This window comes from Emys orbicularis, chromosome 10 (genome assembly GCF_028017835.1).
Source record: "Emys orbicularis isolate rEmyOrb1 chromosome 10, rEmyOrb1.hap1, whole genome shotgun sequence".
Taxonomy (NCBI): Eukaryota; Metazoa; Chordata; order Testudines; family Emydidae; genus Emys; species Emys orbicularis.
Window position 1 is genome coordinate 20,088,768 of NC_088692.1, and position 142,205 is coordinate 20,230,972.

Genomic DNA, 142,205 nt, shown 5'->3' on the forward strand with positions numbered 1-142,205 from the left:
CACTTTATTAGTTCAAAACAATGTTAATTTTTTTTTTTTTTTTTTTTTTTTACTCCAAGCAGCATGGCTCAGGGTCAAACCGGATAAACATATTGGGAAAATAGGAAAGAAACATCTCACTGACTGTGTCCATTTAACTGATTGCAGAAAGGCTTTTAAGCCCATTTGGGAAAATATGAAGTGTGAACAAAGCTTGACAATCATATATAAACTTTTGAGCATCAACCAAATAAAACACATAGGGCTCCATTTACCACAAAAAGATACAGCCATTCCATAACTTTCCTCTTTTGCATACACTTCTGTTCAGGATGTAATTGTGTGGGTTTGGATGATGGCCTAAAAGTATTCATGTGTAAAAAAATTAATACCCTTCTGTTAAGGGTGACACCTATGAAAGGGTTAACTGTGTCAGTTACCAGTAGCTACTAGTTAACAATGTCTTGTTCTCCTAGTAGAATTAGCCAAGGAGAGCCTTTGGATGGTGTAATCTATTTAATATGTATCGTACATATCCAATATATATTGGTTTAGTATATTATTGTCACTTCCAGCCTACAAGGAGAGTTGTGTAGGAGAAGTTTCTCTGGAGTTGGATTGAATTGGTTCATTGTAATTTGGGGGAAAATGTCTCTCTCTTTATCTTTGCATCTTTCTGATCTCCTGTTCCTATAATTCAGTTAAGATGAGTTGACTTAATCTGATAATAAAATCAGTTATTGTTAGATATTTCTTACAAATTCTGGAACACTATTACTCCAAACATAGGAGTAAAATAAACTAAACGCTTAATTCATTAGCACATACCATTTTGCTGTGATTCCTACAGCTGGAAAAACAATGGTGGTAATAATATAGAAAAAGCAGCAGGATCCTCTAACAATACTCCTTGACCTCATCCTCATTCCTCCTTCCCCACGTGTTATCTCAGGTCCACCATGGTATGTTGTTTTAGAACCACTATATAGCTGGATCTTGAGAGCACACAGCAACGGAATGCAGGTAGAACTGGTAATGTAATTCCCTAGTGAAAACACCAGTCAATGTAGACTGTTGCAGCCTCTGATGGACTTTACCTCTTCCCCTGGCTGCTGTTAAACCATATCTCTGATTCAGGAAGAGCCAGTGATTTGCTGTTGGGCCAATGTCATATACTATATAAAAAAATAAATCTTGGCATGGTACCGCTGGACACTGAGGGCTTTACTGCCCTTGTCCCCTTCTCCACCTCACCTTGCAAATGACTGAGGTTGAACACAGGGCTGGGAATTGTGTTGGTTTCTGCATCTTTCTGGGACATGGCAAATTATACTTCTGCAGTGCTTAGTTGAGGGGAAAAGTCATGGAAGTGGCTCCTTTTTACTGATTTCTATGGAGTGTAATCTGTGGGAGATTGTGCATTTTTTCATTGGAATAGAGCCCTTCAGATTTCTTTCACAAACTATTTGAATTTATAAAATTATTCTTTTTTTGCACAAAGCTAACCTAACTTTTCTGGAAGGAGATTGTGCACAAGACATGTACATCCTACTCTAGTTCACAATCACTCGTTGCTCTTGGTAGCTTGAAGAAAAGTAACAAATGTTTTAGATAACACTACATCTTAGTTTATTTGGAAACACATTTATCTCTACTTTGCTGTAGAGATTCATCATTTTCAGTGGGGTTTTGGGACTGCAAAATCCTTCACAAAATGTAACTAGTGTAGCTGTAGGGAGCAATTTTCCCTGGACAGATATACTTGATGTTTTAACATGTCTTTTCTCTCTTGAACTTCTATGATTTTCTGATGCGTTGGTATTTAACTTGATACAAATGGTAATAAATGGCCACGGTTTTCAGAAGTGACTAATGATTTTGGGTGCCCAACTTGACACACCTTAAGCAACATGATTTTCAGAAATTACCAACCAACCAGGCTCTGTTAAATGTCTCAAGTTGGGGCCCCCCAAAACTGAGGCATCTAAAATCATTAATCGCTTTTGAAAATTTCAGCTAAGTATCTTTTAAAAAGCTGTAGTCATGGAAGGAAGTATGTTTCCAAGATATTGTGCGATGGGTTTTTGCCACATGACTCTTACTAACTTTGAGGAGCTAAATGGCTATGAACCCTCACTTGAAATATATACTGTATGAGTCCAGTTTTCAAAGAAAATGGGTGGTATTTGCACAAGCATCCAAGCCTAAATCTGCTTGGATTGGAGTCCAAAGGTGAAATCTCCACTGACTTCAGGGGGAGTAGTTAAGCTGTGAAAAATCTGACTATGCACCGTCTAGTAATTCATTGCAAGACTTGTGGCCCTCAGGATCCTTGATTCTACTTCTAAATGAGCCTCTGATTAACACTGGACAAGTCACTCAACTTCTATGCCTTACTCAACCCACGTGATAAAAAAGTAGATAAAACTAACTTCACTGGTAAACCAGACCTTCCAGCTGATCTGATTTGTAAATTCTGAAAATGAAAGGATCACTTTCATTACTGATACTTTAGTTCTGTTCCCTCAAGACACAAATTGCAAATGCCTGATTACAACCATGTTCATAGATGCTTAGCTCTCTTCGCTGTGCTTGTTCTTTTTAATTTAATTGTGATAAGGTGTTTTACTGCCACTACTGTGGAGATGTACCCCAATCACGAATGCCCAATCGCACAAAGGTCTGTTTTGGGACTCTCTTTTAATTGAATTTGCTGTCCAGGCCCACCTCCCATCTGGAAAATCCTGCTGATTTCTCCCCATCCCTCAAGAGAATCTGACCTTCCTAGATGTGAATCCCCAGCAATCTCTCCTATCTTGGCCAAGGACAGTCATCTACTAGAAAGTCTAAATACTCCTACTAACACCCCCCCCCCCATCTCCAAGTCATCTCTCTCCCTCTATCAGTTGCAGCCTTGTGATTAGCCTATTATTCAGGACACCCAGCTTTCCTGATTCACCAGTATACACAAAGAGCTGTATGAAATAGCTGATTCCTCTCTGACCTTAAATTTGACACTTCTTGAGCAAGTCCCACTCCTAACACTACTTACATTCTTCCTCACCCCTGTTAATAATATATATAATATACTATAACCATCCAATATTTCTGTTAAGACACTGCACATGATAGAGAATGAGGGACTGGTCCAAAGCAATGAGAAGGTATCAGAAACTTCAGGGGCGTTATTTGATTGTCCACAGTCTGACTGGTTTTTTTTCATGTGCATTTTCCTTAAAGTTTATTCAGATTATAAACAATTCTCTGCTTTGATGCACATTTTGTACTGACCCTGCAACCAGCCTGACCCAAATCTGGATACACCAAATTCTGACCGCTCCAGAGGTGAATTTGAAGGTATATGTCAGCACACATGCACATCCATATAGTACTTTGATTAAAATATTTAAAGTGCTGCTGGTGTCTCGAGGAAAACTTTAATATTTTTTCCTCCCTTATTTCTGATCCCTAAGATACATTTTGAAGTAACATATGTTCTTTGTTTCTTAGGCCTGCTCCTCTTTAGTCTTCTTGTAGTATGGTTCTTGAAAAGAGTCTGTGACAGTGAAACAGGTTTGTTTGGAGATGCAAATTCTACATATTGGACCAATACAGCTCAGGCAGTTTGGTTTTTATACTATTTTGAATGTTTACATCTCTGAATCTGAACTAGACACTGCTTCAGCTCTTTCAGAAATGTTTAACATCTACCTTTAGTTACGTAACTCACTGATATTTTTATTGGCTTCCACTGCTGTAACTATTATTTCCTGTGGGTTTATATGTAATGTTTTGCTTATCCAGTATTAAGAAATGGTTGTTCAGCTTGAAAAACTTTTTTCTTTTAGGAACATTCCATTATCTTTTTTAAAGCCCAATGTTTTCACATCAGAACATCTTCATTTAACTACTTACACCCATCACAACATACACCTATAATATGGTATACTAGTCACACAGATGCACCATCTTACTGACAGCTAGTAAAGGGACAACTATATTTTACACGTGTTCATCTGCATACCAATAGAAACGTGAAACATCAATGTATCAGACCTAATTGTTTTTCCCTTAGTTTCGAAACTACTGTTTTATGTATTGCTATCTTTTTAGTACCCAAAACTTCACCTTTTATGTTTATTATTTTTAATCTTGAAGACAGAATTTGGGGATGTATTGTCTTTTTATAATACTTGGCAACTAATGTTTCTCATGGCCGTTAAGAATCTGATTAATAGCCCTTTTCAGCACCCTGCTTCATAAGTTAAATGATCCTGCTGCCGTCATGTTTTTCTCCCCTTGTGGACAGCAACCTATTGAGCTTGTGATACATAATCTCATAGTGCATTTAGTTGTGGTTTTAATAGTTGACTGCACTCTCAGTATTATTGCATCTCTGCAAGGCGGAGGGCTTGCAAGCAAATAAATGATGCAGTGTTTGAATTTACACCAAAAACTATAGCTGTGCCTACTAAGAATTTAGCAGAAACCAATTTCCAAATGGACAGGTAAACTCCATTTGAATTGGGTTGTTTAAAAGCCACATAGGACATTTGACCACAGGGTCACTGAAATGCCATAATAAAATACAAGCCAATGAGCAGGATCTTTGTTGTTCTTATCTGTTCCCTGTGAAGAACTGGAAATGAAACTACACAGCAAAGTAGTCAAATGTCGTACTAGTTCAATAAATATTTTGTATGCAACACCAGTTGTACTAAATTTGCTTCATCTATTGGTTGCACTATATACAGTATCGCTACTCTAAGGTTTCATTTTGAAAAATAGCCAAGACAGGACATTTTTATATTCAGACCTTGGCATACGTTTGAATGAAATTTGCCAAGGGAAAAAAGGTGTATAACAAATCCTACAAAGTGCTGAATTTTTAAAACCGCTATTTTAAACATTATTTGGTAAAATATACACTTTTCTAATTCACTTTTGCCACAGAGTTGTATTTGTCTTTTCAGCTATTTTTACCTATCTGTTCTGGTCATTGGACAGCTGCTATATATATATTCCTTTATTTTAAGCATGCGCATTGAGTGATCCATGCAATAGTGAAGGATTCACCATTGGTACATTCAGTACATTACTGTAATGTTTACAGTATTTCTTGATTCAACTATCAGGATGCTTTAAAATCCTTTCACCCTACTGTTTTATCCAATGAAAACATTTGAAAAAAAGACAGAATTGGTAGAGAGACTGGAGCTACATGATGTTGCATTGCGTGGCCCCACAACAATCTTTAATAATAGCTATTCCTGCTTTGGCGACGGTGGGCTTGCTTGGAGGAGGTTCTGCCTTCTTTTCTGCTGGGGTACCTGTGACATTCAGAACAGGACACCATTAAAATCTAGAGTTAGACCAAACTATTTCCTTCTGCTTTCATCACACAGTATCCTGCAGTATCACACAGGCCTACCTTCTAGACCGAGTTTATTTTACATTCTTTGAACAATGTTCTTAGTGATGTTGAAAGATACCAGCCTATGTGATGACTGATCCCACCAAAGGAACAGAAGGCTTGCCCACTCAGGTGAGAGAGGGGCTGCAGAATCCAGATATCGAACTGAAAATGGGGGATTTAGGTGTAAATCATATGGTTAAAATGAGGGAACAAGAAAGGGGAAACCAAGTAGGGAACCCCAGACAACACCCACTACTCTGAGAAGGAGTCCAAGGAATCAGTGGATACTATCTGGCAGCCCTGGAGACTGAAGTGTTCTGTTACAGTAGGGTAATGAGTGGGCACTTCAGTCTCCAGGGCTGCCAGATAGTATCCACTGATTCCTTGGACTCCTTCTCAGATTTCTACTTTCCTCAATGGCTCTACTTTGTGAGATTCCAGGGTGCCATATTTCAGATGCTCACAATACTTGCTTGTCAGCCTGGATTGTTCTCTGCTGAATAAAAATGTTGCTGGCACTGACATTGGTCAATGTTATCCTCAATATCTCCCAATGTGTATAATAAGCCAGGATGCTGAAAAGGGATAAATCTTTGGGCTAGTGGGAGAGTCTGTGGATTTGGAATGTTCATATACAGCTGTCATAAACATACAGCTACGGGTAGCATAAAACCCCTCCTTTACCTGTAAAGGGTTAAGAAGCTCAAATAACCTGGTTGGCACCTGACCAAAAGGGGAGAAGATACTTTCAAATCTGTGGGGGAAGGTTTTTGTTTTGTGCTCTCTTTGTGTGTTCTCTCTGGGACAGCGAGAAACCAGGGCAGGGAAAATACATCTCCTAAAGCCATACCTGAACTAAGCATCTAAGATTAGAAATTGAAAGTAAGGAAGGAAATGCATTAGATTATCTTTTTGTTTTAGCTTGTGAATTTCCCTAGGCTAAGAGGGAGGTTTATTCCTGTTTTTTCGGGGGGGGGGGAGGGGGTTTGTTGTAACTTTAAAGTTTTGCCTAGAGGGGAATCCTCTGTGTTTTGAATCTGATTATCCTGTAAAATTACCTTCCATCCTGATTCTCAGAGGTGCTGCTTTTACTTTTCCTTTATAATAAAGTTCTGCTTTTAAGAACCTCATTGGTTTTTAGTGTCCTAAAAACCCAAGGGGCTGGTCTGTGCTCACCTTGTTTGCTCTCAAGCCTCCCCAGGAAAGGGGGTGAAGGGCTTGGGGGGATAGTTTGAGGAAACAGGAACTCCAAGTGGTCCTTTTCCTAAATCTTTGTCTAACTCACTTGGTGGTGGCAGTGATACCGTTCCAAGGACAAGGAAGAATTTGTGCCTTGGGGAAGTTTTTAACCTAATCTGGTAAAGATGAGCTTAGGGGATCTTTCATGTGGGTCCCCACATCTGTACCCTAGAGTTCAGAGTGGGGAGAGAATCCTGACAACAGCACTTTCCCTTTGTTGGACTCAGGAAGAACATCAGTGGCTGGCACTTGATTGATTGTATTTCCATTGAAACTATGGTACATTTTAAAATAGCCAGACTTCTCAGTAATTAAATGTCTCCTTCATATCTTCCTTATGTGGTTTCTGTAGGTAATGATGGTGCCCAACTTATATGGTTTTGTCAGACACTCAGAACCTTCATGCTTTACTCCAGTTCCTCTTTACATACTATTCAATTACATGCACTGGGCTTAGTGTAAAGCCCAGGAAGACTTCTCTGATAGCAGTCCCTTCTTGGGTTGTTACAAAGTCCTGTCTAGAAACCTAGAGCATATTACACCCATATCCCTAGTACATACGGTATTGTAGTGTATAAGACTTTCAAGATACCTTCCAACCTGCGTAGTTCCTGTCTTGATAGACAAAAGGGTGGGTCTTTCAATTGTGTTAGCTCATGCAAGCTGGCTTTATCTGACTGAAAAGCCCAGTTAACCATCATTAAGATATAGACTAACTGTCACTATCACGTAGGAAGTCGTGCTAGCAGTAGTTAAAACTCTAGACTCCTCATAGGTGGAAACGCAGCCAGATAAAATGGTTTCAAGCACATTAATCTGCATTTTAACAGGATTTTTTTAATCTCAGTTGATTGAACTAACATGATTGAAAAACACATTATTTTTACTATCAAGAGAGGTGCCACCTAGCACATATGGATTTAATGTTGATGAGAATTGGAAATCCAAGTTCACTAGGTGATTTTCAAAATCTCAGCCGAAATGGCTAGAAACAGAAGCTGGCATTTCATGTTTTTTGGGGGGAATTTTATATTTTTATATTAGTTCATTTTGGTCTAAGCTGTTTTGGGAAAATTTTCAGAGACATAATTGGGAGCAAAAGCCCACCTCTCATTGACTTTCAGTGGGAGTTGGGTGTCTAGCTGCCCTCTGTGCCTTTGAAAATCTATCCCCTTCCTTGCCAGAGTTTTTCAAAGACTTTTTTCTTTCCCATTTGTTTTTAAATGTTAAACTCACTGGCAGGAGATCGTGTTACTTTGTCTAAGGGTTTTAATTTGATCCGCAGGAATTCAGACATCTCCTTGTCTTCCTCTTGCTCTCTGTTGGTGCAAAAAGAGAAAGGGGAAAAAAAGTTGTAGAAGAAAAAGCAGCAATTTCTACATAACTAAGAGAAACAGTCCCTTGTGTAAAGGCAAGATCCATAAGAATATTATTAATAGCAGTAATACTTCTTTGCTCTTATTTAGCACTTTTCATCTAAAGATCTCAAAGCTCATTAGAAACTTAATGAATTGAGAGAGAAATCCTGGCCCTATTGAAGTCAGTGGCAAAACTCTCATTGACTTCAGTGGGACTGGGATTTCATTCTAATGCTCACTGCTTAATCCTGAGAGACAGGCAAATATTAGCCCCACTATGCCCCTCATTCAGCAAAGCACTTAAGTAAAGCACATGCTTTGGTGAATCAGGGCCTATATCGGTAGGAAAACCAAGGCACAGAGAAGTTAAATGGCTTGAAAAGGTCACACAGCGAATCAATGTCAAAACTAAAAACCAAACCCAATTGTCTGTAATCCCAATTCCCACCTTCTAACCCAAGGGAGGGCAAACTACGGCCTGCGGGCCGGATCCGGCCCATCAGGGCTTTAAATCTGGCCCACGGGATTGCCAGCCCCATGGCACAGTGGCGCTAAGGCAGGCTCCCTGCCTGCCCTGGTCCTGCACCACTCCCGGAAGCAGCCGGCACCATGTCCCTGTGGCCCCTGGGGGAGGGGAGGGCAGAGGGATCTGTGGGCTGCCCCCGCCTGCAGGTACTACCCCCCGCAGCTCCCATTGGCCGGGAACGGGGAACTGTGGCCAATTGGACCTTTGGGGGTGGTACCCGCAGGTGAGGGCAGTGCGTGGCTGAGCTGCCTGCTCCACCCCACTCCCAGGAGCCACTGCCGGACATACTGGCCACTTCCGGGAGTTGCACGGGGCCAGGGCAGGCTGGGAGCCTGCCTTAGCCCCCCTGCATGCTGCTGCCATCCTGGAGCCGCTCGAGGTAAGCAGTGCCAGACCGGAGCACGCACCCTGAATCCCTCCTGCACCCCAGCCTCCTACCCTGAGCCCCCTAACTTCCTGCCTTGAGCCCCCTGCTGCACCCTGCACCTCCTGCACCCCAACTCCCTGCCCTGAGCCCCAGCCCCCTGCCACACCCCACACCCCTCCTGCACTCCAACCCCTTGCCCTGAGCCCCCTCCTGCACCCCTTGCCCTGAGCCCCTTCCTGCACTCCGCACTCCCTCCCGCACCCCAACCCCCTGCCCCAGCCCTACATTCTTGGCCCTGCATACAATTTACCCACCCAGATGTCTCCCTCCGGCCAAAAAGTTTGCCCACCCCTGTTCTAACCACTAAACTAGGCTCCTTCTAGAAAAAATAGCAAAGGAACATTATGGTGTGTTATAATGCTCTCTATGTTTAAAAGCCTAAGTGAAGATTTTGATTTTATTGGCTCATGCTACGAGAACTCTCATTGAAGTCAACTAGTGTTGTGGTTGTGTGAGGATGGCAGGATCAGGCCTTAAGGAAATTAACATCACTTTGCTAGCCTTTAGCATTCATGGAATTTTCATTATTATTCCATTTTTTCAATATTAAAGTGCATATTGATTAAGAAGTATTTCAGTTTAGTGTAGAAAAATCAGATTTATTAAAGTAAAAGTACCAATAAATGTTGCACGTGAGCAATAGAGAGCACTAATGCATTTCCAACTGTATTGAGTGTATTTTCAGTAGTCTAGTAGAATGGCTTTTTTGAGGCCTTTATATTCTCTGGCTACAGATGATGCTTCATACACAGAACTAAGGGCTTATCTGCACTTGAAATGCTACAGTGGCACAGCTGCAGCTGCACTGCCATTGTGCTTCAGAGAAGACACTATCTAGACTGACAGGAGGGGCTCTCCTGTCGACATAGGTAATCCACCTCCCTGAGAGGTGGTAGCTAGGTTGACAGAAGAATTCTTCTGTCGACTTAGCACTGTCTACACTAGAGGTTGGGTCGGCTTAACTATGTCACTTGGAGGTATGGATTTTTCATACCCTGAGCAACGTAGCTTTTCAGCTTAGACCAGGCCTAGGAGTCAGGGTTCTATTCTCAGCTCAGCTGCTGATCTCCTGCTTGATTTGGGGCAAATCTTTTCACCTCTCTTTTCCTTCCCACCCTTTGCCTGTCTGAGCTACTTAGACTTTAAGCTCCTTGGGACTCAAACTGTCATTACCATGTTTATTACACCTCAATTTTGGTTGGAGCATCTATGTGTTGTAATACAAATAATTAATAATAATAACATGAGCATTATGTATGTGCAAAGACCAGTTTATACATGTATGAAAATCATTTCTTGTTAGAATTCTCTTTCAAGTTTACTTCCCCTATCTAAGGCCAGGTCTACACGCAAAAGTTAAATCAACCTAGCTACGTCACCCAGGGGTGTGAAAAACCCACACCTCTGAGCAACATAGTTAAGTCAACCTATCCCTCAGTGTAGACAGCGCTAGGTCGATGGAAGAATTCTTCTGCTTCTGCCTCTCAGGAAGGTGAATTAACTACAGTGATGGGAGAACTCCTCCCATCACAGTAGTGAGTGGCTCCACTGAAATGCTACAGTGGCATAGCTACAGGACTGCAGCTGTACTGCTGGAGTGTTTCAAGAGTAGACTAGCCCTAAGTCCATGTCTATACTACAGCAGCACAGCTACAGCACTGCAGCTGTGCCACTCTAGCGACATAGTGTAGACATTTTTTACATTGATGGAAAAGGTTTTTCCTTCCATCTCTCTGAGAGCTGGTCTGCACTAGAAAGTTAGCTTGACCAACATCACTTAGGATGTGAAAAATTCACACCCATGAGATATGTAGTTAAGCTGATCTAAGCCCCAGTATAGGCAGCACTAGGTCAATGAAAGAATTCTTCCATCGACCTAGCTACTGCCTCTCAGGGACAGAAGAACCTCTTCCATCGCTGTAGTAGGTGGTGTCTGTTCTACAGAATTACAGTGGTGCAGTTGTAGCACCAGAGCTATGCTGCTGTAGTGTTTCTACTGTGGGAATATAACCTGAGAAGCAGTAGTTAGGGCGATGGAAGAATTCTTCTGATCACCTACCTGTGTCTACATCAGGAGTTGGGTCAACATAACTGCGGTGTTCAAGGTGCAAACTTTTTCTGAGCTCTGAGCAACATAGCTAGGCCAATCTAATTTTTAGTGTAGACCAGCCTGAGTGGGTCTAGCCCAGCTCTTTTCATAACAGTAAAGGCCTCAGATATTTTCTTGTAATAAATTCAAAGGGACATTAATCCTCTGTAGCCATGAGCAGAAGATTAAGTAAAATTATGGAATAGGGAGAGAAAGAGACATAGTGATCCAGTTTGAATGCATTTCATGTGGTCCCAGAGAGAGGCTTTTAGCCTCATGCAATGTTTGAAGACACCAAAGTCAATAGAAATTTTGTCACTAGAATGAGAATAATATCAGGTACTCTATTCGGCCTGCCAAGTCTCTGAAACAAATTCAGGCACTTTCAATCCTTACCTTAATCTCTCCACCTCTGCATCATCTACAAGAAAATCTCTTTTTTGCACCAGTTTATGGATCTTCTGAATCAATTCGTCCTCTCTTTGTTTCTGCATTTTTGTTTTTTCTTTTTCTGATCAAAAACAGAAAGAATAAGACAAGGGTTAGGTACTCAGATTTCTAACAACATTTGACCAATGAAAGTCAATGGCCTTTGTCCAGATTTACAGTAGGTGAGAGCAGGGCATGATCCAGGGTGATACTTTTCCAGGCCATAATATTTGAGACATTTTATTATTTGGTAAACATTCTTCCCTGCTTCTCCTGAAACCACAAGGCAACAATCCACTCTTTACAGAAAGGGTCAGGAGTGAATGGATATAGTGAGAAAGGGAAACATTTTTTTCAGTGCAAATATATAAGGTTAATCAGTAAATTGTGTTCTTGTGTTCATTTGAGATAATTATTGGCAAGTCCTAAAGACCAGCCAGTCCATAAGCCAGGATCTAGAAAGGTGACCCCAAGGCAGGTATGTAGGCTCCTAATGAAAGCAAGGCAATGCAGTCCAATGTTGCTACCTTTTTGAGGATGCTCCCTGCTACCTGGTTATTCTGACAGACTGCTTCTGCTCCAGGATGCTCCTGTTTCTGACCTTGGCTTCAGCCTGTGCTTGCTCCTGCTCCTGCTCCAGCACCTGTTCCAGCCACAGCTGGTTGCCCAGCTGTCCTACCACTAGGACACTGGAGTGGGTATCAGGAGATGTGAGTTTGGCAACCTGCACTGCCACTGAGCTGCAATGTGGTGTTGGACAAATCATTGTTATGACTAGCCAGAAAACAGAAATCTCCGACTGTGAAAAATCTTCATGTTTTGAAAAACATGTTTTTCCATTTTTCCCAAATCAGGATGAAAAGTTAAAAGTGCAAAATTTTCATGGGAAGGGATTTCCAGAAAAATATCGTTTGGGGAGAATTACAGGGGAATCTTTTTGGGTACCTCCCTGGAAGGCTCTCGGCAACTTCAGTTTCCCCCTGCAGGCAGAAAGAGAAATTTACAAGAGTCTTTAAGGCAGGCTGCCAGAGGCTGCGCACCCAGGCTCTGCACAGCCTGGCTGCTGGAGAGCCAGGGTGCTCAGCCACCTGCTTTTCCCTTAGGCAGAAAGTGAAATTGACAAGAGCCTTCCAGGTGGGCAGATGAGGAGCCATCATTTCAATTTTCCTAATGGAAAATCAAATTTTCGGCAAAATTTCAATCTTTTGGCAAAATGAAAAATTTCAATCTTACCAAAAGGCTGTTTTCTGTTGGAAACTCATTCCAATAGAAAATTCCTGACCAGCTCTAGTCACCGTATCTCTATTTCCCCTGCCACTCTTTGGCTGTCTTGTCTATGTAAAGTGTAAGCCCTTCAGGGCAGGGACTGTCTCTTGCTGCATGTTTGCACGGTGCCTAGCACAATAGCTCTACTGTGATATTAATAATAAAACATTCATGAGTTCAGAACCTTTGGTAAATTTTCAATCTAGAAATCCCTCCATGGCACCATTTAGAGTTTATTTTCCTAATCTCCTTAAGAAGAGCATTTTTAAGTAAGGGCACAGTTCCATTAGAATAATGGCAAAACTCCCATTCACTTAATATGGGAATGTGATCAGGCCTCAGATAAGATGGAGCAACCTATGTGACAGCTCTGCCTCTCCCATTGTAATTTGGTACATACAGCAGCATCAAAACATCAACTTTGATAAAAGTCAGGCACTAGAATTATTACATTATAGTGGAGCTAAATAAAACTATTATTAACCCAAAATTTCAAAAGTCAGTGTAATCAATATTGTCCTAGTTAATCAGGCAAAACCAGACTAGACCATTATCATGACTAGATTGTCTGAAAATGATCGTTTCTGTTGAATGATAGATTTGGCTGTCACATGCTAAAATTGTAAATATGAGGGCTTAGGGGAGATATAGTTCAAAGGTATAAAACAAATATAGTTAAGACAAAACTCCCTAGGGCTAAAACTGAGCAAGTGGAGCAGTGATGGGAAAGCTAGAGGCTAATCCTAGCCAATACATTTCCTTAAAGAATTCAAAATCTTTATGAGCAGAAAAAAAAAGCTTCACATTAAATCAAGAATTTTTGTTTTCAGTAATGGAGTTGTGGAACTGAGCTCAGAGAAACATCAAATTGAGTCAAGTATATTGGGACACACCTACAGTGGGATGCATTCAATATATCTTGTTTATTGACCAAATTTATAAGGGCTCCTAATACGTCTAAAAAATCCAGACATTTGAAAAGAGTTGTTTATTGCAGCTTAATGATGTGCCCAAGGGCTCCAGCTGCATTTCCCACTGGAAATTTCTGCAATAAATCCACATCTTTAAAAAATGAGATAAAGGCATTTTGAAAGTTGGCTTTCAGAGCTGGAAAATCATTATTCCTTGGAGAACTGTAAGTTATGGTTTGCCAGTGAAAGAGGAAATAAACAATTTGTAATGCACAACAAGGCTACTTTGTTTTTCACGAGAAATATTTTTAGTTTTGTATGAAAATAATATCTTTTATTCAAAAGATTAAGTGTGCATGTTGTTATCAAATTCTGTCGGTGCTTCAAAGATTCCTTATTGTTACCTAAAATGGGCATGGGGGGGGGGAATTTGGGCATAATGTCAATGAACGCTTAATCTTAACATGTCCAGCAGCAAAAATAAAAAAGGATACTTAAAACTGACGACTGCTGGACCATGCTGCAATGAGCCAGCCTCCCTCTCCCATCCTGGAAGGTAGGGAGCAGCAGCCATTATGACACTGTTACATCAATTGAGATGGAATAAATGGGCCTGAAGAGTCAGCAGTGTTAGCATGACTCTGTCACTGTCCAACATTAAACAGCATTGTGAAGGATGGACATTTTTTCTGCTTTTGACCAACCGACAGGAGGGGAAGAAGAAACACGATAGTAAAGGTGGAGAAAATACAGCTTTTGTTGATGGCGAATTCCCAGAAGCAGGTCAGTCACAGACGGATGCTCTGGATTGGCAAATCTGCCACAACAGCACTGCTCTGAGCTCTGGTTTATTTCCTGGTCTGGGGTGTCATCTGGTTGATTTGGCTCCTCTCCTACTGGTCTATCTCAGGCTGGGCAGAGCTGGCTAGAGCTGGATGAGCTCTCATATCTGATTGTGCTGGTGCCATGTGCTACAACTGATCTCAAGATCAAATCAGATGGAAAGCCAAGAGAGCGAGAAGATAGGAGGAAAAGAGTGGTGAAGAAAGGGGAACACGCAAGGGAAGGCGAAATAATCAGGATCTCACGTGTCTCTGGTTTATGGAGTGGTGATGACCACGTGACCCTGAGGAAGTGCCAAGGTCTGGACTTGAAGATGATGCAGTAACCTTCTGGGGCCACAGGTGAAGGACGAAGTCCCTGGAGGGGAGTAGGATGGAGGCCTACAGGCCTTTCCCCTCCTTCAGGAATTTCCTGCCAGTTCACAGGTCCTCAGCCCCAAAAGTCTCTTTTTAAGACCTCTGAAAAGGGGTTAACGGACAGAATAGTCCATCCTCTCATTATTTGTTCACCATCAGACCTAACTTCTGACATATCACATATAGTCCATTAACTTCCAGTACAACACTCTTCTTGTTTACCAGGTATGGTCTCAACACAGTCTTTGAATTATATCAGTAAAGCCCTTTTGTTTAGATTAACTTAGTCTTTCTGTTTTTCACTTTTACTAATTTGTTTAAACAATCTTACGTAATAGTCGCAGTTGGACTTTTGTTACCTTTTTCCATCACCATTTGTTAATACAGATGACTGAACCATTCATAAGCTTCCATCCACTTTCCTCACTTGGACTCACCACTGGAGCAGGCCTGCTATGCTCCAATTGTTACAACACCACCATCTTCTCTATCTCCAGGTGAAGAGCCATCAGTGGGATCAAAACACATGGATCCACTTATGGAAGGCCAGGTCTGAAAGGGGAGAGGGCTGTGGGGACAAGCTCACATGCAGATTGTCCCCCCACCCCACCCTTTTGGGGATCTGCTGACAAGTAAATGCAGATTGAGTGTTAGGGCTGGGTCCTACAGTCCTTATTCAGCTATCTCCTTTTACCAAAAGCCTGCTCCTGTTCCCATTTAAGTCAGTGCAACTATGTCCATTGAAACCAATGGGAGCAGGAGCTGGCTCACACACAGCACAGTCAAAATATACACGAAAGGCATGACGATTGCTTTAGTCCATGTTTCTCTAGGCTGAGAAAATCCCAGTGCTAGCATTTAGTTCTGTGCAAAGGCCAACAGCCCTATATTTATTAATCCCATTGCTTGCTCTTAATACTCAAATATTCTGTAGTGAATTTGCCAACAGCTGGCATGGCTGGAAATAAATGCTAAATAGTCAAATATGCAAATATGACTCTGAGAAAGGATTGCTGGGTGTCACGTTGTGCACAGTGTGCTAAGGTCTAAGAAAGAACTACTGTACATTAAACTTTACTTAATTAAGATTTTGTAATTTAAGCTGTGGGAGAGTGTTTCTAGGAAAAAGTAGTCCTAAGTATAAGTAAACAGATGTTTAAATGAGAGGGTTGGCTACAGGAACACTAGTAAGAGTAGATCATTCTTACTTGTTATCTATGCAGCATTCACAATCCTTTGCAAAGGTTACCTTAAAATAAACTCTGCTTGAATTATTCCCCATTGGGTACTATTCATCCCATACGTGTGTTAGCAAAATATTGGAGGAATTGTCTGGTGCAAAAGTAGCTGAGATAATGTCAAGAAGAAAAAAAGAAGAAACATGAATGTATTTTGTTAGATGTGCATGAAATGTGGAAAGGTTCTTAGTCCACTGAGAAATGCTGCTATTTGTCTACTGGGCTCAGAGAGGGAAATGTAGGTATGATCAGCTTCCTATTTTATGACTGATCTGCTGTTTCATTTCTGACAAGGTTTTTTCTTCTCTTTTACCTTGTTTGCTAGCTGTGAAGTTTTTCTCACAGTGATAGGTGGAAAGATAAAGGACAAATAACTAGAAGACTCAAAACCCGCCCTAATGGTTGGGTAAAAGTAAATTATTTCTGAAAGGTACTATAGGCCCTGTACGTACTTCTGGCGTAGTTGTACTTATTGGCTTGTATGAGGCATGTTTGTACATGTAAGCAACAATTGTGAATCAGTGTTGTTCTGGAAGTCTATTTAAGAGTTTTTAATAACTTATGCTTAGGCCCCAGGTGCTTAAAATGGGAGCAGCAGCTTTGGTAAGACAGTGTTTAAAGAGTGTCCCTCAGCAAACCAGCTCAATTTTAAAAAACTGTTTTTTGCTGGTACTGCAAACCTTTCTCTTCTCCCACCTCTCATATAAGCACTGCCTGAGGGGCCAAAATCCCAGGCGCACCACAGGAGTGCTTAGCAGACTGGGGATGTACGTGGCAACAGTGACTTTCTGCTACCTCTTCTTCCCCTCACACGTATGATCTTGGGGACAGTCAGGGAACCACTTCAGTCTGATAAAACTTAGAGCAACCTCAGTCCTGCTCTAAGCAGAGCTCTTGTGTAACACCTCCACCATCCCACCAGTGGGCATTACACCAGCAAAGATAGTTGCAGTGTGTGTGCCAGCCACCCTTTCCTACTCCAAAATGTCCCCTACACCAAGGGACCAGGAGGATTGAGTTCAAATGGGGGTGGGGGGGGGAGGAGGGAGGACTCTCTCTCCACTTATGGGAGATTTTGTGCTGCCAGAAATCCCCATTCAAGATTACAATTATGCTCTGTAAATCAAGATGGGCTATTGAGTTCCAGACAACTCCACTTTCAGCTGGCACACAAGGGGGCAAGATTTTTCCTCTCAGCCCTGATTCTCTGTGACCTTGCACCTTGCCAAGTCATTTCCACCTGTACAAAGCGAGTGCAAGGCTGATTTAAAACCATTCTGACCTCAGTATCAATTTTATATTGTTGCATATAATTTGATTTAAAAAATAAAAGGCTAATTTTCTTAACGCATTTCTAGGCATTTCACCCTTCCTCAGAGTTTCTAGCTCATTGCTGAATTCAGCAAGGCTGTTGTAACTGCCCTCACACAATGTGGCACTGTCTCCTTCTAGTGGTGTCTAGTGCACATATGAAAGCCTGCTACGCTCTTGGCTGACAAAGATGAGTCTTTTAGCTTGGGCAGTAGACACTCATATATTTAGATGCAGAAGTCTTAGGTTCAGTCCCCTCTACTGATGACCCACACAGGGACATGGCATTACACTATGCTGCAGAACTTACGTAGAGAACCTTGCTGTGGAATCTAGATCCAGTGTACACAGTGTTCACAGGGTCATGAATACACTGATGCATTATCCCAGAGCCTGCCAAGGGAAAGCAAATCTGCTCCATTTAATAATACAGCATGGGGTTAACAGGACAAATTGTTATGGTAAAGAAAACATCTGTCAATGCACACATTATTCTTATTAAAATATCTCATGTCATTACAGGAACGGTTTGCTTCACTGAGTTCTAGTATCCACTGGACACAATCCTAATTAGCATTACTACATTTTTTTATTTAAGATTAACTGAAAATGCAAACACGGGATTCAGCTCCACCTGAGGTTGTTAATTTTTATTTAAGCCATTCTAGGTGGGCTGTATTGTTCTTTTTCAAAGGCTCATGGAAGATTTCATATCTAATTATAACTTCTTAGCCAAAGTTCTGTCCCAGAGGAAATTATGTTCATCTGAATGATACAAGGCCATTTCATTACTTTATTAAAAGACGAGTAGCCATGCTCTGGTAAACCCCCACCCTTCTAATAGTTCCCATGTACTGCAGTGGAACTAATCTCATTTTCTGGATCAAAACCCTTTGCCATCCCTCTTGGCAACCAGATCACCTCTGCCTACAGTAAGTAGATTCATGGGTGAGAGAGAGGTAAACCCTGCAAAGCTTTCATTGTGGAGTGAAAGATCAGTGACTAGGAACAGGCGAAGAGTATTTCAGGTTCTTTGGTTCTGTATGTGTGAGTGTGACACTGATTTTGCACTCATGCTTATGTCAGCAATTGCACAATCCTTTAAAAAAGTTTAATAGAGAATGAATAAAGGTTGATCAAAAGGTGGTAAAAATAACGTACACCCCCCAATCTCAGCTGCTGAATAACACTATGTTGACTAACAGATTCACAGAATGTATAGCCAGGATACAGTGAGGAATTGAAGGTTTGGCATGAATTGATAAGATGGGGTGTACAGTAAAATCAATGGGAATGGGCCAAATTCTGCTTTTGGTCACAGATACACTGGAGTCAACAGAGCATACCCAGGGCTTATCATAGAAGTAAATGATTGTAGGGTCAAGCCCTAGGTTCCTTTTCTGGAATAAGATGGTGGCTCAGTATTTTGAAAAGTAACAGGAGGAGTAGCTGAGCTAAAATAACAAGGAGGCCAACCTGTGAAGTCCTTACTAAAAGAAAGTTATCAATTGATTTCAGTGGGAGTTTTTACTGAGTAAGGACTCCAGGACTGTGCCCAAGGAGGATTCTGCACATGCTTGGAGCAATGAAGCTGTTGAGAATTTAGGATCAGGCCCTAAAGATTCAGGTAAACATGGACTAGACCTTTTCCTCACCCCTCTCTGGAAAGCCCCATACTTTCAGCTGTTTTCTTAGGTTATAGCTTGGCTTATAGGGAGCAACAATTAATTACTATCTCTAGGAAACACACAAAAACCCATATCCAAGGTTTAATTTCCCATCAGACCACCACCAGGTGTTCCATATCTATCAACATTTTCCATTCTTCAGCACACTCTCCCTCACATAATGTGTCAACATAGTGTGTCAACAGTGGTTCTCATAAGATTTTCAAGGGATTGAAAGAATCTTGGAATAATTCAGCTTGTTGGAGTGATATTTGCAGTCCTGGCCATCAGAAGGGGCAGATGAAATACAGCAAAGAATTTCAGAAAAATAGAGAGCAGAAGGAAGACCAAACAGAACCTGAGAGAAAATAAAGACATTAGAAAAGAGAGCAAAGTGCAGGAAACACATGGAGAGGGATGGAAATGACAGGGAGAGGGATTGCACCTGGCTTGGGGTTGCAGTTATCTGGCCCCTAGAAGGGTTTCTGTTTTTCAAAGCACTTTGTAAAGTTGGCATAGAAATTACCTGGAATTGCTACTAAATTCTGCAGCTCCTGTTTAAGGTTCATGATGTCCTTGCACAGCTGGATGTCATCCATCCTGCAGAAACAGAAAAAGCACATCAGGACCATACATACTTGTTACATTTATTTGTGGGTCTAGATAAACCACCTGTGAAAGATGTAGTACAGCCCTTTGCTTGGGGCTTCATGCATCTGCTTGAGGCACAGATATTTAGCCCATGCACCAAACTGCCATCAGTCACAGACACCTTTCAATGCACAGTGTTGCAGAATAAATAACCTCCATTATAATGCCCTACCAGGTGACCTCTCCTATCAGTGCTTTTTGTACCATGCAGACCTAATCTGTATATTTTTATTGTCACATTAGCTGCTTTTTCCTTTTCTGCAGCTCACCCTACCTCTGAAAATGGGCACCTGCATATTTAATAACTCAGCAGTGGAACTGTGGCAAGGGCTACAGCAATAAGCAGGGCAATCCCCAATTGCTACAGTTCAGCTAGCATTCACTAGGTAAAAGGGAGAGTACAAGTATGAAAGAGAGAATGGTTCAGTGGTTAGGCTACTAGCCTGGGACTTGGGAGACAATGGTTCAATTCTTTGTTTTACCATTGACTTCCTCTGTGACGTTGGGCAGATCTCTCTGTGCCACAATTCCCCAGCTGTTAAAATGGGGATAATAGTGTTTGTGGTGTGAAGATAAAGATTGTGAGCAGGGCCGGCTCCAGCATTTTTACTGCCCCAAGCAGTGGAAAAAAAAAAAAAAAAAGCTGTGATCGGCGGCAGCTCTACCATCGCTGCTTCATTCTTCGGCGGCAATTCAGGGGCAGGTCCTTCCCTCCGAGAGGGACTGAGGGATCCGCCGCTGAAGAGCCGGACATGCTGCCCCTTTCCGTTGGCCGCCCCCAAGCACCTGCTTGCTGCGCTGGTGCCTGGAGCCGGCCCTGATTGTGAGGTGCTCAGATAGTACAGTAATGGAGGCCAGATAAGTACAATAGGTAGAGAATAATGTAAGATAACTAAGCCCTGGTCTCCACTACAGGGTTAGGTCGAATTTAGCCATGTTAGGTCACATTAAGTGAGCGCGATGAGAAGAGGCAGGATGCAATGCCGAGGCTAATTGGGAGCAAAGGGACATGCTCAGGAGTCTGGTGGACCTGCAGGAAAGCCAACAAGAGCACAGTGCGCCACTGCATTCACTGTACAACCGCCTGCCCTCCTCCCCAAATTCCATATTCTCCTCACCCAGACACCCAAGAACGCGGGGGCGGGAGAGAGGCTCCAGGCACCCAGTCACTGCACTCCAGAAGATGGCCCAAGCAACAGAAGGCTGTCATTCAAACAGTTTTGATTTGTAGTGTGGCTACAATAAGCAATGTGGCCTTGTCCTTCCCTCCTCCACTCCTCTCCTACCTGACCCTACCCCACCCCACCCGGGATACCTTATCAGTTATCTCCCTTTTTTTAATTAATAAAGAAAAAATGCATAGTTTCAAAACAATAGTGATTTTATTTCCTTTGCCAGCTGTGATCGAAGGGAGGGTGGGGTGGTTGGCTTACAGGGAGTTAAAATCAACAAAGGGGGCGGGTTTGCATCAAAGAGAAACACACACAACTGTCACACCGTAGCCTGGCCAGTCATGAAACTGGTTTTCAAAACCTCTCTGATGCACAGCGCGCCTACCTGTGCTCTTCTAATCGCCCTGGTGTCTGGCTGTTCAAAATTGGCAGCCAGGCGATTTGCCTCAACCTCCCACCCCACCATAAATCTCCCCCTTACTCTCACAGATATTATGGAGCACACAGCAAGCAGTAATAACAATGGGAATATTGGTTGCGCTGAGGTCTAACCTAGTCAGCAAACAGCGCCAGCGAGCTTTTAAACGTCCAAAGGCACATTCTACCACCATTCTGCACTTGCTCAGCCTATAGTTGAACTGCCCCTTACTACTGTCCAGGCTGCCTGTGTATGGCTTCATGAGCCATGGGAGCAAGGGGTAGGCTGGGTCTCCAAGGGTAACTATTGGTATTTCAATATCCCCAACAGTCATTTTCTGGTCTTGGAAATAAGTCCCTTCTTGCAGCTGCTCAAACAGCCAGGAGTTCGTAAAGATGCGAGTGTCATGCATCTTTCCTGGCCATCCCACGTTGATGTCGGTGATCCACCAGTGCTTGCAGCACTATTGAGAAGTACCCCTTGCGGTTTACGTACTGGTTGGCAAGGTGGTCCGGGGCCAAGATAGGAATATGCGTTCCGTCTATCGCCCCACCACAGTTAGGGAAACCCATTGCAGCAAAGCCATCCACTATGACCTGCACATTTCCCAGAGTCACTACCCTTGATAGCAGAACGTCAGTGATTTCATTGGCTACTTGAATCACAGCAGTCCCCACAGTAGATTTGCCCAGTCCAAATTGATTCCCAACTGACTGGTAGCAGTCAGGCGTTGTAAGCTTCCACAGTGCTATCGCCACTCGCTTCTCAACAGTCAGGGCAGCTCTCATCTTGGTATTCCTGCACTTCAGGGTGGGGGAAAGCAACTCACAGAGTTCCAGGAAAGTGGCCTTACGCATCCGAAAGTTTCGCTGCCACTGGGAATCATCCCATACCTGCAACACTATGCAGTCCCACCAGTCTGTGCTTGTTTGCCGGGCCCAGAATCGGCATTCCACTGTATCAACCAGCCCCACTGCCGCCATGATGGCCCAATTGCCACAGCCCATGTTTTCAGGAATGTCTGTGTCCATGTCCTCATCACAATCATCCTCATGCTGCTGTCTCTTAGCCAGGTTCTGCACATACTGCAGTATAATGCACAAGGTGTTTACAATGCTCACAACAGCAGCGGTGAGCTGAGCAGGCTCCATGCTTGCAATGCTATGGCGTCTGCACGGGTAACCCAGGCAAAAAGGTGGGAAATGATTGTCTGCAGTTGCTTTCATGGAGGGAGGGAGGGAGGCAGGGGAGAGTGACAACGTACCCAAAACCACCTGCGACAATGTTTTTGCCCCATAAGGCATTGGGAGCTTAACGCATAATTCCAATGGGCAGCGGAGACTGCGGGAACTGTGGGATAGCTTCCCACAGTGAACCGCTCCGTGAGTCGATGCTAGCCATGGTAGTGAGGACGCACTCCGCCGACTTAATGCGCTTAGTGGGGACATACACAATCGACTGTATAAAATCGATTTCTAAAAATCGACTTCTATAAAATCAACCTAATTTTGTAGTGTAGACATACCCTAAGACCCAGTCCTGTGAGGTGCTGAGCATTATCAGCTCCCATTGAAGTTGATAACACCTCAGAGGGTGGCGTTCATAATCATTGGTAGAAGCAGTGATACAATGCAAATGTTGATGATCTAGCAATCATTGTGATCTAGCAATCTTTCCAGCAAATACTACATTTTAGATTAACATTTGAATTCAGCTTCATTAGCAGCACTGTGCTTATGCTCATGTACTGCAGCTGAGGGCTGTTTCTGGGGCTGCTGTTTCCAAATCACATTTCAAAGAAGAAAAAGAATATAAAAATTAGCCTTTAAGATACACCTGAGCAGAACAGTGTCTTTCCCAGATCAGCAACGCTAGCTCTGCACCTGCCTACAGACTCCCTGTTTCACATACTCCAGTTCCAGGAGTTGATTCTCTAAGGCCTGGTCTACACTACGAGTTTAGGTCGACTTTAGCCGCGTTAAATCGAATTAAGCCTGGACACGTTCACACGACGAAGCCCTTTCTTTCGACTTAAAGGGCCCTTTAAACCGGTTTCTTTACTCCACCTCCGACGAGGGGATTAGCGATAAAATCGGCCTTAGGGGGTCGGAATTGGGGTAGTGTGGACGGAATTCGACGTTATTGGCCTCCGGGAGCTATCCCACAGTGCTTCATTGTGACCGCTCTGGACAGCACTCTCAACTCAGATGCACTGGCCAGGTAGACAGGAAAAGCCTCGCGAACGTTTGAATTTCATTTCCTGTTTGCTCAGCGTGGAGAGCACAGGTGACCACGCAGAGCTCATCAGCATAGGTAACCATGATGGAGTCCCAGGATCGCAAAAGAGCTCCAGCATGGACAGAACGGGAGGTACGGGATCTGCTCGCCATATGGGGAGATGAATCAGTGCTAGCTGAACTCCGAAGCAGTAAACGAAATGGCAAAATATTAGAAAAGGTCTCCAAGGCCATGAAGGACAGAGGCCATAACAGGGACGCACAGCAGTGCCGCGTGAAAATTAAGGAGCTAAGGCAAGCCTACCACAAAGCCAGAGAAGCAAACGGAAGGTCCGGGGCAGAGCCGCAAACATGCCGCTTCTACGCGGAGCTGCATGCCATTCTAGGGGGTGCAGCCACCACTACCCCAACCGTGTGCTATGACTCCGTCACTGGAGAAACACACAGGGAAGCGGGTTCGGGGTACGAGGAAGATGAGGATGGAGAAAATGTAGATAGCTCACAGCCTCAAGGAAGCGGAGAAACTGGTTTCCCCAACTGCCAGGATATGTTTATCACCCTGGACCTGGAACCAGTAACCCCCGAACTCACCCAAGGCGTGCTCCCAGACCCTGAGGGCACACAGGGGACCTCTGGTGAGTGTACCTTTGTAAATATTACACATGGTTTAAAAGCAAGCGTGTTTAATGATTAATGATTAATTTGCCCTGGCAATCGCGGCCAGTACAGCTACTGGAAAAGTCTGTTAACGTGTATGGGGATGGAGCGGAAATCCTCCAGGGACATCTCCAGAAAACTCTCCTGGATGTACTCCCAAAGCCTTTGCAAAAGGTTTCTGGGGAGGGCTGCCTTATCCCGTCCGCCATGGTAGGACACTTTACCACGCCAGGCCAGTAGCACGTAGTCTGGAATCATTGCATAACAAAGTGTGACAGCGTATGGTCCCAGTGTTTGCTGGCATGCAGACAACATCCATTCCTTATCGCTCTTTGTTATCCTCAGGAGAGTGATATCATTCACGGTCACCTGGTTGAAATGGGGCAATTTTATTAAGGGGATATTCAGAGGTGCCCGTTCCTGCTCTGCTGAACAGAAATATTCCCCGCTGTTAGCCACGGTGGGGGGGAGGGGTGAAGTGATCATCCCAGATAATTGGGTGTGTGGGGGAGGGGAGTTAGTTGGGTTTGTGCTGCATGTTAAGCCGGAAACCGCAGCCCCTCCTTTTACATTGCAAACCCATTTTAAATGGCCAACCCAATGGGTGCTTGATATGGGAAATGAGGGCGCTGCTGTTTGAAACCATTCCCACATGTTAAGAAGGTTAAAAAAGCCAAAAGACTGTGGCTTACCATGGCTGCCTGCAAGCTGAAATCTGTGGCCTGGCACTGCGTGAGTGATCTCTCACACCAAACCGGCAGGCCCTCAATATAAGAGGAAAAATGCGACCTTGTAACGAAAGCACATGTGCTGTGTAATGTGAACAGCAAAATTTAACGTGAAAGAGTGTACCCATTGTTCTCTAAAATGTGTCTTTTTTAACCACCTCTCCCTTCTCCTCCACCAGCTGCAAATGGTTCTCCTTCACAGAGGCTAGTGAAGATTAGAAGGAGAAAACGGCGGACGCGGGATGATATGTTCACGGAGCTCCAGATGTCCTCCCACGCTGACAGAGCACAGCAGAATGCGTGGAAGCAGTCAATGTCAGACTACAGAAAAGCACAATATGAACGAGAGGAGAGGTGGCGGGCTGAATCGCGGGCTGAAAATGATAGGTGGCGTCAGCTTGCAGACAGAAGGCAAGAGTCGATGCTCCGGCTGCTGGAGCATCAAACTGATATGCTCCAGCGTATGGTTGAGCTGCAGGAAAGGCAGCAGGAGCAGAGACCGCCGCTACAGCCCCTGTGTAACCAACAGCCCTCCTCCCCAAGTTCCATAGCCTCCTCACCCAGACGCCCAAGAACACGGTGGGGGGGCCTCCGGCCACCCAGTCACTCCACCCCAGATGATTGCCCTAGCATCAGAAGGCTGGCCTTCAATAAGAGTTAAAGTTTTAAACTGCAGTGTGTCCTTTTCCTTCCCTCCTCCCCCACCCATCCCGGGCTACCTTTGCAATTATCCCCCTAGTTGTGTGATGAATTAATAAAGAATGCATGAATGTGAAGTAACAATGACTTTATTGCCTCTGCAAGCGGTGCTCGAAGGGGGAACGGGAGGGTGGGGTGGTTGGCTTACAGGGAAGTAGAGTGAACCGGGTGGGGGGGGCGGAGGGTTCATCAAGGAGAAACAAACAGAAGTTTCACACCGTGGCTTGGCCAGTCACAAAACTCGTTTTCAAAGCTTCTCTGATGCGCACCGCGCCCTGCTGTGCTCTTCTAACCGCCTTGGTGTCTGGCTGCGCGTAATCAGCGGCCAGGCGATTTGCCTCAACCTCCCACCCCGCCATAAATGTCTCCCCCTTACTCTCACAGATATTGTGGAGCGCACAGCAAACAGCAATAGCAATGGGGATATTCTTTTCGCTGAGGTCTGAGCGAGTCAGTAAGCTGCGCCAGCGCGCTTTTAAACGTCCAAATGCACATTCCACCACCATTCGGCACTTGCTCAGCCTGTAGTTGAACAGGTCCTGACTCCTGTCCAGGCTGCCTGTGTACGGCTTCATGAGCCATGGCATTAAGGGGTAGGCTGGGTCCCCAAGGATCACGATAGGCATTTCAACATCCCCAATGGTTATTTTCTGGTCCGGGAAGAAAGTCCCTTCCTCCAGCTTTCGAAACAGACCAGAGTGCCTGAAGACGCGAGCATCATGTACCTTTCCCGGCCATCCCACGTTGATGTTGGTGAAACGTCCCTTGTGATCCACCGGGGCTTGCAGCAGCATTGAAAAGTACCCCTTGCGGTTTATGTACTCGGTGGCTTGGTGCTCCGGTGACAAGATAGGGATATGGGTTCCGTCTATCGCCCCACCAGAGTTTGGGAATCCCATTGCAGCAAAGCCATCCACTATGGCCTGCACGTTTCCCAGAGTCACTACCCTTGATATCACCAGGTCTTTCATTGCCCTGGCAACTTGGATCACAGCAGCCCCCACAGTAGATTTGCCCACTCCAAATTGATTCCCGACTGACCGGTAGCTGTCTGGCGTTGCAAGCTTCCACAGGGCTATCGCCACTCGCTTCTCAACTGTGAGGGCTGCTCTCATCCTGGTATTCTGGCGCTTCAGGGCAGGGGAAAGCAAGTCACAAAGTTCCATGAAAGTGCCCTTACGCATGCGAAAGTTTCGCAGCCACTGGGAATCGTCCCACACCTGCAGCACGATGCGGTCCCACCAGTCTGTGCTTGTTTCCCGGGCCCAGAATCGGCGTTCCACGGCATGAACCTGCCCCAGTAACACCATGATTTCCACATTGCTGGGGCCTGTGCCTTGTGAGAGGTCTATGTCCATGTCAATTTCCTCATCACTCTCGTCGCCGCGCTGCAATCGCCTCCTCGGCTGGTCCTGGTTTTGCTTTGGCATGTTCTGGCTCTGCATATACTCCAGGACAATGCGTGTGGTGTTCATAGTGCTCATAATTGCCGCGGTGATCTGAGCGGGCTCCATGATCCCAGTGCTAGCTATGGCGTCTGGTCTGAAAAAAGGCGCGAAAGTAGTATCTGACGGACCAGGGGAGGGAGGGAGGGGCGAGTGACGACATGGCGTACAGGTACAGGGAATTAAAATCAACAAAGGTGGCTGTGCATCAGGGAGAAACACAAACAACTGTCACACAGAATGGCCCCCCCCCAAAGATTTAACTCAAAAGCCTGGGTTTAGCAGGCCGTTGATTGGACGGAGGGAGGGGGAAGCAAATGAATACAGAACAAATCTATTTTTTACATCTTAAGACGACGGTGCAGCATGACTGATAGCCCTCGGCATCTTCTGGGTGCTTGGCAGCAAATACTGGGCGCTTGGCAGTTAGTGTACTACGACTGATAGCCACATTTTTCCTGTATGATGACGATGGCCTTCAGGCCTATTGCACGATCTGCTGCTCAGGGAAGACTCTGCTAATGTGCGATGATCCAACTTGTAATAGGAAAAGACTACGGTTACCAGTCGTAATACACCATCTACTGCCAAAAGGCAAAAGGCTGGTGCAATGCAGCCCTACGGCTGCCAGCCCCACGGCAGCCAGCACCCAGATCGCCGATGAAGGCTACCAGTCATGCTGCACCGTCTACCGCCAAAAGGCAGTTAGCTGCTGCTGCTGTGTAGCAATGCAGTCCCACGTCTGCCGGCACCCAGATGACATATGGTGACGGTGAGCTGAGCTGAGCGGGCTCCATGCTTGCCGTGGTATGTTGTCAGCACAAGTAACCCAGGTAAAAAGGCGCGAATCTATGGTCTGCCGTTGCTCTGACGGAGGGGGAGGGGCCTGACGTCATGTACCCAGAACCCCCCGCGACACTGTTTTGCATCATTCGGGCATTGGGATCTCAACCCAGAATTCCAATGGGCGGCGGAGACTGCGGGAACTGTGTGATAGCTACCCATAGTGCAATGCTCCGGAAGTCGACGCTAGCCTCGGTACTGTGGACGCGGTCCGCCAACTAGAGCACTTAGAGCATTTTATGTGGGGACACACACAATTGGCTGTATACAACCGATTTCTATAAAACAGGCTTCTATTAATTCGACCTAATTTCGTAGTGTAGACATACCCTAAGTCAGCTGTATTTCTGCTGAACGTTTGCTACACACTCCATCCTTATTATTATATTATTGCACAATTCCTATTAGTCAAGCCTTTTGAATGTGGCAGAGGATATTATAGCATAGGGAATTACAAGGGGACTTTGTGCTAGAAGGCCCAGAACTGTAGCAGACTCATATGAGACACAATCAGGGAGAGAGCAAAGGATAATAAAATCAAACTATAGAAGTAAGTGAGGAGTGGGAAAGTAGGCATTTCTGTCACAAGCAAGATCTTAATCACAAATTGAGCCCACATCCTCCCTCAGTCCCCTACACTGAACACTGGCCTCCCCAAAGACCTATCCCTCAGCTGCTTTTATTGCTATTAAAACATGCTGATCCCTTTATTGCTTGCTGCTTTGCTTATCTCCATCTTGCCTGCTCCTTTGTTTATGTAAGAAGGGAGCAATGGCTATTCCTTCCAGTTCTGGTTTCTGTCCTCACAGATGGTGTCAGTGGGATAATCTTCATTATAACCTCCTTCCTTTCTTCCCCATCAGTTCCAAATGCCCCTGTGCACCTCAGCCAGGAAGCAACACATCCTCCAGGATCTCTGCCTGTACAGTCTGCCGACAGGATGAGAGCCTTGCTCTTCCTATATCATGTTTAATCTTCACCCTGTGGCCTAATCACCTAATCACTAAGTCACTATTATATTTGTACCTAATTCACAAAGAGGCAGAAACCTTCATGCTGAAGGATATTTTCCTCTCAGGTTCTCCACATTGTTCATGCTGATCATGAGCAAAGTCTGTTTCATTATGCTGAATGGTACTGAAATTACTTTTATCAATTAATAATCTTAAACAGTATGTCCTGTAGGAGACTCAGTAATAAAATGTGCTGGGGAGTAAGCAAAATACTTAGCTCCTCATCCATTTTGTATTTGTACAATTTGGGTGTTGTGTACTACTATAATATATTTGAATAAAATGACTTCTCAGGAAGGAGACATTTTTCTCAGGAGGAAGATGTTCAGTATTGACCTGCTATTTTCAGCTCGTGTCTACAGGCCAGATCCTCAGCTGGTGTAAAGTGGTGTAGTTCCAGTGCAGTCAATTCATACCAGCTGAGGATCTGGCCCATAATATTTACTTTTAAAAATTCTTCTTCCACCATATAAATTGGTCCCAATTTGGAAAACCTGGGACAGAGAGGTGCTGGTCACAACTCCGCACTGTGCCAATCTGACCACCTCCACTCCAAAATGAAGTCCCAGAGGGTGATATTAATTGCTGTCCACCCTCACGGTTTCTCTCAAGGGATTTCAAATGTTGTTAGAGCCTGCTAAGAAGATGTGCTCCATCGATTAATCCCCAGGTCTTGCTGGCCACACCTCCTCTTTGCCAGCATCGCCCAGTTTGGTGGTAGTGCTGACCTCCTGTACTTTCCCCAGCCATAGAGAGACGGTTATGGCCGCCATCACCACTGCAACTTCCGCCCCCTAGGGCCACCCATGGAGCTTTGGCTGCTAGAGGCCCCCACCAGTGCAGACTCTGCTTTCTTCACATACCATATTCCCAGCATATCTCTATTGATTCATGAACTTTGTCATTCCTGCCTCATAGCTCTTTGGAGATAAGTAAATAACTCTCCATGGCAGAAATAGCCCTGTTACCATCTGAATTCTAAATGTCATGAGCAATTTGACCTTTCCAGAGCCGCAGCCCCTCAAGCTGGTGGGTTTGTGACTGATAAAAGCTAAACCCACCATCTGCACTGACTTTCTAAGCTCCTTCTAATATCTTTCCTCCCTTCGGTGTGAAACAACCTTTGTGTCTCATCCACTCCATGTACTGCCTAGCAAAAATCTGCCCAATGTATTCAGATGGCTAAAGAAGATCCAGGGTGCCTGATCGTAAACTCCGAGCTAAGTCCTCAGACACATGGTGTAATAAACGGATGTGGGAACTCACACGTTTGGATGTAAATACAGAGCTGACCGAGTGTGTGTAGTGAGCAGGATAACATGAAGCCCCAGGGCTAAATCAGTTTATCCGGAGCCAGGATCACGTCATTGTCCCCTCAAAGGGGGGAACTGTTAGGAGCCCTACAGAAGAGGCCGGGGTACAACCTCCCAACCCCACAGGCCCCTGGGAAGAGAAGGGAATGCCAGCCACATGGAGGGCCTTTCAATGTGTGCAGCTGCTCTGGTCTGTCCCCACTTGTCCCCCCAACAGCCTAGTTGCATGGAGAGAGCTCCCCTGCAAGCTCTACAGTAGCAACCAAAGGAAGTCCCAGTGGGAATTAATGCTGCTTCAGAAAGCACCAACTCCCAATGGATTTCTCATTCAAAATCCACATAGTCAGCAAGGCATAATGAGAGAGAGAGAGAAAGACAGACTGGTCCCCACCTCCAAATCTAGTGTACCATAAACTTCATGCAGCTCCAGTGTGTAAGTGCTAGGATATAGCAATGATAGAAACACCTAAGACAGAAAGAAGAATATCTGCAGTGTCCCAGAGAGGGGGGAATCTACACAGCAGAGGAAGCAATGTCCCTTTTTGCACCCCCACAGCTCTGCAGAGCAGAGTTCCCTCCACTCATGACAGCTGAGAGGACATTCTAATTCTCCTAATTATTACAACAGCCTTTGTATAAAAGTAACATATGCCCTACAAATAAATCCACAAGGTCACAAGGTAGATGATCAGGAAAAGACATATAAGCTTTTATTTAGCGTATCTAAAAGGCCTGATCTGCTTCCCCACCACAATGCTCTCTCATTTTGAAAAGTAACTAGGTAGATCAGGTCAATCAGGTTGTACGGAATCCAAAGTTCCTTTCCATCCAGTATGGTATGGCGTAGTATGGTATGGATGAAATTCCCAGCCCTGCTAATCTATCTGCAAAGCAGTTTGAAAGTTGCAATATACAAATAAATGTAACTGAACACAGCACAGTGTGTGTAGTATATGGTGCGTTTTATCCAGTCTCCCTAAAGCACCATACAGTTTTGGTACACCATACATTGCAGTAAAGGCATCAGTAAATTGAAGAGCTATTACAGTTTGTCTGGTTTCAATAAGAGCTGAGCTTTAAATATCTGCACAGGCTCTAGGCCAGGGCTGGCTCCAGGCACCAGCTGACTAAGCACGTGGCTTGGTCAGCTGGTTGTAAGGGGCGGCCAATCTTGGGGTGGCGGGGGGCGCTCGGGGTCTTTTTGTTGTTGTTTTTGTTTTGGCCAGGCGGCGCTCGGGGGGGTGGGTTGTTTGTGTTTCGGCGGCGTGGCGTGGCGGTCGGGGGGGGTGTTTTGGCGGCACGGCGCTCGGGGGGGTGTTTCGGCGGTGCGGCGCTTGGGGTTTGTTTTTTTTTTCTTTCCCCAGCGGCGCGGCACTCGGGGGGGGGGGGTGTTTCAGCAGCGCAGCGCTCGGGGGGGTGTTTCGGTGCTGCGGCGCTCGGGGGGGGTGTTTCGGCGGCGCTGGGGGGGATGTTTCGGCGGCGCAGCACTCGGGGGGGATGTTTTGGCAGCGCGGCACTCGGGCGGTTGTTTCGGCAGCGCGGCGCTCGGGGGGGTGTGTTTCGGCAGGGCGGGGCGGCGCTCCGGGGGAGATGTTTCGGCAGGGCGGGGCGGCGCTCGGGGGGGGGTGTTACGGCAGGGCGGCGCTCTTTTTTTTTTTGCTTGGGGTGGCAAAAAAGTTAGAGCCGGCCCTGCTCTAGGCACAACAATGCTATCTATGTGAGTTACAAGCATGATAAAGTGTTTCTCTTAATAACAGACAAAATTCATTCCTGAAGTAACTTCAGTGGAGCTACCCCAGGGATGAATCTGGGCATGTACTTTAAAGCATTCCTGACACTCTTTTTATAATTCCTCTTCTGTTATTTAATGGCTTCTTTCAATAAATCCTGTACATGGCCTGAGATAGCACCTCTGCATAGCAAGAATTATCAACCCTCTTGCGATTTTAAAATATATCTTCCAAAGCTAAAACCATACAATCTATTTGCCCATGGACTATAAAATGGCACATAATGAATAAAAATGTGAACATATGACTTTATAAACGTGTTACAAGTGACAGAAAAATAGACAGCTTTAAAGAGCCCTGCAGTTAGCTGGTATAATGACACAGCCCACTGATACACCCTGCCATGATCCATTTACTAAGAGAAGAATGCCCTGAGCCATAATGCAGTAGTTCCCATACTATCCACTGGTTTGATATACAGCCTGAGTCATAACAGCTCTCCACAGTGCTAGTGAGAGAAAGCAGTGACCACAGGGGAAATTCCATTAAATCATGTCTAACCAGTTCTCAGTGTAAGGTGAAGATAGATGTCAGAGATGATTTTAAAAAAAGAGTAAAGAAATACAAGAGAAAGAGAGAAGAGGCATTTTTCATGTTTTGACTTGAAATATATTTTGCCAAGGAAGAGCATAGCTCTATTCCCTGATCCAATTCTGGATCTTGATTCCAGTGTTCTGCCGCCATACTTGTGCAGCACTGCTACTGGAAGTGCAGCATCCTGGAGTTGAGACCTACTGTGCAGACGTGAGAGCAGAATTTTGCCTGAAGACTTTCCTGATAATAAGAAGATTGTAAAAAACTTAACAGGGCTTTAAAAATGATTCATGCTTATTCTGTACTTGAGATTTTTTGTTTTCTACTTTAACATTAGTTCATTTCAAACAGTTGAATATTATTTGACAGTCCTTTTGTGAGGTTTCTCCCAGAGGAATAAGAAAGGCCTGTGCTTATAGTTTAAGATCCAGCTGTTATACAGAACTGTGCTTCCATTAGGGGGTGGGGGGAAAAAAAGATGATAAAAGCTTGAGCAGATTCTGTGTTTCCCACTGTTCCCCAGGGCCGGCGCTTCCACTAGGCGACCCTAGGGCGGCAGGATGTGGGGGGCGGCATTTCGCTGCCCTCTGCGGAATTTCGGCGGCGGGGGGGTCCTTCCGTGCCGGGTCTTCAGTGGAAATTCGGCGGCGGGTCCTTCACTCGCTCCGGGACCCGCCGCTGAAGTGCCCCGAAGACCCGGAGCGGAAGGACCCCCACCGCCGAGAACGCAGCTTCAGAGGAGGAGCTGCCGCCGATTACTGAGGAGGAGCGCTGCCGTCTAGGGTGGCAAAAACCCTGGCGCCGATCCTGCTGTTCCCTTAACTGTAATGATCATCTAAAGGGAAAAAATGTCCTGAAGAGTTTTAATTACAATTAATGGTGGGTGAAGATCAAACTGTTTAAAGATTGGAATAAACATTGAAAAGTTTTGGATCTCAGAGTTTCAGGTGATAGCATTGCTGAGCGACAGTGGTTATGTTGCCAAGTAACATTTAAGATTCAGAATTAGGCTCCATTTCAGTGGTTTGGGGACAAACTTCACCCCGCCAAGCCATTGTTTAAGAAAAAGGAAGATCTTGTAGTTAAGGCACAAATCTGAGGCCTGGTCTACACTACGAGTTTAGGTCGACTTTAGCAGCGTTAAATCGAATTAAGCCTGGACACGTTCACACGACGAAGCCCTTTCTTTCGACTTAAAGGGCCCTTTAAACCGGTTTCTTTACTCCACCTCCGACAAGGGGATTAGCGATAAAATCGGCCTTAGCAGGTCGGAATTGGGGTAGTGTGGACAGAATTCGACGTTATTGGCCTCCGGGAGCTATCCCACAGTGCTTCATTGTGACCGCTCTGGAGAGCACTCTCAACTCAGATGCACTGACCAGGTAGACAGGAAAAGCCCCGCGAACGTTTGAATTTCATTTCCTGTTTGCTCAGCGTGGAGAGCACAGGTGACCACGCAGAGCTCATCAGCACAGGTAACCGTGATGGAGTCCCAGGATCGCAAAAGAGCTCCATCATGGACCAAACGGGAGGTACGGGATCTGCTCACCATATGGGGAGATGAATCAGTGCCAGCTGAAATCCGTAGCAGTAAACGAAATGGCAAAATATTAGAAAAGGTCTCCAAGGCCATGATGGACAGAGGCCATAACAGGGACGCACAGCAGTGCCGCATGAAAATTACGGAGCTATGGCAAGTCTACCACAAAGCCAGAGAAGCAAACGGAAGGTCCGGGCAGAGCCGCAAACATGCCGCTTCTACGCGGAGCTGCATGCCATTCTAGGGGGTGCAGCCACCACTACCCCAACCGTGTGCTATGACTCCCTCACTGGAGAAACACACAGGAAAGCGGGTTCGGGGTACGAGGAAGATGAGGATGGAGATAATGTAGATAGCTCACAGCAGCAAGGAAGCGGAGAAACCGGTTTCCCCAACAGCCAGGATATGTTTATCACCCTGGACCTGGAACCAGTAACCCCAGAACTCACCCAAGGCGTGCTCCCAGACCCTGAGGGCACACAGGGGACCTCTGGTGAGTGTACCTTTGTAAATATTACACATGGTTTAAAAGCAAGCGTGTTTAATGATTAATGATTAATTTGCCCTGGCAATCGTGGCCAGTACAGCTACTGGAAAAGTCTGTTAACGTGTATGGGAATGGAGCGGAAATCCTCCAGGGACATCTCCAGAAAGCTCCCCTTCATGTACTCCCAAAGCCTTTGCAAAAGGTTTCTGGGGAGGGCTGCCTTATCCCGTCCGCCATGGTAGGACACTTTACCACGCCAGGCCAGTAGCACGTAGTCTGGAATCATTGCATAACAAAGTGTGGCAGCGTATGGTCCCGGTGTTTGCTGGCATGCAGACAACATCCATTCCTTATCTCTCTTTGTTATACTCAGGAGAGTGATATCATTCACGGTCACCTGGTTGAAATGGGGCGATTTTATTAAGGGGACATACAGAGGTGCCCGTTCCTGCTCTGCTGAACAGAAATGTTCCCCACTGTTAGCCACACGGTGGGGGGAGGGGTGAAGTGATCATCCCAGAGAATTGGGTGTGGGGGGGGAGGGGGGTTAGTTGGGTTTGTGCTGCATGTTAAGCCGGAAACCACAGCCCCTCCTTTTACATTGCAAACCCATTTTAAATGGCCAACCCAATGGGTGCTTGATATGGGAAATGAGGGCGCTGCTGTTTGAAACCATTCCCACATGTTAAGAAGGTTAAAAAAGCCAAAAGACTGTGGCTTACCATGGCTGCCTGCACGCTGAAATCTGTTGCCTGGCACTGCGTGAGTGATCTCTCACACCAAACCGGCAGGCCCTCAATATAAGAGGAAAAATGCGACCTTGTAACGAAAGCACATGTGCTGTGTAATGTGAACAGCAAAATTTAACGTGAAAGAGTGTACCCATTGTTCTCTAAAATGTGTCTTTTTTAACCACCTCTCCCTTCTCCTCCACCAGCTGCAAATGTTTCTCCTTCACAGAGGCTAGTGAAGATTAGAAGGAGAAAACGGCGGACGCGGGATGATATGTTCATGGAGCTCCAGATGTCCTCCCATGCTGACAGAGCACAGCAGAATGCATGGAGGCAGTCAATGTCAGACTACAGAAAAGCACAATATGAACGAGAGGAGAGGTGGCGGGCTGAATCGCGGGATGAACAGAGCAAGTGGCGGGCTGAAGAGGATAGGTGGCGTCAGCTTGCAGACAGAAGGCAAGAGTCGATGCTCCGGCTGCTGGAGCATCAAACTGATATGCTCTAGCGTATGGTTGAGCTGCAGGAAAGGCAGCAGGAGCAGAGACCGCCGCTACAGCTCCTGTGTAACCAACAGCCCTCCTCCCCAAGTTCCATAGCCTCCTCACCCAGACGCCCAAGAACACAGTGGGGGGGCCTCCGGCCACCCAGTCACTCCACCCCAGATGATTGCCCGAGCATCAGAAGGCTGGCCTTCAATAAGAGTTAAAGTTTTAAACTGCAGTGTGTCCTTTTCCTTCCCTCCTCCCCCACCCATCCCAGGCTACCTTGGCAATTATCCCCCTAGTTGTGTGATGAATTAATAAAGAATGCATGAATGTGAAGTAATAATGACTTTATTGCCTCTGCAAGCGGTGCTCGAAGGGGGAGGGGAGGGTGGGGTGGTTGGTTTACAGGGAAGTAGAGTGAACCAGGTGGGGGGGGGCGGAGGGTTCATCAAGGAGAAACAAACAGAAGTTTCACACCGTGGCTTGGCCAGTCACAAAACTCGTTTTCAAAGCTTCTCTGATGCGCACCGCGCCCTGCTGTGCTCTTCTAACCGCCTTGGTGTCTGGCTGCGCGTAATCAGCGGCCAGGCGATTTGCCTCAACCTCCCACCCCGCCATAAATGTCTCCCCCTTACTCTCACAGATATTGTGGAGCGCACAGCAAACAGCAATAACAATGGGGATATTCTTTTCGCTGAGGTCTGAGCGAGTCAGTAAGCTGCGCCAGCGCGCTTTTAAACGTCCAAATGCACATTCCACCACCATTCGGCACTTGCTCAGCCTGTAGTTGAACAGGTCCTGACTACTGTCCAGGCTGCCTGTGTACGGCTTCATGAGCCATGGCATTAAGGGGTAGGCTGGGTCCCCAAGGATCACGATAGGCATTTCAACATCCCCAACGGTTATTTTCTGGTCCGGGAAGAAAGTCCCTTCCTCCAGCTTTCGAAACAGACCAGAGTGCCTGAAGACGCGAGCATCATGTACCTTTCCCGGCCATCCCACGTTGATGTTGGTGAAACGTACCTTGTGATCCACCAGGGCTTGCAGCAGCATTGAAAAGTACCCTTGCGGTTTATGTACTCGGTGGCTTGGTGCTCCGATGACAAGATAGGGATATGGGTTCCGTCTATCGCCCCACCAGAGTTTGGGAATCCCATTGCAGCAAAGCCACCCACTATGGCCTGCACGTTTCCCAGAGTCACTACCCTTGATATCACCAGGTCTTTCATTGCCCTGGCAACTTGGATCACAGCAGCCCCCACAGTAGATTTGCCCACTCCAAATTGATTCCCAACTGACCGGTAGCTGTCTGGCGTTGCAAGCTTCCACAGGGCTATCGCCACTCGCTTCTCAACTGTGAGGGCTGCTCTCATCCTGGTATTCTGGTGCTTCAGGGCAGGGGAAAGCAAGTCACAAAGTTCCATGAAAGTGCCCTTACGCATGCGAAAGTTTCGCAGCCACTGGGAATCATCCCACACCTGCAGCACGATGCGGTCCCACCAGTCTGTGCTTGTTTCCCGGGCCCAGAATCAGCGTTCCACGGCATGAACCTGCCCCAGTAACACCATGATTTCCACATTGCTGGGGCCTGTGCCTTGTGAGAGGTCTATGTCCATGTCAATTTCCTCATCACTCTCGTCGCCGCGCTGCAATCGCCTCCTCGGCTGGTCCTGGTTTTGCTTTGGCATGTTCTGGCTCTGCATATACTCCAGGACAATAGGCGTGGTGTTCATAGTGCTCATAATTGCCGCGGTGATCTGAGCGGGCTCCATGATCCCAGTGCTATGGCGTCTGGTCTGAAAAAAGGCGCGAAGCTAGTATCTGACGGACCGGGGGAGGGAGGGAGGGAGGAGCGAGTGACGACATGGCGTACAGGTAGAGGGAATTAAAATCAACAAAGGTGGCTGTGCATCAGGGAGAAACACAAACAACTGTCACACAGAATGCCCCTCCCCCCAAAGATTGAACTCAAAAGCCTGGGTTTTGCAGGCCGTTGATTTGACGGAGGGAGGGGGAAGCAAATGAATACAGAACAAATCTATTTTTTACATCTTAAGCTGGCAGACGACGGTGCAGCATGACTGATAGCCCTTGGCATCTTCTGGGTGCTTGGCAGAAAATACTGGGCGCTTGGCAGAAAATAGCATACTACGACTGATAGCCATCATCATCAAGACAGTTCGCTAGGACTGAGCATGTCTGCCCAGGTGCCCATGATTGACAGTCACTGCAATACGATGACGATGGATACCAATCGTAATATACCATCTTCTACCAAAAGGCAAGGGGCTGCTGCTGTGTGCAATGCAGCCCCACGTCTGCCAGCCCCACGTCTGCCAGCACCCAGATTGCCGATGATGGCTACCAGTCATACTGCACCGTCTACTGCCAAAAGGCAATTAGCTGCTGCTGTGTAGCAATGCAGTACCACGTCTGCCGGCACCCAGAGGACATATGGTGACGGTGAGCTGAGCTGAGCTGAGCTGAGCGGGCTCCATGCTTGGCGTGGTATGTTGTCTGCACAGGTAACCCAGGTAAAAAGGCGCGAATCGATTGTCTGCCGTTGCGCTGACGGAGGGGGAGGTGCCTGACGACATGTACCCAGAACCCCCCGCGACACTGTTTTGCATCGTTCAGGCATTGGGATCTCAACCCAGAATTCCAATGGGCGGCGGAGACTGCGGGAACTGTGGGATAGCTACCCACAGTGCAACACTCCGGAAGTCGACGCTAGCCTCGGTACTGTGGACGCGGTCCGCCGAATTAATGCACTTAGAGCATTTTATGTGGGGGGACACACAATCGGCTGTATACAACTGATTTCTATAAAACCGGCTTCTATAAATTCAACCTAATTTCGTAGTGTAGACATACCCTCAGTTTTATTCGCAGCCTGCCACAGGCTTCCTATGTGATCTTGGGCAAATCTTGGAACTCTGTTCCAGTTTCCTCATCTGAAGAAAGGGGATAATAATAAGTCCCTAACTCACAGAACTACATTAATTAATGTTTGCAAAGAGCTTTCCAATCCTCAGTCAGAAAGTGCTATCACAATATTAATTCATTTTTTCATTCAATGCTTATCTGAATTGTCCACCTGCATTACCAGGCAGGGAAACTGCAGGAACAGGATTTCTTGTGTAATTTCCATTGCTTCTTTCTACCATGAAAACAGATTATTTGGCCATTTCTGCTCTCAGGCCTTGCTAGGTTCTAAGAATTCAGGGATGCACCAAATTAGGAAATAGGGAAGCAGAGTTAACTGAGCTCTTTCAGTTTGCAGCAAAGTTTTGGTTCAAGGTTGAGTGGAGTTGAGGGGTGGAAAAAAGAGTTCCTTGTTGTACCTAGCTTGGCTTTCCCAACCCTAGTTGCAGTAATCACACCCAGCTTTCTTGTGGTGCTATGTTTTCATTATCACAGAAGCAAATTAGTAAAAGTAAGTAGGATTCTCTAGACACATTGAACTGCCAGTTTCACACTAAAGCCATTTGAAGGTGGCTACGCTGTTCACATAGGGCAGTCAGACACTTGAGCCACACATGGAAGAGCCATAGCATCAGCTTGCATGAATCAACATAACTCCGCCAACTTTAATAATGCTATGCTGATTTGCACCAGCTGAGAATCTGGCCTATGGCATTTATCAAAGCAGTATTATTGTCGCCCTGTTGTCAGTCTCAGGATATTGGAGAGACAAGGTGGGTGAGGTAATATCTTTTACTAGACCAACTTCTGTTGGTGAGAGAGACAAGCATTCGAGCTACACGGAGCTGTTTCTTAGGTCAGAGTAAGGCACCTATTCGATCTTGTATTTAGCTGTGACACTCTAAATACCTTTCCCAGATCTGAGGAAGAGCTCTGTGTAGCTCAAAAACTTGTCTCTCTCACCAACAGAAGTTGGTTCAATAAATTTTTTTTACCTCATCCGCTTTGTCTCTCATTTATCAAACTATCACATAAAAGCTCTGTGTGGCCAGAAACCCTGACTTCCCTGTTTATTTTCCTGCTGTTAATAACAGAACTGTATAAGTACTTCAGGTACTTTCTTCAATGATTTCGGCATAAGTTTAGCAGTTCAGCGTGTCTAGAGAGTGTCTGCTAATTTTATTGACTGACTTTGAAGGCTAAAAAATAGATCTATTGTCTCCTTGGAGCCTCCATAGGAGTGTGCTTAAGCTTCTCTTATTCTCTCTTTATTGGGCCATGTTGCTTGAAGCCCTTTTGAATTAATTTGTGCAGATCAAAAGCAAACCCACATTTTCAACTTGATGGTTTTGTGGGTCCACTCTCTTTTGATTTGACATAGGTAGCAGCCCTTTTACTGGTTTCACCAGCATCTATTTCATTCTGTAGTTCTGCTCGGGCATATTCCTGTCTGGGAAGTGAAGTTGCTCATTGCAATAAGAGTCTTAGGAGATGGAAGAACCCACCCTAGGGAGATTATAAGAGAAGAATCATGGATGATGATGCAGACCCATAAGCGGATATTATTATACTAACATCAGCAGAGGATCTATTGAGAGAGTTTATAGTAGTCTTGCCCCTAAACATCATTAGCAGGAGTGGTTGTTGAACACTAGTTCAGAGTGGGGACATTGGTGAGGGAGTTTCTGTGATTTAAAGGAAGAATATAATTTAAATAAAAGAGGAGTATAGCAGAACTAATTGGACATTTAGGAGTAAAAATCGACACCGAAATAGTGGGGAGTAGTCTGGCCACAAAATCTTTGATGATAGGGAGATTGGTGGCATGATTTCTCCCCATCTATCAGTAGGACTGGAAGGAGAGGTAGGGTTGGCCTAGGAGAATTGCAGAGCCAACTAGTAGACACAGGCCAACTCGTAGACACAGGGAACATGGAATGGGATTTCTTCAGTAAAGATTTTTGGGGAATGAAAACTCTAACTAAATCTTGAGGCTAATTGAGATTCTTGTATTGATATGGAAAGGTTATATGTGTCCCTTTTCTAAAACTGGCCTGTTTTATTTCATTTTGTCCCTGTCAGTACATTACAGATTCCCTCTTGGATTTCTGAAGCTTCTAATTATAAAACAATGAATTCCCAGATAACATTTAATAGAGGAGAATATAGTACATGTTAGCTGAGTCATTATGGTGTGTGTTTATCACGTTGTTATTCAGCTCGACACCTGGTGATGCTCAGACAGGAACACACAGAGCATGCAATTAATGTAACAGATTGCTGACTAGCCCTGCCTGGCTGGTCACATTCCAAATCAAAAGTCCTATGATTAACTTCAAGTATTAAAGCAAGTTATCTCTTCTAGTTAAAAGCACTGTCTGATCCTGAAGAAGCATGGGGGGAAAGTACTGTACTGGTACTTTGAAATAGTATTGTAATTCAGTTATCACAGATGTTTGACAGAGGTGAAGGCAGGGGTATTTGAAAATCCCAGCCATTGCAGTTCATATTTAATATATTTCAGACAAATTCAAACTAGTATAAATTCAGCACCACTGAAGCTGCCTGAATTGTGTCCTCTGTGGCATTTCTGCTATCTTGGGCTGAAATCTTTTCTGAGGACAGGCATGGAGTTTTACCACCAACTTCAGAATAGCACATGCATTTAGAGAAAAATCGGAAAGGCTAAGGCACAAAATGAGTTATATCTAGCAAGAGACATTGAAGGAAATAAGAAGAGGTACTATAATTACACTAGGAGCAAGAGAAAGATGAAGGCAGATGTAGGCCCACTACTTAGCAGGGAAGGAGAGCTAATAACAGAGTAGACAACACCAAGAAGGCTGAGGTGAAGGGTTGCTAGGCGTCCGATTTTCGACTGGAATGCCCAGTCAAAAAGGGACCCTGGTGGTGGTCATTAAAAGTCTGGGTGGTGGCGCAGTGGGGCTAAGGCAGGCTCCCTGGCTGCTGTGGCTCCGCGCGGCTCCCGGAAGCAGTCCACTCCAGCCCGAGCCCCTTCCTGCACCCCAAATCCCTCATCCCCAGTCCATACCAGACCCCACACCCCCCAGCCGGAGCCCTCACCCCCCCACACACACCCCAACACCCTACCCCAGCCCGGAGCCCCCTCCTGCACCCTGAACCCCTCATTTCTAGCCCCACCCTGGAACCTGCACCCCCAGTCCAGAGCCATATCCCTTCCCATACCCCAACCTCCTGCCTCTTCCCAGAACCCCCTCCCATATTCTGAATCCCTTGGCTCCACCCCCCCAGCCTGGAGTCCCCTCCCATACTCTGAACCCCTCAGCTCCACCCCTCAGTCCAGAGCCCCCTCTCACACCCCAAATCCCTGGATGCCAAATCCCTCATCCCTGGCCCCACACCAGAGCCCGCATCCCCAGCCAGAACCCTCACCCCCCCTCAGCCCCCACACACCAACCCCCTGCCCCAGCCCAGAGCCCCCTCTTGCACCCCAAATCCCTCATCCCTGGTCCCACACCACAGCCTGCACCCCCAACAAGGGGGAAGGAACATGAGCCAAAATAGGGAAAGAACGGGTTAAAGAATACTTAGATAAGTTAGATGTATTCAGGTCAGCAGGGAGTGGTGAAATTCACACTAGGGTACTTACAGAAGTAGCTAGAGCAATCTCAGAACCATTAGCAATTATTTTTGAGAACTCATGGAAGACAGGTGAGTTCCAGAGGACTGGAAAAGAGCAAGCATAGTACCTATCTTTGAAAATGGGAACAAAGAGGACTCGGGGAATTATAACCAATCAGATCTAACTTTGATATCTGGAAAGATAGTGGAACAAATTATTAAACAACCAATTTGTAAGCACCTAGAGGATCATAGGGTAATAAGTAACAGTTGACATAGATTTGACAAGAACAAATCATGCCAAACCATTCTAATTTCCTTCTTTGACAGGGTTATTGGCCTAGTGGATGGGAAGCAGTAGTTGTGATATATCTTGATTTTAATAAGACTTTAGTCACAGTCCCATATAACATTCTCATAAGCAAACTAGGGAAATTTGGTCTAGATGAATTTACTGTAAAATGCGTGCAAAACTGGGTGAAAAACTGTACTCAAAGAGTAGTTCTCAATGGTTTCTTGTCAGACTGGGTCTGGCCTGGGTCCAGTACTATTCAATATTTTCATTAATGACTTGGATAATGGAGTGGAGAGTATGGTTATAAAATTTACAGATGACACCAAACTGGGAGGGTTTGAAAGCAATTTAGAGGACAGGTTTAGAATTCAAAAGGACATTGATAAATTGAAGAATTGGTCTGAAATCCACAAGATGAAATTCAATAAATACAAGTGCAAAGTACTTAGAAAGGAAAATTCAAATGTACAAATACAAAATGGGGAATAACTGGCAAGTAGTACACAGATAAGGATCTAGGGATTATAGTGGATCACAGATTGAACATGAGAGAACAATGTGATGCAATTACAAACAAAGGCAAATATCATTCTGGGGTGTATTCACAGGAGTGTCTTATATACAACACCGGAGGTAATTGTTCCACTCTGCTTGGCCCTGGTGAGGGCTCAGCTGGTGTATGGTGTCCAGTTTTGGGCACCACGCTTTAAGAAAGATGTGGACAAATTGGAGAGAGTCCAGGAGAGAGCAACAAAGATGAAAGATTTAGAAAACATGACTTCTGAGGAAGGGTTAAAAAACTGGACATGTTTAGTCTTGAGAAAGAAGACTGAGTAGGGCCCTGATCAGAGTCTTCAAGTTATGGCTGTTATAAAGAGGATGGTGATCAGCTATTCTCACTGTCCACTGATGGTAGGACAAGAAGTAATCAACTTACTATGCAGCAAGGGAGATTTAGATTAGATATTAGGAAAAAACTTTCTAACTACAAGGCTCATTAAGTACTGGAATAAGTTACTAAGGGAGGTTGTGGAATCCCTGTCACTGGAGGTTTTTAAGAAAAGGTTAGATAAACATCTGTCAGGGCTGTTCTAGGTATACTTGAGGGCTTCTCCTGGTGGCAAACAGTGCACGGCAAGCTGGGATCTAAATCTACAATGCTGTTAGGGTTCCCTTCACACTCTGAACTCTGGGGTACAGATGTGGGGACCTGCATGAAAGACCCCCTAAGCTTATTTCTACAAGCTTAGATTAAAAACTTCCCCAAGGCACAAATCCTTTTCTTGTCCTTGGACAATATTGCTGCCACCACCAAGTGATTTAGATAAATATTCAGGAAAAGGACCACTTGAAGTTCCTATTTCCCCAAAATATCCCCCCAAGCCTTCACCCCCTTTCCTGGGGAGGCTTGAGAATAATATACCAACCAATTGCCTTTAATAAAAGTACAGACCAGACCCTTTATCTTTAGGACACTAAAATCAATTATCAAAGGGGTAGCCGTGTTAGTCTGGATCTGTAAAAGCAGCAAGGAGTCCTGTGGCACCTTATAGACTAACAGACGTATAGGAGCATGAGCTTTCGTGGGTGAATACCCACTTCTTCGGATGCAAGCTGCAAGATGCATCCGAAGAAGTGGGTATTCACCCACGAAAGCTCATGCTCCAATACGTCTGTTAGTCTATAAGGTGCCACAGGACTCCTTGCTGCTTTTAAAATCAATTAGGTTCTTAAAAGAAGAACTTTATTATAAAGAAAAAAGTAAAAGAAACACCTCTGTAAAATCAGGATGGAAGGTAATTTTACAGGGTAATAAAAAGATTTAAAACACAGAGGATTCCCCTCTAGGCTCAACTTCAAAGTTACAAAATCAGGAATAAACCTCCCTCTTAGCATAGGGAAAATTCACAAGCTAAAACAAAAGATAATCTAACGCATTTCCTTGCTATTACTTACAATTTCTGTAATTTTTGATGTATCATTTTAGGATCTTTTTAGGAGCTGGTTTACCTGCTTGGTTTCTCTCTTTGTCCCGAGAGGGAACCAACAAAGAGAGCACAAACAAAACCTTCCCCCGCCCCCTCAGATTTGAAAGTATCTTCTTTCCCCATTGGTCCTTCTGGTCAGGTGCCAACTAGGTTAATTGAACTGATTAACCCCTTACAGGTAAATGATTCTGTACCTCTGGTCAGAAGGGATTTTATGTTACTGCATACACAAAGGTTGTTACCCTTCTCTTTATATTTATAACAAGTGCACTAGTGTTCTGCACACTGGCTGTCCATGTGAATGCTGCTACTGCACATTAAAAGTTCCCTAGTGTGCTTTGATCTACTCCACTTTGAAATTAGACTAGATTGGTGTTCACTATAGAACTTTTAGTGCATGGTAGCAGGGTCCACACAGCTACTTAGTGCATAACAGTCTAGTACGCTGTAGATTTACATTCCAGGTTGCTAGGCACTGTTTGTCTAGACAAGCCCTGAGTCCTACCTCAGCACAGGGGGATGGACTAAATAACCTCTCAAGGTCCCTTCAGCACTACATTTCTATGATTCTATGATTCAGTGGCAACAGGATCAGGGACATTCCTGGCAGTAACACTTTATGAAGGTGGCTTTTCTGTACATAATAAGAAAAACTTTGTGTTCCCAAGGCACCAAGTGGTGGCAAAAGTAGCAAATTAGCCTGCTTACCCCTAAACCTTAGATCCAAATGCCCCAAACTTTATTTATCTGATTAATCTTCAAATCATGTGTATGAGGTAGGAGACTAAGGCCTGGTCTACACTAGGAGCTTATATCGAATTTAGCGCCGTTACATCGAATTAACCCTGCACCCGTCCACACCAGGAAGCTACTTAGTTCGAAATAGAGCTCTTTTAAATTCGACTTCTGTAATCCTCGAAAACGAGAGGAGTAGCGCTAAATTCGAAATGGCAATATCGAATTAGGCTAGGTGTGGATGGAAATCGACGGTAATAGCTCCGGGAGCTATCCCACAGTGCACCACTCTGTTGACGCTCTGGACAGCAGTCTGAGCTCGGATGCTCTGACCAGCCACACAGGAAAAGCCCCGGGAAAATTTGAATTCCTTTTCCTGTCTGGCCACTTTGAATCTCATTTTCTGTTTGGACAGCGTGGAGAGCTCAGCAGCACTAGCAACGATGCAGAGCTCTCCAGCAGAGTTGGCCGTGCAATCTAATAGAAAGAGGGCCCCAGCATGGACTGATCGGGAGGTCTTGGATCTCATCGCTGTGTGGGGCGATGAGTCCGTGCTTTCAGAGCTGCGCTCCAAAAGAAGGAATGCAAAGATCTATGAGAAGATCTCTAAAGCCATGGCAGAGAGAGGATACAGCCGGGATGCAACGCAGTGCCGCGTGAAAATCAAGGAGCTGAGACAAGGCTACCAAAAAACCAAAGAGGCAAACCGACGCTCCGGATCCCAGCCCCACACATCACGTTTCTACGAGGCACTGCATTCCATCCTAGGTGCGGCCGCCACCACTACCCCACCACTGACCGTGGACTCCGAGGATGGGATATTGTCCACGGCCGGTTCCTCCTCGGAAATGTTAGGTGACGGGGAAGATGAGGAAGGAGATGAGGAGGACGAGGCAGTCGACAGCGCTTGCACCGCTGATTTCAACGACAGCCAGGAGCTCTTCATCACCCTTACCGAGATCCCCTACCAACCGTCCACAGCCCTTACCCCGGACACCGAATCAGGGGAAGGATCAAGCAGTGAGTGCTTTAAACATCTAAACATTTCATTTTAACATAAGTGGAATATTTATATTGTTAAGAATGGGCTTTTCAGTCACTCAGTTAAACATAGAAACTTTTATTAATAACAAAACAGGAATAATAACTATATCAGTAATTTGTTGTTCATGATTTAGTTGGCTTAGTAAACTTTTTTCTACTAACTATGTATAGAAAATCAAGTACTGTCCGGATATTCATGATTAGTCCACAACACAGCCCCTCCACTCTGTAGTCCGTTATGCTCAATTTAAAGGAAAAGGCGGTCAATGTGCCCGGGAATGGACAGACAGTCCTCCTGTGATAGCTCCGCATAGCTCTCCTGGAGGTACCGCTCCAGCATGCGCACGAGGTTCAACGGCAGGGCAATCTTGTTTGGTCCCCCGTGGTAGCACACGTTCCCACGCCATGAGTCCATGAGGTAGTCGGGGATCAGTGCGCGGCACAGCATGGCGGCATATGGCCCAGGCCTCTGCATGCATTCACGCAGCATCCTTCCCCTCTCGGTCTCCGAGATCCTCATGAGGGTTATGTCACACATGACGCCCTGCTTTAAATTAGGGAGGGGAATGTTAGTATTTGGACTGCTTTACAGCCACGCGGTGGAGGCGGCAGAGGGGCAGCATACAGGGATCTTTCCCGGGGACAGCCGCGCGGTGGTGGGACAGGGGCAGAGCTCATGCTTCCCTGATTGCTGCCAGCAGAGAGTGGCCTTGCATTCAGTGCGAAAGGAGCCCAGTGCTACTATTACATGTTTAAGCTGCCACAAGTCTACGGCTTACCATGTTTTCCCGCAGCAGAAGTAGAGGTGTCCTGCAACGCTTCTCTGATCGCAACTGCAGGACCCCAGACACATAAGGCGAGGGCCGAAAATTCGACCTTGTCCTGAGTGCGCATGTGAAAGGTGCAGTGCATGGTGTTGTTCACAGAGAAAGACTATGCTCTTTGTTAGCAACTTCATTTATCTGTCTCAGGAATTTACTCCCTTTTTCCCATTCCAACAGACACATCTGCGACTGTCTCCCAACCCAGCCTGGCATCACACTCCCAGAGGCTAGCGCAGATTAGAAGAAGGAAGAGAAAAACTCGTGAAGACATGTTTTATGAACTTATGGAGTGCTCACGAGAGCAGGCAGCCCAGACGACACAGTGGAGGGAGAACTTGTCACAAATGCACAGAGCAGTCATGGAACGGGAGGAGAGGTGGCGCCAGGAGGACCAGCAGGCTACTCAAACCCTGCTTGGACTAATGAGGGAGCAAACGGAGACGCTCCGGCGCCTAGTGGATGTTCTGCAAGACCGGAGGCAGGAGGACAGAGCACTGCTGCTGTCTATCTCTAACCGCCCTCCCCCGCCACCAAGTCCCACACCCCCCTCACCAAAAGTACAAAGAAGGAGGGGCGGCAAGGGCCGTTAAAACTTTCAGTCGGCCCCTGCACACTGCTGCAGCACTGGAAGGCTCTCGTTCCACAAAGTTTGAAAAGTCCTTTCCTACCCATCTCACACTAGCCCATGTCCAAGTTTCCTTCCCCCCCCCCCCTTTTCATGTGCGGTTCGTAATAAAACATCGGTTTCTGTTAAGTACTGTTTCCGAGAGTGTCTTTTGGAGGGGATTCTGTCTGAAGGGGGGGAAGGGGTTTGTTACTTGGACAGGACAGTCACCTGTAGCAGGCTACAGAGGCGGGGGCAGGTCCAGCATCAGGACACATACACAGCACAGTCACCAGTTACCCTGGTCAGTCTGGGAGGCGGTTTTCTTGTTCTGGGGTGCGAGGGGGATTGATCTGTGACTTTGTGTCGGGGGAGGGCAGTTAGAGATCCTATGCCGCGGTCCTTATCCTGGATCACAGAGCCACGCAGCAGGGGATCTGTTACCCTCCGCCCCCTGCCAGAAAGTCACTTGGCCGACACATACATCCAGTCCCGCCCAGGACTGCTGGCAGGCTGCGTTGAAACAACCAATGCAGCACTGCGGAGCCTGTCATTCCCGGACTTTAGAAGCATCATTTGCATCAAAACAGTAAGCCCGCCCCCCGCCACAGTCTGCGTCCCCGGTTTAAAACATTCCCGCGAAAACAGTAAAAAAGAGAACCTTCTTCATTAACAGAACAGAACAGATTTTATTTGTTGGGAAGGTGGGGAAGGGGGTATGTAACTTGGAAGGATAGTCAACGGTAACTGGGTAAAGAAACGGGGGCAGGTTCAGCATCTCTGTCCACAAAGTAAAAAGTCACTGGAGACCCTGTTCAGTCAGGAACCTGGCTTTCAAAGCCTCCCTGATGCACAGTGCGTCCCGCTGTGATCTTCTAATCGCCCTGCTGTCTGGCTGGACGTAATCAGAAGCCAGGCTATTTGCCTCAACCTCCCACCCCGACATATAGGTCTCCCCCTTGCTCTCACACAAATTGTGGAGCACACAGCAAGCAGCTATCACAATGGGGATATTGGTCTCGCTGAGATCACAGCGAGTGAGTAGGCTTCTCCATCTGCCCTTGAGACGGCCAAAAGCACACTCCACCACCATTCTGCACTTGCTGAGCCGGTAGTTGAATAGTTCTTTCCCTGAGTCCAGTGCGCCAGTGTAGGGCTTCATGAGCCAGGGCATTAGCGGGTATGCAGGGTCCCCGAGGATGACTGTAGGCATCTCCACATCCCCAACAGTTACTTTGTGGTCCGGGAAGTAAATACCTTCCTGCAGCCGTCTACACTGACCAGAGTTCCTGAACACCCTAGCGTCATGAACCTTGCCAGGCCATCCAACGTAGATATTGGTAAAACGTCCCCGATGGTCCACCAGTGCTTGCAGCACCATGGAAAAGTAGCCCTTCCGGTTGATGTACTGGCTAGCCTGGTGGTCCGGTGCCAGGATAGGGATGTGAGTCCCATCTATAGCCCCACCGCAGTTTGGGAATCCCATCTCGGCAAAGCCATCTCTGATGAGCTCCACGTTTCCCAGGGTCACTACCTTAGATAGCAGTAGCTTGACGATTGCCCTGGCTACTTGCATAACAGCAACCCCCACGGTAGACTTGCCCACGCCAAACTGGTTAGCGACGGACCGGTAGCTGTCTGGCGTTGCGAGCTTCCAGAGGGCTATGGCCACTCGCTTCTGGACAGTCAGGGCTGCCCGCATCCGGGTGTCCTTTCGCTTCAGGGCAGGGGACAGCAACTCACACAGTTCGAGGAAAGTCCCCTTCCGCATGCGAAAGTTGCGCAGCCACTGGGATTCATCCCAGACCTGCAGCACTATGCGGTCCCACCATTCCGTGCTGGTTTCACGGGCCCAGAATCGCCGTTCAACAGTATCAACAAGACCCAGTGACAGCGAGATGTCCTGGGCGCTGGGTCTCATGTTCTCAGAGAGGTCGGAGCTAGTGTCCGACTTCATGCCGTCACGGTAGTGCCGTAGCCTCCTCTCATGATTGATCTGCAGCTGCCTCTGGTACAGGTGGAGGAGAAGCTGCGAGGCGTTGAGAACTGCCACAACTGCAGCGATGGTCGCAGCGGGATCCATGCTCGCACTGCTGTGGCGTCCGCGCTGTCAGTAATCAGAAAAGCGCGCGAACTGATTTCCCGCCGGCGCTTTCAGGGAGGGAGGGAGGGAGGGCTTGAGTGACGGACGGATGACGACAGGCGCCCAAAAGCACCCTCGACACATTTTTTTACCCAGAAGGCATTTGGGGCTCGACCCAGAATTCCAATGGGCAGGGGGGGACTGCGGGAACTGTGGGATAGCTGCCCACAGTGCACCGCTTCCAATGTCGACGCTTGCCCCGTTAGTGTGGACTCACAAAGTCTCACAAAGTCGAATTACTGTCCTTAGTGTGGACACACACGTTCGACTTAGTAATATCGATTCCACATAGTCGAATTAACTAAAATCGAAGTACTCTCGTAGTGTAGACAAGGCCTAAGTGTGATTATTCCTATTTTACAGATGTTGTCACTGAGATCCAGGCTAGCTGACTTGCCTATGGCCATACAGTAGAGAGAGGATTTGAATTCTGAAGTTCCTTACTCCTAGCCCTGGGCTGATTCCACTAGACTAGACTCTTTATTGGGATAATAATTTATTGGATTCATTTCAATATTTATGTATTCTCACTTTCTGTTATTTCTACTTTGGAGGCATTTGTGACCAGGGTACCTCACTGAAAATGTCAAGGTAAGGGCAGGCTGCAAAAAGGAGAGGAGGTTCTCCCCAAAACAGGTGATTAACACTAAGGTTAGACTCACCAGCCAGTCACAAACTGTGTACACTGGTTATCAAGAAGCAAAAAAAGAAATCACACAGCCCTCTTTATTGCATTCCAGTTCTCTGGTTCCCAATCAGCACATAGGTCCAGTACAGTGAGAAGTTATTTAAAAACACTGCTCACTATACAAAATATTCTTCTGACCCCAAAGAGCCAGCCACATTACCAGGTCAATATTACTTTGGATCTTACCCAAATTCCACGCTGCCAGCCAATCCTTTAGTAACTAAAACTAAAGGTTTATTATAAAAGAAAGAAAGAACAAGAAGGGAGTTGTTAAATGATAAAACACTCAGATACATACAGAGACTTCAAAGTCCATACATCAGGTTCTTAGCAGCAATGGTGAGTTTGCTGGCTTGAAAAACCCTCTGGAACACATCCACAGCTTGGGTCATTCTGTCCTTTGTTCAGAGCTTCAGTTTGTAGAAAAGTTACTCCAGAGGTAAGAAGCAGGAATGAACTAAGACAAAATGGAGATGATGCAGCTGCCTGTTATTCCTTTTGTCACGTGGCTTGTACTTCCTGTGTCCCAAACACAAGCTTCACAGCACATGGCATGGAAAAGCCTTAGAGTTCTCTGTCCACCTGCATGCCCCACATGCCTTGCTGACTCATAAGTGTATCCCCTGACTCCTTTCAATGGGTTCACATTGTACAGCTGATGACCCTTGGTGGGCCATCGAACAGGTTAGGCAGTGCTGATGCCAATCTGTCTGGGGGTGTCACCCAGAAACACAGCACAAATTTTGAAATACAAATATACCATACATATCTATAACTCACAATACAAAGATGACACAAACATATAAACAAGATCATCATACTTGGCAAATCATAACATTTTCACAGATACCTTACATGGCATATCTGGGCAAATTCCTTGCAATTTTATAATACTGGTATCAACAATATCATAAAGTGTCTTCAGATTCCATACAACATCAGCATTAACAGTGGGAAATCAAAAACAGAGGCATTGATTTGTGAAGGAGTTCAATTTAAAAACTATGGGTGGATTTTTGCAACAGCCCAGATAAATAATCTGGGAGCCTCTGTGTTGTTTTATGTTGAACCACCATTGCTTTTGAATATAAGGAACTGATTGGAGACCAGATCTCCCACGTACTGCATGATACTTAATGGTTGGTTAATTTGTGCACTAAACCTTGGTTCAGGATTATATGGAAGTGATTAAACTAAAGGTTAAAGAAAGAACTATGTGCTCAGATGTTTGCACCAAAGGAAAGAATAAGAAGTCATTGATCTTAGACTGGTTAATCATTAACTTTCATGTACAGTTTGTCTCCAGGTTGTTCCTTAATCCGCAGGGCACAGTATGGGAGTTTTTCTTTTGAAATGTAAGGGTTTTTTTGTTTTGCAGTTTCGTTTGTTAAATCAGAACCAGTGTTTTTCTTTTTAATTTCCACAACGTAGAATAAAAAAAAAACAAAAATGGATGCTATAACAGCCGTTGTTTGAGACTGGGGTGGATACTGTGTAATGCAGAGAGCCAGATTCTCAGCTGGTTTAAATCGATATTGCTCCATTGAGTTCAATGGCATAGAGAAGAGAGATTCTCTATCTGGAACGTCTGCTCGCCCTTTTACATAATACAAAAACAAGATAACTTTCAATGAAACTGAAAGGTGACAAATTTTAAACTGATATAAAGATATGCATTTTTACATAGCACATGATTAGCCTATGGAACTCATTGCCATATGATATCATTGAGACCAGAAGCATAGCAAGAATTACGAAAGGACTGGACATTTATCTGGATAATAAGAATATCTAGAGATAAGGGATAAAAATTAACCGAGAGTTGTGAAGGGATGCTTCAGGGCATAAGCCAATTAATGGGAACCAGGAAGAAACATTCCTTATTGGCAAGTTATTCCGTAACTGCCTACTACAGCATTTATTCTGTCTTCATCTGAAGCAACCTGTACTAGCCACAATTAGAGACAGGATCCTTTATTAGATGGGCCCCTGGTCTGACCCATATTCCAAATGGAGCTATGCCAATTTACAGCAGCTGAGGATCTGGCACAGGGATTACAAGCTAATTTGGGGTCCTTTCTTACTTTTTTAGGAAATTCACCAGCCTGTTGTTGTTGACTATGGGCCTGATCCTAAGCCCACTGATGTCAGTGGCAAAGCTCCATTGATTTCAATGGACTTTGGATGAACCCTTAGTTCTTATCAATAATTTGGCAGACCATCAGTTTTGTTAGATAATTAATACTTTTGTCTTTAAACAGAAAGTAATATCCCAGGAACCAGGCTTTTCTTTCCTGGTAGAATGGATATCATTTCAATGAAAAGTTAATCAGCCTTCACTACTATATGAATAGCTCTTCAATCATTTAATTATCTGTGATGGTTTCTTTAGAAGCCAGTTATGGGATTTATCATCCATTAACAGATAAATTCTCTGTTGTTTGGGATAATATCAAAAACCAACAGACCCAATCACAAAATGATGAATGAAATCACAAAAATATCTTTTTGTGAAGGGTCTGGAATTGGCTGACTGCTCTTTCAGTGATAACTCACCCATAATGCATTTGTAAAGTATTCATGTTGCATCATCCATCCATTGAAGGAGTGCAGGGTCCCAGTTATCAACTGAACCTTCATTTAGTTATGAAATACCAGTTTTTCTTTTAAGAAGAAAAAAAATCAAATGCTGAACATCTATAGACTGGTTTCAGAGTAGCAGCCGTGTTAATCTGTGTCCGCAAAAAGAACAGGAGTACTTGTGGCACCTTAGAGGCTAACAAATTTATTTGAGCATAAGCTTTCGTGAGCTACAGCCCACTTCTTCGGATGCATAGAATGGAACTTATATATCTCCTCAATATATGTTCCATTCTATGCATCCGAAGAAGTGGGCTGTAGCCCACAAAAGCTTATGCTCAAATAAATGTGTTAGTCTCTAAGGTGCCACAAGTACTCCTGTTCTTTTTGAATCTATAGACTGATGAAAACCATTTTTTTCCCCTGTAAGGAACCAACTATTAGTGCATCATCCATCAAATGATAACCACTAATTTATGTCAATGCTATACCCAATGATAAAATCCAATTAAACACATCTGAAAAAGAAGTTATGCTATTTTGCATTGGCCTGTCAATACTATTTCCTTTCCAAAATTGTTATGCACACTGATTATAATCATTCTTCCTTACTCTTTATCTTGTTGCAAACAATGGATGCACTTTACACCATTTGTTTTCACCCCTCCATATATTTAAACAATCATTTTGTACCAGCAGCTGCAGATGATCTTTTTGTCAGTCATGGTTCTTAATTTAGATTTCATTTAGTAATGAAAAAACAAAACAGAATAATGACTCCATTTTATGATTTTTCTAATTTACCAATGTACTATCTCAATCAATTACCCTCTTGGAAGTTGAATAGAATTATTTCCTATAATTATTTCCTTTTTAAAAAACATTTTTTTTAAATCTGTTGTGTGTTTGTGAGCAGAAGCAGTGCTATACCTGAAATACCATTACACAGGGATATTAAAGCTATTGGAGAGAATCTTGGCATATATGAAGAACAACTATGCAAGATGATGATTCTGTTGTCACAAATATTGTATCTGCACCATATATTATAAGCTCCTAATCCTGTAAACATCTGTGAGTATTCCTATTGACTTCGACTGGACCTGCAAGTCTGCCATACTTCTGAAGATGAATTCCAAGGTGTCTGCAGTTGGGTTCCCAAAAAACAGAAGCATCCAAAATTAAAGGTCAATTTTTAAAATGTTGGCTTAAGTTTTGTCCCAAAGAGATGAAACAAGTCAGTGGCAGGGTCAGGGATAGAATCCAGAGCTTCTAATTCCCAGTCCTTTGGTCTAGTCACTAGGCAATGCTCCCTTTCCTATTCCATAGGTTCATAATAACCATATCACAAATTCAGTGTGCAAACATCTTAATAATTATTTTCCCACCTGCACGCTACAAATAATGAGCTTTCTGCCTTCTATGTTGTTGCTTTTTTTAGGATACAAACATCCTGTGAGATAAACATAGTGTCTGCAATTCTTTAAATACTTTGCTGATAACACATTTATCTTGGGCTCCTACTCCATTTATCATAGTCACGGCACATTTTTTAAAAAGATACTTATTCGCTGAAAAACACAAATAATAACATTCCAAAATGCACATGTTTCTTAATATAATTAAAGAAACACTGTAATTTAAATGTATGTTTTTCAGGGATCTCCATTCATCCATATTTGAAGCAAGACAGCCACCAATTTATTTTGTCACCCTGCAAAACTCTGACCAACCACATCTGAAGGGTGATTAGGACTCCAGGTCCAGCACTTTTGTCCCAGGGTGGAGAGGAGAGAGAGAGAAGATGAGTAGAAATGGAGAGGAGAGATTGGGACACGGGGGAGAAAAAGGGGAAAAGAAAAAAAAGAAATTTAAAGGGGCAGATAGGTCAGATCACAAAAGAATCCCACCTAAAATCTCCAGCTTGTTGAAGCTGAGAGAGTTTTAGAGAAAAAACAAACAGAAATATTTAAAAGATTTAAAATTCTAGACAAGTAAATGTGATGGAACAGTGTAAAAGAGATGAAGGAAGACATGACAAGATTTTTACTGTCTAGAAGGCTTCTTGATGTTCTATAACAGTGGTTCTCAATGACCGGTTCATGGACCAGCGCCAGTCCCTGAGATCTCTTGACACAGTTTAGGAAGGCAGCCTGACTCTCATTTACACTAAAGCTTTTTTCACTGCTCTGTCAGCATAAAGCCTTAAAGTGTCCATTCTAAGGCTTCATTACACTGCCAGAGAATCATAGAATATCAGGGTTGGAAGGGACCTCAGGAGGTCATCTGGTCCAACCCGCTGCTCAAAGCAGGACCAATCCCCAGACAGATTTTTGCCCCAGATCCCTAAATTGCCCCCTGAAGGATTGAACTCACAACCCTGGGTTTAGCAGGCCAATGCTCAAACCACTGAGCTATCCCTGGTTTATAGAGGTGCTAGTGGAGTGGTTTTCAACCTTTTTTTATTTGCAGACCCATAACATTTTTTGAATGGAGGTGTGGACCCCTTTGGAAATCTTAGGCATAGTCTGCGGACCACAGATTGAAAATCCCTACTTTCGCATACATGAGAATTGGGCCCTGTTCATTTTGACTCTATCCAAGGAACTGTCCCTTTCTCCATTTATCTGTACACTTTAATAGAGCACTCCCTCCCCACATTCCGGTAATAGTAACAGTTCTCCTGATGCTCGCTGGGACCCAGTATTTGAATTTCTGGGTCCTGCTATTTAAATTTAAAATAAACTTCACGTGTATGTAAAGGATTATTGCTGCCTTTTCTAGCTTCAGAATGAAGATATTCAACTGCAGGCTGGTTTCTTTGTACAGAAATACTTTTCAGATTTAGCCAATAATGAGTTAGCATTGGATTTTTCATGATTATACTTCCTGTGGTTTATTTCTGGTCCAGGAATGAGCAAGTGGAAAGGTGTCTTAAAGCCACTGTTCACTGCTTCCAAGTGTGCTGAGACACCTATGGGATCTCCAGAAAGATATTTTTCACCCTTTATTTCTCTTCACTCTGTGATTCCATCACTGTCTCCAGTGGATCCATAACAGATCCAAGGTATTCTTTGGTGGAGGTTAGAGGAAGAATCAAGAAATCTGATTCTTCCCTTATCCTTTTACTTCTCCTCTTATAGGTATATTTCCAGATCCCACCTACTGAAGAAACTGTCAGCCCTGGTCTTCATGGCCCTGTTGGGTTCCATCACAACAACTTTTGGATTATCCTCCTTTATACATGCAGAGGTGTAGTGTCATCCAATAAGGATCCAGTGGCTCAACACTCCTCAGATCTGGTTCCTCCAGCTCCATCTGTAGCTCAGTCGGTTGTACCTGATACACTTTCTGAAGAAGTGGATGAGGAGACACCTCCTCTTTTTGACCAGGAACAAATGGATACTGACTTTTATCTCCATTTGTTACCTGACGAGCATGTGGGTGTAACTTTTGCTTCTTCCTGTTTTGAGGATGCTTTGCAACTGCATGACCTTGTTGATTGCATGGTAGCCACATTAAACTTACCTTTGGTGGCTGTGGAGGAAGTCTCCCATCCAGTATTTGACATTCTTGTGGCTACCTCCATGAATAGGATGTTGCAGTCTGCCAAGACTATTTGGTCAATTCCTGCTACCTGCCAACCTATTTCCAAGAAAACAAACAAACAGTACTAGAGTCTACATGAATGGTTCTCTTACTTTCATCCACAGCCTGTGCAAATTCACTAATGGTGGCTGCTGCCAGTATAGGTTTAGGTCTGGTTAAATTCACTCTACTCCTGCTGAGAGAGAGGAGAGAAAAACTGATACACTTGTAAGAAAAGTTTTCTTGTCCTCTTCTGTAGGAATTGGAGTGGCTAGTCAATGATGGCCTGTTATCAATTCCACTTATGGGAAAGGATGGCTCATTTGTCCAGGATTTGCCAGGGGATAAAAGAAGACTGGCTAATGCTATTTTGACAGAACGACAGCATATGGCAAAGCATACTCTCAGAGCATCATTTGATGCTTCAGACTCTTCCGCCAGAGCACTGGCATTCGCAGTTACCTTGAGGAGGCAATCTCGGCTCCGTTCCTCTTCCTTGACTGTGGACACTAGAGTCAAGGAGGAAGATCTCCCCTTCAAAGGAGATGGTCTTTGCAGCAATAAGACTGATGAACTGTTGGAAAAATTAAAGAAAACTAGATCCATTGCTCGTTCTATGGGTATCTATCCCTCACTCAGAAGGAGACTTTCTACTCCTTCTTTTCAATACCAGGGGCAATATTACCCTTAGTTGTCTAATTATTTTTCTTCAAATCAAAGTCATCAGCAACAGCATCAGCAATCTCCGTCTTCATTCCAGACCCAGCATAAAAAGCATTTTTCAAATAGAGACCTAAGATGAAAAAACCTTCTCCCTCTTCTTCATCTTCTGTGAACACCAGATTTGATGTGAGGATCAAGAGTCATGGACCAGTCAGCCAGGAGCCATCTCTTCTTTTATTTGGGGACAAGCTAGCCCAATTCATCAAAGAAATGGAGGCAGATAACCTTGCACTTATGGGTACTAGAAATTATAGAGAAGGGCTATGCCAGTCAGTTTGAAAAACTGCCCCCTCTTAATTCTCCCTATCCTTCCCCTTTCAGAGAACCTTCTTACAATATTATACAGAAGAACACAAGCTGCTCCAGATAGGAGCTGTCAAGGAGGTGCCCAAACATCTGTGAGTTCTTTTCAAGGTACTGCCTGACACAGAAAAAAAATGGAAGTCTTCGTCCAATTTTAGATGTAGGAAAATTGGACAGGTATATCTAGAAGTTCTGGTTTTCTATGCTAACCCTGGCCTCCATAATTTCCCAGCTTTCAGCTGTGGATTGGTTCACCATTCTTGATTTAAAGGACATTTATTTTCATATCTCTATCTCACTCAGTATTGAAAATATCTGCATTTCATGGTGGTGGGCACCATTTCCAGTACAAGGTGCACCTGTTTGGTCTGTCAACTGCACAAAGAGTCTTTTCAAACTGCCTTTCTGTAGTAGCAACACATCTGAGAAAACAGGGTAGTTTTGTTTACACATATTTGGATGATTGGTTGCTAAAAGCTACTTCACGTGAGGATGTGTCGCTCCACATCATGTTTACAATCTCCATCTTTTCAGATCTGGATCTGTATCTCAGTGTCAAAAAAAAAAAAAAAATCAACTATCTGGCCACATCAGAGAATTCCTTTTATAGGTTCTATACTGGACTCAGAAGCAAGGAAAGCTTTTCTTTCAGAGGACAGGTTACTAAAAATAGAGCAAGTGGTTTAGCAAATTTGAGACTACCCATCCTGGAAGGTAATCATCTTACTGGGTCTCATGGGTTTGATGGCAGCTACCAGTTATGTAGCTCCCTTTGCTATTCTCAAAATGAGATGCAGGCAGCATTGGACATCTTGATCTATACACCAAATCAGGACAGTCTTCAAATGTTTGTCACCATGCCTCAGGATGTTCTAGGTTCACTGAGGTGGTAGACAAACAAAGCAAATGTTCTCAGAGGCATCCTGTCCAATCCCCCTTTTTTTAAAATTCAAAAAATTTCAACCAGTTCTATGACTGGTCAAAAAAATGGGCAGGAAATTACTTCAGTTTCATTGAAATTGTCCTCATTTTTTTCAATTCAAAATTTCATCAAAATGTCAAAAATTAAAAGATTGAAAACAGTTGCTCTTACTATGAAACTACTTGTTCTTCAGACATAACCCTAACATGGTAAGCAGAAAAATAGAGCCCTTTGAAGATGTCTACATTATATGTATTAGAGAGGGGTCTGAACCAAAACCAAAGACCTGACTTCACCTGAACTTTGCAACTTGGATATATGTCCAATATAGAACATACATACATACTCCTTCAGGGAAGTTAAAGTGTAGCGCTGAATATTTAGTCAGATATTACTACATTACTTTATTTCTGAGCTCAGTCTTAGGGTCTGTCTCTGTATTCCCTTGCCATCATCAAGTGCTTTAAAATTAGCCTTAAAAAATGATGACGTTTAAGTGTATGGCTTTTATCTCATCAGCCGCCTGTACTGTCCTCCTCAGGCCCCCCCATTGGGATGACTTTTACAAAGCTCCTAATAGTGGTGATCTGTTCAGTAAAGGTCCTATTTAAATACTGGAGTGTTACCAATCTGAATGCTGTAATGTAACATGCTGGCATTTGCCTAGTGACACAAGCAACAGATTTCATTTTATCCTTAGTGAAGGTTTTCCTACAAGATTCATTAGTCATTCATGTCATTTTGTTCAAGGCAGAGAAGGATCTAGAAGTAGTTAATTATCTTCAGCATGGTGCAGTACAGCACCAACTATAATAACTAGAGTTGGACTCATACACCTTAACTTCCCAGACAAGCAGATCTGTCTCTAAACCACAATAAAGGCAGAACAGTCTTCAACTGCACCTCATGCTGTGTGCAGGGGAGAAGAGAAAAGTAGGAGATGCGTGATACATCGATCATAAACAAGGAACTGCCTGAAGGAACATTACATTATCCATGAAATCACATACCAGTGGATAATTTCTTGCTGGTTTATACACAGAAGACAAGAGAGCTGGGAAATGCTAATTGACTGCTGAGCAGCCAGACCTCGCTAGTTATTTTTGTTCTAGAAACTACGTTAACCTGGAGAATTTCTCTTCACCAAATGTCCTTTGTTCATGGAAGCACATATTTCATTGGCTAAAATATGTGATGCAGTAAATGTTGTGACTATCAAAGGCAATGCACATATTATTGCTAAGTCATTTCAAGCCTCCAGTATAAGTGAATTTTATTATCGCTCCACTAACCCTTTGCTGAGCTTGTTAGAGCACAACCTCCCAAGGAAAGTAACATCATATCATTTCAGTTAGAAATCTCTGGGTTAGGTTCTCATCTGCTGTAAATTTGTACCCCTCCACTGACTTCAGTGGAGCCGGAGCTACTCTGATTTACACCAATTGGGGATCTGGTCCTCTATTTTTATTCACACTCCAATATGAGTAGAAAAAGCAGTGAGATAAAAGCTCCAAAAATACATCAGCAAAGGGTAGGTTTTTGATATAATAACTGATCTGTAATTAAGCTAGGCTAAAATCCTTCCATCAGATCCCCAGGCACACTAGGGCAGGGATTCTCAGACAGGGGTCGTGAGATTATTATGTGAGGGGTCGTGAGCTGTCAGCCTCCACCCCAAATCCTGCTTCACTGCCAGCATTTATAATAGTGTTAAATATAAAAAAAGTGTTTTTAATTTATAAGGGGGGGTGTCATACTCAGAGGCTTGCTGTGTGAAAGGGGTCACCAGTACAAAAGTTTGAGAACCACTGCACTAGAGGATGTGGTCATATTGGAAGAACAGGGCATGGATGAGGAAGAGCTGGCAGCATGGAACAGCTGGGAGGCAGCGCTGGTGGTGCTGAATGGCAAGCAGGAAGCCTGTAGCTCTCATCTCCCTAAAATCATGGGTTGGCTGAGGAAGAGGGTGGTGGTTCATGTGCTTCAGGGAAGGAATGAGAATGGAGATGGAAGCAGAGCTCCTGGTGGGAGTTAGATTAGGCCAGGGTAGGTAATGCAGACAGGCAGGTACCATGGCAGTACAGGACATGGAGCATAAGTGATGTCCTCAGTGTCCTATGGATTCAAGAACACGTGTAATTATAACCCTACATATGGAACTAACTGTTGGTTAAACCCCTGACAATCTGATGGGATACCCTATGAAACTCCTCTCTCAGCCAGTCCTACCCAACAAGCAAAGATGCATTTCACTTGAGATTTGTTGCCCTGCTTGTGTGCAGAGACCATCAGGCAACGGAGAAATTCCTGGAACAACACTTGATAACCTTTAACAGAAAACCAATGCAGACAAATGCTCCAGCCCCATTATTCCACTGGGAACTGTCCATTTTTGCAACCTTTGGTGAAGTGGGATGGGACTGAGCAGCAGGTTTCTGGGAGTAGGTTTTATTTTAGATGCTTTATATATTGAAATGGAAAAACCTCTTTTAATTTGCTTTGTCTCCAGTGACCATAAGCTTGGCAAGAGCCAAGTCAACGTTCTATGATTAAATGTGTTTGCTGCTGATTCTCTCAGGAGTCAGTGGTTCTGAAAGCTCAGGATCAAATTCTAAAAGTATCAAAGACAGCTTTTTAAAAACAAAACTGCAAAATGTGTCTAATTACATTTAACTATCTGTGTAAATGATAGTCCCTGGTATTTAATTATTTAATTAAACTAAGTTATAAAATGGAGAGACCTTTCTAACGCCAGTGATGCAATAGTGGTAAAATTGATGTATCTGGCAAAAGTAATTCTTTTAGAAAATAGTGGCCTGTTATAGATTTGGAATTAAAGGAAGAAAAATTAATCTAAAGTGTTTAAATATGTATACTCTCTGCAGTAAAAATTTTACCTGCAATGACATTTTCATTTTGTTTGTTACTTAATAGATACCTAGCAGTACATTTCATGACTTTTTTTCTTTCGATTACTATTTGTAGTTTATGGACTTTGAAATCACAATAAAATAGAATTTATAAAGTTGTTCTAACTCCCTGGGTGCCTCTCAGAGAACCGGGGATGCTATTCTGTAGTTAAATGAAAACAAAACAAAACAAACAACTGCTGAAAATGAGTGTTTTAGACCACAGTTGTAAAAGTATAGTTGGGATTTTCAAAACCACTCAGCAATGACCTCACTCGTTGTCCCTTGAAATAAATGGGAATTTTACAATTGGCTTTGAAAAGATATTATAGAGTTAGGTTTATTGTGAGTGCTTTTGAAAATCCTACTTGTAAATTGTGGAAGCCCCAAAGGTTAAAATTCAGTTCATGGTTGCCCTTATCTTTAATGGTTCTTGGAGAATGGAATGATCTGAGCACAGGATTTGGGGACAGGAATTTCTGAGTCCTCAATCTCATTCTGACACTGACTTCCTCTGTGACCTTGAGCAAAACACTTAAACCTGCACTTTAAAACTTTAGTGCCTGAAGTTAGGCACCTAAATCATTATTTAAACACCTCAGAAAGTGGTCTGAATTTTTTTTTAGAGCTACTCAGGACCCACAACTCTTATTGACTTCAGTCGGAGCTATAGGGCTGAAAATCAGGCCAATTATATAGATGCCTAACTTTAGGCATCATGGCACAAATCCACAAAGGTACTTAGGCACCTAAGTCACAATTTTAGGCTCCACTGTGACCCACAAAATTCTCTCAGCTGCTCCCTAACCCTATAGGTCCCTAAACACACTCAGTGCTTAAGTTTTTGCAATTAAAGTTCCCTGGCACCTAAATTTCTGCTGCCTCACTCTATGCATCTGAACACCTGTCTTCTGCCTAAGCCCCAGAGTGATCCACAAAGTGGGGGAAGATAGGGATTCATCCACCTCACTTGCATGCAGGGCCCAATTTGGTAGGTGCGTTCAGAGGCCACGTACTGGATGAGGACCCATTCAAAAGCTGGCTGGAGGAGGAGGTGCCACCATATAACTTTTAGCCTCCTAGTTAGAACACTTACCTGGGTTGTGGGAGACCCCAGTTCAGCAAGGGAGAGAAAGGATTTGAACAGGGGTCTCCCACTCCTGTCAGCTAAGTGCTCTAACCACAGAGCTCTGGGATATTCTGATGTGGGGGTCCCTCAGTCTCTCCTGTTGAAGTTGTTCCACTTTGTATAAATAATTAGTCATTGGAGCAGGGAGATTGGATGCTGGGTTCTCCCAGGTGTGTGCCCTAACCACTAAGCTATAGTGTTATTCTCAGTCTGATTCTCTCTGGCCTAATGACTCTTTAATTATTTATCCAAACTTAGGCGAGACTAAACAAGAGAGGAGGACACTACACATCACAATATCCCCTATCTTAGTGGTTAAAGCACTCCCCTAAGACCCTTGGGAGACCCCTGTTCAAATCCTTTTTCACACTCTGGCAGAGGGGGAAATTGAACCCAGGTGAGTGCACTAAGCACTGGGCTAAAAGTTATAAGGTGGGAAGTGGCACCACCACTGTGCTGATGGTTTATGGCATATTCAGCATCTGAGCCAGCCCCACTTATGTTCCAGTTAATTTATTTTCTTTTTTTCTTAAGCAGAGGCAGTAATACATAGTAAATGTGAGACTTCATTGCCTTGGCTGGCATTGCAGGACACAAAAGAGCAACATCACAGAGTGGCAGTGGGAAGGAAAGACTTTTTCCTTTAGGCATGAAACAGGAAAAAAATAACTAGTCTGCTTGTGGCAAGATCAGTTAGTTGATCTGGAATAAGGGCATCATTTTGTTTTCACTGTTGTATGAATTCAAAAACGGGTCCAATATTCCAATACCAGAAAGTCTTTTAGCATCTTGGTTAATTATAAGGAATGCAATCACACTTACTAAACTCTGTCCTACTCCCTCACACTTCCACACTCTGGGCTCCATCACCATATACTCTTTGGCTTGCTTTGATCATGCCATTAACTGAAAATCTAAAGCAGCAGCAGAACTAATTAGAGACTGGAGTTCTCATCCAAGCCGGAGAAGATTTAGTGGACTGAGCACTAGATATGGCATAGCTAGTTTCTCAGCTATCACATGTTCAAAGTCTGGCCGAATCAATTCAGCCCTTCGCTATGTTCAGGCCATATAGCTGACTATACAAATCTTTCAAAAGAGACCAAGTCCTGGCAAGAGAATGCAGCTACTGAAATGCCTTAACTATCTACAGATCACTAGTCTCAGGACATCTACAATTCCTTTACTTCAGGAAACAACTGAAAGTAATAAACTCATCCATAAATGAAAGTACCTACCTTTTATTTTTATAGGTTCATTTATAAACCATGTATGGCTTGAGCAGCTGTAAAATGCTTAGCCCTGGACCCACTGAAGTTAATGGAAGTTGTATCATTAGCTTGAGGGGAAGCAGGGTTTGTGTTATAAAATTAAAACCCACCACAACTTACATGAGCTATCCATAATGAGTGGCAGTAAAGAACCCCTGCTGATCTGGCTTATGGAAACATTGGCAATATTCCTCTCATTTTTCAGGAGTAAAATAGAAGAATTTTAAAAATCAGAAGAAATAAACCAAATAGACACAAGTTGCAGCATGTCTACTAGTCTTAGTCACAGCAGTTCACTGGTCTTGGGTGCTTAGGGACTGTGAAGGGAAGCAATTTCCAATGCTGGAGGCCCTTGTTGGAGAGAAGTCACTGCAGCCAGCCTCAGAGTCTCACCTCGTGAACCAATAGCAAGAGTATTCTAGATGCTCTTATCTGCTGTAGGGGGAAATAGAGCAAGGGGCAGCCTGCAAGACAGCCAGATTCCAGACCATTCAGGCCTTTAAAAGTTATCAATCGTCATCCACATTTTGAATTGCATCCCAAAGTCAATGTAGAACAGAACAGATGGTATGTGCTCAGAGAAGCTGTCCTACTTCAGCAGGTGGACAGCTGCTGCGTGCTCCTGGGTATTAAGCAGAGTGTATTCAGATTATGGATAACACTGGGAAAGCACTGTAGATGGTGCCAGTTTTGGCAAAGTTCCCTTTTCAACAGTCTGACTGTCAAATCCTCCATGTTAATCTGCTGACTCTGCCCCTGACAGGAGAAAAGGAGCGTTGAGAACAGCTATGAGCATGAGCACTGGGGAAATGAAAAAGGCAGGCTGGAAATGAGGAAAAAATAGACTAAGTGAAGAGAAAGAATATAGTAAAGTATGACAGACAAACAGCTACTGTTGTACTCTTTCACTAGGAGAATTTATTTCAATCCCTTTGCACTGTTTGATATAGAAAATTTCAAGGGAAATACAGGTGTCTCTGGCAACGCTTTTGCCTGACCCGACTATCTATATAGAAGCTGATAGCCAAGTATTTACTTGATTACCTAGAAGCAGGTGTGACAAAACCAATCTTGTTCTTGTTTATTTTAGCAGTATCACTCCAGTCAGTATTACAAAGAGTCTGTCAGAAAGCTATTATTTCAAAAGGATGTAAGCTATGGCTGTACATTTGCTCTGGTCTGAAATTCACTAATACAGTGCAATTTCCAGACCTGGATAAAAAAAATGTTTGCATGATTTGTTGTAAAAAAATAGGAGGCCAACCCCGCTTTACTCACACAAGTGAATCGAAGAGGAGAGTAAGGGAGCATTGAAGCCAATGGGACTACTCCCATGAGTAAGAGTTAAAGGATCAGGCTCTATATTTGTCCTTTAAAATGGGTGCGTAGGTGGGAAGAGAAAAGGGCCAGATTCTCAAGTGGTATAAATTAATGTAATCACTAATTTACACCAGCAGAGGATCTGACCCTATATGAGTAGTGCTAAATTCTTCCCTCGGGTATTCATGTGCAGATCCCACTAACTTCAATGAGACTTGAGTAGAATTTAGTTGTTGTTTCTTCACACCATGCTCACTCCCACATAGGATATGAGCTCTGGTGTGAAAACATACTCTGCCAGAAGCATTTCTCCAATGTTTCCTTTTGTAAGCAATAGATCCTCTTTGTAAATTCTGTAAAACATGTTGGATAAAAAATTTAACTTCCTTTGCAACTACAGAAATCATTTCCCAGTGGCATTTTGCAAACATTCAGCTAAAATGGGCACTCTTCTTTTTTTAAAGTGTCAAATGGATAAAAAAAAAAACCTAAACTCCTATGTTGATTAGTTTTGCTTAGCATTTTCCCAGAAGAGTTGGTACTTACATAAACCTGAGCTCTGATTCTCTTCTGACTAAGACTTCCCGAAGCCTCTGGATCTTTGCCATCTCCAATTCGATTTCCTCAGGCATCATTGTTGTTTCAGCCATTGAGATGATGTCAAGTTGATCTATGTGTATGAAGGAAGACAGGAAATGAATGAGGATGGTCAAACTGACTTAGCAGGACCTTTAAAGAATGCAACTTAATCACAGAGGTGCCAGGCCATGGTGCAATTAATGTGGGTAGCAAGGAACATAGTAGCTGGATGGTAGCTGGACTGGTCCTTTCTTGTTTTGCTGGGTACTTTCAATGATTTTTAATCATTTAAAAATAAAAGGATTCCTATAAATCTCTAATACGATTTGACATGTGTTTCAGTAAGTCAGAATATATTACAACTCATAAGAAAGCCTAACCTATGGTAACCCAGTATACAGTGAGAGCTGCTGTGTCTTATTTTACATCACTACAGACTTTTAAAATATAGCAATATAACTGCTACAAAACTTACCAGCTACAAGAATTCACTATGGTGAACAATCCTGCATTGGAAGAGATATGGAGAAAATGAACTAATAAGAATTTTCTATCTATCTAATTCCTATGATTCTTCCTGGCACTCCATTGATTTAAATGAGACAAGCAGTTAAAAGGGCAGCCCAGAGAAATGCTAGTAATCATGATTTCCATTGAAATCAGGTGGAGTGGAGGATACACAGTACTTTGTACGAGGTGTTCAGCAGTTGGCAGGATCAAGCAGGCCCCTTTTATTATTATTTTTGTGTAATTGACATGTTCTCTCTTCCCTATTGGTAGAAGTAGGTACTATCAGTCTACAGAGAGTTGCTTTGGGAAGCAGGAGTCTGACCTCCGGAAACCTTATACTGATGTTTTATCACATTTATTTATCTTGGCCAAGATTTTCAAACGTGACTAATGATTTTGGGGTGCTTTAGTTTTTGGGAAGCAACTTAAAGAGGCTTGGTTTTCAGACAGTGCTGAGCACTTGCCCTCTGAAAATCAGGCCCTTTTAGTCTCAGATTAAATAACAAAAACGGAGACACCCAAACTCACTAGCTACATTTGAACACCCATATGTACAGGACACAAATGAAATTATAGCATTAGCTGCATTTCTGAATTAGGAGAATGCAGCTCTAGCCAATTACAAGGAAACAAATTCGGAAAGTACCACCATAAAGACCAGGCCCAGGCAGCTGAACATAACTTCTTACAAAGAAGACTTGGAATATGAATAAAGCTACAGTCCCCTCTGTGGCGTTATCCATCTTCAAGCACTATCAATCTCCTTATGTTTTCCTTTTTACTCTACCCAACTGCTCTTAAGGTCTCATATTACAGTGACCATCTAGTGGTTAGGGCACTGGCATGGGTTCAGTTCCCTGCTCTGCCATGGCCTTCTTGTGAGACCTTGGGCAAGTCACTTAGCCTCTCCGTGCCCCATTCATTAAATTGGGGAAAAATACTTTACTATCTCACAGGGGTGTTGTGAGAAGAACATTAAGAAGATTGTGAAGTGCTTTGAGATCTAATGATGGAAAGTGCTGTATAAGAAATAGACATTATTATTATTATTAACACAGAGGAAGACATCCAGATCTGGTTTTCCTCAGAATACCCGCAATCAACATGGCTTCTGTATTAGCTAACTCACCAATACCTATTCTTGGAAAGTCGAAGAGAATTGGGAAAATACCAGAGGACTGAAAAAAAGCAAATATAGAATCAATCTTCAAAAAAGGAAAGAAGAGTTACCCTGGCAACTATAGACTGGCAATTTCAGTTCCTAGTAAAACAATGGAGCAAATATGAAAAGAAAAGTAAAATCACTAAATGGCTAGAAGATAACAGAACTATGAGCAAAAGTAGCACAGATTTATAAAGAACAAAAGTTGATAGCTTTTTTAATAAAACTACAAAACTGATAGATGAAGGAATGTTATACAGTATATTTGGAAATTAAAAATTTTATTATCAGCATTAAGCCAAACTGACTTGATTCTGTCTCATGGACTGGAAACAACCTAAAGGGTCTAAATAAGGAGAAAATTATAGATGATGATGATGTATTTCATTTAGGAGAGGTTTCTAGCTGGTATCAGTATTAGGTCCCATCTTACTGAATATTATTATTAGTGACCAGTGGAGTGAGCAGCACATTAATGAAAAGTATATATACTATTAAACAGAGGCCTTAAAATAACAGAAATAATACTTAGGAATTTTGAGAGGTGAGAAATATGGGCATGAGGCAACAAAATGGGATTCATCTTAGAAAACATTTATCCATCTGGGTGAAAATAATCTGATATGCAAATATTCAAAGTGAAGGAGAAACACTTAGACACATCCTTCCCTCTGCTATACACTGCAAAGGGCAGCAAAACAGGTCAAAAAATGTGCATGAGGGAACCATCCCTCTATAACATGCTTCCCCCGGACACCACAGAAGCCCCTCTGATGAAGGTCCCTGGGGCTGGAGTTTTGCAGTTCTAATGGGTGGCAGGCTAAAGGAAAGGGAGTAGACTATGACCACGACTTGCTTCCTCTGCAAAATGAAGATTTTTTTCAGTTAGAACATTGTTAGAATCTCTTCCATAGGCAGGGGCATGATCTATATGTTCTAATAGGAGCTGGAAATGACCTGTTTCTATGATTTATATGATTCTCTGCATTGTGAAACTTGTGGCCAGATTTTCCAAAAAGCTCATCTGAAAATCCAGTCACTTATTTTGGTGCCTAAATGAGAGCTGAACTCCAACCCTTCTGGAAATTCTGGCCTTAGTCCCTATTGCAAAGCCCTTCCAGCCGTGGCCTGTCTGGGATCAAGGGACCACTGTAGTTCTGAACTTCAATCCAATACATGTACCACTTTGTGCTACCACAAGACCAATGGGCAGAATTACATATAATATCCAGTGGAAGGTTTCAGAGGGGTAGCCGTGTTAGTCTGTATCAGGAAAAACAACAAGGAGTCCTTGTGGCACCTTAGAGACTAACAAATTTATTTGGGCATAAGCTTTCATGGGCTATAACCCACTTCATCAGATGTATGGAGTGGAAAATACAGTAAGCACGTATAAATATACAGCACATGAAAAGATGGGAGTTGCCTTACCAAGTGGGGTGTCAGTGCTAATGAGGCCAATTCAATTAGAGTGGATGGCCCATTCCCAACAATTGACAAGAAGGGGTGAATATCAACAGAAGGAAAATTACTTTTTGTAGTGCTAACGAGGCCAATTCAGTCATGGTGGATGTGGCCCATTCACATCTAACAATGTAATATATGCCATCATGTGCCAGCCATGTACAGTAGCCAAACTGGACAGTCTCTACACAAAAGAATAAATGGACACAAATCAGACATCAAGAACTGTAACATTCAAAAACCAGTAGGAGAGCACTTCAGTCTCTCTGGACACTTAATAACAGACTAAAAAGTGGCCATTCTTCAACAAAAAAAACTTCAAAAGCAGACTTCAATGAGAAACTGCAGAACTGGAATTAATTTGCAAACTTGACACCATCAAATTAGGCCTGAATAACGACTGGGAGTGGCTGGGTTACTACAAAAAATAATTTTCCCTCTGTTGATATTCACCCCTTCTTGTCAACTGTTGGGAATGGGCCATCCACCCTAATTGAATTGGCCTCATTAGCACTGACCCCCCACTTGGTAAGGCAACTCCCATCTTTTCATGTGCTGTATATTTATACCTGCTTACTGTATTTTCCACTTCATGCATGTGATGAAGAAGAAACACAAGCTTATGCCCAAATAAATTTGTTAGTCTCTAAGGTGCCACAAGGACTCCTCATTGTTTATCCAGTAGAAGTTACAGCAGGAATCAATCTAAAGAAGCCTTGGAAGAAACCGAAACACTAGAGATTTAAACAAGGAAAATGGATTGCATTCTAATTATTAAAAAAAAATATGGAAAGTGTGGTAAAGGATCATTACTGTATTTTAAAAACCTTTTAAACTGGCCAACATGTTCATTGGCACTGGCTGGGTTACTTTTGCTTTTTGAGTCACCCAACAAATTATAATTTTTGCTTTTACTAACAAGAATCCTTTAACTGGCAAACTTACAGCAGAACTGCTCAGGGCTCCAAATTTGCTCTTTGTAAAACTGCATTTCATTGCTAGATCAAAGAATCAGTAATCATCATTTTGCTTTTTGTAGCGTTCCATTGCTACAGAGTTATTTTAACTGGCTGGATCAAAAATAGCTTTGATGCAAATTTATTTTCCAAATACTTAAACAAGATGCAGGAAATCATCCTGATTCTACAAAGAATTAAAGCCAATAAATCTGCCAAACGTGCAAATAATACATAAAGTTTTAAAAATAGTTTTCAAGATAATGTAAAATAGAAGTGAATGTTATGTTCTACTTTAAGAATTGTAATTTTCTTCTTACCCGGTATTTATATCTACCTATAAATCCCAGTGTTTGCTATGGCCCAGACCAACCATCCCACTGTGATCTCAGGAATTCTGGAAGTGAGTATTAAAAAAAGCAGTGTGCCCAGTTGACATTTAGGGTCAGACCTTTGGCTTCTTGTTCCCTTTGCATTGTGCCAACCTGTTAAGTTTCCCCAAATTTTTAGTGCCCCCTTATAAGCTCATAGATTTTACGGCCAGAAGGGACTATTGTGACAATCTGTTTGACCTACTGCATAACACAAGCCAAAAAATTTCACCTGTATCGAGCCAGTTGAACTACATCATCTCTTTTAGAAAGACATTCATGCCAAGCTGACTGGAGTAGCTCAGGAGTGTGAATACCAACCTCACGGCAGACTGTTGAGAAGCAGGGTACACGCCTCAAATTGGTTGTGAGTTCTACATTTAGATGTCACCAACCAAATATCAAATGTGAACTCCTCAAACACTAGTTAAAAGCCTTAACATGGAATCACAGAAAGTCCCCTTGGATACTCCAGTCTATCTTGCCACCCAGGCATATTTGCCTTTGTGATAGATGGTCCCTTACACCAAAAATCACAACAATATTCAGGTTACTCCCAGTCCCAAAGGACCAGTCATTTACCCCAGGTCAGTTGCACCTTAGATCCTACACCAAAGACAACACTTATAGCCAATCCTATAATAAACCAAATAAAGATTTATTAACTAAGAAAAATAAATAAGAAAGTTATTTACAAGGTTAAAGCAGGTAAACATATACACACAAATGAGTTACAGTCTTAAGTTCAAAAAGGTAACAGAAGCTGCTATAATATGCAAGATTTATATGTCCTCTATGGCTAACCCAGGCTAAGTAGCTGGGGATCCCTCGCTTATGCTTAGAAATCTTGCCCTCCCCAAATCCAAGCAGCTTAGAGATGCAGTTTATTCCTGTCAGGGATTTTTATTCCCTTCCCCCAGAGTTCAAGCTAATGGGATGAATCCCCATGCACATCTCTTCTTCATGGGTGTGGAGGAGCAATCAACAAAGTCTTTTGTCCTCTGATGTTCCACAACGGTTTGTCTGGTATCTATGGGCCTTCTTCTGTTGGGCAGAAAATAACCTTTGCTGTGGCAAATAAATTTCACACTTGGTAATGCTTCTCTCCTGACTGTGGTGGTTTACCGTTTCAGAGCAAACACTTAAATATTACCTTATAACATAAGATACAGATATTATAAGTGAGCTTAATGCATGCAGTAACTTACAAGCATTTCATAAACACTAACCACATTTTTGTAAACCTAGTACCTATTTTAACAATACTAACACGCAGGTGAGCCAGACTGGTTTCCAGCTATGCATTTGTCAATGTTCAGGTGAGGCCTAGGGGCCTTGGCATGAGATGGCAACTGGTCTGCCAGCATCACAATCCAATCTCAGTGTAATGATTTTAGGTGATGGGGAGCTGCAGAGCTATGGAGGAGGCAATATAGGCCCTGAGTCTTTATAATTAGTTTCCTCTCATCATAGAGACCACACAATGCAAGGACTCTAACCACAGAGAACCTGCCTAGAGTGCAAGCCCCAACCTAAGCAGTATGATGTGGGGCATTGCTCTAGCCCAGTGGTTCTCAACCTATTTATCATTGTGGGCCGCATAGGTGGCCCACAATGTGTTACCTGGGCCACAGGTTGAGAACCACAGCGCCCCCTCCAGACTCCTATGCCCAGCACCTCCTGCCCAGAGACCCCTCCACAGGAGTGGAGCCCTGGGCAGGGAGCCGGGCAGCAGGGACCCCAGACCCCGACCCTGCGGGGCCGGCTGGCAGCCCCGACACTGACCCCACGGGGACAGCCAGCAGCCCCAGACTCCACGGGGCAAGCCAGTGACTCCAACCCCGCTAATCCAGGCAGCCGGGAACCCGGAAAACCCTCCTCCCCCAGCGGCCTTTAGCACACTGCTCAACGGTGTGCTAATTGGGCCGCATGCGGCCTGCGGTTTGATAACCGCTGCTCTAGCCATATCTCTATGGTGGTGAGCATGTTGTAAGCATGCTTAAGGGAGAAAGGGGGGGCTCATTTGGCAGGTCTGTGGGGAGCTAGAGCTAGAGGAAGGAATGGGAGTGAAGGAATCCAGACAAAGGGCAATCGGGAAATTTGAATGGGAGAGCCAGAGATAGGGAAGTGGGATGGGAGGAAACCTAAAGGTGGGGATGTGGGAAATCAGAGATAGGAGGGAGAGCCGTATTGGTGGAGGGAAATAAGGGACAACTCCAGAGTGGAAATGATGGATATGACAGAGGGGAAGAGCAAGAGACTGAAGGATCTGACAATGATGAGTTTATTTAAATAAGGCAATCCATATTCATTGCTATGCAATTTAGGGTGGTACATTATTTGCCCAGAATATCCAGCTTTCCAAACATAACTTCTTAACAAGTATGACTGTGAGAACTGCTTTAACAGAGCAGCAGGAAATTCCCCTCATGTAAGAGAATCCTTTGTTGCCTTTGTAAAGGCAACAAAGCAGACAGTATGTTACCCACTCCAGCCCTTCCCCATGCCAGAATAGTGGGCACTCTAAAGCCATGCCAGCAGCAGGAGGGAATAGAAAGGGCATGGTCAGAGCCCAGTGTGTCCTGCAGATCCTGAGACAGTAGAACAACCACTAGCAGCTCACAGTGGAAACATGATCCAGTGATGAGATCACAGAACTGGGAGTCAAAATGTCTATATCCTGTTCCTCACTTTGTTTCTACAAACTTGGGCAAGTCAACAACCTATCTGTGTTTGAGTTTCCCCACTTCTAATATGGAGGACTGTATTAATGACCCTACCTGACAGAGTGTTGTGATGTTTATAAAACACCCTGAGCTCCTTGAATGCAAAATGCTATAAAAAAAGGCAACATGTTAAGTCTTTGAGCATGCTCTTAATATGACCCACTGGTGAGCTAGACATACACTGTTCTGATTCAAGCTCCCTTAGAATTCTGAACAAACCTCACACACAAGGCTCTGACTAGGCAGACTGCAACACACAAAAACAGTGTATCTTCATAATATGAAGGAGAAACATTCCTTTTTATTTAAAGCAAATGTGAATTGATACTGCAATTGTGCGTGTGTGTTAGTCAACTACTTTTTAGCATATGTTATTAGAGAAATCAAAGTTCAGCCTCTGGTAATGAGCCAAGATCCATAAAGCAATAGTGAAGACACCACCAAGATTAGTCATGGGAAATGACAGCACTAGAATATTTTGCCTTTTCTGCAGTCATCACAATAATTTTCAGTGGAGAAGAAAAAAGTGAAATATGAATACTGTATGAACAAAGAGGCATTAACATTAAAATAATTACTATGTAGAAATAAAACCATCAAGCTATTACATATAATGAGAGGGAATGCAGGGTAAAGCCAAAGCAATTTACACATATTTTGCTTCAATCTAAATGCAGACCTGTATAGTAAAACTGCATATTAATTTAATGATGACATTTCATCCCCAGTGTGACAGCCTTCAAAGGAACATTAGCAACATGCAACAAAAAGCAACAGAAAAGAAAATGTACTTTTAGTCAATACAAAGTCTTTCAACGTGGAAAGAAAACTTTGGAAAAAGCCTGAAGTAAGGGAATGAGAAATGGAAGAATGTATAAATCAAATTGTAGGCATATTCAGGCACATTTGTAAGAAAAACAGTGATAAAATGGGGAATAATTTCAGTACGTTACACTGTTATAGCATTGTCCATCAGAGAAGCCCACTGTGTTCTACAAACATGAATTGATTTAGTCTCCCACAGCCCCATAAGGAGGGAATTGTTATCCACATCTTCACAGGAAACTGAGGCACAGGGAAACTGATGTGTCCAAGGTCACACAGAAACAAAGTCACAAGGTCTGTGCAAGAACCTAATATTCTGGCACCTGCTCTTATGCCACAAGCACAAAATTGTTACTATTATTACTATACAATAGTACCTGGAGGCCTGAACTGCAATCAGAGCTCCATTGTGCTAGGAGCTGTAAAAACACATAGTAAGAGACAGTCCCTGCCCCAAACAACTTCCAGCACAGACTTGAAAGACAAAGGTTGAAAGGGGAAAAAGAGGCACACAGAAGTAAAGTGACCTGCCTACGACCATGCAGCAGTCAGTGGTAGAGCCAGTAACAGGTCCAGTGCCATATCTAGTGAGACTACACTGTCTCTAAGAGCATCATTCTTCCTCTTCATCCTTCACATTTCTCTTGCTTGGCAATTTGCTGCTGATAAAAGTGCCAGACAGATAGCTTTGGAGACAATATCCTACCTTTATCAACAGATCCGAGACTGCCACACTACCCTGCCACTTTGTTTCACCTCTGACTTGGAGGCTCCACCATCTTCAATTTAGTCTCCACACTCATTCAATAAACACACTCTCTGAGATTCTCAAAAGAGGATGCCAACTCATGCCAATTGTAATGGTGGCTCCTCTAATGTAGACACTTCTCCACTACGTAAGGGATCAAGAAGACCAACTTGTTTCACTCAGACTACCTAGTTTTTGTCCCTCAGATGGCAATGATTTTAGGTTGCTACTGACCTGGACAGAATTTAAACTGGCCAATATGAGGTGTAAGGGTTCCTATCCTATTCCAATCCCTGAGCCATCCCATAATAAAAAGATAATCCTAGTTAAAATTTCATAAATGTCTGGAGTTTCCATTTCAAATACAAATCAACACTTTTGAAAGTTCCCTCAATTATTCAGTAAAACACTTAAAACAACCCTTACTACTAAAGTTTCCTAAATGCTTATGGAACATATGGTTTCAAGTATATTCTGAAGACTGATTCATGTACTAAAGCTAGGACTTTCAAGGGCAGTTATATTGATGAGCCAGAGCAGAAGCAAGCCGGAGGTACAGGTTAAATGCAGATGAGAAGAGAACCAGATGGTGCAGTTTAAAAATCAACATGCTTGGTGGAAACCAAAATAGCTACATTATGCAGGAAAATTAATTGGTACTGTACAAAATAATACTCTGGATAACAAACACATGTAAAGAAGATCAGGTGATTCATTTAATTGCTCACTAACTTGCCACCTGGAAACATGAACCAAATATAGCCATCTAGCCAGATATTGTACCTTGTTCTGTTCTGTGAATATGCATTCCGTTTTCTCCTGCTATGGTATTTTTAGGAATTAACATCTAGGGTGGCAAAATGGAATGGCTAATAATTAGCCTATGTTGGCAAGAAAAACACCCAAATACTCACTCCCAATCCAGGCTGCTGCAGAAATTTGTCACTGAGAGCACTAAAGATGATGTAATTTGGTGCATCAGTACAGCTTTATTTATTCAATGTATTATGCTAGAATTACCAAAGAAATCTGAATAATAGTTAAACACACTACAAATAGCTGCATTATGTTTTGTTTCTAATGTCTCTGGGGTACACAGTGTTAATGTAATCTTAAATGGGGCGGCAAGGTTTTTCCAAGGAATAGCACCAGTACACAAAGGGCTTGAACCAAAGCCCATTGAAGTCAATGACTTCAAAGTCAATGGACTTTGGATCAGACCCAAGTTCCCCAGCATCAGCTTAGTGGCCTATTCCACCTTCCCTGTTCATGATTATCTCTCTAAAATGTTGCAAAGAAATGTGTATTTACAAAAATAATTATTATAATCTTTACCTGTAAACACCTGTATTGGATAATGGTTAACAGTTATGTTACCTGTTATTATTATGTTTTTTGTACTACAGTAGCGCCTAGAGTCCCAATCAAGCCCAGGGCCCCATTGTGCTAGGCACATACAAACACATCCTATCAGACCATTCCTGCCTTGAAGAAATCTATAGTTCATTTAAAGTCATTAGTTTAGGGAAGATTTGCAACTATTTCAGCCTCTGTTCCTGCCCCAGGGCATCCGCTCCCTTCCTGGTTACTGATTGTCACCAAAACCTCTCCTGTTACACTAAAGACAGAACAGCATCTGTCTCTGCTGTTAAAGTTTAAATTACCAAAATAGAACATGTTTCCCTAGCTTACCCTCTGGAACAGGGCTGGCAGCTGCATCCAACCTTATGCACTGCGTGTTTACTGACTGCACTGCAATCATTATATAGTGTGACCACATGTACTTTATGGTCATCAATAGAGACTACGCTCAACGTCTTCTGTTCCAGAAAGACAGCCTCTTCTCATAAGCTGTTGGAGGATCTCTATCAATTGAAGCGCTATGATAAGGCATTCAGGGTGGTATCAGGGTTCAATAGGCCAGCTATTTAGGGTAATATCCAGGTTATAGGCTAGCTACTTAAAAATGCATCAGAGCTCTATAGGTCATCCATTTGATTACATATACATGACTAGTTCTACCATTCTACCCAGTAGAGTGCAGCAACGGAAACATATAATAGCCTGTAAAGCTGCTAGTACAATACATGGGGAGTTGGTAGTGGAGCAAAGTGCTAATGTTGCACTGCTATTATATGCACTGAAGTTCCCAAAGCCACTTGGTTTCCAAAGCTTTGGTATGCCAAATACTGGGGAGAACATGAGGTTATTCAGCCTCCAGCATGAAAGGAAGGATTTTTCTGGCTGCATAAGTGCTAAAAAATCTCTTCTTTCTCCCACTTGGGATGAGCAGCACAGCTATTCATTCTGGAATCACTGGCCTGGGCTGCAACTGAAGTTGTACCACAAAGGGTGAAGTTGGGGAGAGCCAAGAGAACACACCCAGAACCCACACAAACAGAGCAAGGCATCATGTACTTCCACACAAACTTCCTCATGGATTGACTTTACAAAAACTAGACAAGCCATTTACAACACAAACTTTGCTTCTCTACAAAAGAAAAAGGACACTAAACTATCTAAACTGCTACATGCCACAAGGAGCCACAACAGTAGTTCCCTTAACCCACCCAACAATATTGTTAATCTTTCCAGCTATACTCTTAGCCCAGCAGAAGAGTCTGTCCTATCTCGGGGCCTCTCCTTTTGTCCCTCCAGGCCCACAAACATGATACAGTTCTGCGGTGACCTAGAATCCTACTTTCGACGTCTCCGACTCAGAGAATATTTCCAACACACCTCTGAACAACATACTAACCCACAGAATCCTTCCTACCAACACTACAAAAAAAAGGATTCTGCGTGGGACTCCTCCGGAAGGTCGAAACAACAGACTGGACTTCTACATAGATTGCTTCCGTCGACGTGCACGGGCTGAAATTGTGGAAAAGCAGCATCACTTGCCCCATAACCTCAGCCGTGCTGAACACAACGCCATCAACAGCCTCAAGAACAACTCTGACATCATAATCAAAAAGGCTGACAAAGGAGGTGCTGTCGTCATCATGAATAAGTTGGAATATGAACAAGAGGCTGCTAGGCAGCTCTCTAACTCCACATTCTACAGGCCATTATCCTCTGATCCCACTGAGGATTACCATTAAAAATTACACCATCTGCTCCAGAAACTCCCTGTACAGCACAGGAACAGATCTGTACAGACACAAGCACAGGAACAGATCTGTACAGACACATCTGTACAGAACCCCGACCCGGGGTATTCTATTTGCTACCCAAGATCCATAAACTTGGAAATCCTGGATGCCCCATCATCTCAGGCATTGGCACCCTAACAGCAGGATTGTCTGGCTATGTGGACTCTCTCCTCAGGCCCTACGCTACCAGCACTCCCAGCTATCTTCGAGACACCACTGACTTCCTGAGGAAACTACAATCCATTGGTGATCTTCCAGAAAACACCATCCTGGCCACTATGGATGTAGAAGCCCTCTACACCAACATTCCACACAAAGATGGACTACAAGCTATCAGGTACAGTATCCCCGATAATGCCACGGCAAACCTAGTGGCTGAACTTTGTGATTTTGTCCTCACCCACAACTATTTCACATTTGGGGACAATATATACCTTCAAGTCAGTGGCACTGCTATGGGTACCCGCATGGCCCCACAGTATGCCAACATTTTTATGGCTGACTTAGAACAACGCTTCCTTAGCTCTCGTTCCCTAACGCCCCTACTCTACTTGCGCTACATTGATGACATCTTCATCATCTGGACCCATGGAAAAGAAGCCGTTGAGGAATTCCACCATGATTTCAACAATTTCCATCCCACCATAAACCTCAGCCTAGACCAGTCTACACAAGCGGTCCATTTCCTAGACACTACTGTGCTAATAAGCGATGGTCACATAAACACCACCCTATACCGGAAACCTACTGACTGCTATACTTACCTACATGCCTCCAACTTCCATCCAGGACACACCACACGATCGATTGTCTACAGCCAAGCTCTAAGATACAACCGCATTTGTTCCAATCCCTCAGACAGAGACAAGCACCTACAAGATCTCTATCAAGCATTCTTAAAACTACAATACCCACCTGCTGAAGTGAAAAAACAGATTGACAGAGCCAGAAGAGTACCCAGAAGTCACCTACTACAGGACAGGCCCAACAAAGAAAATAACAGAACGCCACTAGCCATCACCTTCAACCCCCAACTAAAACCTCTCCAGTGCATCATCAAAGATCTACAACCTATCCTGAAAGATGATCCCTCACTCTCACAGATCTTGGGAGACAGACCTGTCCTCGCTTACAGACAGCCCCCCAACCTGAAGCAAATACTCACCAGCAACCACACACCGTACAACAAAAACACTAAACAAACCCCGCTGCCAACTCTGTCCACATATCTATTCAAGTGACACCATCATAGGACCTAATCACATCAGCCATGTCATCAGGGGTTCGTTCACCTGCACATCTACCAATGTGATATATGCCATCATATGCCAGCAATACCCCTCTGCCATGTACATTGGCCAAACTGGACAGTCTCTATGCAAAAGAATAAACAGACACAAATCTGACATCAGGAATCATAACATTCAAAAACCAGTAGGAGAACACTTCAACCTCTCTAATCACTCAGTGACAGACGTTAAGGTGGCAATTTTGCAATAGAAAAGCTTCAAAAACAGATTCCAACAAGAAGCTGCTGAACTTGAATTAATGTGCAAACTAGATACCATTAACTTAGGTTTGAACAGAGACTGGGAATGGCTTGGTCATTACACTAATTGAATCTATTTCCCCATGTTAAAGTATCCTCACACCTTCGTGTCAACTGTCCAAAATGGGCCATCTTGATTATCACTTCAAAAGTTTTTCTCCCCTGCTGATAATAGCTTCTCTTAATTAATTAGCCTCTTACAGTTGGTATGGGTACTTCCACCTTTTCATGTTCTCTGTATGTATAAATATCTTCTTACTGTATGTTCCATTCTATGCATCCAGTGAAGTGGGCTGTAGCCCATGAAAGCTTATGCTCAAATAAATTTGTTAGTCTCTAAGGTGCCACAAGTACTCCTGTTCTTTTTCTTTGAAAATGCTCTCTCAAGTCCTTGGTCCTGCTGCAGAAACCACTTACAGTTTGAAAAGGCACTGGTGGTCAAGAGTGACCCTTTCATCTACGTATTACATCCAGCATCTCATAGTTCAAGTGATCAGAAATCCTACAATCTTTAGACCTGCATAGAGAAATTCAGACATTCACATGATCACAAGGATGATCACAAGGAATTATCACGTATTTAAGCTTACTTTTGACTATCAGTAAGTAAGAAATTAAGTTTGATAAATGATCTCCTAGTGGTATTTAGAATCATTTGAAATAGTGCTCTCGGATGCAGAGTAAATATCACTATGTTACAGTTGAAGGGAATAAAAACTCCTTTTTCCTAGTGTGTGTCAAGATAATAGCTGCAGTTACACAGTGTTAGTGTAAATTACTTCTTATGTAATCAAAGTGGAAATTAGGGAATCTGGGATATATTAACAATGTAATTAACAACTGAGAAAAGCATATGCACTCTGAATAGACAAATTGAACAAATATGTACTGTATACTAAACACAGCAAGCTTAGAACACACTGTTTTGATATTTTGTTGAACTAAATGCTAATTCTTCATTTGGAGAAAAAAGTGTGCAAATAATATGACTAGTTCTTCTGCCCTATTCAGCTTCTTTCTCTCATTCAATATTGGATCTGCCTCTCTATCTTGCTTGGCATCAACATTCAATATCAGCTAATAAGGTGTCACTTTGCTTATTTAATACAAAATAATAATAGCACAGCAGAGCCCACTTATGCTCTGCACAGCTGGGGGTCCATTATAATTTATTTTTATGTATTTATTTCAATTTTTTTAAGTGCTCTGATAGACCAACATTTAATAAGCACATGTACATGACTTTAAAGAATTAAATCAAAAGCGGAGTTTCATTATAAGTGTGATCAAGAGGCTCCACTGACAAAAACCATTAGAAACTAGTTCACGCTTGCTACATTACCTCCTCCCAAGCTATAAATGCTTGCTTGTCAGATACAGTTAGAAGCAACCATGTTCAAACAGAATTGTCTGTTTGTTGAATAGGATGGGACAGCACAGTTATAGCACTATGTTGTGTAATTTATACTCCAAACATAAAACTGGCACAGTTAGACTTCTGCACAAAACAGTCTGCACAAGCCCTTAGATTTCCACTTTAAAATGGTGCCTAGCTTACAAGCCACAACATGACCCAATTTTAAAATTAGATCAGCAGAGACTATAAAGATTACCCATGTGTCCAATTGCTTGCATGCTTTTCCAAAAATCAGTGCCCTCTTTGCTCCATATTTAACAATCTCTCATATAAAGAGATTATTTTTGAGTTGCTTATATTATAGTTTCTCTTCCTTATCTTCAATCCTTGCCCTTTTATTTTTGCATTATTTACCATTGCAAAAGGCCTCATAGACTCATAGACTTTAAGGTCAGAAGGGACCAATATGGTCATCTAGTCTGACCTCCCGCATGATGCAGGCCACAAAAGCTGACTCACCCACAACAGAATCTTCCAGCCTGCGACCCCTGCCCTATGCTGCGGAGGAAGGCGAAAAACCTCCAGGGCCTCTGCCAATCTACCCTGGAGGAAAATTCCTTCCCGACCCCAAATATGGCGATCAGCAGAACCCCGAGCATACAGGCAAGATTCTACAGCCGGACCCTCATTTTACCCGCGATGGCCCGTTAATGCCTAATTGACTAAAATCACATTATCCCATCAAACCATTCCCTCCATAAACTTATCAAGCCTAATCTTGAAGCCAGGGAGGTCCTTCGCCCCCACCGTTTCCCTCGGAAGGCTGTTCCAAAATTTTACCCCTCTGACGGTTAGAAACCTTCGTCTAATTTCAAGCCTAAACTTCCCCACGGCCAGTTTATATCCATTCGTTCTCGTATCCACATTACTACTAAGCTGAAATAATTCCTCTCCCTCCTTGGTATTAATCCCTCTGATATATTTAAAGAGAGCAATCATATCCCCCCTCAGCCTTCTTTTGGTTAGGCTAAACAAACCGAGCTCCTCGAGTCTCCTTTCATAGGAAAGGTTTTCCATTCCTCGGATCATCCTAGTGGCCCTTCTCTGTACCCGTTCCAGTTTGAGTTCATCCTTTTTAAACATAGGAGACCAGAACTGCACACAGTACTCCAAATGAGGTCTCACCAGCGCCTTGTATAACGGAAGCAGCACCTCCCTGTCCCTACTAGAAATACCTCGCCTAACGCATCCCAAGATCGCATTAGCTTTTTTCACAGCCACGTCACATTGCCGACTCATAGTCATCCTGCGATCAACCAGGACTCCGAGGTCCTTCTCCTCCTCCGTCACTTCCAACCTATGCGTCCCTAACTTATAACTAAAATTCTTGTTAGTCATCCCTAAATGCATCACCTTACACTTCCCACTATTAAATCTCATCCTATTATTGTTACTCCAATTTACAAGGTCATCCAAGTCTCCCTGCAAAATATCCCGATCCTTCTCCGAATTGGCAATACCTCCCAACTTTGTGTCATCCGCAAACTTTATCAGCCCACTCCTACATTTGGTTCCGAGGTCAGTAACGAATAGATTAAATAAAATCGGACCCAAAACCGAACCTTGAGGAACCCCACTGGTGACCTCCCTCCAACCCGACAGTTCCCCTTTCAGTACTACCCGCTGCAGTCTCCCCTTTAACCAGTTCTTTATCCACCTCTGGATTTTCATATCGATCCCCATCTTTTCTAATTTAACCAGTAATTCCTCGTGCGGCACAGTATCAAACGCTTTACTAAAATCTAGGTAAATTAGATCCACCGCATTTCCTTTATCTAGAAGGTCTGTTACTTTCTCAAAAAAGGAGATCAAGTTGGTTTGGCACGATCTTCCTTTCGTAAACCCATGTTGTAATTTGTCCCAATTGCCATTCACCTCAAGGTCCTTAACTACTTTTTCCTTCAAAATTTTTTCCAAGACCTTGCATACTACAGAAGTTAAACTAACAGGCCTGTAGTTACCCGGGTCACTTTTTATCCCCTTCTTGAAAATAGGAACCACATTAGCTATTTTCCAGTCCATCGGTACCTCCCCCGAGTTTACAGATTTATTAAAAATTATTGCCAAGGGGCTTGCAATTTCTCGTGCCAGCTCCTTCAATATTCTAGGATGAAGATCATCCGGTCCACCCGATTTAGTCCCATTTAGCTGGTCAAGTTTGGCTTCCACCTCTGATACTTTAATGTCAATTGCCCCTCCTTTATTCCCCTCTGTCCCGCTCCCTCTATTCCTAAGCCCTTCATTAGCCTTATTAAACACCGACGCAAAATATTCATTTAGATATTGTGCCATGCTTAGATTGTCCTTAATCTCCACTCCATCTGCAAGCTTCAGTGGCCCCACTTCCTCTTTCTTTGTTTTCTTCCTATTTATATGGCTATAAAACCTCTTACTATTGGATTTAATTCCCTTCGCGAGGTCCAACTCTACACGGCTTTTGGCCTTTCTCACCGCATCCCTACATGCTCTGACCTCAATAAGGTAGGTTTCTTTGCCGATCTCTCCTCTCTTCCATTCTTTGTACGCTTTCTGTTTTTTCTTAATCGCCCCTTTGAGACGCCCGCTCATCCAGCTGGGTCTAATTCCCCTGCCTACTGACCGTTTCCCCTTTCTCGGGATACAGGCCTCGGACAGCTCGTGCAACTTCAGCTTGAAATAATCCCAGGCCTCATCTGCCTTTAGCTCTCTAAGTATGTTAGCCCAATCCACTTCCCTAAGTAGTTGCCTTAAGTAATTAAAGTTGGCCTTTTTGAAATCGTAAACCTTAGTCACAGTCATAGTTTTATTTCTGTTAACCCTTCCATTTAGTTTAAACCAAATTAGCTCATGGTCACTCGAGCCAAGGTTGTCCCCTACAACCATTTCCTCAACGAGGTCCTCACTACTCGCCAGCACCAAATCTAAAATGGCATCCCCCCTCGTCGGTTCAGCTACTACTTGATGAAGGAATTCATCTGCTAGCACGTCTAGAAACATCTGAGCCCTATTATTGTTACTAGCATTTGTTCCCCAATCTATGTCTGGGAAGTTAAAGTCCCCCATGATCACACAGCTCTTATTAGTTTTTACTTCCTTAAAAACATTAAATAGTTCTCTGTCCGCATCCAGGCTAGATCCCGGCGGTCTATAGCACACCCCAAGCAGTATCTCAGGGGAGGCTCTAGTAGTTCTTTTACCCAGTGTAATTGTTGCCCAGACAGACTCCGTCTTATCCATTCCATCACTTATTATTTCTTTACATTTTAGCTCATTATTGACATACAATGCCACACCCCCACCTTTACCTTTTTTCCGGTCATTCCTAAACAGCACATACCCTTCCATACCTGTACTCCAGTCATGACTACCATTCCACCACGTTTCGGTTATTCCTACGATATCAGGTTTCATTTCTTGGACCAGGAGCTCCAATTCCTCCATTTTGTTACCTAGGCTTCTCGCATTGGTGTATAAACATCTTACCGTATGCTGTCTATCCTTTCTCCCATTAGTTATGCACTTTGGTACGGACCCTGTAGTGTCCATCTGCCCCCTCCTTCTTATGTCCAATTCCCTACCCCTACCTATATCTGTGCTTTTCTCCTCGCCCTCTTTTTCAGTGTTGGAATCTGGCGTGGAGATCAACTGGACATCTCCCAACCGTCTCCCCCAAGTTCCTAGTTTAAAGCCCTTCTGATGAGATGAGCCAGCCTCCCTCCCAGAAGTCTATTTCCTTCCCTACTCAGGTGAAGTCCATCCCGCGAGAACAGCTGTCTGTCCCCGAAAGCCTCCCAGTGGCCATACATCCCAAAGCCCTCCTTATAGCACCACTCCCTTAGCCAGCTATTTATCCTCACAATCCTGTCCGCCCTTTGCTGTCCTTCTCTAGGAACAGGCAGAATCCCACTGAAGATAATCTGAGCCTCGACTTCCTTAAGCGTCTTCCCCAGCCTGGCATAATCTCCCTTGATTCTCTCTAGCGAGAACCTAGCCGTGTCATTCGTTCCTACATGAAGGATGATCAAGGGGTTCTTACCCGCTCCTTTTAGGATCCTTTTCAACCGCAGGTCCACATCCCGTATCTTAGCGCCCGGCAGACAGCACACCCTTCTGTTTTCCGGGTCCGCCCTGGTTACAGGCCTGTCTAACCTCCTCAGTAAGGAGTCCCCAATCACATAAACCTGCCTTTGCCTGGGGGCAGCGCAATCTACCAATCTATCCCCTGTTCCCTGCGGCCGTAACTCCTGTCTGTCTCTATTTTCCCTTATAGTCCCCTTATTGCCATCCTGTATCCTCCTGGGGCCAAGTGTTGATGCTACTTCCATCAACTCCTCCCCCCTGTGTATTGGACTAGCTGCCCTGTATTGGACTAGCTGCCCTTGTATTGGACTAGCTGGTCTGTTGGCAGCACTCCATTTCCTTCTGTTCCTGGATTCTATATGCAGTATCCTCAGTGAGATCTCTCCTGAAATACCAAGGCCAGATTCAAAGCGTAAAATATTAACTCATTCCACTCATTTTGACTTCTCTTGTCTGATACTTGGAATATCTTTTCTATCTGGTTGTGACCAGAATTGTGCATAATGTGTCACATTCCATTCAGGCTGATATAAGAAGGTGTATCTCCATGCCTACTGTTCAAAATGAGATTCTTTACCGCCTTGTATCTGGTGTACATTAGGTATACAGACCATTGCAATATCCTAGGTGACAAATAAGACTAGTATAAAAATTTAATCTGAAGTGGACCTACTTTTCCCTTTCTAAGATTCAACCACTTCTACTTGGAGAGATATAGGCCTCGATTCAGCAAAATTGATTGCCGATTAGGGATGAGTTTTTAGCATGTGCTTAAGTGCTTTGCTGAGTCAGGGCCTCAATGGTTAAATAATTTCTCCAGCTTTATATATTATGGACAATATCCTGCTATCGTCCCCTATGTAAAGTTCAGTGTCAAGATATGTCCATAAAATTAAGGTACATCTAAACATCTTGTTTGACTTTTTACTGTCTCCCAAAAAAATCTATCAAATTCTTTCCTTTGTCTTGTTTATTCCCCTGAGAAAATTCGGAGATGTAATTAATCCTGGCTCAATATTTTGTCAATTTTTAACAGTTCCAATTTCCTAAGTGTATAATTATGCAGCCCCTCAGCATTATACTCTTTCTACTTGAAAAAAGATATTCCTAGTCTGAGAACCTTCAGCATTTCCTCATTAACTGTGGAAAAAAGTCTTCATTCCAGTTTATATTGACATCCTTAACAATGAGCTAATCTCTCACTAACTGTTCCCTCAGTCTTGTCCACTGATCAAGGCCCTGTGTATTTGGTAGCAAGGTAGACACCTAAATTTGGTGGCAGGCCCCTTGTTCTTGTGGAACTCTAGAGTGACACACTGGACATTTTAAATTAAATTAAATATGTGCATGAATACAATCAGGCCAACAGCCATTCTTTATTTTATTATTAAATTCCGTTCATTTTACACTACCCCTAAATGTTCAGTGTTCCTGGGATTTTTGTACTTATAATACCTAACAAACATTGTAGAAGTTGTCTGCTGGGTGAAGCTGGAGGTTTTGGTAACTGTGTAGGGGATAGTTGGGGCTTGAGCATCCAAGAAGTCTTGGGAGGTGGTTTCAGACTGCGTGATAACATTAGTTGGACATTTCTGCTAAAACGATCATTTGTAAAACAGGTTTCAGAGTAGCAGCCGTGTTAGTCTGTATCCGCAAAAATAACAGGAGTACTTGTGGCACCTTAGAGACTAACAAATTTATTAGAGCATAAGCTTTCGTGGGCTACAACCCACTTCTTCGGATGCATATAGAGTATGCTCTATATGCATCCGAAGAAGTGGGTTGTAGCCCACGAAAGCTTATGCTCTAATAAATTTGTTAGTCTCTAAGGTGCCACAAGTACTCCTGTTATTTGTAAAACAGTTAGCAATGTTGATGTAAAAGCAGAGTTGAGGCAATATAAGTTACAAGTACAGTAAATTTACATTCTGATAAAATGTAAGAAAATAATTACACTGCTAACAATATTTGTCATCATTAATAAAAAAGTTAATAATTAAAATGTTTCCATTAGTCTTCAGAGCTAGCACTCGACTGAAGTGAATGGAGCAGTCACACCTCTCAGAGCTATTGTTTCGTGCTATCTGCAGACTCAGGCAGATTTCACTGAATCATCCTCTGTCGAGTCACATTTAGGAGGTTTTATTTATGACGACATGGGCTAGAGTTATAATTTTTTTAATTAAATTTTAACATCTGGAGCACTCTTCTGCAGAACAAGGTGGATTCTGAGACAAAATCCAGAGCTGATAAGTAGATGAGGCCCTGCCTATGATTAAAGTCAACAATGATGAAAAATTGAGTTTCGTCCCAGATGTCCTCTTCTGCGCAGGAAATGGAAGAAGTTCAGGTCTTGAAGAACCCCCAAATGTCTTACCTAATGGCTTCTTAGAAGGGGGGCAGACTTTACACAGGGTTTTGGGGCCAGATCTTCATCTGGGATAAAATGGGCAAGGCTCCACTGAAGTGTATACCAGCTGAGTATCCAGTCCTTACATGTGGCACTCTGCATAGCCAGAAATTATATTGCAATGTAGTGGTTCCAAGATTCTCTCTCATCTGTAGAGAATCAAAGTATTCATCCTGTCAAATGAAACCATCTAGCGGATGGAAAGACAATCCACCCACTTCAAAATAATGTGCTGTCTTTCCTTGCATTTTACTCCATCTGGATCTGAGAGTGTTTTCCTATACAAGTAGCTGATTCAGTACTATAGGGCAATATGGTACCTAATTATCTGTAATGAGACTCAGTTGTATCTGATTTGGTGCTGTTTTGTAGTACTCTAGTTATAATATATATGTAATTTTGCTGCCGTTAAAATCTTTAATCTTTTTTTAAATAATGCTACCTGTTTATATAGTGCCTTTGATCTGTGTCTCTCAGTACCCTTGACATCCCCCCAAATGGGTACATCTGACAATGCAGTTTTTATTGAGAGACAATATTTCCTCAACAAGTTAATCACACAGCAATACAGAAGCTAACACACATATTTACACATCAGAGAACAGTTTGGGGCCCCCATTGCAACAAATGCTTAATGAGCCACAATCACCAATCTTGAATTTAACATTCAAAATATAGGAGAAATTCTGTGACTAAGTCCTTTTGTAATCAGCCAACTAACAACCTCACACCTCTTTGTAAATTGCCTTACTCTCAAATCAAAAATTCACATATTTTTTGTGTGGTTGAAAATCTGCAGACAGCACAGGGATTCACACTGTACAGAAATGTGTCCATTAATGAGAATTACCTTACAGCAGCTCGAAGGTTTGTTGGTTTGTTCGAAAAACCTTAGGGTAAGGACACTTTTTGACATTCCAATTATAGGGCTCAATCTTGTGCCTTTGAAGTCAACTGCAAGACTCCATCTAAGACATTACATGGCTGATACTGTTATTTCCTGATGCAAACCACTCTCTTAATGGAAACTATTAATTGTTGCTAGGGTTAGTAATAGTCAGATGCTCTAACAGCAGGTCTTTTCACAGGTTTAGATGGTGACCTTTAGATGAGGTATGAAAGCAACTTCATGCAGGCCACCTTTTATGCCAATCCGAAACTAAGCAACCTAATTTGCCCTACTATATCCACCATAATGGATCAGCATTTTTCTTCCTTTCTTTTGGAAAAGATGCACCAACTTATTTTTCATGTCACTGAGTGTCCAGTTCATCATTATATCCAGGAAAAGCTGCCTTCAGTGTCTTAGTAGTGTTAGCATGTAAAGGCAGAGTGAGAATCCTTCCTGTATTTTGTTTCTCCATAGTGTACATCTGACCAAAATTTTTTTTTTTAATATGAGGTATATAGGCTGAACAAATCTTCACCTTGCACCACATCTTGCATAAACCTCATCTTGCCCAGCATTGTTTTGGCATTTAAATGATTGGGGGATGGATAGCTTGAATATGAAAAACTGCTTTTGGTTTCAGAGATCCCAAGAATTGAGTTCATTTGCTTGTGACTAAGAAGCTGCTGATAGTATTGTGTAGTCAAATCATCCTGCAGTGGATTTCATCAGTATTGATAGACGGCTGCAGGTTGGGTTTGTGAACTTTATTTCCTTGTAATTGTTTGTGACTGAGGACTAGACTCTGACTTCAGGGACCAGCACCTGGAGTAGCCCTAGCAGGCACTGTTACACCGATGCTCCCTGCTTACTCCTAGGGATGGGAGGTTAATAATTTACACTGTATAGGCCAGTATTCAGAGTGGCAGCCGTGTTAGTCTGTATCAGCAAAAAGAACAAGGAGTACTTGTGGCACCTTAGAGACTAACAAATTTATTTAAGCATAAGCTTTTGTGGGCTAAAACCCACTTCATCGGATGCATGCAGTGTCCACTGCATGCATCTGATGTACTCCCCGTTCTTTTTGCTGTATAGGCCAGTAGTAAATTACAATCTCGACCCTTCTACCCCATGCTGGCTCAGTGACCCTGACTGGCAAGTAAGGAGTGGAGCCATGGTTCTTCTCATTCGCTACTACTCCCCATCTACCTGCTCTAGGGAAGCAGTTGGCAGGTAAGAAGCCCTGCTTACTGTTATGCACCCAGTGTCTCCCAGACCCATGGTTCAAATAGCCTTCACCAGGATATGAGCAGGTTTCTTATTTCCTTGGACGAGCATATAGTCCATGTCATAATCTAGCTCTCAGAGAGGACTTCCTCACCACTGCACCTACCGCAGGAACATGTCCCATTTCAAAATGTTGCTCAGATAAATATTTTCTAATATAGTTATGTGGTAACACAGTTTTTAGAGGTTAATGAGCCATTGGACACCATCTTCTCTAAAGAAATACCATTCTTTAAAGTCAGCTTTATCCTGAGGGAACTGTTGCAAGGCAAGCAGCTTTCTCACCTGCCATCCCACTCTGGATCTCAGTAAATCTCCATTTTAAAAGCCTGGGTCCCCATACCTTCCCTGAGATGCATAGGTAGACTGCATCAACAGTCAATGATGTAAGTTCTACCTATGCATCTCAGGGAAGGTATGGGGACCCAGGCTTTTAAAATGGAGATTTACTGAGATCCAGAGTGGGATGGCAGGTGAGAAAGCTGCTTGCCTTGCAACAGTTCCCTCAGGATAAAGCTGACTTTAAAGAATGGTATTCAATGGGAATTATACATCAAAGGCAGAAAATGGCCTTATGCCTCTAAAATATACCATGTCCTTGGTGTATGTGATGGCTGTAAGTACATCTCCAGCAGTCCTTTTACTAGTGTCACTGGCTTTACAATTATTATAACTGCTATATTATTGCCCTGATCACATGGACTGTGCCTGTACATTTTTTGCAATTTCTTATTTATCTTGTCTTTTTCCTAGCTCAGTATATTTTCATCTGACAGATGCTTTACTGTTCAAGATGAATTTTCACTCCTGATTTAGGGGGTCTTCTTTCTTGCACTTACATAAACACTTACTCTACAATACAGCACAGATTTTTATTCCATTGAAATTGAAGAGTCCAACTGTTTACAACATTCTGTTCAGAATGTGAAAGGTTTTTTAGTGCTTGTCACTTGGATCTTATCAGCTGGATATTCTATGCCAATATATCAAAGTTACTGTCTGTGATGGATTTGAAGCAGCTCTGTAATAAGAACATAAGAAAAGCCATACTGGTCAGACCAAAGGTCCATTTAGCCCAGTATCTTGTCTTCCAACAGTGGCCAATGCCAGGTGCCTCAGAGGGCATGAGCAGAACAGGTAATTATCAAGTGATCCATAATAATTTATGAATACTGTGCATTGACCTGGTTACTGGGATATTTACTGTAGAATGTATTGTTTTAGTTGAATAGAGAACTGTAAGAAAAATCAAGCAGGAAAGAAAAGGAATAGCACAGGATAAGCCACATCTCTGCAAACACTTGAGAGTTTATTAAGAGACACTGTGTCAGAGACTGGGCTGTGGGTGGTCATGCCAAGTGACTAGAGCAGGAGTCAGTAGCCAAGAATCAGAGCCAGGCCTCAGAACTAGAGTAAGAGGCCAAAGCCAAAGGCAGAAGTCAGGAATTAGCATCAAGGGTCAGAGCTGGAGTCAGAAGCCACATGTCAGAATCAAGGGTTAAAAACCAGGCTTCCTGGAGTGGGCCAAGGCAGGAGGAGGGCTAGAACAAGACTGAAAATAAACAGATACAGGCTCTAGCACAACCATGAACAAATGCTCTGAACTACCTCTTCCCCTGTTGCTGGTCTTAAAAGCAGGTCTGGTGATCCCCTCAGCCAGTTGGGCAGTTTGGCCAATCAGACAGCACAAGTGGGGCCAGCTGCGCTTGTTAGACTGCCTGTGAGTTAAGCTAGCAGGTAAGCAGGCTAGCTGTGGTTTCTTACTCCTAACACAATGCTAGGATAGGAAAAGGCCTGGAAATAGAGATTAGAAAAATTGTGACAGGTTTAAAAAAAGAACATTACTGAAGAGGGAGGGAGTTGTTTCAAGGAACCAGGCAGCTACCCACTATGGTATCTGAAGAAGTTAGACTGCCTAGGTTGCCATCAGGGGATGGTAAGAGTTTAGGTGAGATATGGGTAGACTGTTATTTAAAATCCTTTTTCTCTAAGTACTTTGTTCCTACTGTTAAAATAAACAATATTTTGATTTAAGAAGTCTGTTAGGTCACTAAATACACCACTGGTCCCAGACTCTGAAGGAAAGAACCATGGATGTCTGGTTGGACCTACTGGGTAAGAACAATGAGTGATATGCAGGGTATTGTAGTTCAGAGCTAGATCTAAGAGTGGGAGAATTATGGAATTCTAGCCCATGATAGGTAAAGGTACAAGGCTAAGATTGAGGGGGTGCTATTAGAAAAATCAGAAAAGGGACAGAGGTGTAGCTAGCCCTGCAACTGTGACATGGACTTGAATCAAACTGTTTATTTCCCTCAGAATCATTTTGCAAGCAATTTCTCTGGCTCTGAATTTTCCTTAACATTCAATTTCTCCTGTTGCCATGTCTGCATATAAAGAGTAACCAAATTAAAAATTATTCCAACTAGAGAGTTACTCCATAATAAATTGGTAAGGAAGGTAATAGATAATATATTTTTCTGATTGTCAATGATCAGAACTCTTGACTTCTGAGGCTGGTATGGGTGGAAATTCTTGCAGTTCCCTATACAAATTAAATATGCTGCAGTGTGAAGAGAGAGGCTGGAGAGATACCTGTCAGTGAATAAACTATTGGGATGCTAGCAACATGAACTCTGTCAATTTAAAAAAAAAATTGTTAAACTAAATCTGTTCCTGAGTTCCCCTGCAACATTCTGAGCTTTTACAATTGCATTTTCCTATTTCCTAAAGTGTTTATCTCTTCCCTGTTGTTGTGTGAAAACCTCTCACAGGCACCAGGAGAAAATTATGGCTGTGCGTCACAAAGTATTATCAAATGCACAAAGTAAACAAAATGAACAGACAAAAATGTTCATTATAATCTCTTTCAGGCCAGTAATCTTACCTGTTACTAGTAATTGTAGATTTACAGTTGGTCTGACAAAAGTGTGATATTTTTAAGTAGACTCTCCACCTTTAATGGATTTACCTTTTAATAAATGTTTCTACGTGTAAACACAGAATAGATATATTTCCAAACTAGCATTTATTTGTAGAGGATTCATTACAGCTTATACATCTTTTAATTAACTCATCAAAGTTGTCTTTATCTCTAGGGACGTGATGAACGTCCATTTTTACTGACCTTTCTTCTGAATTAAATATTTCTCATCTAATTTATGTTTCTAAAGAATAAAGCACAAGCTAGTACAGTATGTATATTCTTACCTTCTTCCTCTGCTGTTGTGAATGTTCTATTGTATTTTATTCACATCTAGTTTAGAAGTTTTTATTCAGTTGTAGTATTAATTCTTGTAGGAGGAGTTATGACAAAAACTGATGGTCTCTCATGTTTGCTAGTCTCTATATGTGAATCAGGAACATAAGAATGGCCCTACTGGGTCAGACCAAAGGTCCATCTAGCCCAGTATCCTGTCTTCCGACAGTGGCCAGTGCCAGGTGCCCTAGAGGGAATGAATAGAACAGGTAATCATCAAGTGATCCATCCCCTGTCGCTCATTCCCAGCTTCTGGCAAACAGAAGCTAGGGACACTATTCCTGCCCATCCTGGCTAATAGCCATTGATGGATCTATCCTCCATGAATTTACCTAGTTCTTTTTTGAACCCTGTTATGGTCTTTGCCTTCACAACATCCTCTGGCAAGGAGTTCCACAGGTTGACTGTGCGTTGTGTGAAAAAATACTTCCTTTTGTTTTAAACTTGCCGCCTATTAATTTTAAACCTGCTGCCTATTAGCATACACTTAGGTCATTAATTAGGGGTTAATACTGTCCTTGTTTTGCACACAGAATTCCCTTTGACATCCATCCACTTTATGCATCCTTCATATAATACTTATATGACACTAATCACCATAGTATCTAGAAACTAATGAGAGTTCTGATAGTCCTTATTACAGTAGATATAAAATGACATTTATCTCTGAAATTTATACTTTCTACCATAAAGAACAAGTGCCCATGGTGGTATAATGAGAAGGACACTCTGCAAAGAGAAACTCGGAGTATCCTGCGTCTTGCATGTTTTGTTCCCGTGTAGGGCAGTACATGGCCGTCTCCTTGTAATTATGTTATAAAGTGGAACAACACGGTTATAGAGCAATATTTAGCTTTGAAGAAACAATGTTTGATTTATACTTCATTTTTGAACGATGCAGAAAGGAGTCAATGACTTGTTTGACTCAAACACCTGTACCTTTCTATGACTCATATATGGTGGCAGCTTTTTCTTCCACTTACACTGGGTTAAGCAAGACTCTGTTAAGTTAATGCAGTTACACTGGATTTACCCTACCGTGACTGCAAGCAGAATCTGGCCCTGGAATTCAAGAAAGATGAAAAAAGTGTGCTGTTACACTTGACTGCCTTTTACCATGAGAAACCCTACCAAGGCAGGGTTTAAATCCAGGTCAAGTATTATGCATGAGAAGTAAACACAAATGAGTTTCTTCTATATCACAGAGAAAAAAATCACCTAAGAAGTTCTTATTAAATCAGTGTAACAAAGAGAAATAAACTGGAAGGACATTCTTAAAGGTGCACAGGTGAGATAAGGCAGTTCTCATACAAGCTCTTTGCTTTCGGCTGGGATTCACACCATGAGCTCAGGCGCTCTCGCTACACTGATCCATCAGTCCAAACCTCCTTGAGTTACTCCAAGCAAAGGCCTCAGAATCAACGTACTTTATATTTACTAGATTTGCTCTGCACAGTCCTAAAGTCAGTGGGAGTGTTGCTTGAGCAAGAAACTTCAGGACTGAGCCCCTGTATTCATAGCGCTGCGTTTGATACATGTTTATCTCGTTTGACCAAACATACCCCAAGAGATCCTCCTTTCATTCCTAAAGAGGGAACCTGAAAACACATTCTCCACCCCATGCATGGCCATGGCTCCACTCTAACCCTGCCTGTCTTCTCCCCCTTTCAGATAGCTGGTAGGGAGCTGCTGAGAGCAGAGACTGTAGTCCCCAATGAGATTCCAACTAGCTTTATGCTGGGGAATAAGAGGAATAGGATTCCTTGCACCTACCCCCACCCCTCACAGGGGCTGGCTGCAATCTGTCCCTTAATATCTGGGTACATTTGGTGAGATTTAATAGTTGGCTGTTTAAATTTAGTTTTATTTTTCATGAACCAGTGTGCATAAGTTGCAAAAAATGTTTTAAATTCAAATAAATAATATTGCCTATAGATTTACTGATGTTGTTGCATAGCACTTTTTCCCTTTGCCAGCACTTGTTAAAAGTGAATTTAAAATACTGTGGCCTTACATATTAACAGCAATTAGACCGTCAAAGGATGTGAAAAATACTCATCTGTATGCTTCCTCTGTGTTAAAGCTGCTAACCATATTTGATTTGACAGCTACTCTTGTGAAAAAAGAAAAGACTCAAAATAATGCATGAAAAGCAAGAAAAAAATGGTCTCTGAGGGTCTGCTCCAACTCCCATTGTAGTCAATAACCATTGACTTCGGTGGAGATGGATTGGACCTTTACTTAAAATAAGGTATTTTAATCTGATTCAGAAGACTGTCATTAAAGGGTCACTTGTCCTGATCCCTCAGCCAGTCCCTGGTTGATATTCAGCCCCAATTTGAAGACTTAAATAGAATTGAAGTGGTGTATAGTCTTGTTCTGGGCATGTGCACAGGGGCGAATTTCACCTTTCAGCTGGGACTCTGACTGAAGTCAATGGAAGTTCCAGGCAGTAAGTGATGTGGAATTGGGACTAATGCCAGGTTAAATATCACATTTCAAATAACACATTTCTTACCTGTATTTATAACACAATAGATTATTAAAAAAAGAAAGAATGTTTAGAAATGCAAGTGACTGTTCCTGGTTTATGTTGTTGGTTTCCTTTTTGCTTTTTATTTGCCTTGAACAATGAAAACAGCCTGGTGGGATTAAATTTGGTTTACAGCCAGGGTCATTTTCTGCTCCTCTTGCACTAAGAGCAAGTGTTTGGGTTTCAAATACCACAACACTACAAGGGAATGTCAAAATTCAGTTTTCAAATAAAACTCCAAACACCCAATTTAAATTGAATTATTTAAAAGATATTTTCTAATTCTATTATTTTTTCCTCTCCCAGCCTCACCGAAAAAGCCCGAAAACTGAAATCTGGGGACTAACTAACCAAACTTACTGCATTCCTTTAAAAATAGACAGTTTTATATGAAACTTCTCACAGTATCACCAATATCATTCACTTAAGTATTTTTAAACAATGAAAAATAATTGGTAGAAATCCACACAGTTGGGTGAATTTATGTAGTTAAATGACCAATGGCATTTCCCCAAATTTAAATTCTCCGTAATAGTCTCCTTTGGTTTTCAAATTATCCAATCATTTTACAATAAAACTTGGTTCTCTCTCATAGAGCTCTGTACCACATTACACTGTCGTAGTACTCTGTAATAATTTAGGGCTTGTCTACACAGAGACACTCAAGGCTTGGAAGTGAATTAAACTAAACTAAGACTATTCTAAGGCTACGTCTTCACTACGGGGGGGGTCGATTTAAGATACGCAAATTCAGCTACACGAATAGCGTAGCTGAATTCAACGTATCGCAGCCGACTTACCCTGCTGTAAGGACGGTGGCAAAATCGACCTCCGCGGCTTCCTGTCGACGGCGCTTACTCCCACCTCCGCTGGTGGAGTAAGAGCGTCGATTCGGGGATCGATTGTCGCGTCCCGACGAGACGCGATAATTCGATCCCCGAGAGGTCGATTTCTACCTGCCGATTCAGGCGGGTAGTGTAGACCTAGCCTAATTCTGAATGACAGTGTCCACACAGGGGTTTAATGTGGTTTAACTAATCCACTTTAAGATTAACTTTCCTGAGTGTCCCTTTGTGGACAAGCCCACAGTACTCTATAGTAGTACTTTGTAACACAGTACGCTATCGTAATACTCTGTAATAACATAGTATTCTAAGGCTATGTCTACATTGTGCTGCTACAGCAATGCTGCTGTAAGGTACGCAGTGTAGCCGCTCTTTGTTGGCAGGAGAGAGCTCTCCTGCCAACAAAATAAAACTACCCCCAACACGTGGCAGTAGCTATGTCAGCGGGAGAGCATCTCCCACCAACAAAGAGCTGTCCACACTGGCGCTTTTTGTCAGTAAAACTTTTGTTGATCAGGGGTGTTTTTTCACACCCCTGACAGACAAAAGTTTTACAGATGAAAGTGCAGTGTAGACATAGCCTAATATAGTTCTCTAGAAGAGGGTTTCTAAGCATCTAGTCACCTTCCAAACAGCAGGTGAGTATTTTTAGGCAATCTTAGTAGCTGTGGAATAAATAATTCTAGATATCTGAGTCCAGTCTAACAAAGCCCAAAGTGATACTGGTATAGAGAATTGTTTCAAACATTACAGAAATTGGTGCATGTAGCACTTTCCCAGACAGGTCACTAATTAAATATTGAGGAGATTCTTCTCAGAAGCCAGGAAAAGAGGAGATTCACTGTAGGAGATATGATTGCTAATTGCTCAGAAGGTCAAATGCTGGTTTTCCTTACCCCATGGGCATACAAGGCTCAAAATACAGTGAGACTTGCACAGTCCCACTGCACAGGGTGGGGCCAGGCTGTGGAGACGCCACATAGGAGGCTCTGCGCCCCCAGCATGCCATAGATGATGCTCTCTGAGGATCCATGGAGGGGAAACAGGGACAGGTTCAGGGAATGGCCTGGACAATGGGTCAAAACTATGAGGATTCTATAGCCTATATTCTTACATAAGGAGTATTCAGGGACCACAGCTACTACTACAGACCCTGGACTGTAGCGGTGGTGGCCACATGGATATCCTTTATTCTTAAGGCTAAAGTGGGACTTCAGTGGTGCATAGACTTTGCACTGTCCTGTTTCTTAGGATTTCCCCCCTTGTATTGCCACAGTCAAGGCCCCAAGCAATCAAGAAAATGGTTTCCACTGACCAGCCTACCTCCAGAATGACTAGGTCGGCCCACAGTGGAACCAAGATCTTCTAGTACTTTTCCCATGTGTGTGTTAACTGTTACTGATTAACAGAGCTCTGGTGGTATAGCAGAGGTTCTTATTTGTTTATATTTACACAAAATAATAATGACTATTTGCATTTAAACAGCACCTTTCATCTGAGGATCTGGAGACACTTTATGAACCTTCATTTTCACAAAGTTAAGTGCTTAATTTTATTCTGATTTCAACGTCCTTTAAACGTGCTAATGCATTCTCCATTGCAACTGTCACTGGCCTGATATAAAACTGAAACGCTGAGCTGATTGCCTACCCAGAGTTCTTAGAGATGAAGAAATGGAGACCTTGTAACAGAGCCCTAAACGTCAGCTCAGAGATGAATGGATTCAGGATACTTACCTTCTGTCTGTAGGAGGAATTAATATTATGGAGCCTGTCGGTGGAGGGGTTTTCCTAACCTCATTATATGTAGGTTTCATCACAACAGGGACAAATCTACCTGAATTCCACTGGCTGACACATCCCTATGGTTGTGTATGCCATGCTACAAGGTAGTTTCATTCTTTATGTGCTCCAAAATTAGCAGCATGGAGGGAAACCTCTGCACTGATTCACTATAGCAGCATTGTTCACCTCTCCTCAGCCCAGACTCTGGTGGAAAGTCCTCTGAGAGGTTAAGTATTAGTGACAGAGGTGACAGACAGGGAGGACCAAGAGTGTGGCCAAGGAAATTAATTAATTTCAGGTAGCATTAACTTTTCTCTTCTCCCTCTGCAACTGGGAAACACATTGGTTTTAGGGAAAGCCACTGGCTCATGATGCTCCAGGTCCATTGCCCAATGGTGCCACTCTGCCCAGGAGCTAAATGATTGAGACAATGATCCCTAGAACAAATGTAGATGCACAGGGCCTCCAAGAAGATGAATCCCCATTGATCACCTGGATTCCTGGGAGTCAGGGACAGGACCACTCTCTCTGGCTCGGGGAGGAGGACCGGATGCAATCTCCACCATGCTAATGGAACAATCCCAGAAAATCTCTGCAAGGGGATCATCACAGATTGTACACATCTTTCAAACTCCCTCCCCTGAGTATTTCTGCAGGAAATCAGAGTGATCCAGACTTACGTAGCTGCAAGCACAGATCCCAGTTTTGCTCTCACTGATGTTGATGGTGAAACTCCCATTGACTTCAGTGGAACAGGACTGGGTTCTGTGTGTGTAAAAATAGGAGAATGGGTGTTACACTTCTGCACCAGTTCACCATAAGACCAGTTCACCCCTGAAGTAGCTCAGCTGGCTTCAGTGGCGTTGCTCCAGGAACGAGCTTGGCCTCATATTCTGAAAATACATAAAAGGTGGAATTCCCTGTTGATTCTTCTGCCCTTTTTTGAATTGTTTTTGCTAAGAGGTGAACAGAGGCTGCTGTCACATTTCCATGAAATCACTTGGAGATGATTTTTCCATTTTATCAGTATAAAAAACAAACGTGTTTGTACAAAATCCCATAAATCCCCAATCAATAAAGTGGTTTCTTCAGGCCAGTAAAAAGATACTTACAACACTGCTCCTGCTCTTCTTATAACACATTATAAGCGGCGAACAGCAGAGGCTAACAGAGGGAGTTTGCCTGGGAGTTCGCCTGGAGAGAGCTCACTGAGGCTTTCATCTACAGGTTTCTCTGAGTAGTTCTTGCAACAGCTGAGGAAGCTCTTAAGAGGAAGGTGATATGGACGGTGAGCGATCAGCTGTTGTAACCTGCACAGGTTGTGCCATGTTTGTCTTTCTTCCACAGGACAGAAGCGACTTTGTCTGTACAAAGTGCAAGCTGGTCTCCATATTGGAAGAGAAGGTTCGAGGTCTGGAGAAACGAGTATCGACTCTGCGTTGCATAAGGGAAAATGAAGATTTCCTGGACAGACGTCAGGAGATGCTTCTACGGACACAATGACCTGAAGATTCAGAGCAGGCGCAGCAGGGACAGATGGATGATGAAGAAGTTTGGCAGCATGTGACCTCCAGAAGGAGAAAGAGGAGCGTCCATGTACCAGCAATGGAGATACAGGTGAGCAATCGTTTCCATGTTCTCTCTACAGGTACTAATGCGGAGAGTGGAGTAGATGACCCATCTGAGGGAAGGGAGCAGAAGGAGACTCCACCGATTGGAAGGCAAAAGATGCACTGTCCTAGGGATGGGGGTTCCACAACCACCACTCCCAAGAGGAGGAGGAGGGTGGTGGTGGTCGGGGACTCCCTCCTCAGGGGGACTGAGTCATCTATCTGCCGCCCCGACCTGGAAAACCGAGAGGTCTGCTGCTTGCCAGGAGCTAGGATACACGATGTGACGGAGAGACTGCCGAGACTCATCAAGCCCTCGGATCGCTACCCCTTCCTGCTTCTCCACGTGGGCACCAATGATACTGCCAAGAATGACCTTGAGCGGATCACTGCAGACTACGTGGCTCTGGGAAGAAGGATAAAGGAGTTTGAGGCGCAAATGGTGTTCTCGTCCATCCTCCCTGTGCAAGGAAAAGGCCTGGGTAGAGACCGTCGAATCGTGGAAGTCAACGAATGGCTACGCAGGTGGTGTCGGAGAGAAGGCTTTGGATTCTTCGACCATGGGATGGTGTTCCAAGAAGGAGGAGTGCTGGGCAGGGACGGGCTCCACCTAACGAAGAGAGGGAAGAGCATCTTCGCCAGCAGGCTGGCTAACCTAGTGAGGAGGGCTTTAAACTAGGTTCACCGGGGGAAGGAGACCAAAGCCCTGAGGTAAGTGGGGAAATGGGATCCTGGGAGGAAGCACAAGCAGGAGAGCGCAAGAGGGGAGGACTCCTGTCTCATACTGAGAAAGAGGGACGATCAGTGAGTTATCTTAAGTGCCTATACACAAATGCAAGAAGCCTGGGAAACAAGCAGGGAGAACTGGAAGTCCTGGCACAGTCAGGGAACTATGATGCGATTGGAATAACAGAGACTTGGTGGGATAACTCACATGACTGGAGTACTATCATGGATGGATATAAACTGTTCAGGAAGGACAGGCAGGGCAGAAAAGGTGGGGGAGTTGCGTTGTATGTAAGAGAGGAGTCTGACTGCTCAGAGCTCCGGTATGAAACTGCAGAAAAACCTGAGTGTCTCTGGATAAAGTTGAGAAGTGTGAGCAACAAGGGTGATGTCGTGGTCGGAGTCTGCTATAGACCACCAGACCAGGGGGATGAGGTGGACGAGGCTTTCTTCTGGCAACTAGCAGAAGTTGCTAGATCGCAGGCCCTGGTTCTCATGGGAGACTTTAATCACCCTGATATCTGCTGGGAGAGCAATACAGCGGTGCACAGACAATCCAGGAAGTTTTTGGAAAGTGTAGGGGACAATTTCCTGGTGCAAGTGCTGGAGGAACCAACTGGGGGCAGAGCTTTTCTTGACCTGCTGCTCACAAACAGGGAAGAATTAGTAGGGGAAGCAAAAGTGGATGGGAACCTGGGAGGCAGTGACCATGAGATGGTCGAGTTCAGGATCCTGACACAAGGAAGAAAGGAGAGCAGCAGAATACGGACCCTGGACTTCAGAAAAGCAGACTTTGACTCCCTCAGGGAACAGATGGGCAGGATCCCCTGGGAGAATAACATGAAGGGCAAAGGGGTCCAGGAGAGCTGGCTGTATTTTAAAGAATCCTTATTGCGGTTGTAGGAACAAACCATCCCGATGTGTAGAAAGAATAGTAAATATGGCAGGCGACCAGCTTGGCTAAACAGTGAAATCCTTGCTGATCTTAAACGCAAAAAAGAAGCTTACAAGAAGTGGAAGATTGGACAAATGACCAGGGAGGAGTATAAAAATATTGCTCAGGCATGCAGGAGTGAAATCAGGAAGGCCAAATCACACTTGGAGTTGCAGCTAGCAAGAGATGTTAAGAGTAACAAGAAGGGTTTCTTCAGGTATGTTAGCAACAAGAAGAAAGTCAAGGAAAGTGTGGGCCCCTTCCTGAATGAGGGAGGCAACCTAGTGACCGAGGATGTGGAAAAAGCTAATGTACTCAATGATTTTTTTGCCTCTGTCTTCACAAACAAGGTCAGCTCCCAGACTGCTGCACTGGGCAGCACAATATGGGGAGAAGGTGACCAGCCCTCTGTGGAGAAAGAAGTGGTTCGGGACTATTTAGAAAAACTGGACCTGCACAAGTCCATGGGGCCGGATGCGCTGCATCCGAGGGTGCTAAAGGAGTTGGCGGATGAGATTGCAGAGCCATTAGCCATTATTTTTGAAAACTCATGGCGATCGGGGGAGGTCCCGGATGACTGGGAAAAGGCTAATGTAGTGCCCATCTTTAAAAAAGGGAAGAAGGAGGATCCGGGGAACTACAGGCCAGTCAGCCTCACCTCAGTCCCTGGAAAAATCATGGAGCAGGTCCTCAAGGAATCAATTATGAAACACTTAGAGGTGAGGAAAGTGATCAGGAACAGTCAGCATGGATTCACCAAGGGGAAGTCGTGCCTGACTAACCTAATTGCCTTCTATGATGAGATAACTGGCTCTGTGGATGAGGGGAAAGCAGTGGATGTGTTATTCCTTGACTTTAGCAAAGCTTTTGATACGGTCTCCCACAGTATTCTTGCTGCCAAGTTAAAGAAGTATGGGCTGGATGAATGGACTGTACGGTGGATAGAAAGCTGGCTAGATCGTCGGGCTCAACGGGTAGTGATCAATGGCTCCATGTCTAGTTGGCAGCCAGTTTCAAGCGGAGTGCCCCAAGGGTCGGTCCTGGGGCCGGTTTTGTTTAATATCTTTATTAATGATCTGGAGGATGGTGTGGACTGCACTCTCAGCAAGTTTGCCGATGACACTAAACTAGGAGGCGTGGTAGATACACTAGAGGGTAGGGATCGGATACAGAGGGACCTAGACAAATTAGAGGATTGGGCCAAAAGAAACCTGATGAGGTTCAACAAGGACAAGTGCAGAGTCCTGCACTTAGGACGGAAGAATCCCATGCACAGCTACAGACTAGGGACCGAATGGCTAGGTAGCAGTTCTGCAGAAAAGGACCTAGGGGTCACAGTGGACGAGAAGCTGGATATGAGTCAACAGTGTGCTCTTGTTGCCAAGAAGGCTAACGGCATTTTGGGCTGTATAAGTAGGGGCATTGCCAGCAGATCGAGGGACGTGATCGTTCCCCTTTATTCGACATTGGTGAGGCCTCATCTGGAGTACTGTGTCCATTTTTGGGCCCTACACTACACGAAGGATTTTGAAAAATTGGAAAGAGTCCAGCAGAGGGCAACAAAAATGATTAGGGGTCTGGAGCGCATGACTTATGAGGAGAGGCTGAGGGAACTGGGATTGTTTAGTCTCCAGAAGAGAAGAATGAGGGGGGATTTGATAGCAGCCTTCAACTACCTGAAGGGGGGTTCCAAAGAGGATGGAACTCAGCTGTTCTCAATGGTGGCAGATGACAGAACAAGGAGCAATGGTCTCAAGTTGCAGTAGGGGAGGTCTAGGTTGGATATTAGGAAACACTATTTCACTAGGAGGGTGGTGAAGCACTGGAATGCGTTACCTAGGGAGGTGGTGGAGTCTCCTTCCTTGGAGGTTTTTAAGGCCCGGCTTGACAAAGCCCTGGCTGGGATGATTTAGTTGGGAATTGGTCCTGCTTTGAGCAGGGGGTTGGACTAGATGACCTCCTGAGGTCCCTTCCAACCCTGATATTCTATGATTCTATGATTACATTTTGCATTTTTGGGAGCACATACAATCATTAGAACTGCTCAATGAGCCACCTGTCTCACTGGAAATTATTCTTTCATTTAATGAAGAATTTTCTTGAAATGATTTTCTCAAACATTTTGTCCTTTATGAACTGACAAAATGTGGTTAATTAATGTTTCATTGCTGATTCTGTAGGGCAACTAACAGAATTATCAAGGGACACTCACACTGTTTTTTCATACACTTCACCCTCCAAGCATGCATTTTTCATCTTTGAAGTGTGAGTGAATTTATACTATAGCTTTAATCTAGTTATACAGCAGAATGCTTCTCAGGGAAATGAAATGGCTTTATTTAATAGCCCAAAAGGAAAATAATCAACTATTTTGCACTGTAGGTTTTCTACCAAAAGGGGCTTATCCTGGTGCAGATTTTAGCACCTTTGGGTTCAATATTGCTAGGTGCTGAGTTTCAATTTGCACAGTGACTGAGCACCCTCAGGAATGATCAGAGGTGCTCAGTGCAGGTGGGCTTGATCCTACAATGCTATTTTTTATTACTGCCTCTGCACTGGCGCACACACATAGTCATAAGTAAACAGTGGCTCCTATGAGAAGCACGCTGTAAAGTATAGCAGTCAACGACCAAACTCAAAAACACAAGGAGAAAATTACATAATAGAAGTGCATAATGCCACTGGTTATTGGCAGGAATTTATGTTCAAAGTGTCCTACTTGACAGATCTACTATATTATTTTTCATAAATTATATTTAAAGGATATATGAAAGCTAATGAGAAACTGTCCCGAATATGACACTTGAGCCCCACAAATAACATTTCAAATAATTATTGGTGTACACTCACCCAAATATTAACACTGAGTTACTTCTATGTTTAATTTACCTTTCTAAGTATTCACTGTCATGTATAAAGACTTTGGAATTCATTAACTCTTTGACCTATGAGTATTTTAACAGACAAATTTATTTGCCAAAACATTTTATCAGTGCAGCAATGATTTGCTATTTATTTGTTGCAGTAACTTTCATTGTTTTTCCATTGTACTCTGCAGAATATATTGGCTTTGCCCAGACACCTCCCATATTTCTTCAAACCACTCCCTTTTGGGGGAGGTTATTTTGTTTTGTTTTGGGGTTTTTTTTGCAGTTTTTCTTACTAGACCATTTTTGTGGTGTAAATTGAGTTGGTAGAATAATAAATCGGAGGTTTCAGCTTGTGCATAGAATGCGGAGGCAGTAAATTGCAACCGTGCGACTCAGCTAGAAAAGGGACTGGTATGTAGGAGGAAGTCTAGCCATACTGAATTGGGATAGAGAGAATGTGGGAGGAAACCAGTAGCTTCCTGGTCTGTTTCCACTTCCATCACCAGAAGCCAAAACGGCCCCTCCATGCCAATCTGCACTATCAGGGTTCTGTGGATCTGTAAGTAAAGTTCCAAGGACCAAGAGGGACTGAAGCAAGAAAGCAGCTGCTCAAAGTAGCATTCTTCCTTCTACTAATGGCAGATTTCTGAGCAAAAATGTGTGTACTGGCATTGGAAACCGCGTTCTCCCTCTGCCTTCTCACACCATCCCTGCAGCTCCTTGGAGTCCACAGCTGTAGTGGAAGGAGCTATGTTGTTGGGGAGATAGCGGTATCTGTGTCAATACCACAGAATCTGCTAGCTTGGAAACTAGTCATTCTGTGAATCTTCAAGCTCTCTGGGGTCTGTGAGTAATGCTCCTGCCCCCTGCGTGAAGTAGGAAAACCTCTCCTCTTTGAGAGCTACATGCAACACAGGCTCGACCTTGAGGGAATTTTTAAGTGTTATTTCCTATACATAAGGAATATTCTGCGAGAAAGGAAGATCAGGGCCTAACACAGGTAGAAATAAATACAAGAAGAGAATTCAAATAAATAAAAGGATCTGCGATTGTGCCAGAAATACAAGCACAGTTACTTGTTTCTGATACTGGTCAAAGCCATCAGTCATTTATAGAAACATTCACACAGCAGAATTTTAGGGCCCACTCCTGCTCCTACTCATGTCAATGAGAGTTTTGCTATTGACTTCAACTGGATTAGACTCCCTCCTATAGAAAGGATAAAATTCTTCAGTCAGAAGCATTGTCTTTGCTGCACTGATGAGACAAAAGCTGATTTTCCTCCGTGAAGAAATGCAATATAAATATGTTAATAGTAATAATTATCATAATAAGAGACAATAATAATCTTGCATTGGACTCATCCTTCGATGTCTGTCTTATTGCCTGTTAGAAAATAGCTGCCAAAATAGTCTACAAGGATTTACTTGAGCCGATATTGTCTACTGCCGGGGGATTATTTATTGCTGTTTTATCACTGCAAATTTGCTTTCTTGGTTTCTCTGTGTTTCTTTAAAAATTAATGTACAGGTCTTTTAAAAATAGAAACATGCTAAGAATCTTAATTACTTTCTCAGTCTATTTAAAGCCTGTCTTCAGACCTTCATAAAACCAGCAGATTCACTACTTCTGTAAAGAGATATTTAATTGCCATACCCTTGGGTTAGATCCTTTCCCACTTTTCCCAGTGGGCTGGCGCTGAATAAACCAAAACGGTTTTGTCTATGATATTGCTTGGAATAGCTACAGTTACTAATACTTAGCTCTTAATGCTGAGCTTTTCATCCAGAGATCTCCAAGTGCTTTACAATGCTTCCTTATCCCCATTTTATAGAAATGGAAAATGAGTCACAAGAAAATGAAATGACTTGCCCAGTGTTATACAACAGGTCAGTAACAGTGAGGAGTAGCACCCCTGTTCTACTCTCTTGACCACACTGCCTCTTTAGTGAAGCAAGAATCTTTTGCAAAATTAAATCTATTTGGTTAAGGGTCTATTCAACAGCTGGAACTTCAAACAAGTTTTTAACTTCTTTCACACTTGTGGCATTAAATACTATTTTACCACCAATCTCTTTTCTTGTATAAAGCTTTGATTTTCTATTCTTCTTACACTTTACCTTTTTCTCCACCTTTTGGGGTCCAGATTCTTCACTGCCTTGTTTCTTGTGTAATCATTTACTCCTGTGCAAAGTGAGCGTAAAATGCTACCATTCTGATATGTTAAGATTTTTTTATACTTACTTTGCGTAGGTATAAATGATAATGGTCCCTTCTCAGTGCAGGGGGATGTATTAGATGACCTCTCAAGGTTCCTTCCAGCCCTACACTTCTATGACACCTGGTGCAAGGTTGTGGGGAACTAGGCCCTTTGTCTCTGCATTTGGTAGCGAAACTCTTCTATGGTTCCCCAGAACTTGAACCATCTGATGCACTAGCTTGAGGTAAATTATCAATGGCAAACACACATCTAAGGCCTTGCATACATGAGAAAGTTGCATCAATTTTATTAAAGGTGTGATTTTAAATCTATTTAGTCAAACTATTGCAAACCTCTGTGTGGTATGTCTTATTTCAGTTTAAACCAAGTTTATTTCATCTTAGCTTAAATAAATTAGAAATCAATTTAAACTGAATTAAGCCACTCTGAAATAAGAGTATGTATACACAGATTTGCACTAGTTTAACTAAATAGGTTTTAAAACTTATTTAAGAGAAACCAGTGCAACTTTCTCCTGTTGACAAGGTCTAATTGTCTATGGACCCAATCCAATAGCCACAGAAATCAATGGAAAGACTCCCATTGACTTAAATAGGCATTGAGTGAAGCCCTTAGTATCATGCAGATTCTTCACTTAGACATACATGACACTCTTCAATACAATATACACACACACAGAAGTGTATGAAAATGTTTCTCCTCCTTTCTTTACCACAAATCTAATCCTGAGCTTCTAAACAGCAGGCATTCACTACCTTGAATGACATTGCTTGTATATATAAACCACAGTCACCTTACAATAGTTCTATATTTAGAAATGTGGGTGCACAATACACACACACGGGAGATTTTCAGCAACACAAAGAGCAGTTTAGGGGACCTCTCCCATTGAAAATCAATGAAAGTTGGATGTTTTAACTCCCATTAGTGCCTTTGAAAGTCTCCCCCATGTTGTTTCATCTGTTTTTTATTCCTTTGGCTCATGATTCATCCATTTATGATTAATTTTGTTTTTTGCTATTTGTACTAAATTGTTTTGAAACCTTTGGACCTGGGTAACTATACAGTGAAGTTTATTATTAATAATACTAATTAATAATAATAACTTATGGTGTCTGGGCCAGTAGAGTCTCACTCATTTGGATGTTGGTTTGAATTAAGGAATGTTTTATTTTAGCTCTGCAGAAGCTTTAGTTTAATCTATTCTGCCATGGACAGACCAATGGTATTTAGACAAATCCATCTGCTTCTTTTCTATAGTGATAGAGACAATCCAGCAAGGAGATGACCACCCTCAATTCCCAGTGAAGTCAGAAATCACAGAAGGCACTCAGTATGATGTAGGACTGGCCCAAAAATGCTGTGTGTGTCTGTCTGTTTGTACATGTGTGTCTGACTGTCTGTCTGTAAAGGGCTATGAAAATATAAGAATCTCAGGAAGCTGACACACAAATTCAGGAAGAATTGTCATTTACCTGTTTTCTGTCTAATGTACACAAGTATTTGATTAACATCAACAATGATAAATGTGAATCCAACGTGAAAAGCCTTAAACTACCTTAAAAACAGAATGACAAGAGTGACAAACTCTTGGAGCTGGGCACTGTAGGTATTTGTCTTGGCAGTCCAAGTGTATATCCCTACTGCTGTTTGATTTTTTTTAAAATACTACATCAGATGCTGTCCAAAGGATTATAAAACATTATTAAGTCATGTTAAACATTCTGAGACAGATTCTGTTCTGTGATGAGGCTATACTGCACTGCTAGCAAAATCTGGTCTTAAAACTGACTTAACCAGCCAAGGGGGGATTGCCCCAGGTCAAGAGTGACCTCTAGGGGTGTGGCAGTTGAGTAGGAGCTCTTATGCCTCTCCCCCTTCCTGCCAATGCCAGAGCAGGAAAAAGAGTGCATGGCTAGAGGAATGGGACATGCCTAATCATGCCCCTGTGCTATACTAACCTTCAGCTATTTTTTCAGCCTCTCCAGGCTGCTCATACTCAGGGAGGGGGACTACCTCTGCACAAAAGAGCATCACTAACATGACCTGGTTTTGAACCAGTTGTGTAAATGTAAAAGATTTCCCATTACCTGAGGAATCTAGTTCCCCAGTATTATGCATGTTCTGGCAACAGCAAAGGAGTTATATGTTTCTTCAACAGTCTCTTATCAAATGAGTGCATGTATTACATAGTGCATATTTTCAGTGCATAGATCAGCCACACTACTCAATGGCAGAGCAGTTAAAATAGCTGCCAACATAGCCTTTTGGTAAACCAGGCAATAAGCTTTTCAGAGACTTATCAACAAAACACTCGGAAATAAATCCTCAAGTGGGCCAAAGCTCTACCTAGTGCCCTTGCAGGGCTGGATGCAGAGGTGGCATTCAACCCCTGGCACAAACTAGAGCAACCACAGGACTATTCTATGCCAGCTGGAATAGCCCCACAGGGGTTGTTCTGATGGCCCAGGATAATTGGTGTTCATGCCAGGCTGACTGCTTCTTGTCAATGGCACACCTATGACATACCCCATGTGCTGGGAGGGTAGAGGAAGAGCAGGTGGCGCAGAGCTGGCTATGCTGGCCTTACGCTACTGGGTAATCCCCATGTGACAGGGGAATTTCCAGTTGCCTTGAGTGAGGATCTGACCCCTTTGTCTAGCCTACCATTCTTATTCAAAATTAAGCAAAAAAGAACTATTGAATTAACCACTGTAGCTTATATCTGACATTGTTGCCACAAAATAGGGATAACACACAAATTCCTTCAGCTTAGTGAGTGAAAAACAGAATATTTGTTGTTTATTCTCATATTAAATTACAGCAAAGCTCTTCGTTTGCAGTCTCCTGACATGTATTTCTGTTTGTGCTGACCAAAATTGGGGCTTGACCTTGTATCCTGACCTTGGTTCTAAACTTCATAACAATAACAAGCAGAAATATACCTGTGAACTGTCAGGCTTAATAGGATACTGTGCTACTCATTCATTTTTGTGTGATTATTTCATTGGATTGGCATTTTGGTATTTACCCAGGAAATTCTATAACCCTACTGAAGCCAATACAGTTGCTTCCAAATAAAGTTGTGTGTATGCTAATAATGGCCAAGAAATACATTTATGTATCTCTGGTTCAGTGAAGCCTTTCCAAAAGTATATTATAAATATCACTTATAGAGAAGGTTGTCACCACACTATTATTATTTGCTGGAACTGCTGTCCATTCACAAGTCTGAATGCATTTTATTGTTGAGCACAAGAACTGCTCCATGCATGGAAAGCAGTCGTTCTTATCTTGTTCTCCTCTCTTCAGAAATTTTCTCCCACACATGTGAGTAAACAAGCTCAGTGCCTCACAAACTTTTAAAAAAACATGTCTTACAACAAAGCTGTTTCAGACTTATATGTGAAATTCATTCAGATTGTCACACTGGCCAAAAGTGACTGTTGTAGAATAGGATTTCATACAGTGTTACACTTAATTGCCCTAAAAATAACAAATCTCTGATACAACCAATAAGTAAGTTATTTCTAGTTTTGCAAATCTAGATTTATATTAGCAAAAAGTTCCTTCTCCTTTAATAGTTAAATGGAAACTATCTGGCTTCCATTATATTATTTCCATTACATTGGCTTCCATCACTTTCTACCACATTACCTACACAATCAAGTGACTTTAAAACAAATGTACGTTACCTGGTTATTATTATTTATTTGTACTACAGTTGTGTCTAGAGGCACTAATTGGGGAACAGGGCCATATTGCGATAGGCACTGTAAAGACAGGCAATAAAATGATCATCTTAGCCCTGAAGAGCTCACGATCTAAGTTATGACAAAACATAGCAAACAAATGAGACAAACAAGAGAACAGGGAGGGCAACTACGTATGGTTATACTGGGCATCTGATTTTGTTAATAATAATAATAAACACTTCACATGTTCAAAGTGCTATACCAACATGAAAAGCCAATTTGTGGCACTGGGAGGAGCGACTCTGTTCTGACCCTCTATATTTTGCTTCCCACATCTTCTGGAGAGTACTTCTGCCACCTTTTTCTGCACCAAAGCGCTTGGAATCACCTTACAAAGTCAAAAATAAGATTTTAAAATCAATGTAAAAGGCTGATTGGAAGTCAGTGCAGGCGTCAGAGCAGGAAAGATGTGCAATGATTATTTAGAACAGCTACTGTAAATAGCCTCTCTATAATATTTTAAGCAAGTTGAAGCCTATGAACCAACTGATCAATTATTCAAATAGTAAAGCCTCATAATAGTACTCAAGGTGACTGGAGAACAAACTAGCACTTCAGTATTACTCTGGGATATAATCTGTAATGTTCTTCAAGTGACTTAAAAAAAAAGTCCTCAATAAACAGGGGCTAGTGTGAAGCAGTGGAGCTCTACTGTCTGGCTAGCGTCTGGACATGTGAGTCAGGACACCTGGGTTCTATTCCTCCCTGCCAGTTTCTCTGCCAATGAGTTGCTCTATGACTTTAAGTTGCTATTCAGTGGGAGTCATAAGTGATCAGCAGTTCTGAAAATCATGCCAGTCACCTCTCTAAGCCTGAGTTTACTGTGTAGAGATACTGGAATGGTAGTAATATAGATCTTTGTGGACTTTGGATGAAAGTTATTCTATAAGTACAAATTATTATCATTATTACAGATGCTACATGGTCACTAACATTCAAGATCTGGCTCTAAAACAATACCAAGAGTCTTATTTTTAGAAACAAGGAGACGAGCACAAGTCTATTCCATGCCACAGAAGCAGTAGAAACTGTTACATGTGTATGAGTCAACCAACATGATTTCAGTCTTGTTCAGTTCAGTTTGGGAAATCGTTGAGCCATTCAGTCCTGAACCTATGCCAGGCACTGCAACAAAACCAATGCTGCAATTGAAACATCAGGAGTGTGGGAGAGTTAGATTTCACTGTCATCAGCATATGATCTATGTGATAACATATTCATGGAAAACTGAAGCCAGAGGTAAAGTATGAACCCCACACACAGCCCTGAGGAACACTGCAATATCTTAGAAACTTGAGCAAAGCAGGAAACAGTGGATAAAATATGATACCAAGTTGCTGCAAACCAAAGATATTAAAGATATTCTATTAAGACGTCATGATGCACAATATCAAAAGGTGGATGACAGATCTCGGAAACCAGCAAACATTATGGCCCACAACCTGTCTAAACAAAGAAGTTATTGCAAACATTTCATTTTCCACAAAGCTTTCTCCATAGAGCGTAATCAGAATCCTTGCTAAAACGTATCATATATTTTGTCCTGCAACGAATGCACAGCTTTTCAGTGACTTCCTTTTCAAGGATGTTAGCCACAAATGGTTATTTAGAAAATGGGAGGGAATTTACAGGTTTATCAAGTTGTGCTGGGAGGTGGCTCTGCCACCAAAAGAGTAACATTTACTAGTATTGGGACAGTCAGGAGTCCTCCTGACAGCTTGAATTGATAGCATTTATCTCTATACCTATTCTTGTCATCAGCACTTTGGAATGGATGTGTCAGCTGCTGCATTCTGAAAAATGTTGATTTCACTGAAGAGCACTCTTGCACTAGAGAGCTTTTATTGAGCCAATAACTACAGTACATCCATTATTATACAATTGAATGAAGCACAGTATTTCAGTTCCAACTGAACATAGGAATGAATAATATGGATGTCACTTGTGCCTCTCAAACATGAAGCCTATAAAATGCTGCCAATATTTGTTAAATGCCATATATTAAATCACATTGTATAGACATCGAGAGAAAACTAATGTCCCAGTTATCCTTCCCCATCCCACAGTCTCCAAACCAGTAACATCTCTGCACTTCATTGAGCTAAGTGAGTGATCCATTTTTCAATGAAATAACAAAGTGAGTTGAGCTGCCTTAGAATGAATCCAGCCCCTGTCCATTCTTAGGGTCAGTGAGGGAAAGACCTTTGTCTTGAACTCAACCCAGTTCAGAAAGCAGAGGCTCCCTCCCACCAGCCTCAATGGGCAAAATGATCTCACAAACCTTGCCCAGCCCCAAACAAAGCAAAGGCTGTTTCCTTTTGTTACCAAGACCACATTGCTCATTTGCATGTATGTATGCATTGCCAAATCTAACCTAAGGGGATCAGGTCATTACCCAGTGCGGATTGAACACAATAGCTATCAAACAGAATGTCCCTTTAAATCGCTATTCTCCCTCTACCCCCTCCTTCCTCTGGTTTAAAGTGCTGATGCGGGGATCTGGAAATAAGCAGCAGCTCCGCGTTTTCATCCTTTGCACTAGCAATCCAAAGCACTTACTTCTCCCCAGCCCCTCAGCTTTCCACTCAGTCTCCTCCACTGCCCCGTAGCGTCTCATTGGTTTCTCTGGCTCCATGCTGGCAGAGATGGCTCTCTTTAACTCCACGCCTGAGTGCATGGCTACTGCCTGGGCAGTCTGTGTGCATGGGGCTCCCCGGCTTACTCCACCCGAGCCGGGGCGGCAGGGCTCCGGCTCAGCCCTTTCCTGGGCTGGACTGGAAGGCGCTGCTGAGCTCACTGCACCTCGTCGCCGGGCTGGTACCCGAGGAGGAGGAGGGGAAGGGATGCAGCGCACATGCTCAGTGCGAGGATGCTGTCTACAGAAGCGCTGGGTGAGAGCAAGGGAGAAGGGGAGGGGGAGGCAGGAAAACAATGGGAAAAAGACATGCCACGGGGGGAGAGGCGGTCACTGGCTAGGGATTCTGCCACAGGCTAGGGAGGACACGGGCTGGGGATAGTATTTTCCAGGCAGGGGCGCAAAGGAAGAAGACCCTTGCCTGAATATCCCATCCCCCAAGTGGTTATGGAGGAGGATGCTTCCCACTTCACAAGGAACCTCCCTCCAAAGCCCATCTCTATGGTCCTATCTCCTGCTCCCTCCCCCAAACTGCTCTCCCCACCAGGCACTGGCTAGCTCCCCTCTGCCCTTCATATACATAACTAGCCTAACCCCCACCCTCTATCACCTTCTGTTCATGTCCACTTCAGCTCCTGATCTTTTGGAGGGCAGCTGTGTTGGTCACTCTCCATCTTCATTCCTTCTAGAGGAGTAGCCAGGTAAATGCTCTGTTAGGAAACATGGAGAGTCTGACCTCATGAACATTTGCATGACCCTGGAATCCAGGTTTATGAACCCTTGACTAGAGGTTTATTCTTCAGGGCAGGGATAGTCTTTCTTTTTGTGCCTTGTGCAGTGCTGAGCACATCAGGTGCATGTTACACCTCATAAATAATAATACCATGGAGAGCTAAGCTTTACTTTCACAGTAAACCCTCCTCTCCCATGTGCATTTCAACAGCCTCTGCAAGAGTTCTGCAGAGCTCCACGCTTTCTAGCTTCACTTTCAGCAAAAGCCAGAGGATGGCACCCAAACAAATGATGTGGTTTTGCATTTCTCATAAACATGTACGTTCACTGTCTGTGCAGTCTCCTGGGATTAGAAGAGAAGGAAATGATTATGCAGGAAGCTAATTTCCAACTGTGGTATTAGTTTTATTTTATTGTGGTGGTGAGTGGGTAAAATTTTCTAACACTTCTCTTTACAATGATGTAGTGCCTTTCATCCAAAGCTCCCATAGCACTTTACTGTTAGTGGTATTACCCTCACTGTACAGATGAGAAGCCCAGACAAAGCATAGTTAATTAACTTGCCCGTTGCCACTCAGCAAGTCAGTGACAGAGTAAGGACCAGCACTGACGTCTTCTGCCTCCCCAATCAATGTTTTAACCACTGCACCACAATGACACTGTCTCCTTATGAACACATACATAAAAGAGCTAAGAGAGATCAAGTGACTGGTTCATGACAACTGATGGATTTCCAGTAATTCTGAGTGTTTATTTTCAATTACAGACATACAAAGGGTATAGAAAGTGTGTGGAAGGGATTTCAAAAGATGATGGGTTTTTTGAAGTCAGAGTTGCGGGAGTTATTTTTAATTTTGGAGAGGTAGGGGCTGCACAGAAAAAGCAAACTTCAACATTGTAGCATTGAGAGAATCTCTGCCTAGTTGCGTTTCTGCTTTTCACTGAATGAAGCCAGCTAGCAAATTAGAATTATTTGGACAATATTTTAGAAGGCTTGCAGGACACCCGGCTCCTTCCCTCTAATCTGCATTCTGTGGAGATTTGCTGGGACTATTTTGGGTCCCGGACATTCTGGAATTGGTCTCAGTGACTAAGAAATGCTGAGTCCTGGCAGATTTCGGCCCTTAGTGAGAAGGAGCCCAGACAGAGCTGTGAGTCAGAAGCAGCGTAGCAGGTGGCAGCACAATGCACAGCTAACTGGGTGACTATATGACTGCCTGAGGGTGGCTGTATTGACTCACTTGGAGGAATGAAGAACATAGGAGTGGGAGGAAGACAAAAGCCTATCTGGGATAGGGGCCAGGTTTGGACTAGGAAATAGAGGCTGAGTGGGGAGGAGGGCCAATATGTGGATGCATCTGGGCCCCATTTAGGTTTAATCCATCCCTTGGGTGCTTTTCATAATTGCAACCCAAATGCTTTCTTTATGTGATAGAGGAAGAGTCTAGGAAAATAATCAAATATTTTAAGATCTGAGTTTGCTAACCTGAAAGAAAAAAGGATTAGCAGTAGTAAGAAATCATGATAGTTTGAGAAATGAACTGTAGGTGACAGAGCATACCAGTCAATTAATCATATTCTGATAGTGTGTTTTCACCTGCTTACCTTTGATACATCTACATTATAATATTAGGGCTGAACCTGCAAACAGTTACACATGTGAGTATTTGAGTAGTCCTGATGAGTTCACATGCAAGCATTTGCAGGATTGAGGTCTTAGGCCTGGTCTACACTAGGAGTTTATATCGAATTTAGCGCCGTTACATCGAATTAACCCTGCACCCGTCCACACCACGAAGCTATTTAGTTCGAAATAGAGCTCTTTTAAATTCGACTTCTGTACTCCTCGAAAACGAGAGGAGTAGCGCTAAATTCGAAATGGCCATATCGAATTAGGCTAGGTGTGGATGGAAATCGACGGTAATAGCTCCGGGAGCTATCCCACAGTGCACCACTCTGTTGACGCTCTGGACAGCACTTCGAGCTCGGATGCTCTGACCAGCCACACAGGAAAAGCCCCGGGAAAATTTGAATTCCTTTTCCTGTCTGGCCAGTTTGAATCTCATTTTCTGTTTGGACAGCGTGGAGAGCTCAGCAGCACTGGCAACGATGCAGAGCTCTCCAGCAGAGTTGGCCGTGCAATCTAATAGAAAGAGGGCCCCAGCATGGACTGATCGGGAAGTCTTGGATCTCATCGCTGTGTGGGGCGATGAGTCCGTGCTTTCAGAGCTGCGCTCCAAAAGAAGGAATGCAAAGATCTATGAGAAGATCTCTAAAGCCATGGCAGAGAGAGGATACAGCCGGGATGCAACGCAGTGCCGCGTGAAAATCAAGGAGCTGAGACAAGGCTACCAAAAAACCAAAGAGGCAAACCGACGCTCCGGATCCCAGCCCCACACATCCCGTTTCGACGAGGCACTGCATTCCATCCTAGGTGCGGCCGCCACCACTACCCCACCAGTGACCGTGGACTCCGAGGATGGGATATTGTCCACGGCCGGTTCCTCCTCGGAAATGTTAGGTGACGGGGAAGATGAGGAAGGAGATGAGGAGGACGAGGCAGTCGACAGCGCTTGCACCGCTGATTTCCCCGACAGCCAGGAGCTCTTCATCACCCTTACCGAGATCCCCTACCAACCGTCCACAGCCGTTACCCCGGACACCGAATCAGGGGAAGGATCAAGCAGTGAGTGCTTTAAACATCTAAACATTTCATTTTAACATAACTGGAATATTTATATTGTTAAGAATGGGCTTTTCAGTCACTCATTTAAACATAGAAACTTTTATTTATAACAAAACAGGAATATTAACTATATTAGTAATTTGTTGTTCATGATTTAGTTGGCTTAGTGAACTATTTACTCCTAACTATGTATAGAAAATCAAGTAATGTCCGGATATTCATGATTAGGCCACCACAGGACGCTCCACTCTGTAGTCCCTTATGCTGCACTTAAATGAAAAGACGGTCAATGTGCCCGGGAATGGACAGACAGTCCTCCTGGGATAGCTCGGCATAGCTCTCCTGGAGGTACCGCTCCAGCATGCGCATGAGGTTCCACGGCAGGGCGATCTTGTTTGGTCCCCCGTGATAACACACGTTCCCACGCCATGAGTCCATCAGGTAGTCCGGGATCAGTGCGCGGCACAGCATGGCGGCATACGGCCCAGGCCTCTGCATGGTCTCACGCAGCATCCTTCCCCTCTCGGTCTCCGAGATCCTCATGAGTGTAATGTCACACATGACGCCCTGCTTTAAATTAGGGAGGGGAATGTTAGTATTGGGACTGCTTTACAGCCACGCGGTGGAGGCGGCAGAGGGGCAGCATACAGGGATCTTTCCCGGGGACAGCCGCGAGGTGGTGGGACAGGGGCAGAGCTCATGCTTCCCTGATTGCTGCCAGCAGAGAGTGGCCTTGCATTCAGTGCGAAAGGAGCCCAGTGCTACTATTACATTTTTAAGCTGCCACAAGTCTACGGCTTACCATGTTTTCCTGCAGCAGAAGTAGAGGTGTCCTGCAACGCGTCTCTGATCGCAACTGCAGGACCCCAGACAGAGAAGGCGAGGTCTGAAAATTCGACCTTGTCCTGAGTGCGCATGTGAAAGGTCCAGTGCATGGTGTTGTTCACAGAGAAAGACTATGTTCTTTGTTAGCAACTTCATTTATCTGTCTCAGGAATTTACTCCCTTTTTCCCATTCCCACAGACACATCTGCGACTGTCTCCCAACCCAGCCTGGCATCACACTCCCAGAGGCTAGCGCAGATTAGAAGAAGGAAGAGAAAGACGCGGGAAGACATGTTTTATGAACTTATGGACTGCTCACGAGAGCAGGCAGCCCAGACGACACAGTGGAGGGAGAACTTGTCACAAATGCACAGAGCAGTCATGGAACGGGAGGAGAGGTGGCGCCAGGAGGACCAGCAGGCTACTCAAACCCTGCTTGGACTAATGAGGGAGCAAACGGAGACGCTCCGGCGCCTAGTGGATGTTCTGCAAGACCGGAGGCAGGAGGACAGAGCCCTGCTGCTGTCTATCTCTAACCGCCCTCCCCCGCCACCAAGTCCCACACCCTCCTCACCAAAAGTACAAAGAAGGAGGGGCGGCAAGGGCCGTTAAAACTTTCAGTCGGCCCCTGCACACTGCTGCAGCAATGGAAGGCTCTCGTTCCAAAGTTTGAAAAGTCCTTTCCTACCCATCTCACACTAGCCCACGTCCAAGTTTCCTCCCCCCCCTTTTCATGTGCGGTTCATAATAAAACATCTGTTTCTGTTAAGTACTGTTTCCGAGAGTGTCTTTTGGAGGGGATTCTGTCTGAAGGGGGGGAAGGGGTTTGTTACTTGGACAGGACAGTCACCTGTAGCAGGCTACAGAGGCGGGGGCAGGTCCAGCATCAGGACACATACACAGTACAGTCACCAGTTACCCTGGTCAGTCTGGGAGGCGGTTTTCATGTTCTGGGGTGCGAGGGGTTTGATCTGTGACTTTGTGGCGGGGGAGGGCAGTTAGAGATCCTATGCCGCGGTCCTTATCCTGGATCACAGAGCCACGCAGCAGGGGATCTGTTACCCTCCGCCCCCTGCCAGAAAGTCACTTGGCCGACACATACATGCAGTCCCGCCCAGGACTGCTGGCAGGCTGCGTTGAAACAACCAATCCAGCACTGCGGAGCCTGTCATTCCCGGACTTTAGAAGCATCATTTGCATCAAAACAATAAGCCCGCCCCCCGCCACAGTCTGCGTCCCCGGTTTAAAACATTCCCGCGAAAACAGTAAAAAAGAGAACCTTGTTCATTAACAAAACGGAACAGATTTTATTTGTTGGGAAGGTGGGGAAGGGGGTAACTTGGAAGGATAGTCAACAGTAACTGGGTAAAGAAACGGGGGCAGGTTCAGCATCTGTGTCCACAAAGTAAAAAGTCACTGGAGACCCTGCTCAGTCAGGAACCTGGCTTTCAAAGCCTCCCTGATGCACAGCGCGTCCCGCTGTGATCTTCTAATCGCCCTGCTGTCTGGCTGGACGTAATCAGAAGCCAGGCTATTTGCCTCAACCTCCCACCCCGACATATAGGTCTCCCCCTTGCTCTCACACAAATTGTGGAGCACACAGCAAGCAGCTATCACAATGGGGATATTGGTCTCGCTGAGATCACAGCGAGTGAGTAGGCTTCTCCATCTCCCCTTGAGACGGCCAAAAGCACACTCCACCACCATTCTGCACTTGCTGAGCCGGTAGTTGAATAGTTCTTTCCCTGAGTCCAGTGCGCCAGTGTAGGGCTTCATGAGCCAGAGCATTAGCGGGTATGCAGGGTCCCCGAGGATGACTGTAGGCATCTCCACATCCCCAACAGTTACTTTGTGGTCCGGGAAGTAAAGACCTTCCTGCAGCCGTCTACACAGACCAGAGTTCCTGAACTCCCTAGCGTCATGAACCTTGCCAGGCCATCCAATGTAGATATTGGTAAAACGTCCCCGATGGTCCACCAGTGCTTGCAGCACCATGGAAAAGTAGCCCTTCCGGTTGATGTACTGGCTGGCCTGGTGGTCCGGTCCCAGGATAGGGATGTGAGTCCCATCTATAGCCCCACCGCAGTTTGGGAATCCCATCTCGGCAAAGCCATCTCTGATGAGCTCCACGTTTCCCAGGGTCACTACCTTAGATAGCAGTAGCTTGACGATTGCCCTGCCTACTTGCATAACAGCAACCCCCATGGTAGACTTGCCCACGCCAAACTGGTTAGCGACGGACCGGTAGCTGTCTGGCGTTGCGAGCTTCCAGAGGGCTATGGCAACTCGCTTCTGGACAGTCAGGGCTGCCCGCATCCGGGTGTCCTTTCGCTTCAGGGCAGGGGACAGCAACTCACACAGTTCGAGGAAAGTCCCCTTCCGCATGCGAAAGTTGCGCAGCCACTGGGATTCATCCCAGACCTGCAGCACTATGCGGTCCCACCATTCCGTGCTTGTTTCACGGGCCCAGAATCGCCGTTCAACAGTATCAACAAGACCCAGTGACAGCGAGATGTCATGGGCGCTGGGTCTCATGTTCTCAGAGAGGTCGGAGCTAGTGTCCGACTTCATGCCGTCACGGTGGTGCCGTAGCCTCCTCTCATGATTGATCTGCAGCTGCCTCTGGTACAGGTGGAGGAGAAGCTGCGAGGCGTTGAGAACTGCCACAACTGCAGCGATGGTCGCAGCGGGATCCATGCTCGCACTGCTGTGGCGTCCGCGCTGTCAGTAATCAGAAAAGCGCGCGAACTGATTTCCCGCCGGCGCTTTCAGGGAGGGAGGGAGGGAGGGCGTGAGTGACGGACGGATGACGACAGGCGCCCAAAAGCACCCTCGACACATTTTTTTACCCAGAAGGCATTTGGGGCTCGACCCAGAATTCCAATGGGCAGGGGGGACTGCGGGAACTGTGGGATAGCTGCCCACAGTGCACCGCTTCCAATGTCGACGCTTGCCCCGTTAGTGTGGACTCACAAAGTCTCACAAAGTCGAATTACTGTCCTTAGTGTGGACACAGACGTTCGACTTAGTAATATCGATTCCACATAGTCGAATTAACTAAAATCGAAGTACTCTCGTAGTGTAGACAAGGCCTTAGTTCGGAAGAAATTAAGTTGCTTATGTTCTAGCATTTTTGCTATTGTGATATGGCATCATTTGCAGTGGAAGTAATTTCCCTGCAGCTAATGATGCCCTTGAAGGCACCTCAGAAAGATATTTACTCTTATGCCCACAAGGTTTGTTCTCTTTTACTGAATGCATCATGGGGAAAGAAACTATGAAAATCTCAGTTCATTCCAGTTATTCAGAAGTTTGAGATGTAGAAAAATACAGATGTCCTTCAGGTCTGATTTATATTTCTCTCATGAAATCATACCACCTGACTGCTTTAGTTCCCTGCCAGTTCCTACAATGATTTATTCATCAAGTAATGTCATCAGGTGCTGTGGCTAGTCATTTGAAATTGGACAGTTTTTGTGTGTGCCAATCTATTGCCCCCTTTCCCTCCAGTACATACCAATGATCTCCTGCAGCATCCAAGACACTATATATAATGTTTGCTCTTTACTCAGAGAATGGCAGCATGCCATGTAAATCAGGGTAGAAGAAGGTGTGTGTGAATAATCTTTGGCTTCACATAGCTGTCAGGGATCTATTGATTTTTTTTGCTTCAGGCTCCCACAGATTCCCTGCTTATGTGGGTACTAGAGACCTTGTTCTTTCCACAGGTCTCAGTCCCAACTCAGTGAAGGAATGATACAGCAAAGAAACCACTGTAAGACCTCACAACAATGTAGAAGTGTTTATTTCCTTGGGGTATTTTTTCACAGGAGGGAATGGTTTGTCTCTAATTTCCCGGTCTCACAAGTGGATGCTATAGGCAACTTACTGCTCAGGTTAATTTAATGTGATTTAGCAGAAAAGTTGGCTACACTTGTTTCATGGTTGGCCTATTTAATGTCTGGGAAAAAATATTCTGTTTTCATCAAGCACTTTCATTTTGGAATATGCTTAAGCTGCTGTAGGCATATCCTTCTTGAAACCAAATCTAAAACCAGCTGACAATATTTTCCTTGATGTTTATCACAAATGCATTGAACCCCCAGTTCTGAGCTTTGGCTCAAGGGGGAAAAGGCAAGGGGGAAAAGTACTTCATGGCCCATTTATGGGATAACAGATTCTGGGCCGGCTGGGGGATGATTTGAACTTTGGTGAAAGCTAGAGGAGCCAGAGGGCTGCTATAATTTACACTCAGCTGTAATGGCCCACAAGAAACTTTTGTCGCTGAGAATAGCCAGATCACAGCAGCACTTTTTTCATTCCCCTTTCCCTGGGAAAGCTCCTGGCATAGCCTTATGACTAGCATAATGGGGAGAGGGAGGCAGGTCTATATTATCCTGGCAATCTGATTACACCAATGATATTCTCCAAGGGCCAGATCTGGCTAGTTCTTGGCCACAGTGGAAGCAGGAAGTAGGGTCACTGTTCTTTGTCAGACAGTGCATTCATTCCAACATCATAAAAATATTGGTAAAGCTTCTGCAAAGGTTTATATTTATTCATCATTAAAATTTACATTTCAAAATTTGACCTAGTGAAGTAAAATGAAATTGTGGCTTATATGTAAAAGTATTTTATCTTTTGTTTATATTCATGTATGCTTTACACTTCAGTGTCTGATTTTAATTTCTTGTGGGAGGAGGCCAGCAGATTTTTTTGTTTTTGTTTTTAGCCTTAGTGAACCTTTTATATCCTGTCTATACTATAGTTGAAACCATGCTAGCAACAAATTGTTGACACTAACACAATTCTACTATAGTTTCTTAGTTAGCTTAGCCAGGGATTTGTTTCCTGAGCAACTTGCTAGCCAAACCATGCTACAGAGTCTAGGATATAAAAACAAACACCCTAGAGAGCTTTACAGCATTGTTCTAAAACACAGTACAGCACAGTTTACATGAAATAATTCCTGCTCATACTGGTACCATCTGCACTTGAATTTCAACCATGTCAATTCTCCCTCAATGGTTCAATTTTGTAGTGTAAAATGGACCTGCCTGTGTTTTCAGAGTGTCCATGAAGTCTGGGACATGTCCAAGTGAGCTGTAACCAGATTCCTCAACACAGATGAACGTACAGCATAGATGAACTCAATAGCCTGGGAAACTGGATCTGTGAACAAGACCGCATTAAACATAATCTCCTGTCCCCATAATGTCATGAGCTGTCTACCCAGACAAATTTACTATGTAAGGATATTGGGGTATAATACTTCAGTGCCCCCAATGACATTATAACACAGTTTGATCTTGCCAGTGTATATGTTACCAGTCATGTCATTGATTCATGTTACTGCCCTATAAAAATCAGGACTCTTCCTCTCTTTGTTTCTGATATTGTGTGTATCACATTTTCTTTTAAAATGTATAATATTAGGCCAAAGTAAATTTTATTTGTTTCTTCAGAGTATATAAATCCTAATTAAAAATAGAGGGGCAAGAGGTAGCTTAGTATCTTTTTGCAGTTTATAACTATGTTCAATTATGTGCTGTCATGAAAGAACTCTTAGAGGCACTGATCCTGCTCCCTTGCACATCAGTGGGAATCCACAGGGATGCAGGAGTCTGCTCTAGCACAGAGGTTCTCAAACTGGAGGTTGTGATCCCTCAGGGGGTCTCAAGGTTATTACTTGGTCGGGTGACCAGACAGCAAGTGTGAAAAATCGGGACAGGGGATGAGGGGTAATAGGAGCCTATATAAGACAAAGCCCCAAATATCGGGACTGTCCCTATAAAATCAGGACATCTGGTCACCCTATTACTTGGGGGAGTCACGAGCTGTCAGCCTCCACTCCCAAACCCCACTTCATCTCCAGCATTCATAATAGTGTTAAATATTTTTTAAAAGTGTTTTTAATTTATAAGAGGGGGGACAAACTCCGAGGTTTGCTGTGTGAAAGGGGTCACCAATACAAAAGTTTGAGAACCACTGCTCTAGCAGATCCTTATGCAAGATCAGGGTCAGGGCTAGTAGATTAATGTGTATCATGTATCAGTATTGAGTCCTGTGGCACCTTATAGACTAACAGACATATAGGAGCATGAGCTTTCGTGGGTGAATACCCACTTCTTCGGATGCAAGCAAGAGTCCTGTGGCACCTTATAGACTAACAGACGTATAGGAGCTCATGCTCCTATACGTCTGTTAGTCTATAAGGTGCCAAAGGACTCTGCTGCTTTTACAGATCGAAACTAACACAGCTACCCCTTTGATATATGTATCAGTATTGATATTACTTCCTCATTATGAATCTTTCCCATACCATGAATAGTTACTGCCTTATTTATGTATTTACATGGCTTTTCCTATCATTAATCATTCCTGTAAATGTATTTTAGGCTAAAATAACTTCATATATAATTCAGACTAATTGTAGGTAAATAACTGGAGTGTTACTCCTTTCCCACTGCTGCTTTACATTTCTGCCAGGATTGGAAAAGTACTCTGTAGTTTAAAGGCAGTACGGCAAGGCATTCTAAGGAGCATATTAAAGGGAGATATGAAGTTCCTTGAATTTAAGATGCGGATCAGCGCATGTGTGCATTCATGCTGAGTTATATGTCATCTTATTCTGATTTCTTGATTTTTGATTAATGCTTGGAATGTGAACTATTAAATGGGTACACCTCTGGGTTTAACATATCACTGACTACCTGTTTAATCAAGAATGAATGAAACAACTGAGCATTTAATTAGTAATTCTTTATTATTTCCATTTACTTGTATTTAAAGTACAGTTTCTGTTGAAAAATGACAAGAGACATTACCAAAAAAATGCCAAGCAAAAAATGACATGACTGGCAAAATTTAGTGGACATTTTCTTCATTTAATACTGCACCATGTTGTGTTCCCAAAGTTGTTTTTCTGGGGGGGAAATCTGCAAATTTGCCACCTCGCATATGAATTTGTCCCACAGTCTTTCTGACTTGTAACTGAATCTGTGTGAAGCCAGGCCACATAAGGTCTCATTTTGTTATCACTAACCTAGGGCTCAGTCCTTCAAGGGGCTGAACTCTCTGGTCCCAATCCAGCAAAGCCCTTAGGCATGCATTCAGCTTTAAGCACGAGTAGTCCATTATCACATGCTTAAAATTAAACAAGTGCTTAAAGGCTTTCCCGGATCAGGGCTACAGCACTCAGATTCTTGCAGGATTGAGCCCCTAATACACAGACCAGGTTGACCAAGCCTCATAAACCTTTGCGTCTGAACTGGGTTTTAAGAGAAGCTGAGCTGATTTATGGTTTTGGATGGAAACCATCAAAATATGGTGGGTTATGCTGAGTTTTTGTTTAAGTGGAGTGGTTTGTTTGAAGGCAGGGGTTTGGTGTCTGTGTCTATACAAAGTCTGATTGCAAAGGTTGCAGAGAGATCAATAATAGAGACCACACCAGCGTTTTAAAAAAAATCTATTTACTCAGATTCCATTGTGTGTGAAAGGTCAGATTACAGAATACAAAATACAGGAGCCCTAGAAGTACAAACTGGTATTCCATATACATGGGCATATGCAGGTCCAGGCAGATAGAACAGAAACAGTTTGAGTAGACCAGTTGAGGCGTAATGACCAAGTTTCACCTGGCAGTACTTTGGACCACAACAAAAGATATCTGACTTTTTATTTTTCGTAGTAAACTCGTGCTACATTCACACTTTGCTCTTTGATTGTAAATTTTACAGCAGTACACTAAAAACCATCATATTATCTGTACTTTTCTTTGACTTGTAAAAGTTGGATATATTACAAATAGTACTGGTAATAAAGTCCTCAGTATAATATTCACATTTTTCCATCTTTGGACCAATTTCAGCACCTTGTCATGTAGGTGAGCCATTATCTTGCAGCAGAGTTTTTACATGGGTGTTGGGTGGTAATAGATATACAGAAAAACAGATTCCTGAATTACACAAAGATACAGGGTCTAGGATATGATAGGTTGCATACTAACAGAAGTGTACAATAGTGTATTGAATTTTAATAGACAGATACATCTGTTAAAATAAAAAGTCATATAAAACATGCCAACATAGTATCACTTTGCCATCTCACTTAGGGCCTGAGTTTACCTGCATTGGCATTAGAAAGTCCAAAAATTAAAGGTAATTGCATGTGGACATCCATTTCCCCTGCACAAGGGCTCTTACATGAGAGCTCAAAAACGTTCACAGGCCCGGAGGCATAGAAGAAAGATGTGTTATTTTGTTGCTGGTCCACAAGAAATAAAACTACAAGGACAACAAAAAACCCAATTCAGTATAAGAGCGATTTTACACATGCAATACCATAGGTATGCCTGTCCCTTCCACTTAGCATTCTCTTATCTCCTTCACCTTGAAATGGCAGCTATAATCTTCCAATCTCTTGCTTCAGTCTGATGGTCAAATCGTGCCATTTATTCACTGGGCAGAGTAGCGGATAATGTGGAACTGTACAGCCCCACAGGTCTAAAGGAGATGTAATTCCCTCCCTTAACAGCCTGGTGAATATGGGACTATGCAAGCTACATCATCTGCGAGGACAGTGCAACATGATCTACTAAATGCAGCCAGTCCATTCTCTGGGCCAGCACAGGACCCTACCTCCTACCTGTTCCATTTGGGATGCTTGCACCAAGAGAGACACACAAGGTAGCCCCTGTACTCTTCTAAGCCAGTGGGAGCTGCAGGTGCTCCATGTCTCTCAGGATATTCACAAGTGTCTAAAGGCCAGATTTTAAAAAGTATTTATTTAGGCACCTACAGATGCAGATAGGCACCTAATGGGAATTTCAAAGCGCCTAGACCCCTAACTCCCATTGGGAGTTGTGCAGGACTGAGCTCTCAGTGGGAGTTGGCGCTAGGAGCTTTTGAAAATCCCACTAAGTGCCTATCTGCATCTTTAAGTGCCTAAATACATTTAAAAATTCATCTCCAAGTGACTGAGGAGCCTATGTCCCATTGAATTTTCAGAATCCTACTTACAGAACAAGAGAAATATTGCACTGGAACAGTACAAGTACTTCCACATAACATCAGATGTAATTACTACACTCTACTAGTCTCTCATCACTATGTATTGTGACCGTTATCAATTGAGCATGTAATTAACGTAAAGTCCTTCAATCAATGTCACTGGCCTACTATAGCAGCTCAGTACAACTAATAATCTTGTTGTGCTTTGGATGTGAAAATAAAAGTATGTGATGCATGAAATGGAAGCAGCTGAGCATATTTTATTAGATACGTAAATGTGGTGCTTATTTCAAAGAGTGAGATATCAAACCCCATCATTACCAAGACTATATCAAGGGCCTGAGCATGCAATCCTAATACAGACAAACCACACATATTGAATTATATGGCAGTTTTGCCTGAGCTATGGCTGTAGGATTGGGCTGTTAAAGTAATGGTGCGATGAGAACACCACAAGCAGTAGAGGAATGCCAGAAAGGTAGATTCCTCAATCTCAGCCACTCAACGAGGGTGAGAGAAAGACTGAAGATGTTACATAAGCCATGCACTAGTGGAAAACGTGAAAGTAAGGGGGAGAAAGCTCCACCTAAAAAGCCTGTGGCATCACTAACACAGGTGCAGTGGGGGGAAAGCTGGTCTTCTGATAAAAGCTCAGGAATAGGAGTCAGGGAATGAGTGTCCTCTACCATACGCTCACTGTATGACCATGGGGAAATCATTTGTGCCTCAGTTTCCCCAGCCATCAACTAGTCAGAAAAGGGCATTAGGAGGGTTAACTAATTAAGGGCAAAAGCTGCCATCTCTCCACAGGCGGAAGAGTCTCAGATGCTGTTGAACCCTGTAGCTGTGCTGTGTGTACAAGTTTTGGAAGTTCATGTGGGTTGGAAACTGTGTGTGTCATATCCCTGTTCAACGTAGACTGGCTGTGTTTCTGTGCTCAGCTTCTTGGGTACAGGATCGCTGGGTCACTGACCAAATCCTTCCCCTGCCTCCACACACATCTGGAGTGGGCTGCAAGAGCTGCGGAGACTTCTCTGTTCCTGAGACTGGGAAGTGGGCCTCGGGGCAGGTTCTCTGGGAGAGGATTACTTATCTCTGCTCCCTCAAAGATCATCAGTCCCCAGCCCAGTTACTCTGGGTGGGTGCTAAGAAGAGGATTTCCCCCCTGAACATTCGTAAAAGGCTTTGAGCAGCTCAGATGAAAAATGCTGTAGAAATAAATGCAAAGAATTATTATATGGAAGTTCCAATGTAATTATGTCGCTAACACTGTTCCAATTCTCACATTTGTCATTCTAGCTTCATGATATTTCCACACATTATACACTGTAGGTAAATCTGGCTTTTTCCTTAGACACTGGTGCTACACTGTAATCACTTCATTTTACAAACACTTACTACAGTGGGGCCCTCTTATATTGAAACTATTTCTCACTTCATTCTGAGTAGAGGTTCACTAGAACCAGAACTGGAATTTGCACATTACAATGGGAGGTCATTTTGGTCTTCCATTGTGCTTCCCTAGAAAGGTGTTTTCACTATATGTGAGTTCACTAAAAAAAGACTCCAGTGTATTTGATACAGCCTCTCATACTGATCTCTTGTACATTGTTGACCCATTTTCAGTATGGAGAAATGCAATAAGTTTTCTCTCTTGGTTTTTGTCTTCATTTGAGACTCTTGATTTCTCTCACCATAAGTCAAGTAAGTTATACATTTTTAACACTGAGGGTAATTAACCATTGAAACAATTTACTAAGGGTCATGGTGGATTCTCCATCACAGGCAATTTTTATATCAAGATTGAATGTTTTCTAAAAGATATGCTCTAAAAGTGGTTCTCAACCTTTTTTCATTTGCGGACCCCTAAAAATTTTTGAACGGCGGTGCGGACCTTTTGGAAATCTATTGTCTGTATATATAATTGAATTCTGTTCAGTCAGTTTTCAGTCTTAGTCTTTCACTGACCCCTTAGACATGGTCTGCGGACCACAGGTTGAGAACCACTACTCTAGGAATTATTTTGGGGAAGTTCTCATGTTATACAGGAGGGCAGACTAAATGATCACAGTGGTCCCTTTTTTTTTTTTTTTTTTTTTTAATTTAAATGGAGATATCCCATCTCCTAGAACTGGAAGGGACCTTGAAAGGTCATCGAGTCCAGCCCCCTGCCTTCACTAGCGGGACCAAGTACTGATTTTGCCCCAGATCCCTAAGTGGCCCCCTCAAGGATTGAACTCACAACCCTGGGTTTAGCAGGCCAATGCTCAAACCACTGAGCTATCCCTCCCCCTCCATTCAGGGAAGCACAAAATGTTTCCACTGTATGTTTCCAATGTATTCCTTTATAAATATCAAAATAATATAAAATATCTACTACTTTGAATGGGTTCACAGAAATAAATCTTTTTCTGTCCCTGTCCTAATATAATCCATTGTCTCATTTGCTTTTTTAATCACTGGTATGGATTGAGCAAGCATCTTCATTGAGCTGTTCACAATGACCCATAGATCTTTCTCTTGAGAGATTACAACCAATTCTAAACCCACAGGCATTTGCACAAGTAGTTTAAATTGTTGTCCATTGTACTACATGTTGTTTACTTCAGACTGCCTCAAATCCATTGGACAGCTTCCTCTTCAAGAATTTCACAAATAAATGATTAAATTTAGCAGTCTCTAACACACCACCACTAGCCTTTGCATGTTGATTTTACACATCTATTGAAGCTTTCATTTTATGCCTTTCATTTTATGCCTTGCTTGCTTCTGGAAATATATTAATTACTTATTATTTAATAAAATAATAATCCCAGATTTCTATTTTCTTCTAATCTGAGAGGGAGTAGAGTCCAGTGGCTATAGCATAAGGCTTTGAAGGCAGGAGTTCTGGATTCTGTTCTTGGCTCTGCCCCTGAATTGATGAATGACCCTCAGTATGTCATTAATCTTCTCTGAGACTCAATTTCCCCACCTGTAAAATGGGGTTAATAATCCTTGTGATAAGGACCTTGCAGTAGGAGGTGCCATCTTCTGGGTGTGACATAAAACTAAGGTCTTCACCGCTTGTGGTCCACGAAGATCCCATGGGTTTATACACAAAAACATGGGTTTATATACAAACCATTAAAGATAGCCATGGCCAAATAATGACTTTTACTGTTTACTGATTCTCTGCAAAAATACAACCATTTTCCAAGTAAAATTAAAATGGATGTTTCCCACCCTAATATATGTATATTCCTTGTACCCCTTTTCCCATTGCCATAAAGCGACCATTGGCTATACCAGCAGAGAACGGGAAGGCAGAAGTTTTCTAGGTTGCAAATGTGGCATCAATATTATTATTAATATGCTGTACATACTTAGATGGTGCCCATCAGCATGGTACATATTTGAGCCAAGCAGCTTCTCATGCACCATACTGTGAAACCTAAGGTTCTAGACAATGTCAGTGGCTGCTGCTTTCCAGGGCAGGAAAAACTCAGACCTTCTTCTGGGCTTTTTCTAGATACTAACCTGAACTCCTAGCAGAATGTGACTCAGATATCAAAATGATCTAGGGCAGTAATTTTTTTTTTAATTAGTGTAATTGGAAAACAGACTTTCAAATTCTCATTTGGCCAAATTCAGACCCTGTATAAGCTACACAGCTACACTGAATAAAACCGAGTTGCTGTCACATCTGATCAGAATTTGTCTTCTCTACTCATTTGATCTTAGAAACAACCCCATGAAATGGAGGTGTCATGTGAATACATGCCTGATAGCTGATGGCAGAGAGCTCCCTCCGTTTGCTGAGTACCACCTTGACTTCTTATATCTAGCCATACTTTTTTGGTGAATTCTGAGTAGTGTTCAGTTGGCATTAAGTCTATTTCAGCTCCTTTAGGTGGACTCTCTGGGACCACCTATGAAACATGCATCCAAACAGGCATGAGGGCAAACCTGCCCAGCTGCTGATCCACGGTTTGATATTTTAGATGTTCTTGTTGATAAGTACTGTATCACCAATCATTAGCCCTGCATATGTAGGAAAAGTCATATTAGAGTCTCCTAATCTATAAAGTGGTAAGAAATTATAGTATTTCCAAAAAGTAAGGGGCCAGATCTTCAGATGGTGTACACTGACAGAGTTCCAAAAACTTCAAAGGAGCTATGCCAATTTACACCAGCTGAGGATCTGGCCCAAGATAGCCACATTGTTTTGCATCTCCCGCCCCTGAAACACTCCTACTAACTGCCAAAGCTTGTGGTTACAAAGAGGTTTTAGAACAGGAAGAGAGATTAGTTTACTTATGTAGCCCTTAGCAACTTTTCAAGAGAAATGGAGGGAGTAAAAGGATTACTTAGATTCTTAAATTCACTGAAACATGAGAACTACATGCTCCAGTGTGATTTCACAAAAGAGCAAAGGAACAAAGAACTACCTTTCTGTATACTGAAAACAGAAGAAACATAGAGATAAATCCTGAAGTCCTTACCCAGACAAAAATCCTATTTAAGCCAAGTTCCTGAATACCTGGCATCAGAAAAGTATACAGCGCTAATGGACAGCTTGTATAAACATTCAAAGCTTTAAAAATAAAAGAGGGGTGTTCCACTCATTACAAATTTTACTAACAATTATAACTATATATCAATCAATTCATCCACTAACGAATTGCATCTACTTCAAGGGTAGAACATGGCATATTGTTACAGCACACAGCAAAGCAACACTATATCTCAGTCATCATTTTTTCTCCAAGAACTATATTCTTAACAACATTTTCCATTTTGTGCATGCTGACAAGGTAAAGAAACAGGGAACAGAAAATAACTGATGGTGTTGTCTTTCAACTCTGTAGGAGGGATTAGTAATCTGATATCAAACTGAACCTTATTTCTTATTATTTGCAATCCTGATAGCTGTCACATTTATTGGTAAAAGTTCAAAAACGATCACCAATGGAATGCTTTCCACATCTTACCGCAGATCACATAGAGATTGTGTATACTCTTTCTTGAAATCCTTGTCAATTTCCCTAATGTCAGCTCTTATTTTCCCTGCAGTGGCACTCCTCCCAAATTCCCTTCTTCTAAATGAATGCAGTTCATCACTATACATTTAAGGCACATGCAGAAATAAAAATAAAAGCATTACCTGTAATAGAATGATCACAAAAAGCATTAATTTGAGCACATTATTTCTAATTTGCTTTTGAGTGTTATGTATTGTCATACACATTCATCCATACTCCATACACTATGAATCTTACTGAAAAGGAGTATAAATATCCAAATATAATGTTGATTTTAAAAGTACTAACCAGAATAAATAAAGCCATCTTTTAATTGCTTCATTATCTTGAGGATATTAAATACACACACAGCAACAACAATTCAACAGCTACATCAGTCTTGCAAAATTCATTAATTTTTCCTTGTCATTGATCATTGTAGAGGGTGAGCAAATTCCTTTTGTGCTTAGACTGGTAAATTTTGCAAGGCTAAGTTATTTTCTTTGTACAGATTCTCACTGCAGGCTAAGGCAAGAGTTTAAAAATGTTATAATCGGTTCCTATAAAAAAAAGAGTACAATTTTTTCTCAGAATAAATATAAATTCAGAACCATAGGTTGCAATTCAGAGAAAACTCCAGTGAATGCAAAAGGAATCTTGCTCTCATAATAACTAGCAAGTATAAACACTGATGATTTAATGTTCTATCCCCCCCTTTTCTAGCAATCAGAAGTTGCTTGAAAATTAAATTACAGTTAATATTTCTCCCCAATGAGGCTGGCTACCATGTTGTGCAAATGCTCTTGCTGCACTGTGACAAGCAAGTGGCTAGAGTTCCCAGAGGAGACCAGCTGCCAGCATGAAAATAATTAAACAGCAATATACAATGGGCCTCTTTTCTGTGCAAACAGGTGCAAAACCAAAGTATTGCACTGTATATAATGACCACTGAGCCCTGGGATGAAGATTCATTTTAAAACACAGCAATCAGCTGGCAGTGCAATTCATTGCCCTTTATAAGCACAGTTTAACCATTTAAAATAAATACTCCATTAAACAACTTTCTCATTTCTCTGATGGTTCTCCATCTGCATTGACCTTCTCTCTTTGGAACCACAGAAAAGCCGACTTTGCTGTGCCATCACCGCTCTGTTGTGAAAAGCAAATGAAGATAGCCCAGAGAAAGCCACAGAGCCCAGTGTAAGCTGTTCTCAGGTAAACAGGGACCAAAACGAAGTTTGAAAGCTGTGTTGGAAAGAGAGAGAGTTCATTGTTAGGACCTGATCCTGCATTCCTTACACACCCAAAAATTCCATTGACTTCAATGGGAGCATTGGGTGGGCACAATGTAGGATAGGACTGTATGGCTAAGAAAAGGTTATTGAGTTAGCACTGATGTTAACTTGAAACTCACCTGCACAAAAGGCCAGTACAACAGCCCAGTCTGAAATGAAAATGATGGACTAATTACTATTATGTATTTCAGTTACAATGATTTATTTCAAGTATTCCTTTTTATTGACAGTATTTAACAAGGACTAAGAAATACCTCAACAAAGTTAATAAAAAGTGTTCAGTTTCAAATTAGGTGGTTCAAATAAGAGGTAGCAATATTAGAACTGCAAATAACCCCCATCAGCTGCTACCCTAAGAATGTCTAAGAGATTATTCTGCCTCGGTTTATATACAAAAATCTAACAATGCGAACTTCAAAATCATGTGATCCCTGATATGTAAGCACATTTACCAGATGGCTGAACAAATGTTTAAATGAGTGAATGTTTATTTCAGCTGTGAATGAAAAATACCACTGAACTTTATATTTATTTCACACTTGCAACGCTCCTTCTACTTGCTCATATACTGTAAACCCCTTTCTTAGAGCTGAACTGATTAATTAATTTACTCAGAGTAAGCAAGATCAGTAGAAGGACACTGTTAAACCAAATGTTCTTACAAACATATAGTAGGCACTGGTTATAAGAACACCCTCCAGGGTGACAAAAATGCCCTTTTATCCTCATAGTGCAATAGTTCCATGATAAGAAGTGAAATGCTGACTTTGTTGCAATGTTTATCCTGCTAATTTTTTTCTCATGATATATTTTTCTTCCAAAGCCTGAAAAATCTTGAAAGTCCCTGATTTGCTCAGTTTTAGGATTTGTGCTGGCTTTAACCCACACTTGTTAGTGTCACCTATCTACCATTTTGAAAAACATAGAGAAATGAGCTAAAATTGGACATCAGTAGTCTTAAAAGTGTTCTTAAAAGAAGGGAAAACTGTCAGTGAAAAGTACAGGGTGAAACTGATAACTAAAAAAGATGTCTTCGTAACTATTGTTATTAACAGGTGTTCAAGAAAGTGGTGCCAACTGTACATCTAACTATTTATTGGTGGTTATTTCTCAAGATAAATGGTATTACAGCTCTTGAGTATAATTGTCTTTATTACATTGTGGATACTGTAATTGACACGGATTCAGATGCATTTGTAAACACATATGCTGTACAATTTAAGGATGGAATCAGTTTGCCCAACTGGAGATGGTAGCGGTACCTGGTTACCTATAATTCAGTGTTACTGCAGCTTTGCATGGAGCCCCCTGCACAGAATCCCAAAACAAAAGAAGTGAGAGGAAGCAGAATTAAAACACAAACAATGTTGGAAGCTAGCATCCTATTTTGATTTAACTGTAGCATTCAATAACATTAATTGTTTTGCTTAACAGGGAGATTAATCAACTATTTGCCTCACCTTATATGTATTCCAGAATTTCTTTTTACAGTCGGAAAAAATGTTCTCTTTCCCCTGAAGTATACTCATGCCTGCTAGCAAAACATTTAGGACAATCAGAAAGATTGCAAAAAGGTCCAACATTTATTTATTGCATCAAAATTTTCACATTCTGTCACAATGTTACAAGTCTCTTTGAAAGAAAGAAGTTAGAGTGATAATAAAGAGCAAATGTTCTGCATGGCTGCTTTATCCTGCTATATCACATCTCCTGATCTGATTCTCTTAATCTTCAGTGGTGATACCAAAGAGGTGATCCAAACTAAATCTACTATGCTGCATCTACAGTGACAAAAATGAAGTAGATAATTCATCAACAGTAGCAGCAGTAGAAACTATGGTATAGACAGGGCTCAGCATTTTGCTCAGGATTAGTTGACTAAGTGGTCAAAATGCCATTTTTTGCCATCATAAACAGCACGTTTGATTAACTCCAAAGTGTAGATCTGAAGAGTAGAGTTGCTCTAAAATGTACTTGTTTAATATACTGTGGACAGCAGTTTGAAATTTATACACACACTAGCTGATCTACTGCCCATTATGCTCCTAGGAATATACACATGGGAGCTTTGTCATTACACAAAAGGAGCCTGATCCAGAGGAGAGCTGGGCACGTGCAACGATGGTTGGAAGTTAAAAGTTAGACAAATGCAAATATTGGACAATAAAGAGAATCAACCCCTGGAACAAATTACCATGAATAGAGTTTGGGAGTGTTGGATGTCTTTCTAAAAGATGTGCTCTAATCCAACCAGAAGTTATAGCCTGCATTATGCTGGAGGTTAAATTATATGATTATAATGATCCCTTCTGACCTTAAAATCTACGAATCTATGAATATACACATACTGTAGCCAATGGGAGTTGAAGATGGTCAGCACAACTCAGGATTGGCCCACCATAATGGATATTTGCATGCCATGGTGTGCCTGGTAGGTAGCGGTTCACAGTACCCCTCATTGCATCTATCTGTTCACAATGGTGACTAGGCAGATAGCATTTGATGACAGGCAAATTTGTACTAGCTATGGGCGTCTTTCCTCCCTTCATTTCCTTCCAATCATACCCTGAATGATCTGTTTGTCTGACCATAAAATGAGAATCGCATGATACTTACAATGTTAAAAGAGTCTAACCACTTAGGGCTTGTCTACATAGAAAAAAGGCCAAAAATAGCTATTGCTCACTGTGTGTATACTCTTATTCTGCACTAAGAGTGCCTTTGTGCAGTTTAGGTAATCCATTTTAGATTAAGATAATTCAGAATAAGGCTCACTTATTCTGGAATAAGAGCATCCACACATGGAGCTAATCAATAATAGCTAGTCCACTTTAAATTCACATGCCCACCTTATTCTGGATGAACTTTCATGAGTAGACAAGCTCTTAGTTCTTATCCCACACATGGTTTAAATTAAATGATAGTTTCATTTTACACTAGTCTTTTCTATAATGGTTTCTTACATTATTTCTCTTTCTACTCATCTCACTCATTTTTTAAAGTCTTTACATTCACTAGGTTTGTTAAGGTTACATATTATTATCACCATCTCTAACAGCAGTGTTCCACCACTGGTGTATATTCCTAAAACTGGATCTGGCATAGTTCAGTTTCTAACATGTTGTGTAATGCTGATATTTGCTATTAAACAGTAGTTCTGTTTCAGTCGATGTAGAATCGTGAGTAAAGTAACACGGACTGATTTCATTAGATATAGTTTGTATAATCAGTCTGTAAAGTGCTTCAGATCATTTGGGATTAATTAAAGGTGATAGGCCTGAATTACCACTTTTGCACTGGTGTTATTCATTGAAATCATTGACGTAATTCAGGCAAAACACAAGTCATGCTGAAGTGAATCTAGCCCACTATATAAATGTCCACTATGTAGCTGGTATTAATAATTAATTGAATTCATTCTAAAAAATCCCAGAACTGCTTTCCCAACTATGGGTATAATGTGTGAGGTGCTGTGTGCACATCCTGAAAACCAAGACTGGCCAAAAATTTGGCCCTTACTGCTAGCACACTGTGAGACTAGCCTTGTTCTTTAAAAGTTTTGTTTGACAGACTCAAGGTGCAGTAAAGCACATGGAATGCAAATATCCCACCACAGAGACTGAAGAAGCTTGGATGAATCCAAGGACAAAGGTCACATTGGCATATGGTGCAAGGGGCACAACCATTCCTTGCTGCTGGGGCTGGGTAGGGGCTCAACCAACCCCTTCTGGAGAGGACATAGTGATTTGAACCATGGGATGAGGGTGCAGGGGGCACTGACATGGTGTTGAGGTGCAAGAGGGAGCACAATCTCAGGCATGGATAGGGGGTGTTGGGGGCCCATCAGTGGAAAGGGGTGCAGAGGGTCCAGGAAGCTCAACTATAGGGAGAGACTGAAGAGTGTTCAGCAATGGTGGGGGGTTGCAGGCGGCTCGGCCATGGTGAGGCGGCACAGGGAGCTGGACCATGGGGAGGAAGCATGGGGACTGAGCCATGGGGAGGGGGCTCGGAGGGCTCAGCCACGGGGAGGGACACGAGGGACTCAACCTTGGAGGCTCAGCCCCAGGGAGAGGGTGCGGGGGGCTCGGCCCGGGGACAGGATGCAGGGAGCTCGGCCATGGAGAGAGGACTCGGGGGACTGAGCCGTGGGGAGGGGGTGCAGGGAGTTGGACTATAGGGAGGGAACGCGGGGGGCTCAGCCATGGGGAGGGGGTGCGGGGGACTGAGCCATGGAGAGAGGGCGCAGGGAGTTTGGCCATGGGGAGGGGGCGCAGGGAGCTTGGCCATGGGGAGAGAGTGCAGGGGGCTTAGCCATGGGGAAGGGCGCGGGGGACTCGGCCACGGGGAGCGGGTGCGGGGGACTGAGCCATGGGGAGGGGGCGCAGAGAGCTCGGCCATGGAGAGGGGGTTCGGAGGGCTTGGCCCCGGGGAGGGGGCGCAGGAGGCGCTCAGCTATGGGGAGAGGGCGCAGGGAGCTCGGCCATGGGGAGCGGGTGCGGGGGACTGAGCCATGGGGAGGGGGCGCAGGGAGCTCAGCCATGGAGAGCGGGTACGGGGGGCTCGGCCGTGGAGAGGGGGTACGGGGGGCTCGGCCGTGGGGAGGGGGCGCAGGTGGCACTCGGCCGTGGGGAGGGGGCGCAGGGAGCTCGGCCCCGGGGAGGGGGCGCAGGTGGCACTCGGCCGTGGGGAGGGGGTTCGGGGGGCTCGGCCCCGGGGAGGGGGTACGGGGGGCTCGGCCATGGGGAGAGGACTCGGGGGACTGAGCCACAGGAGGGTGCCGGGGCCTCAGGCCTGCTCCCGGCCGCACTCACCCGTGTAGAAGGCCAGGATGGCGACAGGCGCCCCCACCAGCTGGTCGCACAGCACCTTGGCCAGCACCGCGCGGGGCGCGCGGCCGGGCAGCGCCCGCTCCAGCCCCCGCAGCCACACGTAGTTGAAGTTGCCATGGAAGCTGAGGGCCACCAGCGCCACGTGCCGGGTCTGCGCCCAGTCGGGCTCCTGCCCCGGGCGCCGCCGCAGCAGCTGCTGAGCCGCGTCCCCGGCCGAGAAGAGGCTGCCGTAGAGCAGCACGTTGCAGAGCCAGGGGAACCGGCGCACCCCGCTCCGGAGCAACGGCCCGGCCATAGGCTCCCCGGCCTCCCGTGCCGGTGTACGGCTTCCACCCGCCGCCGGGCCAGAGCAGCAGAGCGCACAACGCCGCCTTGTGCTGCCTCTTCCGCCCCGCCTCTTGCCTGCCGGAGCCGCCCAGCCCCGAGCCTCTCGCCCGCTCTCCTCCTGCCAGCCCTGCCCTGCCCCTCTCCTCCCGGTACTGCCCCGCCTTACCCCAGCCCTCTCGTTCCCCAGTCAGACATGCCTCTGTTCTTGCCTTGCCCCTGCCATCCCCTCGCGGACTAGCCCATCCCTCCCTCCACTATACCTGCTCCTGTTACTACCTCCAGCTGCAGGCACTACCCCCGCCCCCTTTCTCAGACCTGCCCCTCCTCCTGTGAAACCTTTGTCTTCTTCTCAGAGAGCCCCCCACATTTCTCCTTCTGGCCCATCGCATCTGCTCCTCGATAGATTCTTCCCCAGTTCATAAACCCAGCAGAAGACTTACTCCCCATTGCTCTCAAACTTCCTGGACCCTGTTAACACAATAACAGCCATATTGGATCAGATCACGTAGTACAGTATCCTCCAGTAGACGCCTCAGAGGATGGAGTAAGACCCCTCTTGTAGATATACGTGGGGGCAGATCATTTCACAGATGTCTCATCCTCACCTCTCATAGTTGAAGATTTTCTTAAGCCTTGAAACACAAGGTTTAATATCCCGTCCAAATATTTTATTGGTATTAAGCTTTATTGTTTTATTAAACTTCTGTCGTCCCAAGTTTTTCCTGAGCAAAAGTCATTTCTATTTGTACAACAGACTCCTATGCACAGTTGTATTGAAACTGTGCACAGAGCTGTGCCCCCACAAAGAATTTTAAATACATATCGTGAATCTAGTGCTGGGGAAAGGTGCTGGATTGACAGCCTAGGGAACTATTTTCAGCAGAGAGGTGGCAGTTCAGGCTCTATGTTCAATCAGTCCTTGACAGCTCTACTAACAGCTCTGGTGGCGAGTTTTGCAATGTGATCACTTGACCAATGAGTAGACTAAGACTCCTAACTCCTTTCACAGAGGCCACATTTCCATTGAAATGAGTATAATTTACTGTTAAATAACTCATATGTGTAGAAAGCAACAAAGAGTCCTGTGGCACCTTATAGACTAACAAATGTATTGGAGTATAAGCTTTCGTGGGTGAATACCCACTTTGTCAGACGAAGTGAGTATTCACCCACGAAAGCTTATGCTCCAATACATTTGTTAGTCTATGGGTACGTCTATACTTACCTCCGGGTCCGGCGGTAAGCAATCGATCTTCTGGGATCGATCCCGGAAGTGCTCGCTGTCGACGTCGGTACTCCTGCTCCGTGAGAGGAGTACGCGGAGTCGACGGGGGAGCCTGCCTGCCGCGTGTGGACCCGCGGTAAGTTCGAACTAAGATAGTTTGACTTCAGCTACGTGAATAACATAGCTGAAGTTGCGTATCTTAGTTCAAAGTGGGGGGTTAGTGTGGACCAGCCCTATAAGATGCCACAGGACTCTTTGTTGCTTTTTACAGATCAAGACTAACACGGCTACCCCTCTGTCATATGTGTAGGAGATTATACCAGCATCTGGTGAAATCATTTCAAAGGAAAATCCAATAAAGATTAGAATACCTATGAAACAGATGCACATTACCTGTGTATTGCTGATGTAGGTTGAGAGCCTGACAAATCTATTGAAAAAGACACCTGTTATCCAGACAAATTATATATCTTTTAGGGTTATAAAGGCTGAAAAAAAAGTGGGGATTGTGTTTGTCCCTTAAAGTTTGGCCCAGTATTTAAATCTGCAATCTCTACAGCCAAAAGACAGACAAGTTCTAGGTGCTGAGATGACATCGGTAGATCCCACCTGCAGACTCTGGGCACTACTGGAATCAGACAAATCTGATTGTCTTTTCTGAGAGAATTGCAGAATTAGTGGGTGAAGGAGGAGATAGTACATCCACATGCCATATATTTGGATATTATTAATACATTTTAGACTGTATCAGAAACATTCCTAGAAAAAATAATTCAAATAGGCTTGGGAAGGTTTTTAGGCCAAAATCTGGCTAAAAATGCCATAAAGAAAGAAGAATGACAGACAGCAATGTATTGCATTTAGGGTAAGTATATTGTGTAGGCAACAGGGATCCCAATTAGGTATGGTCTTATTTAAGATCTTAATTATATGGAAGTAGGAATTAATAGCATACTATTGATGATATTTGTAGATTATTCTAATTTGAGATGAATAATATAAAAGAATCTAGAGCAGTGGTTCTCAACCTCTTTACCACTGTGGGTCGCATATGCAGCTCTCTATGTATTATGTGGACAGCATCCACACAATATATATATACTACCTGTATGTCCCTGAGGATGTCACATGGGCAGTAGCTGTGTGCTGATTGGGTTGAGAATCACTAGAGAGATTAGACACCTGCACAGAACATAACATGAAGTTTAACTGGGAAAAATATAAGCAAACACACCTGGGGAAAAACAGAGACTTTTATGCTGCCTGCATAATAAAACTCATAACTTCATAGAATGTGTGAATCATGGGAGATCATTATGCTACTAATCCCAGTCTCTTCTGCCCTAGACTCAGCACCTTTGAAAATTTACCCATTTAATTCCTTCATGTTCTCTGTCTGTAAAAAGGGAATAATATATTTCCTTTCTCCACACTTTGTCTGTCTTGTCAATTTAGATTGTAAACTCTTTGGAACAGGGACTTTCTCTTACTATGTGTTTATACAGAGTCTAGCATAGTAACCCCCTTATGATAGATAAATAAATACAAATAAATACAAAATTGTAACAAATAATAATGTAATGCACAATCTGCACTGGCTTTAATTCTATTTGGGGGGAAATTGTTTATATTCCAGAATCAACAGTTAACATGCAAACATTGGGCCCAATCTTTCTCCAAGTGTAGTAAATGGCAAATCTAGAACGGGATCAGGCCAGTTATTTTGAGTGTTGTGCTGACATCCTTTGGTAATCTCAGTGCACTTGAAAATGAAGATATCTTGATCTGCGGTAGTTTCAGGGACCAGTGTAGCACACAGATGTAGGAGGCACTGAGAAATTTGCTAGGACAACCAAGGTTTTTTTAAAGGCTAATGACAAAACATTATTTTATAAAATACAGTTTGTTTCCCAAAATCCATAATAATAATAATACTGCTAGGGTTTCTCTTCTGAAAAGGAGGTTGTCTTGTTTTGGTCTTTCGACAATATTATGAGCACCCTCAACAACATTCTCTCTCATCCTGGCAGTTGTGGAAGCACTACTCAGGTAGGAGAATGGGGGATAAATTGACTGAAAGAAAGCGGCTAATATGTTATTGTTATATAATTATCATTTATATTTGTATTATCATAGTACCTAGGGGCCCATGTTATGGGCCCATCCACACTGGGGTTCAACAGAGTTAGTTTCTAAACACTGGATAGGCTGCACAGATGGTAACCAACCATATTAGAACCATGTTTTAAAATGTATTCCATTTAGATGGAAATATGTTTATGAAATTACTTTAAACATGGTTCCCACTGTCTGTTTAAAGATTAGTGTAGGTAGGGCTTAAAACAGCTCCTAGTTCTTGCATAATAAAATACATATGCTAGGAAATGAAAATGCTTTGTTGTTCATGATACAGTTACAACCATGTTAATTTCGGCTTCATTGACATTACAGAGAGAGAAAAATCAATGTTGCCAAATTTTAAGAGAGAATAGAATAATAGAGGCACCAATTGTAAAGGAATCCATGTGGGTAGACCCCTAAGGACAGGAAATATCTTCAACTTTCAAAAAGTATGTTGCAAATCTCAGCCCAATTTTGCAAAGATTCATACATGTGATTTTCCCACTGACTTCCATGAGAATATTCAGAGTGTGTAAAATTAAACATATGCCTAAATATTGCAGGATCAGGCCTGATCCTTATAAGAATTGAGTGCCTGGAATATGAGCTCAGGACCAGGGATTGAGGGATCAATCCTGTATTCCTTGCCATCCAAAACTGCCTTTGAAGTCAATGGAAGTTTGGCCTACAAATTACAGAATTGGGCACAAACAACAAATGTTTAAATATAAAACTAAAATCCATTATAAAATTATTCAATGTTGTCCTTTTAAATTACAATAAATGTTCTCTTTCAAAAAATCAGTAGAGCATAGCAATAAAACCTTGACACATTTCTGTACTTAATGACTTTAAAGAAAAGAATTCAAGCTTTTAAATGTTTGATAAAAATCTGCTAGAGACAATGCTTTCAGCCTATAGGATAAATCTCTCTTTTTTATTAAGTTATTATTTTAATTTAAACAATTCTAAATGCTCTAATTTGATCTAGCACTTGACATTGTTCGCTCAAGCTTTGAATGTTATGATTACTTTTGTTAAATGCTGGATTAACTGCTCCAGGGAATCTGACGCATGGACAGCAACAGTGTCACCTTCCCCAGCCAATATGGGGCAAAATATGGACAGGAGGCAACCATCTGCAGGTTGAGAGGGGTAGTTCAGTGTCTTGTTTCCCATTTAATCATAGGTACATAAGACTAGAAGGGATCACCTGGGTCACTGAGCCCACTTCCTTGTTATTGCAGGCGACCCCTATAATCCAGCTCATAAATCTATCAAACTCCATCTTTAAACTAATTAGATTAATCCTGGCATCCTCCGGGAATAGCAACGATGGTGCAGATTAATGCCGACTGCGGCGATGACAGCTTGTGCACTGACAAATTCATTGCACACACACACCTTTCAGTAGCAACCCAGGTTCCGTGCAGGCTCACCCTGGGCTGGGTGCCGTGGCGATACAAATACCTGTCTC

The 142,205-nt window shown here is 43.4% G+C and overlaps 2 protein-coding genes across 2 annotated transcripts; both read right to left on the minus strand.

The window, feature by feature from the left end:
* Positions 1 to 5,196: 5,196 nt before the first annotated feature.
* BMERB1 (bMERB domain containing 1) lies at positions 5,197 to 112,716 on the minus strand. The gene is made up of 6 exons (XM_065411629.1): positions 112,599 to 112,716; positions 65,942 to 66,065; positions 19,582 to 19,655; positions 11,431 to 11,545; positions 7,871 to 7,953; positions 5,197 to 5,309 (listed from the first exon to the last, which is right to left on the minus strand). Exons 1-6 carry the CDS (start codon positions 112,714 to 112,716, stop codon positions 5,197 to 5,199), a joined length of 627 nt encoding a protein of 208 aa, XP_065267701.1.
* A 19,280-nt stretch (positions 112,717 to 131,996) lies between these two features.
* Positions 131,997 to 137,350, minus strand: MPV17L (MPV17 mitochondrial inner membrane protein like). The gene is made up of 4 exons (XM_065411628.1): positions 137,038 to 137,350; positions 133,687 to 133,757; positions 132,346 to 132,375; positions 131,997 to 132,176 (listed from the first exon to the last, which is right to left on the minus strand). The coding sequence occupies exons 1-4, from the start codon at positions 137,348 to 137,350 to the stop codon at positions 131,997 to 131,999; spliced, it is 594 nt and encodes a 197-aa protein (XP_065267700.1).
* Between the last annotated feature and the right edge of the window lie 4,855 nt (positions 137,351 to 142,205).

Excerpts from the sequence above, each read along its gene's own strand:
- BMERB1 (XM_065411629.1), bottom strand. The coding sequence starts at position 112,716 with ATGCACTCAGGCGTGGAGTTAAAGAGAGCCATCTCTGCCAGCATGGAG. Across the intron at positions 19,656-65,941 it reads GAATCAGAGCTCAGGTTTAT|GATGGATGACATCCAGCTGT; the intron begins GTAAGTACCAAC and ends CTGTTTCTGCAG. Across the intron at positions 5,310-7,870 it reads AGTAACACGATCTCCTGCCA|GTACCCCAGCAGAAAAGAAG; the intron begins GTGAGTTTAACA and ends TGAATGTCACAG.
- MPV17L (XM_065411628.1), bottom strand. The coding sequence starts at position 137,350 with ATGGCCGGGCCGTTGCTCCGGAGCGGGGTGCGCCGGTTCCCCTGGCTC. Across the intron at positions 133,758-137,037 it reads CATCCTGGCCTTCTACACGG|GCATGAGTATACTTCAGGGG; the intron begins GTGAGTGCGGCC and ends TTTTGCTAGCAG. Across the intron at positions 132,376-133,686 it reads AATTCTGGAATACATATAAG|ACTGGGCTGTTGTACTGGCC; the intron begins GTGAGGCAAATA and ends TTTTCATTTCAG.